The sequence below is a fragment of the Lethenteron reissneri genome, chromosome 50, assembly GCF_015708825.2.
Source record: "Lethenteron reissneri isolate LAM-NWPU_2019-01 chromosome 50, ASM1570882v1, whole genome shotgun sequence".
Lineage (NCBI taxonomy): Eukaryota > Metazoa > Chordata > Hyperoartia > Petromyzontiformes > Petromyzontidae > Lethenteron > Lethenteron reissneri.
In genome coordinates this window covers 1,008,351-1,151,942 of record NC_083828.1, presented here as the reverse complement: position 1 = coordinate 1,151,942, position 143,592 = coordinate 1,008,351, and the positions used below count along the sequence as shown (strand labels likewise).

Here is a 143,592-nt window from a genome sequence, read left to right as displayed (position 1 = left end):
TCTGACCAGCCGTCACTGGCTATGATTTGTGTGTATGCAATATTTTCCATTTCCCATGTGACGCAATTGCTTTTGCACTGATTTATATTCGCTTCATTGCTGCACTCGACGATACACAAAGATAAGCGCGTGGACATCCGCGGTGAGGTCACCACGGCGTCCTGTGCCAGGCTAGGTGCATCCTGAGGCTACCACGTGAAGTGCAGAAGGGTCGCTGCTGGCAGGAGGACACGGGACAGACCCGGCAGGTGCCATGGGTGAACTGGGTGAGGTGACTGGCATATGTCCCCCATCTGCGCTCCCCACTGTGTCAACCTGCTGCGTTTTATCCGCTCGTGAGCATCGCCCTCCGTTGTTGCTGGAGGGCGACTGCCTCCAGCTGCCCAGCAGCGGCGTCCTTCACGAGCCTCCTCCACAGAGGCCGAGCTTGACACCGCTGGTACCGGCCATCGGCAAGGCCACTCAGCTCCACGTCCTGCACAGCATCAGCGCGTCTCTTCTCGAGCCCATGCCGCCATACGTGGCGCCAAAAGACAAAGGTCGCCCATATAGCCTTGACCAGACTGTCAGGGCAAGTGCTGTGTAGGAGCACCAATTAAGGCGGGGAATCGAACTCGGGAGTCCAGGTTCATAGCGCAGTGCGCAAACCACTGCCGCCGCTTTCCGCAAGGACAGAAAAAGCACACAGAGTCGTGTCATCATCATCACCATCACCCTATAGACTATGACCACGTCCTTGCACACCGCTCGCCTCCCTCTCCTTGACTCAACTGATTGTTAATTTCCACTCTCCTCCCCGCCACCCCTCCCTCCCTCCCTGTCCCCACCCCCCACCCCGCACCCCCAGTTTAACCCCCCGCGCCCCCCCCCCCACTCAATACTCCACCAATCTCCCATCACTTTTCCATTTGCTCTGTTGCCATAGCGACGACTCTGACGTCATGTGACGTAAACTCGCTCCGAGCTGCGGTACCTTCCCCCCTCATCTCATTCCCTCCCCACCCCCTTCCCCATTCAAGTGTCTCACCCCGCCCTTCACCCCGCCCTTCACCCCGCCCTTCACCCCGCCCTCCACCCCTCCCTTCACCCCGCCCTTCACCCCGCCCTTCACCCCTCCCTCCACCCCTCCCTTCACCCCGCCCTCCACCCCTCCCTTCACCCCTCCCTTCACCCCGCCCTTCACCCCTCCCTCCACCCCGCCCTTCACCCCTCCCTCCACCCCTCCCTTCACCTCGCCCTCCACCCCTCCCTTCACCCCTCCCTTCACCCCGCCCTTCACCCCTCCCTCCACCCCGCCCTTCACCCCTCCCTCCACCCCTCCCTTCACCTCGCCCTCCACCCCTCCCTTCACCCCTCCCTTCACCCCGCCCTTCACCCCTCCCTCCACCCCGCCCTTCACCCCCCCCTTCACCCCGCCCTTCACCCCTCCCTCCACCCCGCCCTTCACCCCGCCCTTCACCCCTCCCTCCACCCCGCCCTTCACCCCGCCCTTCACCCCCTCACTGCATCCAAACCCCATTCAAGTTCCCCCCCATCCTTTCCACCCCCACAATTGGTGAACTTTACTGCAGATATGACGAATGATAATTTACATAGCAGATGTTATCATTATAATACATCATAATTCTGCTGAGCTGAGATGCGAACTCGTGTTTGTTTTTTTGGGCAGGTCGGTGTTCAACCAAACTCATGCGCACCCCGTTTGTGTGACCATTCCACTTGTTTTCCCAGGAAAGCCTCACCGAGTCTCACGGCTTTTGTCCAAGAGGGTCCTGCCGAGTTTCTCTGACAGTGAGGGAGGGCAGCGATATTGCTGCTGTGTGTGATCAGAATTGAGTCATTTGAAGCAGGGCTGGAAATGAGAATAAATTACTGGGGGAACTCATCCCTCTACAGTGTGTTGGTCTCTCCGTCAGTCCAGGGTTCTATCTGGGAGTCAAATAAATACAAATATGAATCCTTGATTCCTTCCAGCCGGGTTCAAATTTCACTGCCACCACGGCGATCCGGGCCGTTCCGGCCCCATTTCCACCCCGCACCTCCGATTAGCAAGGCTGGCTACGTACGGTGCGAAAGAAGTTCAACATACTGTTAATAAATTCACTGATTTGAAGGCAACTATTCGGTGCTGGGATGTCTGGCCAATACCCTTTGCAATGTGTGTGTGTTTTAGCTATGGGAAGGAACCCAGAGGATATCCATGCAGAACGTGGAGAACACAAACTCCACACGGAAAAGCGCCCAATTGGGATATCGAACCCAGGCCGTTCCGGCTGCGAGGCACGAGTGTGGCCACTGCGCCACCACCCTTCTTCCTTCTTCCGCGCTTCTATTGCATCAAATCGTCAAGGCACGACGCGCTTTATATGCAAATGCATTTATTACGTTCGGCGGTCTTTACACGATTAAAAACAAGAAGAGAAAACCAGCAGGCGCGTTCGGCAAACCATGACCTCAAAGCAGCATTTAGAACCGTCTGGAGAGTGTCAGGGCGAGATCACTCACGACACGATGTGTCCCTACTGCGTGCAATAGCAAATCAAACTCATTTTGCATAGGTATAAACTACAGGCATTCCGAATGTACATACAGCTCAACGTGTAAGAGAGTAACAATTCATCACAGAAACAGCAGCTGAACGGTAGAATGTCTGCATACGATGAATGAATGAGCGTCTACGAAGAGCCGATTCGTAACTTCGGCTCAGCTCAGGCTTGAGCCGCTCGTTCGCTTTGCAAAGACTCGTGGCTTGGCTCGGGCTCGGCTCACAGACATCCTGAGCATGGACCAAGATCATGCTCAGAACCGGCCCATGGCTTTGAGCCGGCTCACTCCAGCAAGAGCAGAGCTGTGACTAAGTTTGAATCCTGGTAACGTACATAATTAACGCAAATTTACATTCATTTTAAGAGATGAGTGGGGGTATCGATGAGAGATTCACGCTTGCATGAAGCAGCGCCCTCTGATAAAGTGATAATGTAACCAGCAGTGTACAGCTACGTGTCCACAATACAGGTTTTTTTGGGTTTGATCGCGTAAATGTGTTGTTACACCCGCCACCACCAATTAGTAAGGTTTGTCACGTGTGTGTATTTGTATTCGGTGCACAATAAATGCCGATGACCAACTCACTCGGAATGCGCCTCATCGAAAGCAAAGCAGCGGGTGACCACCACCACCGTTTGGAGCTGTGCTTCGTGACCAGCAGAGGGCAATGTCGCAAAACGCATTGCTGAACACAACACAAATGTGCTACCACAACTCTGCAACTATTAAAGCTATTTTTTTTATTTTACCAGGTAAGGCCCGCTGAGCGGTGTAGCTCTTTTTTCAGAAGTGACCTGGTGGCAAATAATAGCTCAACGAAGTGGCTTATCGCGTGGAAATTTATAGCAGCCAAATACTCTAAACGCGTGTTGATTCTAGATGTGGAGGAAAAACCCTTAGACCCGGAAAAAAATCCACGGGGAGAGAGAAAATGCACACTCCAAATATACAGGTGTCAGGGATCGTACCCACGACCTCCTGCATGCCAGGCGAGGTAGTTAACATCTCGCCACCCTGCTCCCGGCCTTCAACAATCCAGTCAAACGTGGTGAAAATTATGGTCTTATATTTCCCAAATCCCGCACGACATGGGGAGGCCATCAATCCAGCAAAGGACTGATCAAAGCGCTGTCCATGTCCACAGTGAACGGACACGTCTACAAATCAGTGTGCCTTTGCAGTGGTGCAATTAAAACAGAAATGCTCAGACTGGTACGTTCCTCTCACAACCAATGACTTGGCGTCACTGCATTGGGCAGTGAACTCATTCCGGCCTCGACAGCGCGAGAAGTCTCCGGAAGGACCTCCCTTGGGCTTTTACTTAAAATCACGAGCGCTTATACGCAATTGGGAAGAATTCGGAGCACTCAGATAAACTCCACGTGCGCGTGTGAGCAACAAAACGATCTCTGTACAGCTGGCGAAGATGGCCATTCGTCCACTTTGCTATACCGCCTTCTCCTGGCAAGTCAGGGTACGGCACCTCCTGGACGCCCACGTGAGTGGCGTTTTCACAACGAGTCCCATGGACGGTAAACGCGTGACCATGCGCCCCGCACCCGTCACTGGCGCGTCGACCGAGTGCCGCGAGCGCCACCGCACTCGGAGCCCACGGCTCGTGGGCCGGGGCGCCAAGACGGCAGGCGGCGAGGGCTCGGGGTCAGGCGACGAGGGCTCGGTGAATCCAATTCCATCCCTCGTGCCAGCCACGGCGACTTCCACGACACAGCCATCAGACAACTTTCAAAACATCGTAAAAGCAGAGAGGCGTGTGGGTTCATTAAAATGTAAACGCTTACGGTGATAGCACGGACTCAAGCGCAGTGGTACACGAGATCTGAAGCGACCACAAACATGCTTGGTCCCCCCCCCTCCCAAAAAAACCCCAACAGGTATGACCAAACTGGTGTAATACGGGGTTTCACGTGTCAGAGCCGACACGCTTCCCGCACGCGGGTCGTCTTAAGCCGGATGTGGAGATTACGCATGGCCGTTGTGAAGTCCTGGGATAATTAATGATACTTTGGGACGTCTTACTCGAAAATTGGTGAATGCACCACCACATTCTCCGTGACATAAATGTGCATGCTGGCCAAAATGTATGCGGTGAATATCAACAGTTGACATCAGTTTATTGGGAAGGGATACAAATCATGACTGTTGTAGCCCCTCCCAATGTCTTCATGGTTTATTCCCTTATTCATGCAAGTCCCCGATATATCATGGAGGCTTCATTACACACCAGACAAGTGACGATAAAACATGACCAGTGGGGTACAATGCTGCTGCTCGTGTATCGGGCGCGCGGTGGGAACGAGATAAATCCTCGCGACGCGACCCACACCGCTGGGCACGCTGTCAAATCATTCATCGCTTCTGCTTGTACCCAAACATGAGTTTCAAACAAAAAAAAACCCACACATTGCCCACAATATAAAAGCAGGTTTTCAATACACAACAATATATGCATACAGTATATTTTAGCGCTACGATATAAACTATGACAAGCAGCGTCGACAAACCATGAGTAACATTATCGCATTACTTAAAAGAGTTGGGCAGCTAAGGTTGGTGCTATGCAACCAGGTAAATGCATATTGTTATCCTGCTCCCCACATTTTTGCACTCCAACATGGGGTTGCTAACGGGTTATTGGGCATCTATAGTTATTATTTTGTAAGCACTGAGGAATACCACTTGTACAAAAAGCCTGGAACCCACATCGCCCCTACACGAGCCCCATGGCTAATACATTACCATGGCATTTACAAAGTGTTTGTGCTCACCACCGAATGAGGATTTCTCCCATCGCAGCACTCTATTTAAAACAGACATCTCTGAATATACCACCGGCCACCTAGAACTACGCATTCACATGCAATGCAGACGTATGCCATTAGGAACCCAACAGCCATCATTCATAAATGAACCCCAAACGTCTTAAGAACTAATTTAAGCGCATCAGCTGTTAATGCCGAGTAAGGAAAGAGTGAACTATGGGGAGAAAGTGTGAGGCGAGTGTTCGTCACAGCGGTTACTATCAAGCACCGCGAGAATGCCGTCGTGATTTCTCGGTGTCACTTCTCGAGATGGAACACTGGAATGCAAAATAATCACATTTTCAAATTCTGGCCATAGCGGCACAAAGAGTTGGGAGGCGTAAACGGTCAGGGAGAAAATTTTGGGGGAGAAGCGTGGGCCATGACACTCCCTCTTCTGCACAAAAACTGTCAAGAGTCACAGTCCAAAACGATGTTTTAACTAACTTCACAAGTGTATTGTTGTTTTTTGTCTCGAACCAATCAATTCCAGGAAACCACCTCGAGTGTGAAAATTTAGCTTTTCTCCAAAGATCTTGGAAAACTGGCGGCATATTTAATAAGTCAGCTCTCCGGGATGTCTGCGAGATCTTACAAAGGCAGCAGTTCATGCACACACGGAATGCTCCATCATGCGGCAAAGATGAAGAATGTAGTCTGTCTCTTTTAAAAACCATTGTACAGGCACACACAACGTTTCATACACGCTGTAAACTTGTAGACTTTAGGCACAGCAAATAAAATGTAAGGCAGATCAACATTCAAGTAACCATAACATGTACATCCAATTTGCAATGCAACACCATTTAATGCCTTTCAGATAGGGCTAATGCTGATATTTATATATAAGTGCTGATGACTCATCCTTATTACAAGAACATTTATCAAGCTGTAATAGGCCCTTAAACAGTGTGCAATGGGTGCAATATTTGTGATATTGATATTGTGGCTTATGAAAAAAATCCTTAAATGAAAAAAAGAATACTTTAGATGTCTGCATATGCCAAACTAGAAATATTGCTGTCAGTATAAGGGATAACTCATAAGTTATGATAGTTACTGTTTATACATTTTAAGAGCGTCGTGAAAATCACTTCAAACAACAGCCAACACCAACTGTGGGCGCTATGTACAAAGATTCACACGGAGACTCATGCAGCTCCTGCAGCCTCGCACCGTAATGCCACCGCAAAATAACGTCAACAACACCTGATCGAAGTGTAAGGTCCACAACTGTATGGCTTAATATATCTAGATGCGTCCACCCCTGTTCAAAGTCTCAATTAGAGTCTTCCCACAGATGACTGTCGGTGGCTGGAATGGAAGAACGTTAGGTACGAAATTAAGATGTTTGATTTCACCCCCCTCCCATCCTCAAACAGCCGATTTAATTAATGATCGATCTTGATGTCTCTTCCAGTAGTCGGGTGGCAGCAAGGTCCAGATCACCACGAGGCTCTCAATGCAGTGGGAAGTCCACGCTAAGGAAGGTGCTGGAAGACTGCCGAGATGCGGCTTCGTAGAGTTGTTGCTTAAATTTGTTTTTTTTATTCTCTCAGTGCCATTTGTTTGCTGTTGCCCCCCCCCCCATCCCCCGTGTCTTATAAATCGAGCAAGTCACAGGAGTGTGCATTTGAAAAAGCTGGACTTCTTTGGCTGTTGCGTTTGGTTCATCTGGAGCACACTGTTGTCTTGGTGAGAAATGCCCTCCTGTAAAACAAATAAAAATACAACGTTGTATTTGTGAAGCACCTGAACACGGCCTACATCTCAAGACAAAGTGCAGAATTTATTTTCGAGAGAGAGGCAGTCACAGCCATGGGCAGATGCGACGAGGAAGGTCTTAAAAGCCTGGACTCACAACAGGAGCAGGGAGTCCGCAGAAAGAATGGCAGGGGAATAGAGTTCCAAACTATGATAATAATTCAGAAAATGTGGTATTCAAGCCAATATTATTGCGCAGGGATATTTACAAAAGCATCGTGCTTCACGGACACAGTGTGCAATAGTTTAACGATGATGTTACTATGTGCGATCACATTTGAGTACTATGCTTTGTGGGTAATGTTTCAAATTATGCAAATTTGTACCATGATGCCGGCACACAATGGCCTACTCTTTTCACTGTAATCAGGAGATGTGCATTGAATTGTTAATAGACCTGCAGTATTAACCAGGGTGGTTTGCCGGATTCAAACTGTGAACTATGGGAGCAGCAGAGGAGAGTGATCATCCTCCCAATGAGCAAAGTTTGACTTTACATAGATGAGCACCGCATCAGCCAAACCGACACAATCCTGAGAAATCTAATACTGCAACTGTAAATTGTATTGCTTTACAAATACAAAATATAAACATATAGCCTTTTAACAGACTGATGGGATGAGTGTTGTATGAAGGCCAGCACAGCGCACGAAGGGGTGGGTGGCCAACATCAAGCCCAGCCACCTTTGTTTACACACCGCGCCAGGTACTAATTTGATGCCAAGTCAACCTCGGGGAGGCCGAGAAACAGTTCAGATAATCGTTAGTGGTGGTGGTGTTGGCCGTGAGCGGGAAACGAATGCGAATTTGCTGGGTTAAGTAGGACACAGGGCTAACCGCTACACTACCACTCCCCATATGTGCATTACAAAGAGTAGTTGATGCACCTCAAGCAAACCGTTTTTGTTGAATTTTCAGAGCTTAAATTTGCCGAAGAGCTAAAACATCTCATTCAATGTGGTTTATTTTTCGTGAATTGGTCACCGCTGCTCGGTAACCTACGACTCGCATACACTCGAGAACCCAGATTAACCACGGTGTGGATGAAACACAGAATCCAACCCAGGATCTCAGCTGTGCCCACTCAGTGACCTCACTGTTAACCCTTTCCGATGATGTACGTGTACGTCATCGGAAGAAAACTAAAATACCTTTATCAGTACCGAGGCTCCCATGCGGGAGGGCATGTGGCACAATTTAGCATCAGCTATCATAGAGTGTGGTCGCATACGTCTTTAAAATCAACGGTGCTATGCATCTCTAAATAAAATGAACACGAAGCGCTTGCGTGTTACGAGATTCAGCGGTGAATGGGGCCCACCCTGCAACGTGCAGATGTCTCGGAACGGGTTAAACAATCCTACCAAATTAGCGGGACAGCCATTATCCCATGTGCGGCGTGGTCAGTTACCCCTACACAGCAGGAATAACCGTTACCCTGCCACCCTCATTTAGAGCAGATGCAGCCAACCACGCACACGAGAGAAGATACATTGCAGCAAAGTCAACTATAAAGAAGGCATACATAGGTTATAGATTTAATGGTCTACCCAACAATTAATAGGTTCAAAATGCGTACTCAGACAGCGCCATGGATACCTTGCTGTGATGATTCAGATATTATAGATACAAATATGTCACATTTATAACACAGTAAATGTAAACGTATACACACTGACATTTATTTTAGAGATCTTCCACTCAACTATAGGTCACTGAAAAAACGTGTTTCTCAAACTCGTGACAACAGCATTTTGGCATCATAAATACTCTGCACTTCAAAAGTGACAGAATTTAACGTTAACAGTTCACAGTCGACGATGCAGAAGTGCAAAGGAGTTTGAATTTGCTTTCAAAGGCTTTGCTCACTGTGCACAGGACTTACAAATTTCTTGTCCATTTTTGCCTTGATGTCTCTTGCTAGGGTGAAAAAAGCCTGTCGGAAACACACAACAACAACAGCGGCATTGGCTCCGAGAGATCACCTTACCACATCTATACCACTCTGACATTTCTAAATATAATTATACACAAGTAGGGTTAGTTCATCTCCAAAGATACCCCCCCCCCCCCATGTCGCTTTACTCATCCTTTTTGGGGCAAGTGCTGTTACCAGGCACCTATGAAGGCCAATAATTTGCACGAGGGGGTGAGTGACCAGCATCACATCTGGCCGCCTTTGTCTCCCCGGTGGCGATGTTAATACACCTACACCATGTACTCATTTGAGGCTTGCCTCTTTTGTCTGTCTCAAATGAGTACATGGTGTAGGACCAGTTCAGATAATCGTCACTGGTGTTGGCCGTGAGCGGGACACGAACTCGGCTCGCCGGATTCGTAGCGCCTCAAGGCTCTTCTGCCACCCACGCTACCCTGAAGTCCCCGCAGCCCCATGCCACCCTCTGAGCTTGGTGGCTGCCCATCAAAGCACGATCCAGGCTCAACCCTGCTTAGCTTCCAAGATCTGATGAGATCATTCCACTCGAGGTGATTTGTTCATGGGGAATTGTAGAATACATCAGTAAATGTGTGACTTTGTTAAGAAAGTGAATAGTTTGCAAACCTCATACCAAGTTAATATCTTATAACACACCTCTCTGGTGTCTAACTGTACGGGGTCTGGTATGTGTGTGTGATGTCAATAAAAACAAGATGTTGACAACCCCAACACGCTGTGCTCTGCTACTAAAACGGTGACGTGGCCCAGCAGTTGTGCATTCGCCGTTTGTTGCCGAGATTGTAATGCGGCAGGCCAACACCCTGGGCTAATACTGTGGGTGGATTAACCAGAAATAAACGCGCCCTCAGCTTCGCAGCGGGCGGTAAAAGATCCCGTGACATGAATGGAAACTAGCAGGCCATCGTGTGCCGGTGCCATTGGTACAAATTTGCCGAATTATAAAAAACGACCGGCAAATGACTAATTTAATATTGCACGTGGCAACACCGCCCCCCTCCTCGCAGAATATATCCGTCTGTGAAACGGCACCCATAGCACCCATACGTAATAGCCCCAAGCTAAATGAATGGTGAAAGCTAATTTATAAATGAAACAAATGATTGCTTACCTCCTCCACATTTATGCTCGCTTTGGCACTTGTCTCCATGAACTTAATCCCATACTCCGAGGCAAACTGTGGTCAGAATGTAACACAGAATCAGAACCTTTTCTTCATCTTGGAGAAATCCGAAGAGTTATGATGCTCTTTTTCTCACACAAAGATTGACATTCAACCGACTTTCACAGAAAACAGGCTTTTGCAATCTAAAAAACATTTAAATACCACACGTATAATTTACTTTATCGCTTTTACTTGATCAGCAGTATGTCAATCCACTGCTGGAAGATGACCTCCCTGCACTGTACGGGCCGTGGAGGTTATTTGAGGATACTTCACCACGCTGGTCAGTGTGTCGGTGAAGGTGAGAAGCACAGGCGTGTAACCACACAAGTACAGCACAACAATCGATGTATTTCCTTATCCAGGAACGCCACCCCAAGTCGTAGGGCTCCCGTTGAGGAGAGTCCTGCTACACAGGGGTTTTCATTTTAATGTGTTTCAAGCCAATTAAGGCAGAGCGTGTTTATTACTCACGCAGCAGGAAACCGGAGCGCCCAGAGAAAATCCACGCACGTGGGGGGGGGGGGCAACACTCTTCAGTGCACCCACACGAGGGCGCATGGCAAGCTGCACGCCAGTCAGCGTAGTGCTACTTGCAGTGGCCGTCCCCACACCACCGTGGTGCGTCGCCAACGTTTAAGCGGCGAGGTGCGTGCGAGTGCCCAGATCAGGGCTGATATTTAAATTCGCTCTGACCTTCTCGCCCCTCTCTCGGGACACCTGCCGCCGGTCGTTCATGTCGCACTTGTTCCCTAGAATCATCCGCTCCACGTCGGCGGAGGCGTGCTGGAGAAGACAAAGAGGCGTGCGGAGTCATGGAGGTGACGTGGGCACAGTGGCAACACTCGTGCCTCGCAGCAATGGGTTCGCTTCCCACCTCGGGCGCCTTTCTAAACAGAGTTTACATTCTCCTCCCTGTTCTGCATCGGTTTTCTCCAGTCTCAATCAATCAATCAATCATTATTTTAAGTGCCAATATCCCCCTCAATAAGGTATACATCAGCGCACATGACAATGGAACGGGAACGGTAGAGGGGGCACGGAGCAGCAGGAATGGAATAAGAAGAAACAAGTTACGCCCTCAGCGGCTAACACCCGACTGAGATAAGTAAATTTGTTTTTCTGGTTTCTTCCCATAGTAAAAAAAAGAATCATATAATGTAACTGGTATTTGCTAACCATCCCAATGCCGGAAAAAAATACCTGCAACAGTATTAAACTGGGATTCCACGTAGCAACATCGCCCATTTCAGTAAAAAAACTAGGCAGGATCCTCCTGAGTCTTGAGACTCACTGAGGCTTTCCTGGGTACACAAGCGAAATAACACGAATACAAACTAGATGAGTGCACCAAGTTGGGATCCCCATAAATGCATTGCTAAGTGACTCCTATACAAGCACAACCTGCAGGCCTTTTGCCTACAGGTTGTGGGGGTTAAATGGCCGCACACACTTAGCCCACGCTAGTCAGTGCGAGTTGGTGAACGTGGGGGGAGCCCAAGCGGGAACATAGAAGTACAATGTCATGATGGATGTTGCTGTACGACCCTCTGCTGCTAACCACATGGTCCCAGGGCAGGGGCCTACATAATATAATTTGAAGAGTATTAAACATTTTTACGCACTTCCCCAGGCTCAACCCCATGTGGCTTCGGAGATCTGACGAGCTCGGGCGCATTGCGGGCGAGTGCGGTTGTGACATTCACTACCAACACAATGTACTTTCTTTAAAACGGTAACATCATCGTTCACGACAGATTGAGACCGTTTCTACAGTTGTGCATTGCTTCTGTAAGAAGCATAACACAAATCGATTTGTATGTGTAGAGTACAGTAGCAACTGAACCGTGAACATGTCATGCAATTTACTTAATTCTATTACAGCCTTTATAATCGCAACATCCAATGTCATTTTAAAAACGAGCTAAATACAAAAAATGCTTGCGTGCGATTGATCAGTGGTGTTGTTACCTCTTCGATATTTCGTATCCAGTTTTTAATGTTTTCAAACGACTTGTCGTTTGTGATGTCGTACACGAGCATAATTCCCTAAGCACAAAACACACAAACATTGTTAATGTACGCATGGCACTTAGAACGCATGATAAGAGGGTCTTGCCAAGCTTCCACAGTATTGGGCTATGATAATTGCTATGTACAAGCAATTCGTGGGGAATTTTTACAAAAAATTGCCAAAATTTGTATCGAGATACTGGCACATAACGGCCTACTCATGTGAACGACATGGCAGGATCTTTAACGTCAACTGTGAAGCAGACGATGCGTATTTTTTGCGTTTAAAACGCCCGCAGTAATAACCAGGTCTGCCCGTAAGACTCGAACCACAAACCTCTGTAACGAGCAGCGAGCGCACAACCGCTAGGCCGCGTCACGCCGCCCAAGGACGCTGATGATGCCGATCTTTAGAAATACACGGGAGTGCACAACACAGTCGGCTCAGTACTGAGTCGACAAGCTGCTGCCGTCACAGTCCTGTACAAACCAACCACTGCCCCACGAATCTTCGGGCCATGCTGTATGGATATGGAACTGCCTCCCCTGAACACATTGTCGGCGAAATTACCAATTCTGGTCTTCAGGCCTTCAAAGGCCGAGCACATGGAAATCTCCTAACTTCACCGCACGCCTTGTAGGGACTGAGTCTTTGAGCTGCAGTGAACCAATGATCATGCTGGTTAGATGTACTAATGTTTGATATGGCTGTTGTTCACAACTGCACCCAATAAAACTAAAATTGGAATACATTGACATTTAGTGTATCCTGTCTTGTGATCGACAGTGACCACCAGGAGCCATCGGCTCGTAGTGGGGAACCCCCAACTTCAAGTGCGGCCGAGCCGCTCCACGGCAGCGCGCAGCCAATTTCAATCTGCTCAGGCGTCGCATCATCAGTGAGAAAACCCGTAAGTCGCTCCTACCATGGCGCCCCTGTAGTACGCCGTCGTGATGGTCCTGAATCGCTCCTGACCAGCTGTGTCCCTGCAAATACGCGCGTCAAGAAAGCAGAAAACGGGGCCATCGTCATTGAGAAAGTGATACATCTTGAATAATGAACAAATAGAATTCTGTAAAAATTTTACAAGGTGTGAAGTGCAGTCAACTTGGTTTGACGAGAGGATAAAGACAAGCAAATTGCAAAAAAAAATTAAGATAAATATTAGAATTGCATCATGAACATAGTTTACATTTGACAGCATGTACAAATGTTAATACTGAATCGGTCACGGACTATTTTCTGCACACATCACACCGATTCAAATTTTTTTTCTGGGTCAGATCGCCGTGCGAGTTCAAATGCCAATGTGAGTGTACACCCTCCCTCACCAGACATGTACAAATAGAGTTGTCTCGTGGACAAACGTTCAAATTTACGGTTGCTTCAACACATCGGTATGTTGGAGAGCGATCCACCCATGCTTAAAATATTTGTCACGAAATACAACGTATTAAATATTAAATAAACACATCAAGCATTTATGACGCTAAGCAATTCATTTAAATTAGTCTCTGGTTTCCTCACCATATTTGAAGTTTGATTTTTTTGCCATCCAAGTCGACTGTTCTGATCTTGAAATCAATGCCTTGAAAAAGAAATGGCACATTTGTCAACTTACACATTGCCATGGTTCAGACACAATGCAGACATGACGCCACCCGTAGAAGCAAATTAATAAACAGTTACAGTAAAAGCCTCCATTATAGTGGGGCCATAAAAGCACACCCATCAAATAAGAGAACAGGTTGGTCAAGACCAAGCTGTCTGTATGAATTTTCCTGCATTCTTCGACTGAGTGCAGTAGTCGTTTACGCGTCCGCTTAGCAATGCTGCCAAACTACTGCCACGCTAAGCCGAAGAGTCCGTCCCGCTTTCATTCACGTAATCACCAAGAAATCCGGGCAGACGTGGGCCGATTCTGCGTGTAAACTAGCGCTGGGTAACACGAGCACCTAATCACCGCTCGACTGCACCTCGACATCGACACACACACACACACACAACGCCCAACCAGCAAGCGCGGCTTTCCCGAGTGAACACCTCACGGAGGTGTGGCCCCTGCCGTTAATTTGGAGCGTGTGTAATAGGGCGGCCTCCTCGTTTTATGCAAGCTCGCATATTTTACGCACCAAGGAATCAAGAACTGATGCCCAATGAGTTCAGCTCGGTGAGTCGTGAGTTTATTATAACTTGACAATTTATGTATACAGAACTTTTTTCGCACCGTACTAATCGGATGTGCGGACAATGTATCTCAACACTGCTTTTCCAGTCCAACAATTGCACATGTATAGAGCCCTTCTGCCAATCGTCTGCTCAATGAGGGACTTGTGGGTCACAGGGGTTATTCGATCATACTTCACCAAGCTGGTCCTTGTGGATAGGTGACGCGGAAGCGTAGAAGTACAGAAACAATGAATTTTTCTGCACTGAAATCATCATAGCACTGCCCTGTACTATACACCACATATCACCGAAGTCAATGACAACCTATTTGTGTGAGTCAACCCTGCGTAGATTATCTGATGAGACCAGGTGCTACCGAGATAGTCTTAGGTCCAACACATACATCTACTTATTTAAACGTGAATTTGTGGGTAAAACTCCTTCGGTGTATTAACTTTAAACATAAATAGCTCTACGAACTCACGCGATACACTGTACAAACATTTCGACAGCTGTCTCGGTCAGGCTGACAAACTTGAATGAAGTCAGAGAAGTCAAACTGAGAAGTTGTGAACGCGACAAACGGAATGTTAAATAACTATAAATAAATAAACCATACACGATGGCGTTGTTCCCCGTCACAATTGCCTCCAGCAGAGCGCTATCGTGCCGGGCCACATCCCATGGAGCGGTGACCCAGCCGGAGTTCACGCTGACCGAAGCAAGTCGCGGAAACACGACAACAACACTTCATCAACTGATGCATTGTGGATACCCGATGGGCAAAAAAAATTAAACGCAAAACCCACGTTTGTGTAAAACGTAAAACCTCTCCTTCCACCCGTGGGTTTCGGCACGGCACTCCTTTGCTGCCCCGCCGTGCGTTGACACTAAACGCTTCACTAAAAATACTTGAGGAGTTGGTGAAACAAGCCAAGGCAGAATCATCATGAGCACAAGACTTGAGACTCGAATGACAACACAGTACGTACTTTGCATATCCGACCATCACACAACAACCCTGACCTAATTAACCACCTGCGCCCAGTGCAGTAAGTTGCGCAAGGTGTAACTGTGCTTCTCTTATGGGTGTTGATAAGTCTATTTCACACGGTCATGTTCTACTTAATATTGTGTACATTCACTCACTACTGAAGCACAATCAAGCATTGTCCCATGTTTGAAGAAGTTTGCACTATTTGTGTCCAGTGACCAATTTGTGAATGAAGGAGTAAACCATCTCTTTCTACAGGTGTTCAAATATCCGACCATTTCACGTATCCGCCTATACCTAAGGCCCCACCGAGTCTTCTATGCGTAATCTACAAGACAAACTGGCTCCCCTGTTTCTGCCAGAATAATCATTCAAAGGTGCTTTATAAAAGTATTACAGTATTATAAACTCGCACACTACCTGTAATGAAACAGCAGTGGAGAGAAATTGTAACTTGCAAGCTCAACTTAACGCCACAAAAATGTTACAAGAAAACATTTGAAACCTAATCAAATGAGCATTGGGGAGACCCTCATCTCTTGTTTACAGCCCTGAGATAATAGCGGAAATTCCACATTGCCCTGGCGAGGGAGTAAACCATAAAACAACCATCACCAGCCACGGTCAATCCACTGCTGCATGGGACACCCCAAAATGACTGCTCTATGTCGTGATCATGCAATGTCACAAATCCACTGTTCATGATTAAAGACTACACAACTAAATATTATACTCCTGTTGTAAAACACTTGTGTATTATTGGTGTTTTAAGGCATCCAGTGTAATATTTATAAATGTTACCAACGAATGAAACCTGAGAAAATGTGTTAGTAGTCTCGTTTAGACATCGAAAAACCGACACCTTACTGGTGACCCTAAACTTTTCTGTAAATCAATAAAAATCTATTGAAGGTAAAGTCGAGGACAGTGGTCTCCTGTCAAGGCGTTTACTCAATGATACCAGCTTGGCTGCTGCTACCAACATCATGAATGTGAAACTCCAACTTCCCGTATGCAGGTCATATCTTCAGAAAAACCTGCGGATCAAATACCCCTTTCTGCGAGGTCCCCCTGTGAGTAGTTTGCCCAAGACCCCCCCCCCCTCACCACTGCTCCCATATTTATTTTAGGTGAATCTCTGCCTCGGACGGTCGGAGGCTGATATGCTATTTACATTGCAAAGCTCATTCGTGGGTGGCGCCGATGATCTCTCTTGCCTTTGCCCTTCAATGTGTGGCACAAACCTCATTGGTGAACCCATCTCTCATATTTGTAACCTCTCCATCCAGGATTCTTTGGTGCCCAAGGAATATAAAACTGATTGTGTGTCGTGTTCCTAAAGGAGGTGCCACTGGAGACACAAATAACTGCTGAGCGATTTTGATGTCATCCTATTGTGATCAAAATGTTCAAAAAGCTACTAAAATACAATATACTGGCTTATCCAAAGGGAATCAGGCTTTAGCAAAAAATTCAGCACAACACCGGCGGTGATAGACACTCCTGAATTTATTTTCAACATCCTGGATAATAAACACCACATTGACTTACTCTGAATGCAACTAGACGATTTAAAACGTTTTAACCCCTGCAAGATTAAACTATTGGCGTTGTCTAGAAAACGGTCAATTAACGTCCCCACTTCGAAATGTATGGCGCTCAACTTTCAACAAACTGAACTTGTCGACAAATTTATATACCTAGGTGTCATCCTCGATCACAAGCTATTTATTTGCAAACAAATAAATGTGAAAATTGACTTCCTGTACAGAAATAAACTGTGCAATCCACCCAAACTACAATTATATATTGGTAGTGCACTATACTCTCAATCTTGAACTACTGTGATATTATTTACAGACTTGGTGTTGGCCGAGCGGTAAAAGTCTGGTTCCATTTTCCCACTCCGCACTCCGTTTTGCCCTCGATGCTCCCATACAGAATCCATCACCACTGAACTTTAAACGAGCTCCCCTTGATCTACGCAGGGAAAGGCATTGGGCCATCTTCATCCTCAAAGTCACTAAACACAAAAAGCAGTTCTAAAGAAATGAGCATCCGAAAGCGCGCGATGCAGTGCCCGTCTTTGTAAGGACGGATACTGCATCGCGCACTTTCAGATGCGCTTGTGTGGCCGTCTGGAACGCTCTTCTTCCGATATTACTAAAGCCACTGGAGCTATGCACTTTTAAAATCTATATCGAAAGCGAATTCCTTTAGAACTGCTGTTTGTGTTGAATTTCTTGTCCTTCCCCCCGCACCTCCGATTAGGACCACTGGCTACGTACGATGCAAATGAAGTTCAACGCACGTAAAAAGTGTTACAGAAATTCAGAATAAAGGTTTTTGGGTTAGATCGCGTAAGTATAAATGTGTCAAAACCCTCCACCACCCGATACGGCAAACCAATAAGGGATTTGTCACGTAAACAAAACGTCAAATAGTTACTTCAGCCCACACAATACCTTTTCGTACGAGCTGGTGGTACCACATTGTCGCACGACCGTGCCATTCGGAAGTTGACCATGTACAACATTGTGTTCGTTGTTTCTTGTTGTTGCTTGAACAATGCGTCTATTGTGTAACCAGGTTCTCGTCGGAAATGGGCATTCATTATTGCCCAGTGGGATTTTCCCCGTGCCACAATAAATCAAACCAAACCGATCAGGAAGAGGATAAACACTTCAGACTTAAACTCAGGGGATGAGGGGCTGCGTCACACGATTGCCTCCTTTAAGTCACGGGTGGCCGAGCGGGCCACAGGAGGACCGAACCTGCCAAGCGGCCAGGAACAAACAGCACTGTGCATCTTGTAAGAGACGAAAGTTGCTACGTTTATATTAATAAATAAAAAAATCTGTCATTTAATGAACATGCTAAAAAGATACGACGGGAGGGAACAATCTAAAAACAGTGGCAGTCTACAAAGGGCTCACATCGGCACCCCCTCTACCCCAACTTTCACGTCAATCTTGTTCCGCTCATTCGCCAAGCTTCAAACTCTCGCCGGACACGCTTGCCGGGCAGCACCACAGCCTCGGCGCGTGTCCGCTGCCTGCACGGAGATAACATCCGAGTTGGGTTGTTTATGTCGTGTCTGGGGGGCCTGTATCCACTTTCGCTAGAACACCGCTTCACCCGGACCGCGCCTGATTCTCGTCGGATCTCGGAAGCCACCACCGGGCAAGGGTTGAGGCTCCTCGGACAGCCCTAGCGAAGACCGACCAGCAGCAGCAGGCAGCATGCACAACAAGCAGGCAGCATGCACAACAAGCAGGCAGCATGCACAACAAGCAGGCAGCATGCACAACAAGCAGGCAGCATGCACAACAAGCAGGCAGCAGGCACAACAAGCAGGCAGCATGCACAACAAGCAGGCAGCATGCACAACAGGCAGGCAGCATGCACAACAAGCAGGCAGCAGGCACAACAAGCAGGCAGCATGCACAACAAGCAGGCAGCATGCACAACAGGCAGGCAGCATGCACAACAGGCAGGCAGCATGCACAACAAGCAGGCCGCCCGTGGGCTTGGCGGTGACAGCGAGGCACAAGAAGAAGAAGCAGCCGCCTTCCCCGACGGTGCCCGAAGCGTCACGCGTCGAAGCTTCTCGCCGTCAACTTTCGAGGCGGCGCCGAGCGGCGCACCGGGGTATGACGTTGTCCACGTGCGAGGTTGTCCACGTGCGAGGAATGTAACAAGGTGGCTGTACAAGTAATATAACGAATCAAGAAGGAGTATGATAATAATGATGATGATGATAACGTTGTACACGTACGAGGTTGTGGACGTCCGCTTCGCCCACCGGGCACGCCCTGCCGGCCACTGTCGGCCGCCTCTCGTTAACCAACGAGTTGCCAAAGCTGCCGCCGTCAACAACCGCGGCACCGACACGGCCACAACAACAAACGCCACTCGCCACCGAGTGGTGGTGACGACACCACGGCGCTTGTGCCAGGCTAGGTGCACCTTGAGACCGAGACGGCCCGCGCTCGCGCGCACAGATACGCTTCTCCGTTCTCGGCGTCTCACCGATGGTGGAGATGAAGGTGGAGTTGAAGGCGTCCTCGGAGAACCTGAAGAGCACGCACGTCTTGCCCACGCCGCTGTCTCCGATGAGCAGAAGTTTGAACAAGTAGTCGTACGCCTTCGCCATCTTTGCTCCGCAGTGACGTCACCGGCGCGGGTCGTGACGTCATTTCACTGACGACGAACAGGGGGGAGGGGTGGTCGGAGCCGCGAGGTGACCTCATCGCAGCGTTTCGTGACGTCATTTTTACTGAAAGATTGAGACGGACGCCGCGGCGTGGCGTCATTAAAAGAGATGTGACGTCATGTTGCTGGTCACAACAACATTTCAAATATTAGGTCAATGACAATGTGTGGCCTGAAAAGTCGACAATAGGCGACATTTCAGGCAATTACCCTTCTCCAGGATAAATATAAATTCTGATATGTTAACATGTCTCGCGAGATGACATCATCAAAGGATCCGTGACGCAATTTACTGAACACAGAGACGTCAAATAATCCGTCAATTCGTCCGCACGTCACTGACGACGAGTATCCGTGAGAAGGGTCCGTGACGTCATCGTGATGTTAACAGGTTTTCCGAACGCGGGACACGTCACCGCCTGGCACGTGACGCGTGACGCGTCTCGACGAATGCCACGCGCGTCACGTGACGTGAGGTGGGGGGGGTCTGACGTTTCGCAGCGGCCACCTCGTTCAGGCACAACGTGGCTTCAGTGGCGTTGTGGAGAGGATTGTACGAAATGAGTTGTCATCTTTGCAGTAAATATGAAATTTTCAAGCGAAAAGCAGACAGTGACGTCATATTCACGTAGACATTTTGATTGACGGTTATATCCCTTGTTCATCATGACGTCATTTCCTTCTATGTCTCAACAGCGTGACGGAGTTCGCGTGACATGAGGGTTTCTGGCTTTTTAATGAGGGTTAAGTTATATTCTTTGGGTCTTTCGGTAAAGTCTCGTAGATAAGTTCAAAGAAAATAACAAAAACTATGGTCGACCGCTTGTGTTGCGATCGAAACGTCGTAGTTTTTGTTATTCTATTTCAACCTATCCACGTCACTTTACCGAAAGAGTGAAATTCTCGGTGAGGAGGGAGGAGCCGCCTCCCTCCCCCACCCCATGCGGAGTGACGTCACCGCTCATGAATATTAATGAGGGGAGGGGTGCGGCATGTGGAGTGACGTCACCGCTCATGAATATTAATGAGGGGAGGGGTGCGGCATGCGGAGTGACGTCACCGCTCATGATTATTAATGAGGGGAGGGGTGCGGCATGTGGAGTGACGTCACCGCTCATGAATATTAATGAGGGGAGGGGTGCGGCATGTGGAGTGACGTCACCGCTCATGATTATTAATGAGGGGAGGGGTGCGGCATGCGGAGTGACGTCACCGCTCATGGTTATTAATGAGGGGAGGGGTGCGGCATGTGGAGTGACGTCACCGCTCATGGTTATTAATGAGGGGAGGGTGCGGCATGTGGAGTGCGTGACGTGTGTTAGTGTACATTTCCACGCGGGCATGAATATTAATAATGGGGGGAGGGGACTCTTTTGCAGTGACGTCACGCACCGATGTAGCACTGTGCTGCGTTGATAAATTTTTTACCGTCACTTTCTGTAAAGAACGTCAGATTTGAAGCGACTTTGCGTCATAAATTATTTAATTCAGCTCGACCTGCGTTAGTGTAAAAATCCATACATTCATGAATATTAATGAGGGGGGGGGTGGGCCTCATGTGGAGTGACGTCACGCGCGGGACGGACAGACATTTCTGGGTGATTATAGTAGGTAATGAGGAAAACATTGAATGGATGTCAAGGAAGAATTCCCCAAGACAGACAAAGAGGCAAGCCTCAAATGAGTAACTGGTGTGATGTGCAAACATCACCACTGGGGAGACAAAGGCGGCCGGGCGCGATGCTGGCCACCCACCCCCTCGTGTGCCGTGCCGGCCTTCATAGATGCTCGCCCACAGCGCTTTCCCCAACAGTCTGTTGAGGCTATACGGGGGATCTTTGTTTTTTGGAGGGTGGGGGGGGGGAATTATCGAACAAAGATGTCGCGAATGAGACAGTGAGTGATGATCATGATGAGAGGAGAGAAAGGAAGAGAGGGAGAACAGAGGAGCAAGCAGGCGTGAGTCGCACGGAGGAGCGGAGTCTGTTTTCACAGGGGGCGGGGAGTGGGAGTGGCCTCGCACGTGTCACGTGGTTTACGGGATGCTTGAGCTGATGGAGACAGATCACGCAGCACGCACTCGCACCCCCCCCCACTCGCACCCCCCCCCCCCACTCACTCGCACCCCCCACCCACTCGCACCCCCCCCCCCACTCACTCGCACCCCCCACTCACTCGCACCCCCCCCACTCACTCGCACCCCCCCCCCACTCACTCGCACCCCCCACTCACTCGCACCCCCCCCACTCACTCGCACCCACCCACTCACTCGCACCCCCCACTCACTCGCACCCCCCCACCCACTCGCACCCCCCCCCACTCACTCGCACCCTCCACCCACTCGCACCCCCACCCACTCGCACCCCCCCACTCACTCGCACCCCCCCCCACTCACTCGCACCCCTGTTGTATACTAACCCTTCTTCCAAAATTGAGATTAATAATATTTGATGATATTTTTATATATTATCTTTTTACTTGTTTTTTTAATGAATGATACACACCAAAGCGCAGCAAACTGCAAAACACCAGGTGTTGTTAAGTAATGAACTGGAGGAGGGCTAGGATGGCAGAATTTGCAACCTTGCTTCAAGGAAAGATAAGGCCTGATGAACGGGCACATGTCACCCGTGCAGGCGGCAGAGACAGTGGGAGTGTCAGCCAGACATAGTTAAGGCAAAAAGCCCAACCATCCTGCATGGTTTTAAAGTAACGTCAAAATTCGAAATTCAACAACAGAGTAGGCTAAAGTATCGATCCTCGCGCTCGCTCAAATTGGAGACCAGGCTGCGAGCTACATCAATGAACCATTGCCCATTTGCTAATCCAATACTGAATGTTAATATTACTGAAGTCAAAACGAATTCTATGACCTCAGCACATGGGCAAATAATAGGGCAGTGTCGACTCAAAGGCAATGGAAGAAAACAGAGGCGCCTTTGTCTAAATCACAACCACAGAAAGCCAGGAATCATCACTGATTGTGTGTTTAGGGATTCCGAGCTAGTTGGAACACGTGCACACAGGGGGGAGGTAGAAGTACGCCTTGTCCTCCTGCAGCTGAGGGAGCAAAGATACACCCAAGAAGGCCAAGAAATTAAATTAAGTGGGTCAGCTCAAGGCTGTGTGCACAGGGGAGGGAGCTGATTTAAACAACCCTGCACGTCTGAACGTGAGGGGGCCCTGGACCTGAAATTAAGAATAACACTCCCAGAGCAGAAGGTGATGGCCACGGTGAGACGAGAATAAGAGGGTTGTATATCTCTCAAGGATGCAGACCCAGCTGAACAACAAGGCTGCGGGGGTCACCAGAAGTTCGCGTTCGCCTAGTTAAGACAAAAAGCTCAATCATTCTGTATTGCTATTAAAGTAACGTTAAAGTCGGAATTTAACAACAGGGTAGGCTAAAGTTTGATATTCACACCCACTCCAATTAAACCAGGTCACAAGTTACGCCTACTGAACCATCACCATCATTAAGTCAATATGAAATGGTATTTCCATACTTTAATACTTTCTATACAACTCGACCCGAAGCATATGCATGAAAAGACAAAAGTAAAACTTATGAAAAGCCAGGATAACGGGATGAATCACCACCAGGTCGAATATAAATACATAATAAAAAACGATGTTAAACCCAGGGTCGGAGAGAAAGGGAGATCCCGGCCGTCTTTGTATCTCCGCAGCGCGGGATAGGAGTGTGTATACGCTCGGGGAAACACCTCCACTTGAGTCAAGCACCACGATGGGAAACGACAGACCTTAGGTTACATACAGAATCATAACTGTGAAATAGTAAGGGACAAATGTTAACTTAAAACTTCTTAACCATTTCTTTGTGCGCCGGGTCGGAGAGAGTGTTGCCCCTCCCTCCAGGTGGTGCAACACGAACAAAGACGCCTATGAGACGATTTGTAACGTCTGTGTTTTGGGTTCATGAAGAAGGCCAGACAAGAGATAATATTGCACCCAGACAGAGAGACGACCTCGAGGCAATTTGTAACATCTGATTGTTTGCTCGTGGGTTTTATGGAGGGAGTGTGACAACGGAATATTCAGTGGGTGATGCACACAAGGACATACGGACATACGGACACACACATGGACACAGCTGCCTACGGACAAATCCTGACAGCAAAAATCGAAAGAAGCCCCGCCTTGTGGGCGGGATCCAGGGGGATTTTTCGGCATAAAGGAAAGGATCCTGAGCATTGGAAACCGGTGCGACCAGCGGGTCGGCTCACGTGGGGAGTGCGACCAGCGGGTCGGCTCACGGGGGGGGGGTGCGACCAGCGGGTCGGCTCAGGAGCGAGCTCGACCGGGAGGGTCGGCTCAGGAGCGAGTGCGACCAGCGGGTCGGCTCGACTCATCTTCAGCTCGTCTGGGACTCAGCCGAGTTCGATCGGCTTACCAAAGCCGGCTCTCGGGGCTCGACTCAAGCGGCTCCCCATCTCCTCTGCAGGCGGGCAAGACCCGCTTGACAGCTCAACTCGGCCTGCGTGGGTCAACCTCTGCCGAGTCGGAGGTCTCTGCTGCCGCCGGAGTGGTGAGGGTCGCGGTTTGGCGACGAGGCTCCGTGCACACGACGACCCAACACTGCACGCTGCGAGCGAGTTGTGGGCGCCACCTACCGACCGGGTTCCGAACTGCGACAGCGTATCAACGGGCATCCGAACCAGTTCACCACGGTGACAGGGGAGCGACTGATACGTATGACGCGCACCGCCCCCTCACCACACGACCACCAGGCGTCTGTTTGACATAAAGAATCGACTCCGAACACTGACTATTCAAGACAACTCTTACCACTCAAACACACTCGAACCCATAAGCCATCTGTGGCTGGGAAGGCATCACAACGAGACCGAGTGATGGCCATCCGTCGTTTATAAAAGTATTCGTAATTTTTATCTTTAATATTTAGTGGGCTGTACTCTTAATCGCATAAATTCCCAACAGATCCATCAATACGAACTGATTCTTGGCACCTCCTTCCGCCGAGCCACGCTCACGTGGGGAGTGGTGGCCCACCGGATCCTTATCAGGTGATCTGGTCCCCAATTAGTAAACTTGGTATAAGATAACGATCTTCGGAAAAGGAGCACCGTCGCAGGCCCTTACTCCGAGCCGTTCTGTTGTCAGATAACCTGCCGATGTATCTGTTGAGATTGATGCCTTTAAGAATAATAACTGTTTTTGATTGTGTTTTTTTTATCGCCGTATAATCTTTCAAGTATCTTTCAGTCATAATCGCCGCACGTACTCGCATCCTCTACAGAATATTCAACTGTCCCGTGACCCAAGGTGCTAACAACGTGATAAGGGTTGCGTATGATCAATAAGGAGTGCGGTACTGCGTGAACAATATTGAGTATAATCATTCATTAACGTTAAGGTTTTCTTAGCTTAGTATTTGCATATTTTAACGACTCTCTCTCTCACTAACAACCATCGCGTTATGCGGGATCCATGTGCCGTTGTCAAAGTGAAATCAGACAATCGTTGATGATACTGTATTGATGCCGTGTTGACGTTCCGGGATTGAGAGTTCGCATACTATATCATAGTTAAGGTTGAATTAGTAATAAATTGATCAATACAGAAGTGGTTGTGTGATTCTTTCCTGAAATCTATGCATAAGATCTGCTTCTGCGTTGAGATCTGAACTTGGTGACCTTAATAAACACACTAATACATACTCAGTAAATGTTAAAGCGATAACGGGGTGAACCGGGGACCTAAAATATAACCACGAATACACACTCTGGGAATGTTAAAGCGAGAATGAGACGAACCTAGACAACGATGCCGAGTTAATCTAAGTTAATCTTGCATACTTACACCACACCTGCATAACTGCATACGATTAATTGCCTTATTCCGATCGATAACCCACCCTCATCACCGAGGCGGGGTCTGGTTATCATAACGACTTGCATTATCATAATTACACCCACTCGCATAATTAATACGATTACCTCTCGAATTGGCATAATTAAAATGTGCATAATTACATAAATTAACATATTTCCGGATAATTACACATTTGGCCAAATTTCATTTAATTATTATTATTTTCACTGAATATTCATAACCCACATATACAACATAATAATTTCACCCACGCACGCATACAACATAACAAATTTTGATAACCAACATATACAACACCCCCCACTCACTCGCACCCCCCACTCACTCGCACCCCCCACTCACTCGCACCCCCCACTCACTCGCACCCCCCCCCACCCACTCGCACCCCCCACTCACTCGCACCCCCCACTCACTCGCACCCCCCCCCCCCCCACTCACTCGCACCCCCCACTCACTCGCACCCCCCCCACTCACTCGCACCCCCCCCACTCACTCGCACCCCCCACCCACTCGCACCTCCCCCACTCCCTCGCACCCCCCCCACTCACTCGCACCCCCCACTCACTCGCACCCCCCCCACCCACTCGCACCCCCCCCCACTCACTCGCACCCCCCACCCACTCGCACCCCCCACCCACTCGCACCCCCCCCACCCACTCGCACCCCCCCCCACTCACTCGCACCCCCCCACTCACTCGCACCCCCCACCCACTCGCACCCCCCCCCACACACTCGCACCCCCCACTCACTCGCACCCCCCACTCACTCGCACCCCCCCCACTCACTCACACCCCCCACTCACTCGCACCCCCCACTCACTCGCACCCCCCACCCACTCGCACCCCCCCCACTCACTCGCACCCCCCCCCACTCACTCGCACCCCCCACTCACTCGCACCCCCCCCACCCACTCGCACCCCCCCCACCCACTCGCACCCCCCCCACTCACTCGCACCCCCCACCCACTCGCACTCCCCACTCACTCGCACCCCCCCACCCACTCGCACCCCCCCCACTCACTCGCACCCCCCCCACTCACTCGCACCCCCCACTCACTCGCACCCCCCCCACCCACCCCCCCCACCCACTCGCACCCCCCCCACTCACTCGCACCACCCACCCACTCGCACTCCCCACTCAACTCGCACCCCCCCCACTCACTCGCACCCCCCCACCCACTCGCACCCCCCCCCCACTCACTCGCACCCCCCCCCACTCACTCGCACCCCCCACTCACTCGCACCCCCCACTCACTCGCACCCCCCCCCACCCACTCGCACCCCCCACTCACTCGCACCCCCCACTCACCTCGCACCCACCCCCCCCCACTCACTCGCACCCCCCACTCACCTCGCACCCCCCCCACTCACTCGCACCCCCCCCACTCACTCGCACCCCCCACCCACTCGCACCCCCCCCACTCCCTCGCACCCCCCCCCACTCACTCGCACCCCCCACTCACTCGCACCCCCCCACCCACTCGCACCCCCCCCCACTCACTCGCACCCCCCACCCACTCGCACCCCCCACCCACTCGCACCCCCCCCACCCACTCGCACCCCCCCCCACTCACTCGCACCCCCCCACTCACTCGCACCCCCCACCCACTCGCACCCCCCCCCCACACACTCGCACCCCCCACTCACTCGCACCCCCCACTCACTCGCACCCCCCCCACTCACTCGCACCCCCCACTCACTCGCACCCCCCACTCACTCGCACCCCCCACCCACTCGCACCCCCCCACTCACTCGCACCCCCCCACTCACTCGCACCCCCCACTCACTCGCACCCCCCCCCACCCACTCGCACCCCCCCCACCCACTCGCACCCCCCCCACTCACTCGCACCCCCCACCCACTCGCACTCCCCACTCACTCGCACCCCCCCCACCCACTCGCACCCCCCCCACTCACTCGCACCCCCCCCACTCACTCGCACCCCCCACTCACTCGCACCCCCCCCACCCACTCGCACCCCCCCCACCCACTCGCACCCCCCCCACTCACTCGCACCCCCCACCCACTCGCACTCCCCACTCACTCGCACCCCCCCCACTCACTCGCACCCCCCCACCCACTCGCACCCCCCCCCCACTCACTCGCACCCCCCCCCACTAACTCGCACCCCCCCCCACTCACTCGCACCCCCCCCCACTCACTCGCACCCCCCCACTCACTCGCACCCCCCCCCACTCACTCGCACCCCCCCAATCACTCGCACCCCCACGCACTCGCACCCCCCCCCCCCACTCACTCGCACCCCCCCAATCACTCGCACCCCCACGCCTGCATCACAAGAACTGGGGGGGGGGCACTGGGGGGCGGGGCACTGGGGGGGCGGGGTACTGGCGGGGCACTGGGGGGGGGCGGGGCACTGGGGGGGCGGGGCACGGGGGGTAGCGGGGGGGCGCGGGGGGGGGGCGGGGCACTGGGGGGGCGGGGCCTGCGTCTCGCCCCCCCTGCTGAGTGGTGACGTCACCCGCCCACTGCATCCTCCAGGCTGCGGTCTGGAAACAGCTCTGAGCGCGTCGAGTCCCGCAACAAACTCACGAGCAAAGCGCCACACGCGTTGCTGTCGTCGTCGTCGTTAGCAGCAGCAGCTTGGGGTGAGGTTGTTGTTGTTGTTTTGTTGTTGAGATGTTGAACTGCACGTCGACGACTAAGATGCCTTGTTGCACCTACGCGTGCGTGTGTCGGGCACTGCGTGTCTGGGCATGTCCCAGCAATCGCGATTAAAACAAAACTTTTTATGATAGCACCGCGTGCACCACGCACATATGTTACTCTGTTTTGGAAATTGTGCTCACGTGTTCAGCGTTCCTGTGACAATTCCGTGTCTACAGACGCAGCCTCTGTGGCCGTGATAAACTCGAGCCAGTTGCGTGGCTGGTAAAACGCCACGCAAAGCAAATAAAGCAAACACACCTCGTCGTGCTCAGGCTGCTGGGTAGTGCCGACGTGAACAACAACGACGACTGTGAAGCAACACCCATTGTTGTACTGTCATTCTATGCGCCCGGCTTTCACCGACCAGCGTGGGTTGATTATTGACGACTGTGTTGTGAAGAGCGTTGTCACTTTGAGCGTGGGGAAGTTATGTTATGTAACTCTCCTCCCCCCTCGCGTTCGGTGCCAACGGGGTGATGGGGCCCTCATCCAGCAGTGGATTGACGGACGGGCGCTGCTGTACAAAGAACGTAAAGACAAGTCGACGTTGCGCACCGCTGCCAAACGCCGTCAGTTAATGTGATTAAAATCTTAAACAACACTTTAAATAAATATATAACGTGCTACGGTGCTTGTACAGAATGTTGAACTTTTTTAGCACCGTACGTAGCCAACCGCACGAATCGGAGGTTAAAAGTCAGTTCTAAAGCAATGAGTTTGTCAATCTACATGATGATGATTTTAAAGTGGCTTCCCAATTACGGAAGGGAGAGCGTTCCAGACGGCCACAGAAGCGCATCTGAAAGCGCCGCTTCTGAAAGCCACGATGTTGTCGACGCGAGTGGTGTAGGTTGTCTCATTTCTGCACCACTCAACGCAGCAGCAGCAGCATTCGTTTATTATTTTCACCTCCATTTGATGTAACAGCGGGGAACTGTTTATCACTTGCCGCGTGTTGTAGTGGTGGGCGTGGTGGCACGTCACAAGCTCGCGTGTCTTGTGTGTGTCAATATCTGGTGTCATTGCGTGTCAGTGTCTTCTGTGCCATCTTCATCGTGTTCCGCTGTTCCTCGTGTGTGTCAATGCCTCGTGGTGTTAGGCCACGTGCGAGTGAGCACGCTGCGAGACATGGCTGCACATGTATGTCGCCGCAATGTGTGGAAGGTCAACTTCGAGGCGTCGGTTTGACCCCGACGTCGTTGCCATCATCAGCCATCGTCTATCTACTGCTGGATGAAGCCCAACCACGAAAGCCGCCGCCTGTCAAACACGAGGCAGTGATGGCAGCAGATCCAGGGGGTGGGGGTCGAGTTCTGTTGATCAACAACAAACCTTTATACTCTTTGGTTTTTTCGGTAAAGTTCCGTAGGTAAAAAATTAAAATAAATTAAATCACGACATCACTTAAAGCACATCGCTTAAGCGGTTGTGCTTTCGCTCAGTTGTCCCTACCTGAAGAAGGACACTTGTGTTGCGCCCGAAACGTCGTGATTGAATTTATTTAACATCTTTAGCTACGGGACTTTACCGAAAAACCCAGAGAGTATGAATCCTTGCAGTCACGAAAACTTCTAATCTAGAACAGACCTTTAACCGCCTCGTAAACGGTGTCACTGCGTGGCAAGGCAGTGCAACACCTCCCGTCTCGTGAGCCATCCTTTATTTAACCAAGCACAATAACGAGTCGGCATATACAGTCCATGTGTAGAGCGCCTTCTGTCAATCCACTGCTGGATGAGGGGCCTCTTTACGTATGGTCATACGAGAGCTCGTATGACCATACTTCACCGCGCCGGTCCAGTGCTGCATGGCCAAAGCGGGGAGCATGAAGATGTGCCTCGTATAAGCGCATTGCATTAAAAATGTTTAAATGACATTAAGGACAATAAGGGGCATTGCTTGCAACATCATGAACAGGGGTCGGAAACCCGCGTCTCGTGTTCAGGGGGAATTGCGGCTCTTAAAAGTATTTTTTTTCTAACAAAGTTCGAAAACATTTTCACTTTTTGTCTAAGTTTGGTTGGCAACCCGTGGCCACGACGAATCGCGTAATGGCAGTCGAGGGCAAGAGACTTTGTTCTGCGTCGGTGCTAAACTACGCGACTGCCAACACAGCCCCGCGCTGTTTGCGCACGGGCAGTGTGTTCGTGCAGGTAAATGTTGACGACGACGCCGCGGGTTGTTGTAGTTTGGGCTCAGAGACGCGGGGCGCACCCAGCAGGTGCCAGCAAGTGCCACACTCGCTCGCTGTGCCACGGCAATGGCAGCTGCTGCTGCGGCCACGTGGTGCCCGTGCGGCCCCCACGAGCAGCCCGTGCCCCGCTCCGTGGGGCCCGGAACCTGCACCGCCCGCGGCCCGCAGCTGCACGTGTTTACCACGGATGTGACGACACGTCGATTCCAGGAAATGAGTAAAAGCCTCTCGCGGGGGGTAGCGATTGAAGCAACGGTTAATCCCCTCACTTGCACGTTCAATAGGCGTGTAACGAACAAATCGATAGGCGGCATCGATAATCAATGTCACGTTCACGACGCCTGGTGTGACGCATCCCACGTGCACCATTAACGCCTCTTTCCCCCCGCCCACCCCGTCCCCTGCAGCTCACTTCGGGAAACCCGTCCAGGGCGTGTGCGCATGCGCGGTGGGGCCCCTCCCTCTTCCCCCTGCGCGCCCGTGGAGTCGCGATGCCTGTGAGTAGCGGCGCGGCCTCGCGGTGTCCCCGCGCCGCGTCCTCCGCTCCCCTCGCGACGCCTCGGACCGCGCGAGTCGATGCCGGGCGACCCCGAGAGCTCGCCGAGCCGCGGCGGTCGACTCGGCCGTCCGCCGCGGTTTTATTTGAGCTCCGCGTCGCCCCCAGGCCCACGGGGCCTAGGCGAGCCCGGGCTGTTGATGGCGACTAGGCCGCCATTGGAATGAATGGGCAGGAGGAGGAGGAGGCGGCTGCTGCTGCCGCGTGAATTAGAGAAAGATAATTCGATAGTTATGGTGGCGTCTCACGAGGAGACGGAGCGGTGGAGTCTGCTCCCTCGTGCGGCGCGTGCTCCTTAGATTTGTTGCATCGCGCAACTCTGGTGAGGCCTCGCATCGAGCAGTGGATTGGTCAGGGCTGATGTCGAGCCTCATGGCGCATGGACGTCTTTTGTCAATCCACTGCTGGATGAGGGCCTCGCCTTTGCGAGTTGCTCCAACACGCGTCCCCGTTGGTCAGCGCGTGTTTAAGGCAGGGAGGACAGACGTGTGACGGCGTTAGACGTGAGATGCTCACAGCGGACTCTATAACACACTGCTGGCCACCGCGGCCCTTGTGCACAGTGCTTCGCAGGCGGGACCTCGCATGGGGCGAGCGAACTTCATGAGATGGAGCTACATGAGATGGGGCGACATGAGATGGGGCTACATGAGATGGAGCGACATGAGATGGGGCTACATGAGATGGGGCTACATGAGATGGGGCTACATGAGATGGGGCTACATGAGATGAGGCTACATGAGATGGAGCTACATGAGATGGAGCTACATGAGATGAGGCTACATGAGATGAGGCTACATGAGATGAGGCTACATGAGATGGGGCGACATGAGATGAGGCTACATGAGATGGGGCTACATGAGATGGAGCTACATGAGATGAGGCGACATGAGATGGGGCTACATGAGATGGGGCTACATGAGATGGGGCTACATGAGATGAGGCTACATGAGATGGAGCTACATGAGATGGGGCTACATGAGATGGGGCTACATGAGATGGGGCTACATGAGATGGGGCTACATGAGATGGGGCTACATGAGATGGGGCTACATGAGATGAGGCTACATGAGATGGGGCTACATGAGATGGGGCTACATGAGATGGGGCTACATGAGATGGGGCTACATGAGATGGGGTGACATGAGATGGGGCTACATGAGATGGGGCTACATGAGATGGGGCTACATGAGATGGGGCTACATGAGATGGGGCTACATGAGATGGGGCTACATGAGATGGGGCTACATGAGATGGGGCTACATGAGATGGGGCTACATGAGATGGGGCTACATGAGATGGGGCTACATGAGATGGGGCTACATGAGATGGGGCTACATGAGATGGAGCTACATGAGATGGGGCTACATGAGATGGAGCGACATGAGATGGGGCGACATGAGATGGGGCTACATGAGATGGGGCTACATGAGATGAGGCGACATGAGATGGGGCTCATTCCGCATGAATTGCTAAGAGGCGAGACGCGTAGTGATGTACAATCAAAACCGCCTTTCTCCTGAGATTACTGCTCGGCTATCCTTTCCTCGGTTAACAAGCGTAGTGAAAATAGTTTTGACCGGCAATTTTAATGATTCTATTATTGAATTCTTTACAAGAGATTCCAATGAGGTTTATGACGTCAACGAAATAACTTAGTATGATTTAACCCACAGGTGTTAAAATCTTACAAGCAAGTGTGTGGCTGTATGTTAACATTTACTGTTTTGCTGTGTGCGGGTACACGGCCGCCTTTGTCAGCCCACATTGATAGTTGAATGCTTCCCCCACGCCACGTGGGAATTGGGGGTTGGTCACCCGCCTCAATGCGTTGCTGCCCGTTTGTCAAGTTGGTGTAGTATTTTCTGAGTGTGCGTTGAGTGAAGCGACATCGTGTAGACGACGTAGCGGCGAGGCCCCGCCATAGCCGTGACGCACGTGGTTGTGTTGTGGCCACGTCTCTCACCTGCCGCTTGTGTTTCTCAGCTCGCAAAGGACTTGCTTCACCCTTCCCTCGAAGCGGAGAGGAGGTGTCACAAGAAGAAGCGACTTGTGCAGAGCCCCAACTCTTACTTTATGGATGTGAAATGCCCGGGTGGGTAAATGCGTGCAACCACACCTTGCATCAGCTCGTCGCTGTGCGTTCGGGATGTACCGCGGTTTTGTTCGGCGTAACGAACGACGTTTCGCTCCACTTGCTGGGAGCCGCTTTCAGGAACTACGGGCAGCTGAATGTTTTCACGTTTAGGGCAGGGGTGAGGAAACTACAGCATGCGAGTTAATTGAATGTGGCTTGCAGCCACATGAGGGATTATCCATTTGTAAGGCCCGAAAATGATATCGTGGAGAAATTGTTGAATGCATGGTACAACCTGAACACATTGGAGAGCTGTACAGCACAACTACTAAAACTTACGTTTTTGTACCTCTCGCATCAGCTACTGCCTGCAGACACCTGGTTTATTGTTGACAGCCGCATGGCGTGGTACTCCAGAGACGTATAGATCGGAGTAATAAATAGTCTTGTCAATCCACTTGGTTTAAGCTCCCCCCCCCCCTCAAATTCATGTTGGTATTTGGGTTTATTTGGCCATGCTTCATTGTAGTGTAGATTGGTGAAGGAGGGGGGGGGGGGTCTCTGGTGGTTCAAGACTGGCTTGTACACCTCTTGTCCACTGTTAGCTGTGGCGAGGTATTGAATGCAGCAGGTAGCTGGGCTCACAGCAAAGTGCACTCAGCCATTGCTGCACCACGAGTGGTACTCTTGTCTCATGAACACCTCTGCATGCCAGTGGTACTCGACATTTCTCGACCCGCGTACAGCTGTTGACCTATTATGCAGTAAAAGTATATAAGGTGTTTTATGGGGGAAAAATATTTCAGCAGTTCACAGATAATTTCGCATGGCCTTGGGGAGCACAGGTTGTAAACCGGGCGCTCTGTTGTATAAGCCAATTGTGTTTTTATTCAGTTAATTTTGTGGAGGTCCTTAACTGAAAAAGAAACAATTCCCATCCTAGGACTAGTATTGTGAAGAAAGAAACTAAATCTCTGGCTCGACTGTCCCCATGCACGTTATTGTTCCAAGCACAGTCCAGATTTCCATCCAAATGCAGATCTTGGGTTTTGTTGATTAAATATTAGAGGGCTTTGGTTTTCATGTAGGGTTAAGAGGTTTTGGGTTATGGTCTTAAGGCTTAGGGTGAGGTGTTGGGTATCGTAATCGTACGTTTTCTTTATAATAGCATTTTATTATTCGTGTTTAACGAGTTACGATTGATGTGACATGTCCACTCTTGTCACGCGTGTTGTGAAAAACAGGCTGCTACAAGATCACAACGGTGTTCAGCCATGCACAGACCGTGGTTCTGTGCGTCGGCTGCTCCACCGTACTCTGCCAGCCCACAGGCGGCAAGGCCCGTCTGACAGAGGGTGAGCACAACAGCATCGTCAACCATGATCAATCCCGAGTCATTCCTGCCTATAGCAATCCACGAGCATCCTCCGTATCTGCGGTGGATGCCCACTCGAGCGTGTTCGCTCCTTTGGTTGTCGTCGCCCTGTTAGCGATCTTCTACCCCGGGGCTTCGGCAGCCTGCGGCTCAAGGACTGCTCCGTGACGGTTATTTATTAAGGACCGCCACCTTGTATTCACATGCATTGCGGCTCTTGAAATCGTTTTTTTTCCGAATAAAAAAAACATGCCTCTTGTTTTGGTTGCCAACTCCTGTTCTACTCAAACCCACCTAACCTGCGTGGCCCTGTAAGGCGTGTTTCACATCTTGATGTCATTCCAAGCTTGTATCTGGCTCTCCCAAGCTTCTTTTGTGCACTATGGAGCATTCCAACCTCATGTTACCCATAGCTCAGCACGCATTACGTTTGAAATCTTGGTGACAAGCTGCGTGTTCTGGTGTCGTTGATATGTAGGAAGAATTCTGGTGGCAATATTCAAACTTGTATGAACAGATGACTGTTTAGACCTTGAATGTGACAATTGAGTAGCATTACATTTGTTTAAATGCCTGTAATGAACAATGAAATAGCTGCATGCAAATGCTGTTTGATTTCACTATTGATTAGATTAAGCGCAAATTCGATTCCACGCTTTTCTGAATTCCTTTGATAATTAATAATGCTGTACGTTACCAGAACTTTAATGGAAACCTATAGACTGTGCCTGCCAAAGTGTGTGCCTGTTTGTGAACGTCTTTTTAAATGAACGTCTTTTTAAGCACTGCTTTGTTTGTGTTTGCAGGCTGCTCATTCCGTAGGAAGCAGCATTAAATGTGGAGGCGCACAACCATGCGAGGCCTGGCCGAGACGTGGGTGGTGGGCCTGGTGTGGCAATGCTTCCTCAGACCACTGCGGAAGGATTGATGCTCGGCCTGCAACAAGGGGACCCAGAAAGTGTCAGCATTGGCACTTTGTACCCACACAGCCTCAATAAAGTCTTTGATAGTGGATATGTTGTTGTGCTTGCGTCGTTTCTTGGCAACTGCGGCGGTGTAAAGACGGCGTGCTGCCACGCAATATTCATTCTTGGAGAAAATAGAACGACGGAAACGCAAGGAACCGTGATCAAGTGGAAAGGGAGCTGGATGGTGAGCTGGCGTCAACAGTTCTGCCATCCCCCCCCAAAGGTGTTTTGAGCCAATTCGTGAGTTTGCATTTTCGAGGAAACTGGAGCATCTGGAGAGAATCCACAAGGGCCAGGGGGGGGGGGGGGGGGACAACACTATCCACTACAGATGGAGCAGGTGGAGTCAACATTTTTGCTGTCCCGTCTCTGAAATGAGTTTCCCATTTGTGATCCACCAATCATCTCTGCTGCAGCTTTTCAGGCGTGCATCACCACCTGGTAAACGATGTGGGATCTATATGCCTGCTGTACGAATCCATGACCATGACACCATGGGACGACCCAAGTATGTTGAACTCGCACTGCACTTAGCCAACCGTGCTAATTGGAGGTGCTGCAACTTGAGTTGTATCAGCTTCTTTAAAATGCAAAAAGTGATTTGTGAAAAAACATGTCATACAATAGTGTCGCCCATCTCTGGTGGTACAAAATATCCTGGCCCATTATGCAAGGCCAAAGATTGAATAGTTTGAGACTGCACTATGCTTTAAGGACTCCATTGCGCACCTTGTCATTGACTCAGCCTCTGGCCTCCACGATGAGAAGAGGGCCATTGCCAGAAATGTTGAATTGTTAGTACCCATGGCTTTTCACTCGTGCTCATTTTATCAAGCATTGCATGGGAAGGTTTACTTCTGGCATGCTTCAATGTCATATTTACTGGATGGACATTTCCAAACTCTTTAATTCAACATTGACACAAAGCAGCGACAGGAATATCAAAACGGTGACATTCCCAAAGTGAACAAAGCGACCACTTTTTGTGTACATTTTATTAACTTGCATGCAGGGTTTGAAATCACAAGATTACATCACATTGGAAAAGTAACAAACTACGGAAAGGGGGAAACTCTACAAGCAGTGTTAATATCGTCCCCAATTACTTTCGTAATCTTAGCCCCGTACCTGACAAACCTGTGGAATTTAGTCATAAGTCGTTCTCATTTGCAAAAAACAATTTAGTCCACTCTTGGTTCGTGAACGTTGATTTAAGTGTCAGATCTCGCCCCCCATCAACCAGGTCGATCAAATAGTGAACTCGGAAAATATTTCGCCATGTTTGGACTTCCTCGTACTGAATAATCTGGGTTCAGACTCGTCACGGCAAGTCGCACTTTGGTCTGTGGTGGGCGGTCACCGTCGCTCTCCATGATTTTCGTCCACTTCGCCGATGAATAGTTTCGTCACTAATGTGAACACAATTAACACTGCCTACAACTATTTGCATACATGATTATCAACCAAGGAGAGGAATGTACGGTAAATGTATAATTTATGTGCAGAGGCTGCAGCATCATTTCAAATGGCCATATACAAAAGTTGACGGTTCATCGCACCCAGCAAACTCGGCAGCGATGGGCAATCTCGAAAGCTATTGCAACTAACGTGGAGGGCATCAAACTCGCCAAAATGAACACGACGATGGAAACGAGGACGAACAAGTCTGGATGAACGTGCGAATGGATTTACCCAATAAAGTTTGCACTGAGGACAGTTTTCCCATTGCAGCAATCCCCCGAGTGTGGTTTTGTGGGTTGGGGCCACGAGTTGGGCATTTCTAGTCTCAAGCCTTCGCCACGCGCTGCTGCTGCTGCTGCGGGGTGGCATCTGCAGAGTCCATCCCGCACTGCTAAAGATGCCCGCGACAGCGCGCGGCCCTACCTGGGAAACCTTCAATCGGGATACAAGGGTCTACCGAAACGCGCGTGTTGTACTGCGGTGCTCTGCGCGCGTGTTGTACCAACGTAAAGGTTTGGTGGCTCCGTCGTCGTCGAGCTGGGGTGAGGACCCCCATACTGGGTACAACAATTGGCCTTCACAATGCCACAACCTTCACGGTCAGCTTGAGCGGCTCCTAGGCAAGGACGGGACATGCGCTTGGTGCCGCCGACATCGAGTCCTGCCGATGCAGTTTTTAGACTCGGGAGAGACCTCAAGGAGGGCGGCCGCTTGGACCTCTCGACCTGTCTGCCAAATGCTGAACGTCTGTGAAAAGGTCTGCCCGGGGCTCATCGCGACCGACCTGCAGTGTTCAAAACGAGACGTGCTGGAGCAAGACACTGCGGAATGCTCCACGCTCAGAAAATCTTGAGAACCAAGAAACACAATGAGCGCGTAGACTTTAAGCCAAGGCCCATTTCCACTGCCGCATGTAGCACGTGCAACGGCAGTTTTGTCGGGTAAACCGTTGGGTCCGTGGTGTCTACTTCCTGCGGTGAGGCTCGACTCAGCTTGGAGATATTCGACGGCACGCGGGAGAGCTTCATAGAGAACGATGCCATCCTGCGGCTCATTACCCCGAACCAGTGGCTCGCTCACCTGGCGAGGTGGTGGCTCAGCGGGAGGGAGAGCTCCTCGCCATTGCAAGGCTGCGAGAGTTACAATTCTGGTTGGGGGGACGGACTCGGCCCATTACCCTCCAGTGTCGATAAAATGAGTGCCACTTGATGGGCCAGTCAACAGTAGTTGTCCTATGGAGAGACTCGCCGCCACTACAGGTAATGTGGAATTTCCGCCACTGGTTCAGCAGGGATGTAAACAGGTGAGCACAAATGCCTCAATGCTCATTTGAGCAGAACATTGCTTTGACTTGTCGTCAATGACTTTTCTCCTGGACCGTCCACCCCCACAGCGGCATGTACAAGTGGCACAACAGCATATTGACCTCTCAAGATTTATCTACGTAACATACGTAAGGGTTTCCCGGATTATCGGCGGGGGAAACATTTCTATAAATTCACTCGTGCGCAAAAACACGTGTTTTAAGACCATAACGGTTTCCAATCTGAAAAAGTTTTAGAGAGCAGAAGTGTCCAGCCATACATTGGCAACACCTATGGACTGTACAATTTAAATTAATTTTTCTTAATTAGCTTTCTGGTAAAATTCAAACTATCTGAAATAACTTACAGAATATTTTTTTCTTGGTAATATTGTATCAATGACTATAAGGATTACCTGTTATGCCCAATACATTGCTTAAACTTGCAAAATAAATACAAATTACATCTTATGCTTATCCTATCAATGTAAAATGTATTATTATTTCCAGTTAATATGACTGAAGAGATGTGGAAAACATGGATGAGCATTTGTAACCAAGACAGCTTTTGAAGATGGACTGGAATTAAAATGATGAAGGGTGGATGAGAGTAAGCTGGAGTGAATTTGGATGGACTTGATGTTGAAAGGTAACTGAGCAATGTGGCCTCTGGACGAACGTGTTCACTCAGCGGGTACCGCCTGCTGGAGCACGTGGTTTAGAAACAAACGAGCTGATGAACAATAAAAATGGAACAAAAGCTCAAGAGTAGACAAAAGGAGCACGGAGAGATGCACATTGAGAGACAAGAGGAACGCGTCGATTAGTTAAGCACCACGTTCAAGATGTGAAAACCAAGTGGGCTTTGGCAGGACGTCATTGCTAGCAGGAAAGATGGCCCATGGCCAAAAACGACGACACGGGGACCAAGTAATGGAATGGATCTGAGGGGACGTCCACCGAGGAGACGGAGCCACGCGCTTGGCTCGTGCGTTGCAGCTGCGAGGCGAACTGTTACAGCGCAGAAGAACCGCGAGAGATGGGGACAAAGTTGGGGAGGCATTCATCCAGCTGTGGACTGACGATGACATGGATTTAAGCGTGGAGAAATACTTCATTCTGGTCGATAGTTTTACCCAACTAGCAAAGGCGAACGAGCTGCACCCGACTGACCGATCGTATTCATTCACCCCTGAAGCCCTGGGGGGAATTTCCCGCGAGCTTAGCGCGATCGCAACCCTAAAACACGCCACTTAGCCACTTTAAACTTTCAATGGCGTTGTTTTATATATTTGGTTTTACATAACTTAAGTGAATTTTAAAATTGATTTCGTGAAGTTCAAATTGACAACAAAATGTTCATACTTAAATAACGTGGACCGGATGTAGATAGCCGATTGAGAATTGCCCATCACCGGGAGATTTGGTAGTTGATATGGGTTGACGCGGTTATGGCTCGGACAGCACTTGCTTCAGCTCCTGAAACAGCATGGAGCTGACGACCATTTTTTCACAGTTGACGGAGAGCTGAGCTACCCCCTCGGACTTCATGTCCACAGTCACAAGCAGCAGGCTGGAGGAGCTCACCGTCTTGGCAGCAAATCTGCAACACATCGGAACACCGCCGCATTATTTTGCCCCGTGTCCTTTTGCCCCGTGTCCTCCTGACTGGTCACGTATCGCCACCGAGAACAGCCTTCCGCAAGATGATTCTGAACGACCGGAGTACAAGTCGCTCCTCTTCCACACGACAATGCATTCCCGGTATTACAAAAGAGTTCTATTGGGAATGAGGTCCGGAAAATAAAATAAAATATACAAGAAACCCTTGTTAATTCGACACATATAGGGCTCTGGCCTTGCCGAATTATCCAATATTCCAAATTATGTACAATGGTACTCCCCCCCCAGTGTCCCTTGCCCCATATTTGTTTTCAAAACTCTTCACACACCATACGCATTGACACACCTGCATCAATTACATTCAAATCTTTGGATACTTCGGTCCCTTTCTACTACTTCTTGATGTAGGTGGAGACGACACTGCCGAGAGAGTTGGCTTGCACAGAGTACACACACAAGGTAAAGTCCAAAGCAACAAGGGGTCTGCACCAACGCTCACCACGCACGCCGCCACTCGACCGAGTCATTGCTTCGGTCGTGGTGTGCGGCGTCACTCTGCGTGCTACGCCGAAATGGACCATTCGGTACGGAGATTCGACTCATGGCGAATTACTAGTACACCGTATAAATACCCAAAGTGCAGCCGTGCAGAATTATTCCCAATTACCAAATAACGAGTTTTTACCGTATACACAATGCAACAGGTATTGGTCAAACATCTCAATGCTGAAACATTCCCTGTAAATTACTCAATTGGCATTACGTCGCCCCTCGACTGCATACAACTTGGCCAGGACCCTCCTGAAAAGGAGCCTTGAGATTAAATTCCTGGGTAAACGAGTGGAAAACAAATGGTTTTGGGTCACGTGCTTTGAAACACCGGGGGAGAAAGCGAGTCGTGTAATGCAGAAAGCACGGAACGACGAAGCGTCGCGATTGGTTGCGAGGTGCAGTGTGTCACGGCAGCGCACGCACCTGTGTAGGTTGTTCTGTCCCGAAGGCACGCTGCCCACATTCGCGACAGACGCCACTTTCTGGCGAATAACTTGGCTCGTTAAGTTGTGAGCCGGCATCTCAACCTTCGCGGAAGTCTCATTCATGCCAGACAGTTTTCCTGGAAGGAAAAGAAAAAAACAGGCAAATTAAGAACAAATAGAACGTTACAAACATAAAATAAGGACAAATGCTCTCGTACTGAATATATTTAAACAAGTGTAATTTTTTATTTACGCTACTTTAATTATACCACTATTTACCATGATAGCGTTACAGTCTTGTACAATTCAACGTCAAAATGGGAACCAAGTGTCAAGATGACTACCTTACACAATATTTAACACTCGGTTTTCATAGAATTTATTTCATAATCAGCCATGATCTATCCAATGCTGGATGAAGGCCTCCAAGGTGTCTGCATCTCGCACACGGTCTGGGGACGTGACCATCCCTACAGCTCCTGCACACACAAGGCAATTTCATGACTTGTAAAGAAGGCCGTCTCTGGTGTTGGCCAATCAGTTTCCAAGACAAAGCTTGTTTGGCCACAGGTGCATGTGGTTAATGCAGACTTGATGCCTTGCAAAAGGTTTATATCTGGTGTTTAACATCTTAACACAACTCCTGTTTTATTGCCAGAAGGGGTAAAGCCTATTGTTATTTTTTTAAATCGGCCTCTCAGGAGCGTTTCCTCCTTTGGCTGCGACTCTGTCGTTAGTCTCCACCGCCGGGCCGTCAACACTTGGGGCGATGGGCCTTGCCCACGCCTGCTCGTTTAGTTTCTATCTGCAACTTGCATACGTTCTCTCATCCACAGGTTCCCCTCCTCCTTCCTGTCTCTTGGTCAAGATCCAAGCATGCGCCTCTCCATCCTTCTCTGTGCTCTCTTCATCCTTTGTACCATCTTCTCTGCCATCGTGCGTGTTTGTGACGATCCACGTCAAAGCGGATTACTTGGCGATTCTGCTACTGCTACGTGTTGGCAGTGGTGCACAAGCACCAATAATAATAATAATAAAAACTCACATTCGTCAGCAACACCATGCGTGTAGCTTTAACACGATAAATATGTAATGGGCAATGCATCTTGACGTGTGTCACGTATTTATAGATTATTCCTTTTAAGACAGCGGGTGATACGCACCAAGTAAACGATCCAGTTAGGCATCTCGGTCAGCGAGCTGCAGTTCATTATGAAAATCAGGTTTTTAAAAAGCGCTCCAAACACAAATCAGCGGTCGGTACAATACGTATGGACGTACGTTGAACGTATTTCGCACTGTACGTAGCAAATCGTGCGAATCGGAGTTGCGGGGGAAAGACCACAAACTAAACACAAAGAGCAGCTCTAAAGAAATGCGTTTTCAATTTACAAGCAAAACGAGTAAACACGACTCGGCAGCAGCAGCAAGAAGCAGCAGTGACGTGTGAACCTTGTTCCTTCTTGAAGTCACTCTCAGTCATGGTGACGGGCAGCAGCAGCTCACCCACAGGAGTCTGGATGCTCACAGGAAACTTTTTATTTTTTGTACTGAAATGAAACACAACGACCGTGTTACTTTCTTTCATAAATGTACATTTCATTGTGATGCTAGTTTACGCCCCAGAGCTTTGCGGAGTCTCAAGACACTTTTTCAGGAGGGTCCTGACAAGCTTTGGCAGTGAGGAGGAGGGGGGGGGCGCTTGATGATGATGTTGCTGTCCGTAACTCCCAGCCGAGTCATCTGCAGGGATACTTCAGCATGGGGATGTTCTGACCAATACCAATGACATTGTATGGGTGGTTTTATTTTGAACCATAGGAGGACCCCCCCCCCTGCCCCTATGGAATACTTTGTCCCTGATGGTTGCCCCTGCCATGGCAGGGCGGCGAGCCCAGGTGCTCTCGGCCGCTCCCTAACCACGGCGGTGTCGCGACTCGCCGTTACTATTGGACGCTCTCTTGTAACAACGTGCCGTCTTGCCCCCCTCCCTTTGATATTCCTCACTGTGTCCTTGGCTCTTGAAAAACTAAAAAACAAAAACTATGGGAGGAAACCCATGGAGAATGGAGGGGGGGCGGGTGCGATGGAGGGGGGGGTGGAGTGGAGAACAAAGAACTCCACGCAGAGAGGTGCCCGAGTCAGGAATGGCAACCAGGCACCTTCTCTTGCTGCGAGGCGCCACCCCGCCACTCATGATTGTATGGGGTGGCAGCGTGGCAGAGTAAACATGTTACACCTAATTCTACACCGCGTATAAAACCAACGGTGAGGTCACGTAACCATCGTACAGTCACTTACTCTGAAAACAGTTTTACAAAGCATAAATAGGCATTTGCTATTTTTTCAAGTGAATGTAGCTGTTATTTTTTACTTTTAACTGTCATTATCTCGTAAATGTTATTGCAAAAAACTAAAAAGAAAACAACCAGCGATAATCACGATATGACGATATTTAGAAGACGGATGATACGATCTCTGTGGACCCTACATCTTGGCCTTAGCACGATTCTCGTGGATCTTGTGCATTGCACTGCGTGATGCGTGCCCGTGACGCCGTAGCACGGCGTTCTGGCTCACCACAGGTGAATGTTTGCAGGCTGAGTGGAGTCGCAGAAGTCAATGCCCAAAGAAGCAGTCACCGTCTCGCCAGGAGGGAGGGCATCTGAAAAAAGAACACGTAGGCCCCGACTTCTTCGTTACGGCTTGGCTCTGAGCCATGAGCCAAACTATTTGAAGAATGTAATTATTTTGCCAGTTAAGGCCCACTGAGCTATACAGTTCTTTTTCAGAAGCGACCTGGCCACAAATAATAGCTCAACAAAGTGGCTTGTCATGTAGAAATTAATTGCAACCAAATACTCTAAACGCACGTTTCTAAATGTGGAGGGAAAAATTTGAGGACTCGGAGAATAATTCACATGACCACGGGGAGAGAGACACGCAAACTCAAAATATACAGGTTGGGATCGAACCCACGACCTCCTGTATACTAAGTGAGGTAGTTTCTGAAAAAGAGTGAAATAGCTCAGTGGGCCTTACCTGGTAAAATTGAAATAGTAAAGTTTAAACAGGGTTCACAATCGCAAATAATGATTTGTCCGTTTCGATGTTTCTACAAGTCACAATATTTTTTTTGTGAACCCTATCGTTGCCGCACCGATCTCCTTGAACTTGTGGATGCTCATGCCCGGCTGCAGTTTGGTCTCCCCGATGTGCACGCTCTCGACGGTGGCGTCGCCGCAGTTGGTGAAGGTGATCTGCACCGACACCATCTTGGCGTTGTAGATGCAGGCCTGGCGCGGGAAGCGGTACTCGGCGGCCAGCCCCTCCCCGCTCAGCCGGTGCAGCAGCTCGTGCGACTTGCTGGGCACGAACATGGGGCTGGACACCTGCGGCAGGGGCCACGCGGGGTGGTGGTGGGGGTGGTACAGGTCAGTCGCCAAAACCAGGAAGGGAAACGATTCCTTGCTGCCCTGCCCATACTGGACATCTCTGAAGAAGAACTTCATAGCTCATCGGATTCCTCCCCCAGTCTAAACAAAGATTCTGGTTCCGTCCAAATAGTCGCACAGGACCTTCAAATAGCTCTGGCGGGCGACCACTCGCGAACAACACACGCATCTCGGTCACGTCTGTCACTGCAGAGAGGCCCTCGCATTTTGCGCGCACTGTGCGTGTGTATATGGTTGCCTTATGCAGAATCTTCAGATGCTTGGGCAAACGAATCAACATAGGACCCCAGAGCACATCCCCGAGTGTTTGGAACAGGTCCGGCTCCTTTTGGACGCAAGGGGCCGGGGGAGCTATCTCATGGGGGTCGAGGAGGCACCACCACGGGGACGGACAGCGTCAAGGAGGAGCCAACTTGAGAGGGCCCAAAGGGGCATTTGGTGGTGCAGGGCCCACCCCAGCCACCCCTGCCCTGTGCGTGCGGATGTCCGAGCGAGCTCACGTCGATCGTTGGCGAGTTCTCGGCCATGCTCAGGCCCTGCAGGTCAGTGGCGAGGTGCGTGGGCAGGAGGCTGACCGGAGTCGCCGGCTCAGAGGGACTCGTGCCGACTGCGGAACGGCAACAGGCATTACGGTGGTTGTGAATGTGGTTAAACACCACCAAACAATAGTACGGTGGTTGTGAATGTGGTTAAACGCCACCCCCAACAGTACCGCTCATAGTTAATGTGATTAAACTCCATCCAACAAAAGCACGGATGTTGTGAATGTGGTTAAACGCCACCCAACAATGGTACGGAGGTTGTGAATGTGGTTAAATGCCACCCCCAAGGGTACCGCTCATAGTTAATGTGATTAAACGCCATCCAACAATGGTACGGAGGTTGTGAATGTGGTTAAATGCCACCCAACAATGGTACGGTGGTTGTGAATGTGGTTAAATGCCACCCCCAAGGGTACCGCTCATAGTTAATGTGATTAAACGCCACCAAACAATGGTACGGAGGTTGTGAACGTGGTTAAACGCCACCCCCAACGGTACGGTCGTAGTTAATGTGATTAAGAGTCACCCCCATTGGAAAGATGAGTAACAATACAACTTTCATTATTTACCCGTGGCACACATTGGGAAGGGGGGTACAGACAGGGATATAACGCGTGGAAAAATAACAAGGAACAAGGAAGAGAGAGAATGGAAAATAAGAGGAAAACGATGTAAGAGTAATGGGAAAAATAGCAGCAAAGGGCCTCGATGTTGCTGCACAGAGGGGCAGCATCCGTTTTCGGAGGTGGGGGCAGGGGGTCGTGGTAAGCGGTTTAGAGTGGGGGGTGGCCACACGGCAGCCACATGGTATACGGGAGGCCTGAGCGGATTTAGATATAGAAACATATTAATCACATAGACAAAACCCATCAGCCCAAGAGATCCAGCGTCAGGTGATGTCTGCGAGTGGCAGGGGAGAGGCGATAATTTGACGTCAGTTTTTTTTTTTGCCAGATGCTGGCAATGTTGCCGCCAAAACTGACTTTTGTCAACACGTGAATTTGAACCCCACCCGGGAGCTTCGATGCGGGGAATTATTTTTATTTTTTTTAGATTTTCCATAACGTCCCGCGCAGGGCTACGATTGTGGGACGATCATTCACGTCGTGAGAGCAAAACGGGGGCGAAAGTCTGCTTACAGTCGTCCAGGTCCAGCAGCGACACCTCCTGCTTCGACGAGCCACTTCGCTTCTTCACTTTCTTCACTTCGGCCTGTGTGCGCACACACACACACACACATCACCCCACGACGTCCCGTGCTCGTTCACGTGTTCGCAACACTTTGATAACTTCGTGCATTTAGTGTGGGCGCCATTCTAATAGCGCACGGCTATCAGAAAGGGACGGTGTCGTCTGCACCGGTTTCACAGTAGAGGGGAGGGCAATGTTACTTTGTGTAATCCCCATAGAGTCATTCATCGGCCATTGTGATGTTTGCCCCACACCAGGTACATTGCATCTTGTTGTTTCAGCTTTGGGAGGAAACTGGAGAACCTCCAGGAAACGCGAGCAAAGCAGTGGGAGGACCCCACGTGTTGCCACGGCGCTGCCCTGCCACCCCTCAGCGTCGCCGTACCTGCTTCTTCTCCGGTTTGACGGGGGCTTCGTCCGATTCGGAATCGCTTTTTGACGAAATCTCGGAGGAACTTTCTTCTGATGAACTCTCTTCTGAAGAATCGTCCGTTTTACCGGCAACTTTCTTTGTTTCCTCTTCACTTTTGTCACTACAAGGTGCACATTCAAGCATGATATCAGAAAATGTAGAACCCCCGAAAGAAAATGTTAAACATTTGTATCGTCATTATAAGTGGCATGGAAACGCAATACGTGAATTAGATTGAAAACCTGGACTTGTTTTTTTCTATCTAAGGCTTCATTACGAGCTCTGGATCCAAAGTCTAGAGCAGCAGTTCCCAACCTTTCTGGACCTGCGACCCCATCAACCTTCAATTCATCACGGGGGATTAACAACAAACTAAACAAATAATGTAGTTCTAAAGAAATGACTTTTCAATTTAAATCTAAAAGTGCATAGCTCCAGCTATCTGGATGACGACGACAGAACCCGCAGACCAAATGTTTGAGTGTTTAGTTTGTCGTCCTTCCCCCGCACCTCCGATTAGCTCGGTTGGCTACGTACGGTGCGAAATAAGTTCAACACACGTACACACAAGTCAAATGCAATTCACCGTTCAAATGCACAACTGAAGAGATGCATGCAATACAGACCTGTCAGTGTGGTGTGCCTTGACCTTGATGGTCTTGGCGTCTTCCTTATCGGACTCGGACTCAGACTCGTTGCTTTCCCCTTCCTCGCTGCTGGAGCCGCTGCCAGATCCGCTACCGGACTCGCTCTCCGAATCCTCACCTGCGCACAACAAACAACGCGGGCGTTTCCCACCGGGGATGCACAACCCACGACGATCGAGGCTGCTGTAGGACGACAACCTGCCGTGCCACGTTCGGGGCACCCGTCTCCAAACGTCAAGTCAGTGTCAGGCCGGAGTGTCTCCTCCCGCTCACCCGCACCTCCGAATAGCACGGTCGGCTACGTATGGTGCAAAAGAAGTTCAGCATACACACAACGCGTGGAGACGTTCGCATTTTGTTTTGCTCACTGGTGTCGGCTGATTCCGTAGCCTCAGACTCCGACTCCGAGTAGAACGACTTTTCCTTCTTTTCCTTCTTCTTCTCCTTCGTTGATGCTTTAGACCACTCGGGAACCTGCGCACAAAATCCAGCCACAGTTGCCATTTTCGGAGACTCAAACCTGCAGCAAAGTATCCACGCGCGTTCTCAAACGCGAGCGTTGCCGAAATATTACGAGTGGTTCCACGTTCGATTTGTGCAACGCGCAGATGGTGAGCGGACAGCAGAGGCCCCGATAGCGGTGGCACGATCACGGGTTCACCTCTCGCCAATGCTGCCCACTGAGTGTGGAATGCCCAGAATGTTATCGAATTACTTGGCGATTGCTGCTACAATGGTGCACAAGAACAAGTAGGAAAACTAAAGAATGCAACATATATTCGTTCATAACACCGTGGCTCTTGGAGGAAAAGAGATATACAAGCGACGTTTTGAGCAATGGCCCCTGTTTCATAGCACATCAATAGGAGAGGCCGGAGGGATAGAATATTATGGGGTCTGCAGGCCCATAATTGGACTACACGGTTCCTATGAGAACCCACATGACAGGAACAAACCCGAAGGACAACGCCCGACTCCTACGCCGTGAATATGACAAGAATCCGAGAGCACACAGAGCACATGGAATGGGATGTCATCGTTGATTACGACGGAGAACCATCCACAAAACAAAGACCCCCCCATGTGTCGCCTGGAACAGACTGCTGGGGTATGAAGGCCGGTAGGGCACACGAGGGGGTGGGTGGCCAGCACCATGCCCGAGCGCCTTTGTATCCCCAGTGGCGATGTTTATACACCACAGCAGGTACTTACTTGAGGCTGAATCAACCTAGGGAATGCCCAGGGGGACCAGTTCAGATAATCGTGACTGGTATTGGCCGTAAGCGGGAATCGAACTCAGGTCGCCGGGTTCATAGCGCAGCACGCTAACTGCTGCACTCCCGCTACCACTCCCCACTCCGCACAAGGCATTGAATCACACATGTGCTCATGAACCAATGTATCCCACAAGGTCATATCACCAAGCTATTTAGGCACTTCCCCTATTTGTGGTTACAATTTTTCCAAGCCAGCAGCTTTGTTAATTGTCAATTTTTTTTAAGTCTATTGATCCATTTCGCTGGGGCGGTGACCTGGCCCGGCCGTAGCGAGTTTTATCGATTTTTTTCAGAGGTTCCTGCTTCTAAATCCGCCAGGCCGCCCAGGTTAATACTGCATGGTGTGTTTTACTGTACAATTTTAAGTGCTATCTGCTTCACAGGGGACGTTAAAAATGCCGTGACGTCGTATAAAAAGAGAGAGCCATTGTGTACCTGCACATCACTCAATCGGGATCGTGCACACAGCAACCTCGCCCCTACTGTGAAACTACTGCAGACTGTGTCTGTGAAACACAGCAGCAGCAGCAGCAGCGCCTTCCTTTGTGATAGCCTTGCGCTGTAAGAAAGATTGTGTCAACAAATGTCCTAAGCTTCTATCAATATTATTATTTAACAACTCAAACGATAACCCGCTCGCCAAGCTGTTGTTTTCGACGTGACGTTACCTCCACGTTCCTCACGGAGGGGTCCGGTGCCGTCTCGGGCCAATTGGGCAGCTCCTGATAGCCCGTGGCCTTCAGGTTCAGGATGTGGGACAGCGAGCCCAGCTGGTAGTGATCACGGTCTGAAAACGGCAATGCGCTAGGGGTGAGTCGGGTAACAAAAAGTCAGATTTTCACATTTTTAAGGATGGTTTAGAATCTTTTTTAGAATTTTGGGATAATTTCCACCTCTCATCATCATCGGCAAAATGAAAAACCAAACTCTGGGTAAGTGAATTGGACACACATCACAATGTGGCAGGGCCATCCGGGACAAGTGTCTTGACACCCAAATACCAGGCTTCATGATAGTTATTACCATCCAACTCCACTTCTATAACAACGGGGGAGAAGAAACATCAATATTTATTGCTACCATCCGATAAAGAGACCCTATAGTCCAAAGAAGTTCAAAGTGTATGCTCGCTATCACATCTATACATTGATATTTCACCATCTTCTTCGGATTCAAGGGCCCTCCAGAGAGAAAGATACACCCCAAAATGTTGGGGTAATAAAAAACAAGTTTTTTATAATCGGTAGATTAATGGTAGTGTGGAGAGCCGCCTTGTGGAAGATGATGATGAACACGCCGCTTCAGGATGGACGTCTTCTGGAAGAGGATTCTGAATGGCTGGCGGTGTCGCGCATCCTCTGGGCGGCGACGTGTCGGCTATGAATACTCGTCTGACTCGAAGGACATTCTGAACAACTAGATTAAAACACGTCTTCCCGAAAACAACTGGATTGTCCAGATGATAACACGCACACCCCCTCCTAAAACTCAGAGAACACAGAGAGTCAGTCGCCGACGACCGTTGCCTCGTACCTTTGAACGGCGACTCCAACACCGGCGCAGGCTTCTGAGCCAGGAATATCTTTTTGGCGTACTTGCTCAGGGCTCCCGTTTTCTCCGTCGGGACGATGAGCTGACGGATGAACCGTGCCCGATCCCGGATGTCGTAATTCTGGTCGTACTTGGCCAGGTTCAGTACGTACTGAGTCAGCAATTTAGTCTGAAAGGCAATGGTGTCAGGTTAAACAAAGTATCTGTTGATGCTGCTGCTGCTGCTTCGGATGTTGTGCACAAGTTATCATTAACACCGTGGCTCTAAGAGGATATAAGAAAGGTGATACCTCTCTGGGCTCTCTAGGTGCCGTAAAGAAGGGCCAATGCCTGAAACGTCTCCTGTTGTATACTTTAACTATTAAGTCAAGTCAAAGGTTAAAATGAAAGCAGTTTAATATACCAACGTGGTTCTCTATGCTGCGGGAGTTGTTAAAACTACAGATTTAACTTTTTGAACATTTCATTTTACACACCCACACCCTCCACACACGTGGGGCGGTGACACGCCCTGCGCTGGCGAACTTGGCCACCTGTTGAGAGGTTCGTGGTTCGAATCCAGCAGGTCACCAGCACACGATGACTGCTCTGTTTCGTCACTCGGTCGTTAACGTTCACTGCGAACCAGCCGGCCGTGTATTTTTTTCTACCGTCGATTACACAAGCGGCGTGAACCAGGGCGGACTGCCGGATTCGCAACCGCCAACCTCCGCAGCGAGCGGCGAACACGCGACAGCTCGGCCACATCACCGGCCAAAAAAAATTACGGCATCGTCAAACACTGGGCTTAGTTTGCATTACCATAACTCGGTTAAAAAAAGTAAGACGTGCAGCGGTTCTCCCAGCACAGCCTCACCTGCTTCGAGTTGGTGAGGTAAAGCTTGGCTGCCAGGTTCAGCACCTGCAGCTTCACAATATCTTCCTCGCCGATGAAGGATTTGGCGACCTTCCTGAGAACGTCGGGAGCGATCTTGGGGACGTGCTCACAGTACTCTCCAATCAGCCACAGGATGCTCGCCCGAGCCATGGGCACCTGTGACGGGTCACAGGGGTACGGGAGATGCTGTCTTTAGTTTCCAGCACACTGGGAAAGAGGGGCGATAGATACTAAATCGGAAGCTGTCCGTCCATTCGGGCTCTCTGTTGTTTGTCCATTGGAGCAGGAAGCCGGTACCACTGGCATCCTGGGTTCACATTCAGGTTGAAGCCACCCACAAGTAACCCCATTTCTTTCTGAAAGGGTTCCTTGCCCATGAGCGTCAGGTGCAGTGCACCAGCATTGGATTAAGCCGGCCTAAATCTGCTGATGAGACAATGAATATCGAAATCGGTTCATAGTTTTCTTGTACTGAACTACTGCTGCTGATAAGATGCACTCCTCGAAGGCAGTGCAGCTGATGGGATGTGTAAATTTATATTTTTATTTAGAAACTAGCACAATTTGGGAAGGAGGCATTACGATCAACATTCTCTACAACTATGCTCACCCGTTACGTTGTGACATTTATTAAAACCTCATTCTCAAGTGGAGCGAGTTGGTTGGACTGTAGAAGTCCGGTAACGAATGCACACACAAATATTATAATGAACCTGAGCAAATTAAAATCGATTGGTTTGATTGACATGAGATGAACACTCTCTGCAGGGCATTAGCAAGGTGCTGCGTGGATCAGAGGCCACGTTACGTGCCCCAGAAGAAGTTCTGCAACCACATCACCTCCCACTGCCATTCTCTGACACGGGGTGTGACTTCTCAATTTAAACTGTCTTCACTTTATGATGTAACAATTCATTTGGTGAATGCATTTACGTAACAATAACACAACTCAAATATAACTGGAAAATTAAGCATATACATATCATATATACACGTGTAATGACAGGGTGACACCTGCCGGCCTGTAGGGGTAATTACGGTTATGGCTGCATGACATAATGCCTTATTAAAAGGGGGGCGTGTCTGGGGCAAAGGTGAAGGGCGGAGTCAGTCGAGAAGCTCCGGGAACCATCCCGAAGGGTCTAGAAGGTTCTGGAAAGGGGGCGTGGCCAGAGGTGGAGCTTGGCCTCGCCGGGCAGATATAAGGGGGACCGAACCAGAGCGTCGGGGCTGTTCTGCGGGTCCTGGGTCCTGGCTGCGTCGCTGCCGTTGTTATCTCTTCATCTTCCACCACGTGGCTGTTCTTCTGCTAGAGCAGCTCCGTCGACGCCGCTACGCTAGTCGACAGCTCGCGTAATGTACGACGGAGATGGGCTGCGTGTTTGCACAGCCTATGTGTAGCCGCGTTACCAAGCGTATCGCCCCGCGTGCTCTTGATAAATAAGAAGCCTTCTACTCGACGTGTCTCGGAAGTCGCTCACTACACGCGCGTACGCACCCAGCAGAGACGCACGAATGTAATTATAATCAACGCAGGTAGTGCACGCTTGTTGCGGGGCCATCCTGACCGTGATGGTGTCCAGGAGCTTGGCCATGTGCTTGATGATCTCGGTGTGTTTGGACGGCTGGAGCTGCAACAGCTTCTTAATCACCACCACGCTCTCGGCCACAACAGACTCTGCAGAGAGAGGGAGAGCACATAAGCGTCACTGCTGTTTATGGTGACGATGCTAATAGCAGCAGTGAAACACGCTGAATAATGTATATAATATTCTTTCGGTAAAAGAAAAAACACAAATTATTTGTGTTTTTTTCCTATCGTCTGTCTACGTGACTTTACCGAAAGAACCAAAGAATATGAATCCGTGCAGTCACAAAAGTTTTAAGTCAAAATGTAAATAATGTTACTCAATGGCCCAGATTATTTAGAATCAAATTAGAAAACAGGAATTTTTAATGGTTAATATCGAAAATCTGACTGGTTGTTCCTGTGAGATCATGTTCTCCCCATGGGCGCGTAGATTTTTCTCCGGGTCCTCCAGTTGTTTCCCTCCCCATTGAGAATTAACATGTCTTTAGAGCGTTTGGCTGCTAGAACTTTCCACACAATAAGCCACTTCGTTGGGCTATCATTTGTGACCAGGTTGCTTCTGATAGAGAGCTACATAGCTCAGTGGGCCTCACCTGGTGAGTTAAAAAAAATAGTTTAGTTTTATAGTTTTAAAGGAGGCTCGCTCTATCAAACAGATAATCGTTGTTGTTATGCTTCGAGTAGAAGAGCAGAGGCATCTCACCATCCCTGTTGGAGAGGAGACCCACGAGGCCATTCAGGCACGTGTCCGTCACTTCGGAGATGTTGGTCGCACATCGGCCAATCGCGTGGATGGTGGCAGCCACGAAAGCCTTGTCCTGACTCTTCACGTAAGTCTGCCAAAATGAAGAAGCAACCAAGAGAGCTTGAGTCTTCAAGCTGAATGAACTCAAAATAACGTCAAAACACAATTCCATTCAGCCAACAGAATATAACATTTCATAGAAAGTAATAAACCCTTGCTAAAGTGAATAACATATTTGAACATTCTATTTTCAAGTTTATTTTGCTTAACCAGGTGATAAGTCAAGAGACCAGGATCCTTCTCATTTGCATAAGCGACCTCATGCATTAGTCAGCCAGGAGGAGGCAATGATTACGAGGCATAATCCCAATTCGGAATCTTTATCAGAATCTTGATTTAGACTGCAGGAGAAATCCGATAAGCCATGAAACTGTTTTTCAGATTTCCGGTATGGACGGGTCAGCAAGTGACATTTGCGGGTATTTTTTTTATTGGAACAAACTCAACGTGCCATCCAGCTGCACAATGTCCAATCTTCACAAACTGGAACATTATCCATGCCCCCAGCAAAAGCATCTTCAAGCACAGGGCCGAGGCCGTCACACGTTTGGGCAGTGTCAACGCGAGGACCGTGGAACGATGGAGCAATGGACGTAATTTTAAAATGAGACGCGGCAGCACGGGGCAGTGGTGATGGTGTCCCCCACAACCAGCGGCAAGGATAAGAACTTGCGCAGGAAAAAACGCAACGTCTTTATGAAGCCGTGGTTGTTTATGGTCAAATAAATAATGACAAAAAATGGACCAGATAGTACAAACAAAAAAGTCTACCCATGGCACACCACGGGAAAGGGAGGAGAGGGAAGGAATGCCGGGACGCAAGGCGGACACAAAGGGCACGGCTCAAGATGAGCAGCAGGGAGAAAGGTGGAATGATGGGGCCAAGCGAAGAGAAGTCGATGAGAGAGGACGATGGGAGGGTAGGGAAGAGATGGAGAAGAGATACGGAGTAAGCAGAAGTGAGCTGCACGGAGCGGCGTCTGTTTTCCCAGGCGGCAGGGAGAGGGGAGGGATTCAGAGTGTGGCCACACACAAGTCCGGTGATTTACAGGATGCTAGAGCCGATTTATTTCTGTTGAAGAACAATTGTAAGTTTAAAAAAAATCATGGAATGACAACGTAACATTACCTGCCTAACATACTCCTATAGAAGCCCAGTCATTGTGTGGATTGCCAATGCAGTAACCCACCTGGAATTCTCGCAGGATGATCGAGATGCTGGTCTCACTTGCGAGGTTGGTGAGAATTTCAAGCTGGAGATGGACACAGGCGGCCAACAAATACGGAGGTGAAATCACAGTACAATTAAAAGCAAAAAATTATATATCATATTTACACTTTCATTGCAGGATACCTATGAAATCTATCTATAATCTAGCATCCTTATAGCGCAAAGCTATCATGAATGAAGGGGGCGATGTTGCTGTATGTAATTCTAATTGAGTAATCTGCAGTGTCATTTTTTCAAATTTGCCCAAATGTGGACCGTGATGCCGGCACGCGACGGGCCCACTTTATTCGTGCGATGTCAACGAGATATTTAACGTCCGCTGCGAAGCGGACGCCGCGTATATTCGTTGGTTCATCCACCCGCAGCAATGACCAGGGCGGCCTGCTGGAGTCGAACAGCGAAAAATCTCCGCCACAAGTGGGGGACAGCTGGGCCACGAGTAGTCGTGGTACTGCAGTCTGCTCAAAGTGTTTGGCACTCGGCCAACTGCTTAGGATCAGTGACCTTAAAATCCAGTTGGATCTGGATCAGAGAGAGGAATGGGGAACCTACGGTTCACTGCTCCCTACTGTTCATGATGACGAGGATGGCGTTGGTACCTTCAGAGTTTTGATCTGTGTTGGGTCTGTAGAGCGGATGTAAAAGTTCTTGAGGTAAGGCTCGAACATACCCTGCAACCAAGCCACACACGTCCATTTTACAGCCAGTGTGTTTCAATATAACCAAGAGTTATCAAAGAAAAAACATTTGGCGATAAATTTATATAAAAAGCATTAAAACTCTAAACATTCATTATTGGTAAATGCGAATGTATGCAGGGCTCTGTTTGGTCTGTCTGCAAAAAGATAAACATATATTACTATAATCCATTGGCCAAGTGGCTTTACAGACCAATATTATCCAGCACCATTTGTATGTAAGCAAGGAAACGCTGGACAAGTTTCGACCTTCTGGGTCTCATCAGTGGACTCAGCATTGTTCAAAGAAATGCTGCTGGGCTTCCGGATGTTATTGGCAAGAGCATTCCATATAAACAATGGGACCCCGTTCAATGCAAAAGTGTACGAAAAAACCACGATGCTTTGCTGTGGAGCACCACCAGGCAATGACATTCATTAGAGTAGAGCTTTGTATTGCACAGAATATAATTCACTATGAAACAAAGGAGCTTACCCTTCTTCGAATGGTCATGGTAGCAATGTTGTGCAATACGACGTATTGCACCTCCCTGTGAGGATACAAGGGAAAGGCTGAGTGACAGTGCGAGCCAACAATATCCCACACGTGTCAAAGACAATGGGATGACCGCGAGGTGGTGTATGCCAGTGGAGACGATGGTGGTGGAACATTAGACACACCAACCGATGAGAACGGCCAGCAAATAACAGTACAGAAAGTAGGTTGCTGATCACCTCTATTGGTGGCTCAGCGGGAGAGCCAGCGTCTCGCAATGGGAAGGTTTTGATTTTAAATCCGAGTTGGGGGTTGACTCAGCCCATCATCACTTCGGCGTCATATGGGGGTAGTCAACAACAGTTTCCCTATGGATACTCACCCCCCCATAGAAATGTGGAATTTCCACCGGCTCAGAAATGTAAACTTGAGATTAACACTTTGCCTCAATGCTCAGTTTAGCAAGAAATCTCTTCATTTGCATGTACAGGGCACTTACTTAATTTGCCTCCGAGTCCCATACCGCCTGGCATCACATCTCATCTCAACCATTCTATTGCCTTGCTGCAGTTCAGCCAAGCGGATCCCGCCAGGGATGATGATGGGCTCAGTCAACCTCCAACCTGGATTTGTACCAGAGGTCGCAACCGGGTACCCGACACCCGTACCCTACCCGATACCCGGCTACCCATACCCGGCCGGGTATGGGTACCCGTTTGCGACCCTGGTGCGGCCGGGTACGGGTAAGGAATCAAAACCCGTTTGCGACCTCTGGTTTGTACTCGTGTCCTACCGAGTGAGAGTGCGGCCCTCTGGCTACTTCACCGAGCTGCATACCAAGAGCAGAGATTCTATATTTAAATGTAATCACAAGATACATTCACACATTTCCGAGCTGTCAAATTGGCGAATGCCACAAAGGGCTTTTAGAACCTCACCACATTTTCTATTTTAAAAACAAGGTGAAATCCCACCAAGGTTTAGTCTTTCAAAGGAGAATTATAGAAATAAACATTGTAAAACTACAGGTCAGTATACAATGAGCAAACATTTTATTATATGAGAGTATGCACTGTTGCACCTTTTATGAACAACACAAACAACAAACACGTGTTAACTTAAAGAATATATTAACATATACAATGCAAAGAACTGAGTAAGAAGACAATCGACGTGTGTCATCCACTGACAAATCATCGAACAATACCGTTGTTCAAATCTGAGCTCCGTCTCGGGAATATTTTAGAGATGGACACTAAATCAGGGCCGTATTGCTTTCAACAATACATTAGCTGCAGCCCATCCGTGTTGTCGTAACATTTAGAATCAACATTGGCGGCAAGGTGGTGCAGTGGTATCACTTGTGACCGATAGCAAGAAGGGCCTGGATTTGATTCTTGACCAAAACATCCCAATGCTGAAGAATTACATGCAAATAATTTAACCCTTTCCCGTTCTGATGACGTACGTGTGCGTGTACGTCATCGAATCCATTCCGAACGGAATTGGAAGTAAAAGGCCGTGCGGAAGGGCATGTGGCACAGAAGTGTACCACACGCCCTTCCGCACGGCCTCTCTAAATAAAATTTAGCGCCAACTGCTTGAACGTTCCGAGATTCAGCGGTGAATGGGACACCCGCCCTGCAACTTACAGACGTCTTGGAGTGGGTGAATTGGTATTGCATATTGCACTGTCGCCCCTTAATGCAAAAAAAATTGTCAGGACCCTCCTGAAAAAGTGTTGAGAGTCAGCAAGGCTTTCCTGGGCAAATAGTGTGTGAACATAATAATATTAATACCAATAAGAAAGCTTTCCAAGCCAAAGGGCAGCTCACCTGTGGCTCCGCAAAAGCCTCACCAAGGGCTTGGCGATTACACCAAGCTCAGCTTTCGGTGACAAATGAAAGTACAGCTGAGCCACGGCCATCACCACCTGAAACAACACCACCATCACCACCACCAATGACAAACAGCCCCCATACAGCCTTAACACACTGTTGGGGCAAGCGCTGTTAGCGAGCACCTATGAAGGCCGGCACTGCACACGAGAGGGTGGGTGGCCAACACCACGCCCGGGTGCTTTTGTCTCCCCAGCGACAACGTTCACATACTCATTTGAGGCTGAGTCGACCTAGGGGAGGCCCAAGACCGGTTCAGATAATCGTCACTGGTATTGGCCATGAGCAGTAATCGAACTCGGGTCGCCGGGTTCGTAGCGCAGCGCGCTAACCGCTACACTACCGCTCCCCATACCTCCACCACCATCACCACCACACGGACTCCAGGGGTCATCCACAAAGGTGGTGATGGGGCTCAGCTGGACCGCGCTCGCCACTTGTTGTAGAGGTTCGCAGTTTGAGCTCGGTGGTCACCCTGGTTATTACAGCGGTGGTATTAATCGTACAAACACGACATGCAGTCTGCTTCTCATGGTGGACGTTAAAAAGATTTCCTGATGTCATTCGCAACAAGCAGGCCATTGCGTGCCAGCGTCATGTTCCTAATTAGTGAAATGTGAAAGATTACCCACTAATTACTCAATTGGCATAACACAGCAGCGATCAGCAGCAACCATCACCCCCTACCAGCAGACCAATTCCTGCTTTCAGGCCAGGTGCCGAGTCACCCTGTACGACACGGGGACAGCCGTCTCGGCGGAGGCTTTATATGTACGCCAAACTTCTTTCCCACCGTACGTAGCCAACCGTTCTAATCGGAGACGAGATGCGACGCAAAAGTCGCTCGTCGCCTCGTGAAGGAGGGGGCGGCTCTACCAAACGCACCAAATCGCTGCGGTCAAAGACACAAAGGCGTGCTGCTGCCAGCGCGGTCCAAACTCACGGCCGTGTTGCGGCTCTGCAGCAGGGGCTTGGTGTTCCTGAGCAGCAGCCGGTGGTCGGGGTCCATCATGTAGGGCTTGCTCTTGGGGAGGGGGGAGTCGCTCGCTTTCTCTTCAGCCGCTTCGTCGTCCGAGCCGTAGAACGCCTTCTCGCTGTTCTCTTCCAGCAGCGACTCCTGCAGGAGGAGCAGCAGTTAGTAGAAACAACTACAGAGTCAATATATACGACTGTAAAGTCAGTAGATACTCCTGTAGCGCCAGATACTACTGTAGAGTCACTAGATACTACTCACTCTGTTGTATGTAGGGTGTGTAGGTATATATACCTACGCGGGGGTACAAATATTTTTTGAGGGGGGGGGTCGATAATTTTCGGAAACCTTTAATATCAACTATTTACCCCCCACTATCTATAACTTTATGGACTTCTGCAAGCCTCTTATAATTTTTTTGGTGGAAAAATGGACAAACGGCCCACCGGGCCTTCACAATATCTTCGTATTTACGTATGTATATGTTATGTTTTTAAGAGAAGTTTTGAAATATATTTTTCGCCTGATCAAGGGTACCGCACAGTCCGAAATAACACGTGAGATGCGTACGCAGGCTGAGCAAAGATGGAGGCGCGTGGGTAGCATCTCGAAGCATCCAGCAGCATCCCCCCTGCCTTGTGTTAGACTACGCCAAGGCAGCCACGCAACTGCTTATTCCGACTCGCGCGACGTAGTCCTGTTCACTCAATCGCATTATATCGAATTCGCATCTAAAAAAAATGTGCTTCTTTAAAGATTCAGCGCTATGTCCAATTTGCGTTTTGAAAACACGCGGCGTTACAGGAGAACAGACTGTACCACACCGTGTGCTATGATGAAGGGCCCTTGCCTGAAAAGTCACCTATTAAACATTTAATTCAAAACTAATATTGGTCTGCAAAGCCAAGAGAGTGTTGGACTATAACATATTATGTTTAAATGTGGACACACAATGGAGTTTTTCCGACATGTGTTTTTATCCATAATGCTCCACAACGCATGAGTGTGTACCATATTGATTTTTGCGTGATATGGAGTGCTCTTGCCAACATGACTATTCTGCTCAGGAGACCCCGATGATCGAAATGGGTCCCGTGTACGCTCGCGTAAACAAATACTCTTGGACAATATTGGTTTGGCAAGCCGAGAGCCTGGTGGACGAAACTATTTATTCATTTATTATTAGAGACAGAACAGAGTGTTGCTCATTTGTTATTTTACATTCTAAATTAAGACTGACAGCTTTATATATGTTAACTCAATGTACAGCGATATAATAATAAAACTTCAGACACACAATGGCCGACTCGTTTCGAGTGACAGCACGGGATCTTGAACGTCCACCGAGAAGCGGGCGGTCATCTACCGTCAATGCGCCCCGAGTATGAACCAGGGCGGCCCGCCGGATTGGAACCGCAAAGCCCTGCAGCAAGCGGCGAACGCGGACCGCTCGGCCACTTCATCCCTTAGCAGCGTCGTCTGTCGGAGGGACTCACGTTTTGATTGGGGTTGAGGAACTGCGTGCGAGCGTAGCGGGTCAGCATGTTGATGATGACCACCTGGCCCCACTCCTCCACGTCCACCAGCAGGTTGCACAGCTTGCGGTAGTTCTTGTGGATCAGGTCAATGCGCTCGGGGCAAACCTCCTCAAAGGCCATCACCACACTCCCTGCCACCAACTACACGACAAAGATCACCCGCATAGCCTTTAACAGCGCTGTTAACGGGCACCTTTTAAGGCCGGCACGGCACACAATGGGGTGGGTGGCCAACACGACGCCCGGCTGCCTTCGTCTCAATGCTGATGTTTACACACCGCACCAGGCACATATCTGAGGCTGAGCCGACCTAGGGGAGAGCCCAGGACCAGTTTAGATATTCATCAATGGTGCCGGCCACGAGCGGGAATTAAACTTTGGTCGCTAGTTCCATAGCGCAGTGCTCTAACCACGACACTATCGCTCCCAACCAACTACGAGAAGCACACACATACACACAAAACACATGCAATCTAACTAGAAAAAGATGTTTGGCTTGTGGCATTGTTCGTGAAAACGTGTGTTAAATACACAGGCACGCAGTAATGGAAACATAACGCGCACACATACACACGGTGAATCGTGCACAGAACAATCACCAGAGGAAACATTCTATTATTCTTCACCCTCGTCCATCATCCCCTGCAGTGGCGGCACGTCTTGCCCAAGCCCTCTTTCCTTCACAGGTTTGGATGCTGTCATTAAGCTGCATTAAGGAAATCATCCCTGCATAAAATTGTTAAATGGTCCGAGGCAGATAATGTGAGATAAAAAAATATAAACTGGACTTCCCTCCACTGGAATAAACTTCCCCTGTACATGAAGTCCCCCTCCTTAACCTCCCTCCATTCCTCCCTTAAAGCCTCACCTATCGCCCATTCTCTTCATCTTCCATCCCCTCACCCCTCCACTCCTTCCCATCTCTCCCCGACCCTTTCGTGAACCATAAGTACCCCTCGATTGCGGTCACCCATGCAAACCCCCCGCCATCTAAACTATTCCATTCTGTCACCGTTTTTTCAAACTACGTCAAGCGCCTTGACTAAAGGCGCTATATTGATACAGAATGAGATTAGATTTGTGAAGAACAAGGATTATATGGCTATGCATTTTAAGGAAATGTCGTTTATCTTGGAAACAAAGAGGGTCCCCACCATCCTACTTGGGTCATTTGGCCAGGACTGTTTGTTTCGGTTTGAACGAGCGAGATAAAACATTCAGCACAGCCACCTACCGTCGTTTTATCCGCCAACAGCCTCTCGATGACTTCTATCAGCTGATCCTTCTGATCTGGATCGAGACTGCAGGCACAATAACAAAACACGCATTCAAACATTCCACCACCTTCCAGCTTTCTGCAGACACTCCATGGTTACAAAACGTAAAAAATATACACCGGTTACATACTCCAGAGTATTGGTTTGGAACTTGCGGTTGCATAGAGAGATGATTTCAAATTACATTTTTTGATTAGGTTACATAATGATCCGGTCAAAGTTGTGTCTGTAAGAACGCTCCACCACTCGGCAACCAAACGGATGAAACCGTCACGTGCACAAGCAGTGGCGGCTCGTGACATTTCCACAAGGTGGGGCTGTTGTGAGTGAACTAAGAAATAAAAACCTTGTCATGTTATTGGCCTTCCCGTGAAAGTGATATAACCGTCTTATCTACCAACGCTATGCATTTATAAACAAAACAACAAAGCACTCAAATGCTGTCCCCATGACCCTCAAGTCCACACTACACAACCCCTTTGACACTGCCAAAAGCCTACAGGGTGTAGGCCGTGATCTGCTATATTTGCACAGTGCAACCTCGCGTTGAGACATCGTCATTACAGCAACGGGCGCCCTTTTCACCCCCCTGAATGGGTCTCGAACGGCGTGGCTAAAATGCGAAGCTAATCGCAATGAATGAAGGGAAATCTCTCACTCGGACGCCTTCACAGCCGCCCCGAGACCTCTCTGAGGCACAAATCACACTGTGTTGCAGCAGTTTCTAATATAAACATAAAATGTATGCGCCTCCATGTGCTGCAAATTGCCCAGTGTTTGTGTGCGATGCAGCTGCATAAATGACACTACGATATAAAACCTTATTGTCATTAACATTATTGCCGGTAATACTGCCACTGCTATTCTTACCCGTAGAGTTTGGGGATGGCGTGTGCCGCTGTCTTTCGCACGTACGGCGACATGTCAGAGGCCGCCTCCTTGATGGAGAGCATCATGATTGGCACAATGATGGGCACCCGGATGCTGGACAGCACGCGCAGCGCGCTCGCTCGGATCAACTGGTTCGGGTCCTGCGAGCAATAGCATGGCAACAACGTAGGACACTTTAAATAAATAAATAAACGGTTGTAAGAAAACGTATATCTTGATTCATGAGAGATTGTGGTGTTAGGCCAACTGTGTGTCGTCCTGGATTTTGTTCTATCCCGGATCTTGTCCTGATGCCGTTTGAAACGAAACGTCGTAGCCAATCGCCGGCTATAAAAAATAATTATCCAGGTCACCGGTGAGTGAGCTGAAAAAAAAATTCATCACAATTGGCGGAACTGTTAAATGCTTGTACACCTGACGATTAAATGTGTTTGGCCGTGTCGGGTGGTAGACGGTCTTAACGACCCAAATTTGGCGAGATCATTACATGGCCAAACCCAACAATCATTCATGGACGCGAGCAGATTATAAACGCCTCCACAGTCGTGACCGACACCGATTTATAATCAGTTGGATGACGTTTACACAATGGCCACTTCTTTAGAGCGCAGAGAGAGGGCAGCTGTAATGTTTGACTGGTCTTAGCTGGTGACTGCATTTTCAGTGAAGACAACTCTTGTTACTCGTGACTATTCACATATTTAAGAGATAATTCAGGAACAGTTTTGGTGACAGAAATGCGTACGTGTCTTGGTCCGAGTCTGTGTGTCTATCTCCGTGTCTCTCAGTGCCGAGCTTCAACTGTAAAAACCAGCGTTGTGAAACGACAACCCGTAACCGTTTTTCGATTCTGAAATTCAGGAACTGGTGACAGTCTCCAGTGGAATGTTCGTAATGAATGCACCGATTGGCCCGTGAGAACGTACAAACCACGTGTTACATTGGCCCTCGTTTCTCAGTCAAAAGGTAAAGGTGCAGCTCTGCAATTGCTTGCCTTCTTGCTGACACCACTGCTGGCAGAAGGGCCTCCACTAGAGGCAGCTCTAGAGGGTATTTGATCTGCTCTTCCACGCTGACCAGACATATTGGAAGGGGTAGGTCATGCCCACACTTTACCCCACAACGTGACCTGTCGTTTGATGAAATGTGATGTACCCATTTACACCGATGGGTGGGACAAAGGTGGGGGGAGGGGAACGTGATTTTAAGAACGGTCCACGTTGTTTTGCGTCTCTGCAGATGGAACCGAAGTTGCAATCCTCTTGCCTGCTCACTCCTATGCCACTCATGGGGGGGGGGGGGGGGGGGGGGGGGGGGAAGGGCCTCCATTACAGGGACCTGTGGAGAATACTTGGCCTACTCTTCTACGTTGGACCACAAGTCCAGTGTGCAAACCATGCTCCGCCATCACACTAATGTGGCAACTCTCTCGGTTTTTCAGTTAAAAAGATAGGAACTTTGTTTATTTCCAGACATGTCTGTGCGCGGGAAACCAGTTCACACCGTTATTTTCATGCGGTCACCGGTAACACAAAAAAATTAGTTTATCAATCCAAGTTAAGACGAACAAACTCACATCTTTAAATAACTCCGTGGTCTTAAAAGAAAATTATATATAGTCGGCGATGTTTCTCAGAACGCCTTTCTACAGACCACTCGAAGAAGGCCCAACGCGTGAAACGTCACATGTTCATTCTTTTCCTTCAGGGCCACGGTGTTACCGACGAACGCGTTCGAGTTGTTTGTTAGTTGTGCTTGTGCACCACTGGCAAGGCAGCAGCAGCGTCGCCAATCAACGTATCCAGTTTAGACTGAAACACGGTCTGGCCCCGTGTACACGCTTCCTACATTATTAATGGGGTGGGACGAATAAACGTCACCAGACAGTTGGGGTTCCAGTAATATTCTGTAATGAAAAGCACCAAAGTCCATATCACGATTACCTTTAAAGCCCTTTGGAACGTGCTGATGGACAGAAGGGCCAAGTCCTGCTGCTCCTCTGCGTAACGCACGAGGTATACGTAGACCAGCTTCTTCACCTGAGAAACACAGCAAGAGAAGTTCTCGATCACCAATGTTATTACTCCCATCCCAGATTAACTCACCCTCCCCCCGCTCCGCGTGATACAAAGTGAGTGTAGACACGTGGAAGGAAAACGACGTGAACGAATTTGGCGCCACGTCATCGCTTGGCTGCCACCTTCCCTCTCGTCTGTGGTTCCTCGCGCCTCCGAGTTGTTCTCTTTCTTCGACAGCGAGCGAATATTGCATGGCGCCGTGTTACAAGTTAAGATTATTAAGGCAAATACCGCGTCCAGGTGCAGAGAACGTCACACGCAGGTGCATCCGTATCGCATTCCGGGTTGCAGCGATAGCAACACAATACTCGTTCCCATTCAGTTCTCGGCAGGACTGCGTAACGCTCACACGCTCACTCTCACTGGGCCGCTCAAGTTTCAGAGTTAGAGACTACTTGTCTCATTGTGAAAAGAAAGACACTCAAGGAAATTAAGCGCATCAACTAACTCAACTGCAAGTGATTAAACAATGACACGTGTAGATGATGCATAGGGCCTGATTGATTGCAATGGGCAAGTTAAATTGCATTAATTATGATGAACGGATGTGAGCTTTAACCAAATATCAAATGAGAAGCCCAAAAGGACATCCTTTAAGCCGTGGCCTGATTTTGAAAGTTCCAAACAACATTCACTCGATGGCAAATCCAATGGGGGCAATCACCCCCCGGCCCCCCTGAGACCACAAAAAGTGGTATTTCATTGATATATAGAGAAAATGTATTGAATTTTTTTCTAAACATTAATGCCGGGCCATATTTTTTTAAGTTCGAGATTTCAGGACCACCCTCCCCTTAGGAAGGTTCGAGAACCAGCTCTGTATGCACGACAACAACCTCCAGACAGGGCAACACGTGTTTACTGAAAATACACCGAGACTCACAAATCATATCATCCACCCCCCCACTTCACCTACAATGCAGACAAAACAAATGTACAGCAGATGCACTTCACATGAAATAGCGCGAACGTGAAGCACGCCAAGGTCCGTTTGGACACAAGGACAAACAAGGCTGTGTGATCAGTGGAAGCTTAAATGTGGAACACAACATGTCTCAGAGGGACAGTTTTTCACACACCGTGGGCCGGTGAGTGTGTTGCAATGGGCTTTGCGGGAATCTTAAATTTTTTATCACAGTTGCGGAGTACAGCCTGATAAGTATGAACAAAAAATCCAAACACATTCGTGAATAACATTGCCTTAAAAAAAAACAATTATTTTTACGTGCTATTCCCAAAACGTCACCTATTACATGTTTCCTTTTTAAGGTCACAGTGTTATTGACAAATGTATTGAGATTGTTTTAGTTGTGCTTGAGCACCAGTACTAATGCAGCAGCATTACGTTTGGATAGTACCCAACAGTCAGATGAAACAACTAAGGTTAAACTAAGCTTTCATCAGCTAAGATTATCAGAGCATGCAATATGAATCTTAGTTGTTCTATCCGACTGTTAGAAGGCATCGTTCTAGGTAACGTTTTATTTTTGTCAGTGAAAATTTACTGCAAAATATGAGCCTAAGAGAGGCTGGCCTTGTCTTTTGTGCCAAGAATTACGGAACCAGATTCATCAGTAATTGGTGGAAATTACATTTAGCAGAAAACTGTTTGCAAAGGCTCTGGCAATTGACCAGAAACAACGAGAGCCAATGGGACAGGATGCCAGTATAATCTATTTGCGATTTGATCGTGAAGTGGAACAGGTTGGGGACTCGTGTTTCCCTACACTGGAGAGGGCAACACCCAGGAGAAGACACCCAGCGGAATACACGGGGGCACAGAAGGCAAAGCACGTCAAAGGACAAAGTTCAAACTATTTCCTGCGAAGACAATAACTTCAATCTTTCGTGTTCATTTAAGCGGTGTTTATTTTTTACATACACACAGATACAATTCCCTTTTGTTTTACAACCCACCCAGGTCATCCGTAAAAAAATTAAATGTCAAGCATGAGATGTACACAAGAACTCACCTCTAAGTTCTTACAAGCCACGTTCTTTACAACAGCTGGGAAGAGTTCCGATGCATTTTTTCCTCTGGCCACCATCTGGTCGATACGATAAAACCACTTATAATGAGATTAAACATTGACAGGTTGATGAAATTACAGCCTTTATAATGCATCCCATGTTTGATTTTAATTGCCTCTTTGGTTGTGTTCGAATTGTTTTTGTTATTTCCGTCATTTATCAAACTGCAGCACATTCTACATAGCAGAAAGCTCCCGTGAAGGGTAATTAATCACGTCTGCGAATGACGAAAATAACCGCACAAATGGATAATTTAATAGGCCTGAAAACCATGAGTTTCAAACAACATCACACAGAAGTTTGTAAAAAGCATACAGCCTTTGTTCATTATGCAAAAAATCATAATAATTTCCTGAAGAAATGCATTGTGGTTCTCTTGCCTGGGGCCAGCATCACAATACATGTGAGCAAATGGGACTAGCTGCTAGCAGCAGCGATGCAGTGATGGACAATTGTTGACCGGTTTTGTCCAATACCTTGCTGATGAGTCGTCATGACGTCACAGGCTGTGTGCTTTTTTACGTTTCTGTGTTGAAGCGTCATTGCCTGAAATGTCATCCCACCGTATCTGTTGCAATGTGGTGTCAGTTATCAATGTAGTGAGCTGTACCGATTCTTGCTTGTGTACCACTGGCAATGCAGTTATTTAGTTTGCTTTGAACAGTATTTCAAATCATACACATTGCAAATTCACATGATGACTTATTTACAAAGCAGGATCCAGTAAACCAGTTCATCGTACCGCGACAATCCTCTTCATGGCCTCCAGCTTCAACGAGTCTTTGTTGCTGTCCAGCATTTCCTTCAAGTCATCGTGTCTGAAAAAAACGATGAACATTACTTAACGTTGCAAAGCAGCACACAACACAAACGAGACAGTGCAGTAATGATCTTGTGTTCAGGGTACTCAAACATAATAATAACTGGCAATTATGTTGCACATTTGGCCCTCTCACCATTCTCATACGGCAGGGCAATCACAAAGGCGCTATTTTTGACAGCCTGATATAGTCTGCCAGTGGGGAGTAAAGTTGATGGATGCTATCCCAAATGAGTAATCTCCGGGAATTTTTTCAAAATTATCAATTTGGACCATGGTGCCGACACACAACAACGTCCTCCCGTTTTCAGACGACGTCACTGAATCTTGTACATCCTCAATGAAGCAGAAGGCACGCTTAATAATAACTACCAGGGCACGCTGCCGGATTTGATATCACCAAACGGGGAGATGTTAACAACTACAGTGTATTTTATAATTAGGTTGATCAGTCACACCCATCCAATCCCGACTGCTGCTTCCAGGCGCTGAACACGGATGGCTCTTCCTGCTGCGATGCCGATTCGAGACCCCGACCCAAAGTTCAAGACTCCACAACACGGATCCTTAGACCCCGACCCCAAGTTCAAGACTCCACAACACGGATCCTTAGACTCCGACCCCAAGTTCAAGACTCCACAACACGGATCCTTAGACCCCGACCCCAAGTTCAAGACTCCACAACACGGATCCTTAGACTCCGACCAAGTTCAAGACTCCACAACACGGATCCTTAGACCCCGACCCCAAGTTCAAGACTCCACAACACGGATCCTTAGACCCCGACCCCAAGTTCAAGACTCCACAACACGGATCCTTAGACCCCGACCCCAAGTTCAAGACTCCACAACACGGATCCTTAGACCCCGACCCCAAGTTCAAGACTCCACAACACGGATCCTTAGACCCCGACCCCAAGTTCAAGACTCCACAACACGGATCCTTAGACCCCGACCCCAAGTTCAAGACTCCACAACACGGATCCTTAGACCCCGACCCCAAGTTCAAGACTCCACAACACGGATCCTTAGACCCCGACCCCAAGTTCAAGACTCCACAACACGGATCCTTAGACCCCGACCCCAAGTTCAAGACTCCACAACACGGATCCTTAGACCCCGACCCCAAGTTCAAGACTCCACAACACGGATCCTTAGACCCCGACCCCAAGTTCAAGACTCCACAACACGGATCCTTAGACCCCGACTCTCAGCCTGTAGCCATGGCCCCAAGACCTCGACTCCAACCCTGGTCTCAAAAAATGACCCCAACGCTAACCCACGGACTCTGACTCCCAAGTACAAAACACCAATAACACCCGATCTGAATCCTCGCCCCAAAACGCTCACTCCAAGAACCAAACCATGGTTTCGAGACCACGACTACCGGTCGCTCCCCCAACCTCCCCGGCTCCCACCCCCCCCCGAGACTCACTTCTTGTAGTCGGCAGTGAAGATGCCCCCGCTGGCCGGGTCGTGCCCATACTCGGGCTCCCCTGTGGACGAGGAGCCCTTGTCCTCGTTGTACGGAGTGGTGCTCATGGTGCGGCCGCCTCCCGGGAACTGCGTGAGGAGGTGACACATGCGGGATGACAGCGGAGGCCCTCTCTGATTAGCGTGCGCTCTGCACACAAATGCTTGTTACGTGCATTACAGTGTGTATTATAGCACGTTACATAGTTGTTACAGTGTGTATTATAGCACGTTACATAGCTGATACAGTGTGTACTATAACATGTTACATAGCTGATACATTATAACACGTGATGCGGCTATTGTAACGTGTTAGAACACGTCACGTGGCTGTTGAAACGCGTTACAATACGTGGTTGTTATACCATTCGTGATAGCACATTCCATGTATGTTATAACACGTTACAATACCCGTCTCGCTGCAACAGATGCAAGTCAATACATGTTAACATAGCTATACGTGTTATTACAGCTGTTGTAACAGATGTGTCACGGTTACTGTAGCTGTTACATTGCAATTATATCCGTCACCATATCTAAAATGTTAAATAGTGTAATATTATAACAGCTACTACGTTGTAATTGATATTACAATAGCAGTTGTTATGCGTGTTACATCGCAATGTTATAACATGCTGCAACACACGACACACGAGCCGGTACGCTGTAGAGGATCTGTAATGTTACAATAGATATTGTCTACAGCGCTGTGTATTGTTACACAGCTGCCGAGCAGATGCTCAAAACGCCAAACGGCCAGCAACACGACTGCAGGATGTTAAACTAAATGCTGCAGCGTGTGTTACAGTCGGCGTTGTTATAATGGGGCTAGTAGCTGTCAACAAAGTGATTTCCTGCTTGGAGCATTCCCCAAGCAGCAGCCCCGGCCCAGAGGCGGACATTTGTCCCGGAGACTCTCTCCACAGAGCACAGCCGGCTGCTGACTTCCCCAACAAAGTGGGTACTCGATTTATCCACCCCGGAGGTGATGGTGATGATGATGATGTGGGGGCCCAGAAGTCGACCGCCGCCGCCGCCGTCACCCAACCCGGGACCTCGACTCGCGGCACCTTCCCGGAATAAACAACACAACGGCTCTGACAGTGCCCGCAGGTCACGGCTACACTGATCTGTCATCGCATTCGTAATAACGCAGTGGCAACAACAACAACCACAACAACAACAACAACGAGGAGGATGAGGAGCAGCATTACCTCGTACAGTGCGACAGTGGAGTGGAGACGCCGCGCCTCTCAATGGAACATGGCGAAGTGCGGCGCGGTCACGTGGGCGCCACGCGCCACTGGCGGAGGGCAGGGGGCGGGGTCAGAGATTTGAGGCGGGGCTAGGGGCGGGCTAGGGGCGGGGCTAGGGGCGGGGCTAGGAGTTAGGGGCGGGGCTAAGGGCGGGGCTTGGGGCGGGGCTAGGGGCGGGGCGAAGGGTTAGGGGCGGGGCTAGGGGCGGGGCTAGGAGTTAGGGGCGGGGCTAGGGGTGGTGCTAGGGGCGGGGCTAGGGGGCGGGGCGAGGGGTTAGGGGCGGGGCTTGGGGCGGGGCTACGTTGAGGAATTCGGGGCGAGGCTATTTTCAGAACCAGAATATTTATGCTGCAGGAGGAATCCGATGAGCTATGAAGCTCTTTTTCACAGATGTCCCTTAGGGGGAGGTTAGAACTTTACAACAACAATACAAAACATACTCGGAGTGCAAATCACTTAAAACATTTTTTTTATCAAGTCCACTGAGCTGTAGCTCCTTTTCAGAAGCGACCTGTCCCCAAATGACATCCCAACGAAGTGGCCCATCATGTGGAAATTAATAGCAGCGAAATAATGGGAATAATAGATAATAGTATATGCTTGCGTATGGCAGCTATACGTTCAGAAGCTAATGGAAAAGGTCGAGGTCTGCTCGCCACGAGAGGGATTCGGGGGGAGACAGTTTCTGTGGAGTGTTGATTTCTACCCCTCGACTGAAGGAACGCAGAGCACAGTAATTTGCTATCTGGTCCATAGTTTGGGTTGCATGGCCACAGTCGCACTGCGGTGCCTTGTGTCTTTACTCTTCCATTTGTGAAGGGGATGTGAGCAGCGCCATGTTGATGTCCTGATGCGATGTTTGGATCTCGAATGAGATGTTTATTCTGAACGTCCGCGTTGTTCCACTCCGTTCGGCCGCGTGTTTCCGTGTCTGTGCGAGGTTCTAGGATGGTGACACGATCATCCCAGAAGGGGGATCAGGACTTGAGTCGGCAGCAGCGAAGCACATTGATGAGGTCTTGGTTGATCATGGGCAGATCGTCATTGGCAAGAAAACGTGCAAATTCCTTTGTAGTTTGCGTGTATCTGCAGATATTTTGTGTCAAATTGTTCACCAGAATAGGGAGCCAGGGGATTTATATCTGTTTCAGCGTTCCAGTTATGATTCGCATTTTCGTTATTTAATTGTACATCTTGGCAATGTTGTCTGAGTAGATCAGTGAGAGGGCAGCACATCACCTGAGGTGCCCCGGCTTGTCCCTGCAAGTTTCTGGAGCAGGCGATTCTTGATTAGTTTATTGTCACAGATCTGTTGTATACGGGGCTTGTGGGTCAGGCTTCTGTCCGTGATAACCACGAGATGTCTGGGAGCGGTGTCACAGGCCACGAGGCCACCACAAAAGGACACCTGAAGGGCGGCATCTGTCGCATGATTGTTCAGGTGGATAGCATTTGTGGTGGTTTTGGAAGGATTTGGTCGGAGTCTGCGCGATGAAAATATGCCTCCAATAAACGGGGAGGTTGGGGGCGGTGCTAGGGGCCCCGACAGCCAAAGAGGTGGGGGGAGGGGAGGGGCCATTTCCTTGTGGACGCGATGACGTCACGACATCTGTCGCCATCTCCCTCACGGCGAATGACGCCATGACGTCATGACGACTTTCGCCGTCTCCCGCACGGCGAATGACGCCATGACGTCATGACGACTTTCGCCGTCCCCCACACGACGAATGACGCCATGACGTCATGACTGTCGCCGTCTCCCGCACGACGAATGACGCCATGACGTCATGACAAGTTTCGCCGTCTCCCGCACGGCGAATGACGCCATGACGTCATGACTGTCGCCGTCTCCTGCACGACGAATGACGCCATGACGTCATGACAAGTTTCGCCGTCTCCCTCACGGCGAATGACGCCATGACGTCATGACTGTCGCCGTCTCCCGCACGATGACGCCATCGCGTCGGCCGGGGACGTCACGCGCTCAGCTGCCCCGAGCAGCAGCAGCAGCGAGTCGCTCGGCGCGCGGGATGGAGCGGGCGAGCCGCGCACCACGACGCCGCCCCGCTGCGGCCTCCGCTACCGCGCTCCTGCCTCAGCCTCAGCAGCAGCAGCAGCCGCAGCAGCAGCAGCCACCATCGCGCGGCGCGCCCACGGCCCCGAGGCGCCGCGACGAGGCGGGCCCCGGTGAGAGACGCGCAGACGGCAGCGCGGGCTGAGTGGCGCGAGCGAGGGAATCGACTCCGCTATTCTCGGTTAGACGCCGAGGTCGATTCTTGCTGCCGTGTCGCAGTTCGGGTTGTTAAAACAATGTTTTGTATTAACGGTCACCGAAAGGGCAAAACCCATTACCGAATTGTCGCACACATAGAAATGTATCTCAACAAACGTTGCATTTAGTTTTTGAAGTGAATAATGAATGGAGCTGCCGTGGTCGTAATTAGCGGATGGAATCGTCTGGTAATCGAATCGGTCTACCGGCGCTGCAGTTAAATAGAATAATGGCAAAAGGTGGCTAAAGTATGAAGAATGTAAATTGTGAGGCGCACAATGTTCCACGGACAAAGCGTGACCGTGACCGAGGCGGCGCGGAGCCAAGGTCAAGTGCTGCTCGAGAGCCAAGTTCAACAAGTTGAGCGAAACGTGTCGACAAGTCTGTCGCCTTGGAGTGATGAGGAGTCTGTCGCCTTGGAGTGATGACGAGTCTGCGTCGTTGGGTGTCCTCGCCCGCGGGTCTTCGTTTGTGCGCCACCGACAGAGCGGCGTCACTTGCAGAGAAGCAGAGACGCTGCTGCTGCGAGAGGGGGGGGGGGGGTAACGTGGGCCGTGAGCTGGGCGTTGAGAGACCCCCCCTGTCCATCCAGATGTTTACATGGCTACGTCACTGTCGGATTACCGATTATATTTAATGTGTGACCCACATGGCGCTTGGCTATACAATGCACCAACCAATCTTCCACTGCGGTGGTGGGTGCCCATCTAGAACCCCATTCAAACCCACCGTGGTCTCTCTCGTCTATCCGATGAAAGTTGCATCGCTTGCAGCTGGGGTTGTTGGCATTATCCACCCTCCCCCCTCCTGATGTCGAGGGGGAATTGGTGAGATTCAGGACTGTGGCTCACGCAGCTGCACAGATTAGCACGGTTGGCTATGTACGATGCGAAAGAAGTTCAACAGACATGCTGACCCAATGACATTTATAATTGGCATTATCAACTTGTTTACCCAGGCAAGCCTTGCGCCTCATTTTTCAGGAGGGTCCTGCCAAGATGTCTCGAGAGGGGGCGATGTTGCAACGTGTCATCCCAATTGAGTCATTTGTCGGTACGGGCAACCATCGATATACGGAATACTTTACCGAGAACGTGTCCCTAAAGCAAAATTCCGTTTATCAAGCCCTATGTTCTAATTGGCTTCCATTCTATCATTGGAGGTGCATTGCTACGGAATGCATCATAATAAAATCACGCTTTAGAATGCAGTAAACCTTTTTAAAGCACATATTTAATAGAAAATCGATCATTTTATGATAAAATATTGATAAAAAATACTCGAAATAAGTCGCGAAAAAAGATCTGGACAGTTCTTATGGCCTATTGTTGTAGTTCTGCTAACACTTGCACTCCATGGCGTCTTTCCAGACATCTTGACTTTTACTGAAATAAGAACGTTGAAAAATGGTGAATTCCTGCACAGTGATCAGCACAAGGGGTTGAACCAAAACCAGCCAAGCTTGGGTGGCATGAAGAGTGCGGCAAACCAACACAGTCTGAAATGCATTGCGTGCAAACCACCCGGATCAGTGTTGTGAAATGCATGCTCGGACAAACGTTATAATTTAAAGATTCAAAAGTCAGTAAATGCATATTTAATATGGCGTATATAAAATTCGTTCCCTAATTTCTTGGTTACGTTTCAGCCGAATTCCAAATATTGAGTTTGCATTTAATGAGGGATGGCTGCATTGGGAAGTTTGGCCAATACCAGTTACATTTTATTTTTAGCTATCGGAGGAAACTGGAGAAACTGGATGAAATCCATGCAGGACTGGGGGAGAACATACAAACTCTACACAGTCGGAAATGGAACCCAGGCCCTTCTTGCTGCGAGACACAGGTGCCTCTATTGCACCCCCCTGCCGCCACTCGACTGTTGACCACTGTTCTCTGCGCATTGTTGTGGCAGGGCTGGAAGTGGAGGGCAACATGCGCGCTGCCCAGCGGTCATCGAGCTCCCTGGCGCCAGCCTGGGCACGGCGCGTGTCCGAGGTGGAGGCCAGGACCCCTGGCCTCGGAGCTTCCCACTCGCAGGCCCAGGCGGCGTTGATGCTGGCGCAGGGCGCGAGACGGAAGGAAAAGAGAGGCGGCGCAACGAGCGGAGCGACGGCAGCAACAGCGCCACGTGTGAGTGCAGGCACACGCAATGCCACGCGCGCAACGCAACAAAAGTATCCGCTGATTCATGATTTATTTGTGGTCAGATCTCGTGAGTAATATGCCAATGTGTGTGGTACACCCTCCTCCAGCCGACAAAGTCGGATAAATGTCACGTGAACAAATGTGCCAATTTATTACTGATTCGGCACAGCAGTGTGAAGAGCAATAATCCACAATATTCAACAATTTGATACGACGTTTTACTGGTAGTTGCAACCAGCATAATCAGGCGATTTCCAGAATTGTAAAAATCATTAGCATGTTACTCGAACGATGTGACCCAAAAATCCGTTATCAATCAATAATTGGTCACGAAAGCCTGCATGTTAAATGTATCTGCTGCGAATGTCAATATTGCATTCAGTGTACTTGTGTACATACATTGGATGAGAAAACACACCCAACATTAGTTTTAAATTACAGTGGGGAATTGCGCGTCTTCTAATCCGGTGAATAGCTCAGTATCACACCATGCGTAGGCTGTTGTGAGTTGTAGGCCTTCGCCATGAACACGTGTGTTTCTGCATCCTAAGTCCTAATCAGAGGATATATTATATGTAATTGCATCTTCACCTAATCCTTGATTTTTTTCGACGATTATATTTCCTGTTTTGTACTAGGGTTGTAAAACGACAACCCGTAAACCGGTAACCGTTTTTACAATCAATTCCTGGTTCTGAAAGTCAGGAAGTGGTGAGCATCTGCAGTGGAATGTTCGTAATGAATGCACTGATGGGCCCGTGAGAACGTACAAACCACGTGCCACATTGGCCATAATTTCTCAGTGAAAAGGTAAAGGTGCAGCACTGCAGTTGCCTTCTTACTGATACCACTGCTGGCGGAAGGGCCTCCACTAGAGTGAGCTCTAGAGGGTACAGTATTTGGTCTACTCTTCGATGTTGGATTTACAAGTCCAATATGCTAATCATTACACCATGCCAGTTCCTTTCATCTCTCAGTCGATAAGGTCAAAATGCCACGTTTGTTTTATACATTTCTATATGTGCGCAATTCGGTAATCGTTATTTTTCACTTGGTTGCAGGTAATGCAAAAAAAAAATCTCTTTTAACAACACTAACACGAAATGCGTTTTATTTGCTCATTCACTCGCGCGCACGGGCTGTATTGTCTCTACTGCAGAGTGCAAGACAAGGAACGAAGCTCGAGTCAGGCGCAGACTGCGAGGAGGCGTCAGGGGCAGTTGGGGCGGAGCGGAGACCCGCAGAGAGGGCGGGTGCCAGCAGTGGAGCGGTGGGCACAAGCAGTGGTGCGGTGGGCACGATGAGTGGAGCGGCCTGCTTGAAAGACTTGTGTCCCGAAGATAAGCGTCGCGTCGCCAATCTCGTTCGAGAGCTAGCCAGGTCGGCAAACAACAACGGCAACTTACATTTATATTGCATCGGTAATATAACGAATTTCTTTATGGGTGTGAACGTTGTGTGTGTGTTTATGTCTCTGTATGGGAAAAGTTGGTGTGAATTTTGTGCGTGTACATCTGTGTGAGCGTTATGTGTGTGTGTGTGTGTGCACGTGTGGCTGCAGGTTGAGTGAGGAGAAGGAGCTATGTGAGGACCGTCTCTCAGCGGAGACACTTTCGTATCAGCAGAAGCTCCAGCAGGTGGAGGAGAGGCAGGAACTCATTCTGAAGGAGAGGGAGGATATCCTTTCTGCAATGCCGCTCAGTTGACAACTGCCAAACTGTGCTGTCCACACCCATGAGAGGTCTAGACTAGCACATGGATCTGGTAAAACTAACATCTTACAAGCTGCAGTTAACACGATCTCGGCCTATTTCCCAATGGTGAAAAAATATGATTTAGGTTTTTTTGGCAGGCATATCAAATACCTTTAATATAGCTTCATCTAGATAAGATAGATCCTTCGAGGATAACCACCGAAGTCCTACGATGTCCCGTTTGGGCATGCCACAGTGTCATATTATCTGTTCCCTATTGGCATCTCTCAAGAAACATTCCCATTGGGCAGTGACATGGCCGAGTGGTAGCGTATTTGCTGCTTGTTGCAGGAGTTGGCGGTTCGAGCCCCCCAACCGTCCTAGTTAATAACGTGGGCGTATTAACAACATTTACACTCCAAATCTACCTTTACAGTGGACGTTAAAGATCTCGTGACATGATTTAAAAAAGAGTAGGTCATGTCTGCCTTTGTCACGGTTGAAATAAAAAAATGACACGCAAATTTGTTCATTGGGAGAAAACACACGGTGATATTGCATTTTGAAGGCAAACTGTACCCATTTGCAGGCAGTTGCTGCGTACACTTTGTGCCATGGTGGAACAATTGCCAGCAGAGATCTCCTAGGCAAGACCGCCACAGGGAAATGGATTGGTTGAGGTGAAATGTGATGTGAAGCGCTTTGAGATATCGAAGCATTTATCGCACCATAAATGAAAATCCTTCGGCCGTACTTTAAAGCCAGATGCGCATTGCCATATAACCGTATTGTGAAAATGTATATGAATATATGAATGTCGTATTCACGTGGTGCTAAAGATTCCGTGAGATGACACCACAGTCATTTGGGCGAAGGTTGTTCAGTTTTGTGGTAGTGTCTTCTCCTTGACAGCCATCCCACCCTTGCGATTGCAGTACTCGGAGTGCCAGCAGCTGCTGCTTGCGTACCAGGAAGAGCTTTCTACGCGCACACACTTGATCGGCATGCAGGCCCGTGCAGAAAATCACGCGGTCAGTATTCACACGCGGCAAATGGCATCGTCATTTGCCGAGCTGAAGTGGCTTACGCCTGTTATTCGGAGTTGGGGAGGCAGTGAGGATCGGGACTAACCAGGGCGGCCTGCAAGAATCAAACCTCGAACCTCTGAACAAGTGACAAACACGTTACTACTGGGCCATGTCACTGCCACGTGAGATGAGGTTGCTATGGAGCACGAGTTTTGTGCTTGAGAATTAGATCTAAATGTAATTTTAAATAAGCAAGTGGAAAAAAAATGAAATAGAATTCATACGTACAACCATACATGCACCAACACATTTGTTTATATAGTAAAATTATTGCATATTATGGATAACGATAAATGTAAAAAATAGAGTTTGAACATGAATTCAGGTTCCTGATCAACTTCATCTTAAAACAGCTGTTTAAATGAACTCCATCCTTTTGCCGATCACATCCGGCAGTTCACTGGCATTGGTTTCAGCAAGCCTGAAACCAGTCTCAGCGTTTGTTCTGTTCTCTTCCAGACAACTCCAGGGGCCCAGCCCTTTCTTGGTGCTGCTGATTTTGGCAGCCCTCCCTCGGTCAGGCCACGTATTGCGCTTCACCCGGCTCGAGACACAGACAGGCAAACTGAGACGTCGATGGGAAGTCAGGCAGCAATGGCACGTGGCTTTTACTCCCCGAGGGAATATGGAGTTGCCTATGGGAACCGCACAGGTGCTCCAGCTGTAATTAATCCGGTAGTTCCTGCTGGAATGCGGTCTGGGAATGCACAGGGAATCACATCACAGTTGTGTCCCCCTCATCATGTGTCTTTATCAGTGGGACAGGGGCAGGCAAACAGTTCTTACCATGAGGCACCATCAGCACAGGGTGGTGAGATAGAGAGCAGGATGCTTGCCAGACACCCACCAAATGGGTTCACACTGCCGCTTTCTTTATCTCCCTCGCAGAGTTCCCACCACCACGTAGCACGACCCAACTCCCAACAGCTGTCGGTGCACACCGTCCATAATGCACCCCAACGTAATTCAGCAGCACATAGCCCCCTGCAGAGACCGACACGCAGCCATGCACGAAACGGGGGGATTGGACAAGATGGCAATCCGAGGTTTGGCCCCGAGGCAGGTCCTGTCAGAACGGAGACACAAAAGGGGGGCTTCCAACCGCCGGGGTCGGTGAGTGTTGTTTCTTCCCCAGTGCCAAGACAAGGGACTACAGATGGGGGACTGGTACCAGAAGTAGGAAATAAAGGAACCCTTGTAAGAAGTGACGCTGGGATGTTAAACAGCGACAGCAGGAATCATGCTAGAGATGAAGGGATGATGAGGCAGAGTAGAGGTAGGAGGAGCGACACAGACTCAGGGTGGCAGTGTGAGGAGGGTGGAGTTAACGGACAGAATGAGGAGCAGGGGGAGTGTGTTCCTGCTGAGCACTCTGCCATTCCAACAGCAACTGTCCGGAGAAATGTTCATGAGCAGGGAGAGATGGCGAGGGTCCCCGAGGACATGCTTGAGAGCAGATCGCGACGAGAATACGAGCGATTAGCGGACGTCAGTCAGGGAAGGGGCGGCATTGAGAGGAATGGCAGGATGAAGGTGCTGCAGGAATGTGAGAGAAATGCCGGGAGAGAAAATGTGAGCGAACTCGAAGAGGCAAGACCTGCAGTGCAAAGACAACGGCTGGAGTTGGATGAGAGGAGGCAAGTTGAGGTGGGAGGTGAAGGTGGTACAAGTGACGGGGTGCGGAATCGTGCGAGGGAGGTGCAAGAGGGGTGCGATGGTCGTGGAGCCGTTGGGTCCGCACGCGCAACCAAGGCGGACGTGGAGAAGCAGCGGCGGGAGCTTGAATGGGAGAGGGAGCGGCTGAGCCAGCTGCTGGCGCAGCAGGAGGCGCGATTGGCAGCTGCACGAAAGCGACATGGAGCACCCCCTCACTCGTGGTGAGTGCTTGCGCGTACCATGTGGTCTCCTCCTTCCGTACGGCTGATGTAGATGCAGAGCAAGAACTACAATTTCACATTCAGGTGGTCAAGCCAGATAACCGCAGCAGGAGCAGCGGAGTGTATTGCTGTGATGTCTCCTTCGTAATTGTAAATCGGGCATTGCGTCGTTATATGTTGTACGGTCTGTTCTGGATGACCACAGTCGCACACTACTGGAGAGTTTTTAATTTTACAATTGTGCATCAGGTATCTGCATCCGCCATGGTTTGTGCAGATGTGGGTTAGGGTGGACCCTGAGCTTCGTGGAAGATGAAACTCGGGGGTCTTCTGTGTTGGGTCTTTCACAACAAGGTGTTTGTGAGCTCTTTTGAACTCCATTCAGCTCTCCAAGCTTCATCGGGGTTGAACTCGCATTATTGGAGGTTAAGCACCATGTGATGACGTGGCGGGATTTACTTTGTCCATCTGTTTTGTTGCCAGTGTTATCCGTTTACAAAACATGACATTTTACACTTCATTACGATAACTACGTTTTCATTTTGTAGGTGGTCGGTACATTAAATTTAACAGTTAGGCCTCTCTGTGCTGGCATCATTGTCCACATTTGTCAAATGTGTTTACATAGCAATATCGTCCCCAACTGTGAAGCCTCTGCAGACTATGTGAAACGTATCACCTTTCTTCATGATAGCCTTGCTCTATATAAATAGTACACATACCAAATGTTCTACGTTATTATTGTCTTCATAATCTATAAGCAGACTATAGAAGGCTATTAGCACCTACCCCATGGCCACCCTCCCATGAATGCTCACTTGTTGCCCTGCCTCCATGTCCCAATCACCATCGTCTGTGCTGCTTCATATTTACCAACAGTGAAGAGATGGCTGCAAGTTCCCACGTTCCCAGTTTTCTGCCAGTGCTAACGAGCTCTCCTTCACCCCAAAGGTACGATTCGCATAACATACCAAGTGGCCAACTGTCCGATATACGGACAGGCATCAAAGCTATACATTTTGAAAAAATATGAAAAAAAATTTATTACGTAAAAATATCCCCAATCAATAGTAATTTTAGTACATTTGGTATTGGCAACTGGTTCAAGTTATAGGGTTTCTTAAATACTAAAGAGTGGTAGTACGTGATTATTGTTGCACAAGATTGTGTCTAGTCTACGTTGTGGCTGATTTGTTTTTCCATTGCTGCGTGACAGGTACGAGGGGTCGGTGTACTCGCTGGGCGAGTCGCTGACTACCTCTCCGAGTCGTGTCATCGGTGAGTGTTTCTTCAAGCCAACGAGACGACGCGGACCTGCGCCGGAGCCCTTCCATCCAAGTGCAGTGCCGGGGACCTCAGGGGACAACTATGAGGAAACGCGGCTGCTGGAGGATGTCTTCTTTATTTGCTGACTCTGTTTGGTGTGCGATTGGCTACGCTGGTTCAAGACCAATGGGTGTGAGCCTGGGATGTCTACATCCTGTCATTTTGCTCTGAAAGCCCAAGTATTTTCCAGCTCAAATTAGCAATGAAGCGTTGCTCATCACCTGTTACAACCCTGAGCCAGTGGTGGAAATGTCACATTCACCTGGTGGGGCCGAGTTTCTCCATTAGACAACCACTGTTGACTTCCCCACAAAGTGGATACTCTTTTAAAGACCCAGGAAGGATGTTGAGTTGAGTCGACCTCTGAACTAGAATTGACCTCGGGGCCTTCCGATTGCGAGCCACTCACTCTCCATCTGAATTACCTGGCTGATAATGAGAATAAAAGCCTTTGCTGTTCTAGTCAAATTTTTATATTATAACAAAAAACGATTGCTTCATATTTTGCATACTCTGGCATTTTCATCACAATTGGATGATGTTAACATCAATAATAAGTTTGTGCTCGTTGCATTTACAGTTTTATTATCCTCAAGATTTTGATGCAATATTTTCATGATTTTTGTACATAACACTGTCATATTTTTGTAAATTGTGTTCAATTGACCTATGAAGAATACCATTTTGTATATTATGGATGTATACTTCTAATTGTTTGGAAATGTTTTTTTAAGAGTAAAATATTGCTAACTTAAGCTACTTTTGTTTTTTAAACGTTTTTTGAAAAAGTCAGTCTTGAGAGTAACGAAAGAAAAATATATTGCACAATCATAACCGTTACTCCGGGGCAAGGGAATGCAACCAAACTAACGAGAAGAGACATAGTTTTCCAGTTCGGTACAAGAATCCATATAATTCAACAGTTGTGAATACGAGAAGGTGGCCCTTGAGCTGCTTGCGGCTCCAGAGCCGTCTGTTACCGACCCCTGCCCCCCAGGGGCTCGCACAGTATTATTGTGAAGTTGACGCTTCAAGTTGTCACTCTTGAACGTGAACAATCTGTTCTGGTCACCATTCTAAGTGTGGTGTGAGCCTGAAGATAAGTCTGCCAACCGCTTGCTCCACCCACGATATCAACAGCCACGGTTGTGATATCACTGCACAGCTGATTGACAATACATTTCTTATTATTGAGCCGTAAAAATTATTTCATTGTGTCCTGTCAAGGACGAGATATGAACTTTGGAGTCAACTTTGTAAAAATTCCAAATGGTGGAGCTAATAGCAAAAAAAAAAATTGCCCACTCGATTCACTGTGTTAAGGTTTGAGCATGGGGCAACTTGGACCATCGAAATGACTAGAGACACGGCGGTGGTCACCCCACTCGAGATTGGTATGCAACTGCTGCTCTTGTGTCGATGAGTCATTGAAGACGCGAGGATAGAAACAAGCGAGTTGCGTTCACGACCAACATTGCTCGCGGGCGCTTGGATGGTCTTTGCCGCGCGAGTGGACAACTCAAAGTGTCCACACGGTGGCGCTTTGTAGTCGCGGAGCGATCCAGTGTTGCCACCGTGCTGCAGCCGGGGATGCGTTTCAGGTTCAAACATTTAGAATTGTGTTTTTTTTATCGTCTTCAGATGTATGTATTTGCATACTGTAATGTGCCTTCGTGATTTTCAAAGTGACGTCACCTGATGACATCACTTTTGGAGGGAAGAGAATGAAAGTGAAGTACTTGGGTCGAATGTCTGCGTTGCTATGAATCTGAGAGCTGGGGCAGATTCCTATCCTTGAGTGGCATCTTAAACGTTCACTTTTACTGTCTGCAGGATTCCAACTGCGATCTATTGGGTCAGCAGGGGGCATTTATCAATCTCCCATTGAGCAAAGGTTTACTGCGCACACATGAGAAAACTACATTACAAACCTAGACACAAAACTGCAGTATTCTGTAATGAAGTTCAACACAAAACCATCAGATATCGGTAGAAATCCGTTCCTTGGTCAGCACAGATGTCAATTCTCAGACGGGTTGGGTTCTTAAAATCTGAAATTGTTCTTTAAAATTTTGTGGGTGTTATAATACGTAACGCAATAGTCATGTTTGTCGTGGGGAATCGAACATAGATCGGCAGACAATATATTTTACACAACCCATTGGCCCCACAGCCTTCTGTGAGTGCATCATTTCAGCAGTCTTTGAAGGATACGTTTTGTATGCTTACCAATTATGTGCGCAGTATATTAGGGTTGTCACCTGTCCCGTTTGATCTGGACAGGTACCCATAGGGCAGTGCATGAATCAGGGCGGCCTTCCGGTTTCGAACTGCGAATCTCCAATAAGCAGAGAACGCGCTACCGCTGGGCCCCCAAATGGGCCAGCATCTCCATTCACCAGCGCTGCTGTCCAGCCACCACTCTGCAGGTCACCCAGACGACTTGCCCAGTCGCCACAGTGCAGGTCACAACAGCACTCACCCACCACACTCATTCACCACGCGGAAGGTCACAGCACTTCACTTTCTGCAATTCACTCTTATCTTCGTCTTATTTTTTTCAAAGCTCAATAAATACTGTTATCTTGCTCAATTCAACACAAAAACGTGTTGCCTTGTCAACTATTATGATGATAAAAGTGCTGTGTGTGCTGGCCGTTAGACGTGCCCTTTTGGGTACAGTGTGTGCTCAGCAGTTGTGTAAACAAGCCAAAGATTGAGTGAAATTCCACTCGAGCTGGAGGAGTAGTGACCGCGTGCGTGGGTTTGAGTTTTTTTTTAACCCACGGCGGCGAGATATTAACACCGTGATATTTGTGGTTTCCAAGGATCTCCCCGTGGTCGCCTGGACTCTTCTCCGGGTCCGATGGTGTTTCCCTCCACATTTAGCATTAAGACATGCGTTGAAAGTATTGAGCTGCGAATACATTTTCCACATGGTAATCCACTTCGCTGAGCTCTCATTTGTGGCCAGGTCGCTTATTAAAAAGAGCTACATAGCTCAGCGGGCTTTATCTGGTAAAATAAAAATAGTATTTCTTCTAGATTTGAAGCTTTCGTGACTGCAATGATTCATATTCTTAGGTTTTTTCGGTAAAGTCACGTAGGTAAAACATCAAAATTTATAAAAATAAAATAAAATAAAGATCACGACGTTTCGGAGGCAACACAAGTCTCCGTCATCAGGTGGGACCGTCACAGCTAATGACGGAGACTTGTGTTGCCTCCGAAACGTCGTGGTCTTTATTTTATTTTTTATTAATTTTGATGTTTTACCTACGTGACTTTACCGAAAAAACCTAAGAATAGTATTTCTTCTTCCTAAATAAAATTCGTTTCGGGTTAGATCGCGTAATTATGAATGTGTCGTTCAACCCGTTTGTCACGTAAACAGAACGTGCCAATTAGGACGTTCATCACACCCGTGTTTTGGAGAGTAAACCCACATTTACAGTTCGTTGGTGATCACAACCAGCTTCATCGGACGACAGCCAGAATTGTGATTTAACCCCAAAAGATAAAAAAAAACCCACGCCATTATTGTGGATGATAATTGGCCGTGAAAGCCCCGCTACGCCTTACACCACCAACTCGTTTTTGGTGAATTTGTTTTGACCGAGGGCCCCCCCCCCATGCCATGACGCCCCCCCCCCATGCCATGACCCCCCCCATGACCCCCCCCCCCCATGACGCCCCCCCCATGACGTGACGCCCCTCCCCCTCCATGCCATGACCCCCCCCCATGACCCCCCCCATGACCCCCCCCCATGACCCCCCCCCATGAACCCCCCCCCATGACGCCCCCCCCCATGCCATGACGCCCCTCCCCCTCCATGCCATGACCCCCCCATGACCCCCCCCATGACCCCCCATGACCCCCCCCATGACCCCCCCCCCATGACGCCCCCCCCCCCATGCCATGACGCCCCTCCCCCTCCATGCCATGACCCCCCCCCATGACCCCTCCCCCCCATGACCCCCCCCCATGACCCCCCCCATGACCCCCCCCCATGACCCCCCCCCATGAACCCCCCCCATGACGCCCCCCCCCATGCCATGACGCCCCTCCCCCTCCATGCCATGACCCCCCCCCCCATGACCCCTCCCCCCCATGACCCCCCCCCATGACCCCCCCCCATGACCCCCCCCCCCATGACGCCCCCCCCCCATGCCATGACGCCCCTCCCCCTCCATGCCATGACCCCCCCCCATGACCCCTCCCCCCCATGACCCCCCCCCCCATGACCCCTCCCCCCCATGACCCCCCCACCATGACCCCTCCCCCCCATGACGCCCCCCCCCCATGACCCCTCCCCCCCATGACCCCTCCCCCCCATGACCCCCCCCCCATGACCCCTCCCCCCCATGACCCCCCCCCCCATGACCCCCCCCCCCATGACCCCCCCATGACCCCCCCCCCATGACGCCCCCCTCCCATGACGCCCCCCCCCCCACGCCGTGACGCCCCTCCCCCCACGCCGTGACGCCCACACGGCGCGTCCCCTGTTGCCTAGGAGACGACGGCCCGGCCCGCAGCGAAGAAGCCCGCTCCACCCTCGCCGCCGCCACCACCACCATCATCAGCAGCAGCGTCAACAGCGTGAGCGCTGTTGTGGGAACGTTTTATTTTCGTTAGAGTTACCGGTGAAGTCGTCGCCATTCCCCACGGGGAATTCGCGCGACTTTCTCTTCGAGGAGGAGGAGGAGACCTCGGGCCAGAGCCGCGTCGTCGTCGCCGCCGCCACGGCGGCTTCGCGTCCTCGGGCAGGTGAAGCGACTTTAATGGCGCCCACAGCTGCGTGTGTGCGTGCTGCGGCTAGGTCGACTCAGCATTAAGTGAATAGCTGCTGCTATTCACTTAAGGCTGGGGAGACAAAGGCGGCGGGGCCTTCGTGAGGTGCGACCTCGCGGACAGCGCTCGCCCCACAGGTTGCGCAAAGCGCCACAACGGGGGCAGGGACCCCTCGTGCTGGCTGTGGTTTCGAGGGGTTAACAACAACAACCACGACGACGACGCTCTGTGAGGTAATGAGTTCATCCAGCACAGGGGGCGAGCGAGCTTGGCGTGGTGGAGAAGCGAGGAGGAGGAGGAGGTGGGGAGTGATGGCGAGAAGACTCTAAACCCTAAAAGCTCCGTCATCAATGAGTTGGAGGAACTTTCGGTGACTTTGTGGCTCCCGCCGTGACGCGTGGAGACTCTTTCTAAGCCGAGGGGTGCTTCTGTTGCCTCCCGCGTCGGGGAAGAGTGTTCGAAGTCGCCGTAATGGTCGCCGCGATGTATCGATATGTCGCACATGCGATATATCACGATATATCGCAGTACGACATCGGATACACGATACTCGTATCGATCCGTTTTTCATAACATCGTGATTTAAGTGCCTCGTTCACCTTTTCTATCCGTCCTATAGTACATTTCCCTGACAGAATAATGCATTTGTGAAAATAACGATAATTGCAGTTCACAATCATAGTTAACGTCCAAACGTTGTTGCATAAGCCATAAGCGTAAGCTTCAAATCTAGAATTAAGCCATTAGAGTTGGTGCTGTTACAGCCCCGATTACAAGACGCGCTTTGTCAGCTGCGCGCCTTGTCGACGTGGGGCCACTTCGTCCCACGCACGACACTGACGAGCGGGAAGAGGACCACGGCTTTGTTGGGTGCCTCTTCCTTTCCGGTGGCGAGGGGAAGCCGTGGGTGGGTTCCATCCCAGACCCTGACGACGACGACGATGCCCGCTGTGATTTTTGGAATTCGCGTGATCGCTGCCCAAGGGTGTAGCGTGGTGGGGTTCGCATGTATAATCGACATGCTTTTAGATCGTTTGACTATAAAACCCCACGTGTGACGATATCAACCACTTGGATGAGCCGCCACGTGTGACCAGGTCGCCTCTGCAAAAGAGCCGAAAGCTCCGTAGCCTTTACCTTGTAAATAAAATGCAGTCGTTTTGTCTTAGAGAAATTAAGACACCTGCTGTGGATGTTGGTAACAGACCCGGACAACTCCTGTCTGTCTGTCTCTCTGAAATGTCGAGATGAGACTGAAGAATATGGATCTAACTTTTTTCATTCTTAACACAGAACATGTAAGGGCTCTATTCAGAGAGGCTCATGCCCCTTCAGCACAGAGCAAAAAAGATTGACTTATAGTTGTGTTGTTAAAACGGATTTGATTCATAAAAAGAAAAAAGATTTTTTTATTTTACCAGGTAAGGCCCACTGAGCTATATAGCTATTTTTCAGAAACGACCTGGCCACAAATGATAGCTCAACGAAGTGGCTTGTCATGTGGAAATTTATTGAAGCCCAATACTCAACGCATGTTGATTCTAAATGTGGAGGGAAAAACTGGAGGACCTGGAGAAAAATCCACGCAACCGCGTGATGTACACACAAACTCCAAAATGCAGGTGTCAGGGTTGGGATCCCACGACCTCCTGCATACCAGGGCGAGGGAGTTAACATCTTGCCTAGGCCAACGGGACGTGGTTGGACCAACGTTGGCGTAACGTTCCACGTTTACTGTGGAAGCCATTTCACTTCGCCCTTCCTCGACATCCACGTTCCCACTCGATGCAAAGCTTCGCTTCACATGCATCTCATTACCCCTGTTCACTTGAAAAAAAAAGAGACCAGTAGCACACACTTCACATGGCCCACACGTCACGTAGCACACACTTCAAATGCCAAGGTTGGAGGAGAAATGGTCAGGGCTTCGCTTACATCTGCTAATTTTGGTTATAATTTAATATTTGTTTTTTTTACGTGGCGTTTTGAGCATCCTGTAAAAAACAACAACACATTTATCAATAAAACAGTTTTATTGATGATGTGTGCCTGTACCACTACCATTACAGCAGCATCATCAAATTATTATCCTCGTAATAGTGTATGGTTTTCCCTGGGCACTGCAAAAACACAAGTGTTGGAAATTATTTTATGCTTCATGGCGTTTGGAACTCTGCTGAGAAAAACACTTGAAGGCTCATTGAGCTGAGGTTCTTGTGGCTAAATATATAACATTGTAAGTCCAGTACAGTGTTATTAAACTTGGTCATTGTAGTTACATTTGATCAGGCTCCAAGGCCTTCCCCAGTGAACATTTAACATTAGGCAAACGATGGTGTGTGGTTGAAAACTTTGGTCCAATTCGGATTCAACGTTCAATGTGTACAGGTCTTTTCCTCTTTAGTAGTAAACTGAACACTCATTTATATTCCGCTTTGTTTTAAGGGTACATTGTTATAGCGATGGCAAAAATAAAAAAATATGTAATGATAACCCATCCGGTTAGTGCCCTTCCTGATGTGTCCACTTTGTGTAATTGGATAAAAAATTAAATTGAAGTCAAATGCCTTAAATGTTTCTTTAAATTATTATTGTTACGCTTGTTTACTCAGAAAAACCCCATTGAATATATTCTAGATTTGAAGCTTTCGTGACTGCAAGGATTCATACTCTTAGGTTTTTTTCGGTAAAGTCACGTAGGTAAAAATAAATAATAAAAATAAATAATATGTATTAAGTGATACAGTAAATTCAGCTGTGACGGTCCCACCTGATGACGGAGACTTGTGTTGCCTTCGAAACGTCGTGATTTATAATTTTATTTATATAATTATTTCTATTATTTTTATTATTATTATTTATTTTTACCTACGTGACTTTACCGAAAAAACCTAAGGGTACTCATTGAATCTCACGATTCCTTTTGTAGAAGGGTCCTGCTTTCTGAACGCTTTCTGAAAGCAGGACCCTAGGAGTAGCCGTGGGCTCGATCCCAGACCCTGGCGACAATGTTTGCTGTGATATTTGGAGTCCGCGTGATCGCTGCCCAAAGGGGTAGCGTGAATTTTTCTCGGGGTTCACATTTATAATCGACATGTTTGGCTGCGACTATAAAATCCCAACCATTTGGATGAGCCGTCACGTGTGGCCAGGTCGCCTCTGCAAAATTTCCAATAGCTCAGTAGCCTTTACCTGGTAAATAAAATGCAAATACTAAGGGGGAATGACAAGATCTGTATTTCCCAATTAAGTAATTTGCAATAAGTATCTTATATTTTGCTAATTCGGACCTGACGCTGGTACACAATGGTCTACTCTTCCTCCAATTAAATGGCAGGACCTTTAACTTCTACTGGTGTACAGCGCATATTTTATGGTGAATACACCTGCAGAATTAACCAGGGTGGCTTGCCTGATTCAAACTGCAACCTCTACCACGAGTGACAGACACGCTATGTCTGTGCCATGTCAACGCATTTCAAGTATTTAAAACTTCTATTCCACACTTTCTAAGTATTAGGGCATCTATGTACATACAGAATGATGATGTTTAAAGGAACGGTCACTTGACCTGCCTATTATTTATACCTTTGTCATGCTCACATGGGTTCCATAAGAGAAGCCGATCAAGAGTTTGCTTGTCTTAAAACATTGCTGATAATCACTCCCAGAAGGCACTGGCTGAAGGGTTGTGTAAGAAATATTTAGTATTTATATGTGGAGACGTATTGTCGGCTAATTTTGTTATTTTAATATTTCTGGCATCGTCTTTCAGAGCCATGAGCCGGCAAGCGCAGGGAGTGCAAGAAACTGCCTTCTGGAGCAACAACGGTGCGTTTGAGGCCGACCCGCGGGAACCGCACGGCTCCGAAGCAGCTGGCGGGGGGCTCAGCCAGCCGGGCTCCGGCAGCTCGAGCTACGGGAGCGCGGAGAGCGACAGCACGAGCCAGAGCGATGGCAGCAGTGAGCCGGCGGCGGGCCTCTGGAGGGGAAAGGTCTGCTGGGGCAAGGTCGTGGGGCTCGTCCGACGTAAGTGCCCGAGTGCGGCTCCCATGGCCCCCCACGGACTGAAAAGTATGGGTGTTATTATTGTCACTCTTGTTTACCCAGAAAGCCCCACCGAGCCTCAACACTCTCTTTTTTAGGAGGGTCCTGCACATTTTTTACAGCGGGGGGGGGGGGGGGGGGGTGATGTTGCCGTGAGTAATTTTGCAGGTGATTTCTTGGCATTTGAATGTTTTAGCCAATACCAGTTACATTATGGGTTTTTTTGCTATCGGAGGGAATTTGGGAACCCAGAGGAAACCCGTGCAGAACAGGGGGAGAACACACTAATTCCACACGTACAGGCGCCCGAGTCTGGAGTGGAACCCAGGCCCCCCTTCTACTGCGAGGCACGAGCCTTGCCACTGCACCACCCTGCCGCCCAACATCACGCCACATACACAGAAATGCTTGTGCATGCTGTGTGTGCATGCTGCGTGTGCATGCTGTGTGTGCATGCTGCGTGTGCAGGCCTGTGGGCGACACGCTGGACAGAGAGCCCCGTGCTGAACCGCGAGCGCTACGTGAAGCTGGCGATTCGCGAGGCTGTCACCTTCTCCGTGTTTCTTGCACTGCTCTGTGTGGGTGAGGTCTTCGCATTCATTTATATGTATGCCCTACACTTGAGGATCAGCTTCCTGTTTAAACATGTCGTATATTGTATATTTAAGGACAATTCCTGATGTTTTTCAGATTCTTCTGATAATTGACACGATGTTAACAAATTAGTGTGCCTTTCGTGGATGTCAACTTTTGTATCTCAGCCCGATTTTTTTCTTTTTTCCCATTAACCCAAATATTGGGATCGCATCCCCACCACGCACATTAACACGAGCATGCATTTCTGAAAAATCACATTTCGATCAATACTTTCATATTGACACAAAGCACTCGTTCAGTGATATGAGGGTGTGCGAGGGCAATTGCTTCGCAGCCGGTGTTCCGCCGTGGCACATAAGTCCCAAGTGTGCCGTGGTATTTGCAGAGTTATAGGAAAGGAATAAACTCTCCTCCGTGCCGTTCAGTGGCCATTCCAGCTCCCACCTCCCGCCCTCCCCTCTCCATTGGTCGCGCTTTCGTAGCGCGGCAGACGGCTGTCAGCCCCTACCACCGGCCCTCTCAACTCCCTCGGCTACGCCACATGTGCTAAGATCGAGCAGGTTCAAAAGTGAGGACCGTGGAATGAAAAAGGTTGAGAATCATTGCGCTAAGGAAATTCCTGATGGCAGCCTCTGATCAATTTGATTACACAGAGGGGCGGGCACAAGCAGGATGGAGTCCTTTTGGAAAAATACATTTGATGATGAAAAGCACCGTACTTAAGTGCCTAAAGAAGAGCATTTTCAATCAATGCATCTTACCTGCTGTTACATATGGTTCAGAAACATTGACGGGAAAAAACATGAACTACAACGCAAGCCTTTCCTGGACCACTGAGCCTGTTGGACCACTGAGCCTGTTAGCCCCCAGCGCCGTGGAGATGAAGCACGGAGGGCTTTGGTCGCTAGCTTCAGCTTGCGTCTCAACGCTTACAGCTGCACACTCGCCTCTTGTCGATTCAGTCTTTACTGAGGGCAGAGCTGCCTTCTGTGAATTGTTATTCCATCTCCATTTTCTAGTCCGTTATCCTGTTATTCGTTCACCCCCGGAAAGCCTCACTGAGTCTCCTGATTATTTTTCAAGAGGGTCCTGCCATGCCTTTTTACTGTCATATGCCATCAGCATCTTATCCTGTGGCGTAAAAAAATAAAAAAAAACTATAAACATTCAATATTCGGAATTAGAATATTAAGTGACTTGGAGCATTAAACTTAACATTAAAAACACATTCCTGCGGAGGGAGCTGGTAGGAACGTTGGGTTGCTCGGTCAATGGCCAGGGTCAACGACGGCGTGGTGTATTCCGCTAATATGCCTGACTGTGAGGGCGGGCACAAGCTGGCGTGAGTAGGTTAAACGTTGAGTTTTATAAGGGCACCACGGGGTGACCAGCCCCTCCCCACCCAGCCCCTCCCCACCCAGCCCCACCCCACCCAGCCCCACCCTCCCCACCCAGCCCCTCCCTCCCCACCCAGCCCCTCCCTGCACGACGGACACAATAATCCCCTGTGGGCTGGTATAACCAGGAGGTTCCTACCAGTAAAATTGTAAGGCTTGTAATGATCCTTTAATTCATCGCTTGATTGACAGTGATTTGCATGTATCGGATAGTGCAAGAACTGTTTGATGGTTTCCTGGTTTCACAGAAATGTGTGCATTCTTGAATTGGTGCCCGGTTGACGTGAGAATAGCCGAGGTGTGCCTGCACTTCCACATTCCTCACCCCTCCTGAGCTCGAAGTATGTGATAAAGACGTTCCTGTGTGTGTCTGTGCTGTGTGTACAGTGGCTTATAGTAGTCGCGTTCCATTGGCTTACGAATACACGCATGCTGTGTCGGAGATATTCACGTCATCGCCGCTTTCCAACGCTGACCCAACAACGTTCCACAACCTTGCGACAATAGAACAAGTCTGGCAGGTATTCCACCTGCGTACGCACGTGGGTGTCTTTGTCTAGTGGTCTGGAGAGCAGTAATCTCGTGGTTAGTGCACTGGGCTACACGCCTGACCAGCTGAGTTAGATTCCCGTACACGGCCAATATTAGTGATGAATATATCTCAACCAGTACTGGGCCTCCCCGAGGTCTACTCAACCTTAAATGAGTACCTGCTGTGGTGCATAAACATCAACACTGGGGAGATGAAGGGTGGTGGTGTTGGCCACCCAACCACCCGCTTGTGTGCCTTGCACTTTCATAGGTGCTTGCTAACAGCCCTTGTGCCAACAGTCTGTAAAAGGCGCTAAGGGGAATCTTTATCTTTGTCACGTGATGTGTGGGATTTGGTGCTTGTATTGGGTGTGTAAGGACTATGCAAAATGAAAATAATTTATCTTGTTAGGACCATTCTGGTATTTCAAGAATTACCTTGCAAGTGCGTAAATGTGTCAAGATAAATAGGCTAATAGATACGTGAGTGGGTGGGTTCGTATGTGAATGGTTACATTGGAAGGTGAGTGTAAGTTAATAAGCAATCAGCTAGGTGAGTGTGTAAATATATTAGGTAAGCAGTGAGTATCAGCTGTTATTTATGAATAGTTTTTTTACATTATGAAACTATGCAACTGATAATTTGGTAGTGATTGATAATCTATGTGCATGTGCTTTGGTCAATAACGATGCAATGTGTCTCTCCCCAGTACCTTACCGGCCCATTGCTATGGGCTTTGTATAACTCCGGCTCCAGAAACCTAACCAATGCAATGGTTAGTGGGGAAAATCTGGTTGTGGAGCCTGTGATCATCTGGTAAGAGCCTGCATGTAGCACGAGACCTACGCTCAATCCACTCGTTAGGGCAGCACTACAGTGCAGCGGTCACGCTCGTGCCTTGTAGGAAGAAGCGCCTGGGTTTGATTCCTGACTCGAGCGTCTTCTCGCGTGGAGTTTGTATGTTCTTCCCCCTGTTTTGCACGGGTTTTCTCTGAATTCTCCAGTAAAAAAATAAATGGAACTGGTTTTGGCCAAACATTCAAATGTTGGAAAATTACCAGAAACTTAATTAGCATTACACAAAGCAACATCCCCTCACCCCCCCCTCCCTACTGAGAAAACTTGGCAGGCCCCTCCTTCACAAGAGTCTTGAGACTCGCTGGGGCTATTCTTGGGTAAACATTATACATGCTTATAATACGTAAGGTTTTGCATGGAATGAAACAAAATGTATGGCGAGTGCTCTGCATTATGACCCTGGTGAGACCCGGGTTTGTGTCCCGGCCATGGCTAATAACATAGAGCGAGTTGTGCGCACTATGTGCTGTGTGGAAATGATGTTTCTTAGTGGACATGAGTGTTTGTGCAATAATCACGCAAATCCACGCTGACTTTTCTACAACTTAATTTTGTTATGATTATTTTTAAAACGTTATTTGTCTAAGGCAATTATCCACTGCAAGAAATGTATTTGAATTCATTTTTATTTATGTTTGTCCACTGTTTTCAATATTTTGTATTTTCTTGTTTTTGCCCTGGTATGTATTTGGTTATTTTAGCTCTGATATTTATTTGACATCAGCAGAATCAGGCTTGTTTGAACTAATGTAGGTGAAGATTTCAGTAGTAATTGGTCATCGATAATTATCGACTCTTCTCCCCTGCCTGTACTGAAGTCGAGCTTCAATACAGACAATGCTGGAGCATAGTGCCGTGATATATCTCTCATGTGCGCCTTTAAAATCCTTGCAGTGTAGTGATTTGTAATATCAGCCAGGCTATGTTGCTATGCATGTGGCCTGTAATTCACCACTGTGGAGGTAAGGGTTGGCAGATCGCGCAAATGTTGTATAACTCCATTCCCGCTGGTGTCGAGGATGAGCCGTACCCCTGGCTTGCCAGGAAAAGACTACAACAAAGTGCATGGATTTTCTCCAGGCACTCTGGTTTCCTCCCACATGTATGAACACTCCTTAATTGGCTGAAAAAATCTTAATCTATGCACCTTTTGTGTGCTGTAAATAGCCAGCATTGTGCATGATGGAGTTGCATACATGATACTACTATATAAAATTTAAATATATTATTTTGCCACTGGAGATGTCTCGTGCTAAAAAACACAGGAGCCAAAGCATTAAATTTGACAAGTCATTGCCACAGCAAATGCACAATGGTTTTCCTTCACAGCAAGCAGCACCCTATTTAAATTGAGGGCTTATCCAGCATAAATGAAAGGAATGTGACAAATTAATGTTTGGATCATTTTTAGGTGACCATGACACGATCATCGGTAAGACTGCTACTTGCCCAGAAATGCAGCCTCATTTGAACACAAACGACATCTCGATAAAGCGCTTCGACAGAGTAAAATGTGACTTGGAAGCCAATAATCACACGGCGTGTGTTGGAGACAAATTTCTGACCACCATTCTTTTTTTTGCGTATGGCTATATATGTTGTGGAGCTAAATGCCAATGTTGAGGTCTGCTAGCCACGAGAGGGTTTCAGGAGAGGAGAGTTCGTGTAGTTTTGATATTCCCCCTTTATTGAAGGAGCACAGACTAAAGTTGTATGACCTTAAAATACACTAAAAAAACTAAGTAATTTGAATGCTTTGCTAATAAATGTTCCATGCCGCCGTTTGGTTGTGAGTGTCGGTGAGATTCTTAGGCATTCATACATTTATTCTGGTATAAGATTCCTCTTAGCGGTGAATGTCTCTTGTTCTAAATAAACCTCTTGAGTTTTATTTCCTCAAAAAGGACAAAGTAGGTCTTGGCTTCTGATTGGATCTGACTCAATGATAACAATGGTAACTTTTAACGTACCACGGTATTCTCTTGCTCTCGAAGAGCGAGAATGACTCAAAGGCAGGAAGGCAGCCACGTGGTGAGCTGGCGGTAAATTTCACTACGAGCTTTGTGGTGCTATTAAGGTATTATAGGCCAATTAATTAGTGGTGTTTTTACACGTGGTAGGAGACTGGAACAAGTGGTAGGAAACTGGAGCATGCGATGGGGCAGCGCTGTTTCATACAGATGGAGCAAGCGGTGTCCACATTTTGCTGTCACGTTATATATGGCTCCTCGAAGCCCATGGGAAGGAAGTTTCACAACATTTGTGTGATCCATCAACCCTGGCCTCCACAGTGCTGGATTACAGGCATGCTCCAAAACCGCCTGGACAAGTCTACTGTCAAACACGTTTCTATCGATGCGTTAAGGATTTGTCGCAGCCTGCTCTGCATACACGTTTGTTGTAAACCACCGTTAATCGAGTTCTTTCAGCAAGGCTCTAAGTTTATAAATGTGTAATTATTTGCTGATGTGTGCACGCACATGCATGTGTGTTTTGAAGGCAAGCACGTGTTCACAACAACTCCTGTTGGTCTTTGTCCACCAATTTGGGGACTGGAACGACAGAGTGTTATGGGCCGTACTCATCGGCAAACGAAAACAAGGATCCGTTTGGGCCTGCAAACAGCACTGTGTAAGCCGCACGCATTTCAAGTATCGCTGTTAAAATCTAACTTTTTTAAATTTACTGGCAACAGCAATAATAAAAACAGTTAATACCGGTTCGTTGCACATATTGTCTAAGAACAATAAGGACAAAATGTTCAGCTTTTAATTGAGAGATGCAGGGAGCTGCTGCCATAGTGCTGTCATGGTTGGTGCACTGGACTTGCGTTCAGAGGTTGTCGGTTCGATGTCACCTCTTGGCGCGACAGTTGAAACGACGGTGCAAGTTTTCAGTTGGTGAATTCATTCATTACATGCTGCTGGAGACCGGTTCCTGACTTTAAAACCGGGAATTGATTCAGATAATGGTTACCGGTTTACGGGTTGTCGTTTAACAACCCTAATCTCAAGTGTACACAGAATTACAGCTGTACACATCTAAAAGAAAATCACTGTGTTTGCACACGTGAGTGTAAAGCCTTGGTCCTGCACTATAAGCGTCGCGTGAACACCAAATGGACATTTTTTGTTCCAAACAATTATTATTGTTAAGTGTTTGTTGTACGTGGCACGCGCTGGCACTGTGGTGTGCAGATGGCGGTTTGATTCGGAGGCGGGCGTTCCGTGGCAAGGAGCGCTGGGCTGGTACGGCCCAGGCGGGTACGCCGTTAGGCTGCCGGCCGACTCGAGGGCCGCTGCGTGGCGGGAGCTGGCCACGCTGCGCGACGCCAGCTGGTTGGACAGGGCCACGCGCCTCCTCTCGGTCGACGTCGCACTCCTCAACCCAAACCTTCGCCTCTACATGGTCGTACGGTACGGGGAGCAGATTTCCTTGCAGCCCTTCCTCCCCCTACAGCTACGTGCCATTTTGTGATGAATCACGGATCTGATTAAGAAAATCGATGTTTTTTTTTTTTTGGCGCTGGATAATATTTTCATTTAATTTCCATAAGTTACAGATAGTTCTTGAACGTGATTCAATGCATGTATGCATCATGGGCGTTAGATTAAATTATGATCGATGTTTAAACGATGTCTCAATGAATCATTACGTGTGTGCTCGCTGAACTCCGTGACGACTACAATGCCTTTGACTCTCTACTCGGTGTTATAATTACCATCCTTGCCGGAACCTTTCCATCGTTTGCCGAAAATTCTATCACGTTTTGACAACGCACGGTCTAGTCTTCACGCTGACACATGCACACAGTGCCTATCGTGTGCCCTGCTGTTTTGACAGCGCCGGTTATAATCTTGCCGATGCACATCCAGTGCCCACCTGTACCCACTGTGCTCTGGCGTGATACTTTTCCCCAATACTTCCGTCAATGTCCCTAGGCTGTCCATGGAGTTTCCCCCGACTGGAGGAATCCTCACAGCCTTGTCCTTGACTCCCGGCCGCCCGCTTGGCACCCCCCTGTGGGATGCACGCGCCGTGTGTGGCCTCCTGGCTGCGTTGCTCACCATCTACTATCTGGTGGAGGAGGTGCTGGAGCTCAGAAACCTGGGTCCCGCTGGCTTTATCTCCTCGCCGTGGACCTTCCTCGACATTTCCATCATTGCCGTGAGGAACACAGACCGCCGTTGCCACCATCGCTGTTAGCATCACCACCATAGGGTGGCGCAGTGGTAACCCTCGCGCATCACAGCATGAACCGCCTGGGTTAGATTCCGAGCTCAGGCGCCTTTGTGTGTGGAATTATTCTCATCCTGTTCTGCGTGGGTGTCCTCTGAGTTCTCCGTTTTCTTCCCATAGCAAATAAAACACATAATGTAACTGGTATTTGCTTTATTTGGTATTTGCCCTGCTCTTATACCACAGGGCTATCACGAAGAAAGGTGCGACTCAGTTTCCCCAACACAGTCTGGAGTAGTTTCACAGTAGTGAGTGATGTTGCCGTGTACCATCACAAATAAGTCATTGACGATGTAACATCTCAAATTTGGACCACAACGCTGGCATGCAATGGCCTTCTCGTTTTTAATGATGTCGCGGGACCTTTGATGTCCACTGTGAAGCAGACAGCACGTGGTACATTAATGTGAACACACCCGCAGTAATAACCAGGGCAGCCTGCTGAAGTCTACACGGGGAATCTTTGTCTTTTGTTTGTGACGTGTGTGTGCAGCTGTGCGTGGTGGGCACGGCTTTTGGTGTCCACCACGGAATCCTTTCGAGCTCATTACTCGGAGAAGCGTCTTCCAGTCGAGCCATGAGCTTCTCTACCGTGAGCACCGTTGCCGAGTGGGAGCAGAATTTCATCATCATCACAGGGGTCATCGTGTTTGTGGCCTGGATCAAGGTAAGGTTCCCGCACACACACTCATTTCCCTGTATAATCTCAAACAAGAAAAGATGGAGCTGTTAGCTCTCGCTAACAGCACTTGCCCCAGCAGTCTGCTAAGGCGATGCGGGGGGGGGGGGGATCTTTGTCTTTGCGCTTGCTTCCAGGTGGTGCGGTTTGGAGCCATGTGCCGCACACTGACGATGTGCGGGTGTGCCCTCACCCGCTGCGCCTGGGACTTACTCGGCTACACGTTGGTGTTCGCCACGGTGTTCCTGGCGTTCGCACAGCTGGCGTTTCTCATCTTTGGCGGCGCGCTTCCCGACTTCAGCTCGTTCAGCTCCTGCATGTGAGCACCATGGCACCAGCACCAACATTGCCAGGCACCTGCGGCCTCATGTGCACCCACCACGGTCATTTCACGACATTTAAAAATAAACATGTCGGCGGACAACCCTGTAAAATCCCAAACAATTAGCCTCTAAATTAGGACATACAACCTGCAACGCCGAGCAATGTGTTTATTGTTGGAATGTACCATGCGTTGAAAACATGAAACAAGAAAATATTTAATGTATAAAAAAAAATATCCTTTTGGACACTCGCGCCACCGTGGCACCCCATGGTAGTGAGATGTTCCAGAGGAAAAGTATTACAGACAGCAGAAGCAGAGGAGTGACCTCACACTTATATATACACACCTCTGGTGTGTAACCTGAGCAATGAGTGTACTGATTATCCCTCTCTTAAGGAGGAAGATGCGTTCCAAGAAAAGGGCACAAAGTGAAACCGCACGAGACAGCTGCCTGCAGAGGAGCGCATACCACACACACACGGACAACGTTCTCCCACGGTCGACCACATTAGTGAATTCAAAGAGCATCTAGTGAATTTTTGATAGAAATAACTTCACAGCATATACACAAAATCGCATCAACCCAATCCACATTAATCAATGGAAAACTGAATGCGATTTTATGATTATTATTTTTTTTACCCAAGAGAGCCTTGCCAAGTTCCACGACTCTTTAGGAGGGTACTGCTAAGTTTTGGCAGAAAGGGCCAATTAATTAATTTTTTATTTCATTTTTTTAGAGCACTACGCCGGCACACAATGACCTTCCCTTCTTCGAACGCAGTGACGGGATCCTTAACGTCCATTGTGAAGCGGACGCCGGTAGCCCTGGCTAATTCTGCAAGGGGTAATAACCGCATCCGAACTAGCACGCACCCCCCGAATGACGACGATGTCCTTGATTCTGTCCCCAGCCTGACACAGGTGCGTATTTTGCTGGGAGATTTTGACTTCTCATCTCTGGAGGCTGCAAGTCGGATCATGGGGCCAATCTACTTTGTTTCCTACGTGTTTTGCGTGGGGCTCATCATGATGGTAAGGGCCTGCTTACAGTCGTCAATCTGTACCTGACGAGACGAAACTATCATAACAGATTCATCGCGTAGACCTGAAATCCACATGTTTTAACCAAAACAACAGCAGTGAGCATTGGTGACTATACTCTGCTGATGAATGCAAATAAGAACGAACCTGGTGCACAGTTATCTATCACTGCATCACTGCTGCCTGCCTGTCGGTCGGTCGGTCACAGTTGCACAAATTTATTTTGATGGTGACCAAAGATAACAGCACCGTAATGCACATCTTCAGGAACTACTTCTGACTTTTTGACAATGCACAGAGGCTGTGTGCTGCTTACTTGTGTTGTTTGAAACGTAAGGGCTTGCTTCATACACACACTCGGTATTAATCATGTTTTATCAATTGCAGGGTTTAGTTTTTGTTTTAAAGGACACCCCCTTCTGCGCCGGTTGAAATCAAGAGAGCAGAGCAGCACAGCTTGAGACGTTTCTCTCGCAGCGCGTTGTGTTTTCGATTCGTTTGCTTCCGTTTGGATGGGCTAAGATGAACGGTGCTCTCTCCACTTGAGAGAATTGTGCAGTCGTGGCTCGACACGTGGCCTGTAATCCAGCACTGTGGAGGCAGCAGCGAGGGTTGGGGGATCACACAAATGTTGTGAAACTCCCTTCCCGTGGGCATCGAAGAGGGAGTCAAAACCCTAGCTCGCCAGGAGAGGGCGGGACAGCAAGAATGTGCTCTCTACCTCTTCCGCCTTTATGGGATGGGGGGGTTTCCCCCTCGCACACATGGGTTTCCTCCAGGTGCTCCGGATTTAACACTCATTAATTGGCTGATTCCACCTTAATATGTGGAGAACCACAGAGCTTGGGCAATTGTTAGCACCGGTTCATCGCGTGGCTGCCTTCCCGCTTGTCTGTGGTTCCTCCCGCCTCTGTGTCTTTCTCTCTCTTCAAGAGTGAGTGAGGACTGTACAACGAGATGACACCACTGTACCCCAGTGGTGTCATCTCAGAACTGTGTCCAGGACTTTTCTCCCCGAGTTCCTCAGCCAACTCTTGGTGTCGTTTTCTGTATTTAAGCGGTCCTGGTAGATCTGCCGTCCGTGAGTTGATTTTCATTTGGCGCCGATGACCATGGTCGAGCCAGGATCTCGCTCGGATGGCCGACCGAGTGCAGACAGCATGCTGTGTATGCAGCTGCTGCTCTGGCGCTACATCTTTGCCAGCAGAAGACCGTGCAAAATAAATAGTAAATAATAAATAAATTGCATATGGTACTATTTTTCCACAGCTATGCTCCTCTTCTTCACAAACCTGCACTCACCAGCACAGTGAAGTATGATAAAATAACCCCATATGGCTGGGGAGTGGGAGGCCTTCATCCAGCGGTGGATTGAACATAGGCGTCCCCACGCACGCTTGCTTGTGTATGTGGGGTGCGCATGGCAAATGATCTGGGTCAACGCTTACAGGTTTTCCCACCTCCTACCCTGTACTGGACGTTAACTACCCCCCTCCCCCCCACCTCTAGGTGATGTTCCTGGCTATAGTGAGCGAAGCGTACTCTGAAGAAAAGAGCGAACAAGCCCACAGCCAGCCTCAGTTTCAGCTCTCCAGCGTGATCAAGCAGGTGCGTGCGTGCGTGTGGGGAGCGGTCGTGTAACGGGTAGTGCACCGTACTAAGGATCCGGCGACCCGAGTTCGATTCCCTCTCATGGCCAACACTAATGACAATTATCTGGACCAATTCCTGGGCCTTGCCAGGTCGATTCCGTCTCAAATAAGTACCTGTTGCGGTGTGTAAACATCACCGCTGAGGAGGCAAAGGCGGCCGCTCGTGGTGCTAGCCACCCACCCGTCATGTGCCGTGCCAGCCTTCATTGGTGCTCGTTAACAACACTTTCCCTAACAGTCTGTTAAAGGCTACACGGGGATCGATGTCTTTGTGCACAGGGCTGGATGAAGGTGGTGGACAGACTGAGCTGTAAGAAGCCACGTGTTGCAGGAATACAGAAGACTCTGCCCCCCTCTGGTCAAATTAACTTTGCCACATGGAGACAGAATCTGAAAGGGTAAAAAAAATCTGCTTTATGTTTCTTGAACTTCTTTTGCACCGTAGGTAGCTAACCGTGCTAACCTGCTTTTAAACATTTGGCAAATAGTATTCGTACAATGACGCGTGTTTACCCAGGAGAAGCTTCACTGAGTCCCATGATGCTTTTTAAGGAGAGCCCTGTGAAGTTTTCACAGTAGGGGGCAGCAAACGCTATGCTTTTTCCAATTAAGTATCATTTTTCTAAATTTGGCAAATTAGGACCATGATGCCAGTACATAACGGACTACTCTCCTTTGAATGATGTTACGGGATCTTTAAAACGACCACTGTATACCAATATGCAATTTTTTAAAGGTTAAACACGCGCAGTATTAACCTGCCGGTGTATTCACCTGCCTGCCGGATTAGAATCTCGAATGTAACAAACAAACGTGTCTTCTGTGGTGGTGCTATGGTGGTGTGAACTGGTGGTGACGTGGTAAAGTGTTGTGGTGATATGGTGGCGAGATCTTAACTACCTCGCTTGGTATACAGCAGGTCGTGGGTTCGATCCTGACCCTGACACCTGTATATTTGGAGTTTGTTTGTCTCTCTCCCTGTTTAGAGTATTTGGTTGCTATACATTTCAACGTGAAAAGCCACTGCGTTGAGCTGTCACTTACAGCCAGGTCGCTTCTAAAGAAGAGCTACGTAGCTCAGTGGACCTTACCTGGGAAAATAAAAATAGTCTCGTCATAGTTTAAAATAAAATAGTTTAGTTTAATGCGGTGTGACGTGGTTTGGTAAAGTGGTCAATGGTGACGTGGTGTGACGTGGCGCTGTGACATTGCATCGCTGTGGGTGCAGACAGGGGTTTGCCGATGCTGAGATCGAGGCGGTGTTTGCGCGGTATGATGGCGATGGAGCCCTCACTCGTGCTGAGCAGCTCCAGATGAGGCGGGACCTCCGTCTGGAGAAGGTGACGTGGATGTGACTGATACCAGAACATTTAAATAACTCAGCAATTGGCATAATCTTGCTAATTAGGAAATGTAAACTCATCATCTTCCAGCAGATGTGGCGTGGCTGTGCGGCTGATATGTCTGATGCACCATCCTCAAATTCCCTGCTGTGTGTCCTCTCTGGAACTCCAGCCTTGGTCCTGTTGATCTTGAGAAGACACTCTTCTTAGACATTTTAAAAATCTAAATCATCTCGAGCCTCCCGTAAATCCCGTGACTTCGGTGTGGCCACCCCCGCTCTGAGTCCCACCCTCTCCCCGCCACTCCCTGCGAAAACACATGCCGCTCCTCCATGCTGCAGCGTCGAGGCCCTGATGATGCAACCTCTCCCCCCCCAATACTCATCTCTGCTGACCCATTTGCTCGCGTTTTTATCTGTTCCTCTTACAACCATTTTCTCGAATCTCCCATTGCTTTGCTGCTCTCGTCCCTTTCCTGTTGCTTTGTCTTTTTTGCAGACATTCCTTCCTTGACTCCCCTCCCCCATGGTGTGCCATGGGCACAAAGTTGTATGTATGTTGAACTTCTTTTGCACTGTACATAGCCAACCGTGCTCATCAGAGGTTCAAAGTTGCTTGTATCCATCAATCAGGCTCTATTTATACAGTCCACTTCACATCAATATTAGCATGGTTGGCTACGCACGGTGTGAAAGAAGTTCAACATACATAAAATGCACCCAAGGTAATATAATTTTAAAATAATGTTGAAGAGATTAATGCCGCACAATTCCTTGCTTGAAATAAAGAGACACGATGGATTTTACTTCATGTAGAGCGCTATCCTGGGGATGAAAGGGCTTACTGGAGGGTGAGATGCCCCCCCCAAGTTTCTCGACCAGCAGACAATACGTCTCCTTCACATTTCCATCTTTCCACATGAAAAAGAAATCTAGAATTTCGTACGCAACCCATTGGCCGCACAGCCTTCTGGGAGTGCATCATTTCAGCAACATTAGTTCAATACAAGTAAACTCTGGAACGGTTTCTCTCATCAGCAGAGCCAGGCTTCGTATGTATTCATGTATCTTGAACTTATTTCATACTATACGTAGGCAACTATGCTAATTGGAAGTGCTAATAGGAGGCTTCCTATTAGCACTGCTGATCTTACAGACAAGGACCCTGTTTTTACGATATGGGTCTGAGTTTGACGTAAAAGTATATAATACCAATCTCAAAAAAATAATTGGCGTTGCGGAGAATATACTTTACGAATAAATACGTACATAGACTCTTAACTTTAAAAGAATTGGAGAATCCGGTGACGACGCGACGGCCGTTTGAGTTTTGGTCGTTTTTCCAGGAGGCTCTGGGAGGCTCCGCGGACGAAGTGGGGGACGATGTGGACACCTCCACCTCGCGCTCCCGTCACTCGCTGCCCAGCCAAGTGACGAGCCGCGACGACGACGAAGACGATGATGACGACGGAGACTCGGATGAGGACGATGACATAACCGTCGTCCGTCGTGGAAATCACCATCAAGGCGGTGGCGGCGGCGTCTCGCGGGAGGAGTTCCGAGTGTGAGCCCCTACGAAAGCACGGATGTCGTCGCCCGTCTCGTCGCTGTGCACGGTGTCTGTTGGTCATGGCTCGGTTGGAGCGATCAGTTTGCGCGTGCAGGAGTGAGGTGCATTCCTTCAAGTTTTTGTCTTAACCAGGCGAGAACTCTGGATAAGTTTAATTGGCAAGAGTGACCTGGGTGACCAAAATGAAAAAAAAAAACAATAACATAAAACAGTGTAATAATGAAACAAATTGAAGTTGGAAAAAAAAATCCGCGTTACAGAACCAATAGAAAATGGTGCACAAACAAGTCGATATTAAGTAAAACGAGTAAACCACACGTGACCATCAGTCCATCCCACCCAGCTAACCAGCCTGCAATATTGTTCTTGTTATACTGTACAGAGCCCGGTCTCCACCTTGCTCTTGCCTTCTCTGTACTGTATGTTGCGATTTATTTCAGTATCTCACGTTGTGTCTCATTCCCTGTCCCCTATTCTGCCTCTCCCTCCCTCTATACTCCTCTTCTCCCTCCACTGTCTCTCACCCACTTCCCTGCCGATATCTTTCTCCCTGTTTCTCTCACCTTCACTCTACTTATTCCCACCTCTCCCTATCGTGTGTCTCTATATCTTTGACCTCTCCATAATCCTCTCTCCCGCTGCTTATCACAATCTCCCGCTGTCCTCTTTACGTTTTACTCTCTCTCTTTCCCCTCTCCACTCTGTCTCACCTCCCTCTTCCATCCCTCCCTCCCTCGCTCGCTCCCTTGCTCGCTCGCTCGCTCCCATTCCTCCTTAGTATGAATATGATACTGTGAGTATAATCTATATATATAAAATCGCGAATCTGTCTGTCTGTCTGTGTGTGTGTGTGTGTCGCCGGACCATACGCACTTTCATTGGACGAAATGTCAGGGATTTGCGACACACCATTGGTCCGGCGGTTGCCCCTGCATTGCGACACACGATTGGTCCGGCGGTTGCCCCTGCATTGCGACACACGATTGGTCCGGCGGTTGCCCCTGGCAACGGCTAGCGACGCATTCGCCATTTTTAATTCCCGTTAAAAATAGGCGCACGCATTAACACACGACTCTGACGTTAATTCATCACAGTTTCACGTCCTCTTCAGTCCCCTCCCACCCCAATGTGTTCTATTACTGTTATAGGCTCCGTAGATAATTAAATAATAGCGATTAGACACTATTATTGTAGCGCGGGGGGGGGGGGGGGGGAACGCCACCCGTACCCTGCCTCTGCCGGGTGGGAAATTTAGGCGAGGCCGGAGGCTCTGCACGCTACTAGGCCTCGACACCCACCACGCGAGTCTGAGGTAAATTCATCAAAGTTTCACGTACTCTTCACTCCCCCCCCAACACAATGTGTGCAATTTATATTACTTTCAAACCCTACGCGCCAATAATCTATTCTTTAAATGGTGACTGTACAAATACTCATTAAGCTGGGTGAGCGTACTGACAGTCTATAATGTATACTGTAGCCTGCTTATTAAATTGCCTGAGTCTACTGGCAGTCTATTATGTAGACTGTTGCCTGCTTATTCAGCTGCGTGGGTGTACTGGCAGTCTATAATGTAGACTGTAGCCTGCTTATTATAATCGATTCTTTAAATGTTCTTTGGACAAATAGTCATTAAGCTGGTTGAGCGACCCCAGTTCGATTCCCACTCACGCCCAGCACCGCTGACGATTATTTGAACCGGACCTGGGCCTCCCCTAGGTAGACTCAGCCTCAAACGCGTAACTGCTGTCGTGCGTGAACATCGTCACTGGGGAGACAAAGGCGGCCGGGCGTCGTGGATCCAAGACCCGGGCGAAGCCGGGTAGTCAATCTAGTTGTATGATACACATCTAGGGTGGAGGGTGGGTGGGGGGTGAGGCATGACAGTGGTGCGACGCAGGAACCCGGCTGGACGCTGTGGGGTGCGGGCGACGTGACGGCACCCAGACAGACAGGAATCCACCCAGGTTATCACGCCATCAAACTTTTTTTCTGATATAGTATGATACGTGGATTATAATGAATTTGAGCCGGACAAGTTACTTTTATTGTTGCACCTCCAGACCACGGGAGATGGTGACGGCTTTGGGGGAGGCCTTTATCCAGCAGTGGATAGACAACGACTGATGATGATGATGGTGGTTCATCGTAGCATGCTCTGTCATGGTGATAGCACGTTGCGTGTTGCCCGTAGGTTGGTGCGTCGTGTCAACCAGATGGAGCACTCCATCGGAAGCGTGGTCTCCAAAATGGATGCGGTGATGGTGAAGCTGGAGGCGATGGAGCGGCAGAGGCTGCGGCGGAGGGATGTGCTCTCCCGGCTAATCAGTGGGATGGGCGAGGTGACGCCGTCACACCGCGAGCACACGCCGTCACACGCCGTCACACGCCGTCACACGCGCGTCGCACGCCCTCGCAATAAGCTGGCGGCTCTCGAGCTGCGCCAGGCTGACTTGGCATGGCTCTTTTGTATGGTGGAAAATATCTGTGCTGGGCTGGGGGCGGTGCAGGTGTGACACGGGATAGGGGGTCTGTGGCTAAAAGACGGTGCCTTTAGTGGATCGGACCACATTAGCGCAGGGTCACGGGGATGGGCTGTTTTGGTAACCCCTCCTCTCCCCCTACCCAGTTGAGCCCCCCTAAGTGTGCACATTCACAAGGGAGCCCTTACGTCCTCAGCATCGGTGCAGTGCTGCTGCCGGTACACCCCGTTCACCACGCTTGCGCTTTGTTGCACAGGAGGAGAGAGGCTCCTGGCCCGGACAGGAAGTGAGGCGCGACCACATGGAGCGGCTGGTCCGCGACGAGCTCAAGCGATGGGACTCGGACTGCTCCATCCGCCCGCCCGGCGTGGGGGTGGTGGGGGGCTCGATCCCTTCCTCGCAGGTCGTGTCCACCGGTGGGGCGCTCCGCCCGTCCTCTGGGGGATCGGCAGTTGAGGGCTGAGTGCACGCACACCCAGGACGCTACACCCTACTGCACGCACTACCACCGCACCACATTGTGCCCGCACGCCCTGGTGTGAGACGGAGCCGTAAACAATCCCTGTGCCCTCGTTACATCCGAGGACCATATTCTTAGTCTTGGCTCGGCCCTGGCTCGGCTCAAGTTTGAGCCGCTCGGTCGCATTTCGAGAGGCATGAGTGAGCGGCCGCTCAGCCACGGTTCAGATCAGGCTCCTGGGAAATCCTGAGCATGGCTTAGGGCCTTTCATCAGAGCTGGTTCAAGTTAAGCACGTGGTTCACGGCTGGCTCTTTTGGGCCATGCCTGAGCTGAGCCGTGGCTAAGAATACGGGCCTTGGTTATGTTGCGCAGTCGGCATCTGGAGTTGGGGCCAACGTGTGAATGATCCCACCTCGAGCCACCCAACTTAGCGTTGCATTTGCAGGACCACTGCAGTAAGTTGTTGTATCTAATTTTTGTTACATTTACGTTTCACACGTGAATAGGGACCACAGTACTGCAATGGCACGTATTATCACGTGTGCTGTTTGACCCTGCGTAACGTTAACACAAAACAATCATGAGCATCGCTGTGGAGAATACTCGTAGCAGACAGTCCACCTCTATATCTATGTCCACAAGGGCTTTTCGGAGTGTAGAATGTCAGCAGCATTGGTTAAATCCAAGCAACACTGCTGCTTGTGGAGGGACGGCTGTATACGGAGGAGATTTATTGTCTGCTTAGTTATTTAGTTTTATAATTGCATAAGGATTCTCGAGTTAAAACCACATGCATGTCTGCCTCGTATGGTTGTTTAGTGGAGTTTGCCCTTGTGGAATAGAACTATTCTGTTGAAGATTGTGGTGGTGGGGTGGTTTTCAGCTAACCGGGGGTGGGGGAGGGGGAGCGGTGGCGCAGTGGTTAGCGCTCCACGTTTCGAACCCGGCGACCCGAGTTCAAATCCCGCTCACAACCAACGTCTGTGGCGAATATCTGAACTAGTCCTGGGCCTCCCCTAGGTCAACTCTGCCTCAAATGAGTACCTGGTGTGATGTGTAAACATCGCCACTGGGGAGACAAAGGCGATCGGGCATGGTGCTGGCCACCCACCACTACATCGTGTGCCGTGCCAGCCTTCATCGGTGCTACTTGCGAACAGCACTTGCCTCAAAAGTCTCTTCAGGTTATACGGGGGATCTTTGTCTTTGTAGTGAACCGGTGTTCTTGATTTGTCAGCAGTTGTCTCGTGTATGTTGTGGAGTATTGCCATGGTTCAGTATTGCCATGGTTCAGTATTGCCATGGCCATGGTTCAGTAGTGACTCAAGTGATGTGGCCAGAGTTCATTGCCAATTCCACAGGTGGTGTTTGCTTTAGATAATGATGATGTAAATATGTAGGGCAGGTTCGCTGGTTTTAAAACTATTTCGAGAACTTCTTTCGCACACGATTATAATCTTGATACATTTTTCAGGAATAAAACATTCACGTAACAGTCTGAAACGTAACAAATATAAAATGGCAGTTGGCAAAATATAACATTTTAAATTAATGTGCAGTTGGTGTTACGTTCGTATTGTTACGCGGAATTGGAATTTTAATACAGTATAATTTTCAATTTGGCAGTGATGGCTATGCATGTGGCCTGTAATCCAGCACTGTGGAGGCAGTGAAGGATGGTGGATCGCACAAATGTTGTGAAACTCCCTTCCCTGTGGACATCAAGGAGGGTGCCATACCCTGGCTCGCCAGGAGAAGGCGGTACAGAAAAGTGAGGCCGAATCTCAATCTGTTCCATCTGTATGGGATATTGCTGCCCCCTCACACACATGGATTTTCTCTGGGTACTCCGGTTTCTTCCCACATGTAAACACATGATTTGGCCGATAACACCTGAATGCATAGAGGACCACTCACCGGCGGTTCCTCCTCGCGCCAACGAGTCGTTCTGTCTCTCGAGAGCGAGGAGGGATACCATTCGGCACGTTACCAGTATAAGTTATTATATTAATCACGCGTTCTTAGGCTCGATCGATGACAGAAAGTGTCACAGAGGCTACTCTTAATTGCCTTTGTCATGAAGGGGCGATCTCTGGCATGGGCAATGAATTCCTTTCATCGTCTGCGTTTGCCATGCGCTGGGTTTTTGCACTCCATCCTCGCTTCTCACGTCAGAGCACCACCTCCAGTGGCCCTCTCTGCCCTGACAGATGCACGGCACGACACCAAACACGCGGACACAGCCAACGGCACAACCGCACGACACGCAGACACGCATCGTGAACATCACACCTGCGTTTATATTATAATCTATGTTGCATAGATTTGTTTTAAACAAGCTCCTTTTTTGGAGTGCCTTGTAGCCTAATGTGAAGTAGGTACATCATTTGTACTCTGTGTGTACTCGTGGCTTGCAAGTATAAATATGCAGGCCATCTCAAAATGATTTCCCAACCTATTTTTAGGTAGTGAACAATTTAAGTGCGTTGACTTCTTTACTCGGTGGTATAATACATTTAAAGACACGTGATTTATGTTATTATAGAGACAGCAGCTCCTGGTGTCTCAAAATGTGTGGCCACGGCCGGCGGGTTTAGCCAATTCCAATTTAGATCACCCACTAAAACTATTTCACCTTTAGGGAGGCCCCCAAGAAGCTCTCTCAGTGCAGATGCAGCTTCAACGTCTTTCCCACTAGGCGGTCTATAGCAGCACACCACCAATATGTGTTGATTATTAGGGAGAGTTATTCTGAGAGCCAGACCTTCAAAGCAACATTTTTTAGACAAGGAGGAGCTGGTGAACATGCAATAGTATTACGAATATAGATGCCAATTCCACCTTCTTTAGATCCTCGGTCAAGCCGACAAAGGTTGTAGTTGTCAATCGTAATCTGCAAGTCATTGACGGCAGGAGTGAGAAACGTTTCTGTTAGGAAAAAAATGTCCGAGTCAAGATTTGCCACTTCTAGTTTTAGTTGACTTAAATTAATCACAAGCCCTCTGATGTTGACATGCAGAACACCAACACCTTTTCTGCCAGAAAAATCTACAGAATTATACGAGTTCTTTACATTTGGGCCAGGATGAAGCTCAATACCACCCAGAAATCAGAGAAGTAGAATTAATAGTTTGCACAGGTATTTTCTGTGAAAGGATGAAGAGCGACGAACCTTGGACAAATAGCAGCAGCTCGCAGATGGTGTTATTTTTAAGAGCAGAATGAAGTTTGGAAGGAGTGCTGGTGAAGTAATGGGACAAAGATAGGGTTTAAAAGGATACAATGATGGAGTGTAGAAGTGTCTATAAGCTGTTTCATTAGCAGGTGTAGTGGCAATTTGAGCAACAAATATGGACGCAAAGTAACGCGGGTAGCTGTTTGTAGAGTTGAGTGTGGCACTATATATGGCTGGGAGGGACAGCAGTAGGATACACAGCAGGAGAATTGCCATCTTTAAAATATCCGGGGTACACAGTTTAACACACAAGCGGGAAAAAAAATACATATACTTGTAGTCCGAGTGCGTGAGAAAAAGTATTGCCGCACTCGTCACCACATGCACGGCTTCTCGCCCGTGACTCGGGTCGAACATCCCCCCCCAGTGGCGTAGCCAGGATATTTTGCGCCCGGGGACGAACTATAAAATTGGCGCCCCCCCCCGTTTAATCACATACCAAAATGTAATTACATGACATGTAGGCTGTGTGTGGCGGATATATACACTTTTAGGTTGAGGTTTAGATGTGTGCAGTAGTTTCAGGCTGCCGCGCCCGCCGCAATAAGTTATAATGTGACGTCAGCCTCATTTTGGCGCCCCTTTACCTTGGCGCCCGGGGACATATGTACCCCCCTGCCCCCCCCTAGCTACGCCTCTGCCCCTCCCCCCCCAGACAGGGACAGCAGATTCTTGGCTGCTGTGGGCTCGGCTGTACCGCTTGCACCGCCTCCTTTCCCTGCCGCGGGATGGTGCTCGAGCTAGCCCTCCTTGAGCTCAGCCCACTGCTGGAGAGTTGCTGCTTGGCCTCTCATGACTGTTGCCCGACCAGACGGCCCCACTGAAGCCCACACGGGGGACTCTTCATTCACGACCATTGCACACGGCCGTGCCCACCTTGAGGAGGATCGATGAGGGTAGATCATTTATGTTGGCCGTTTCCGTGGGAACCATCGCCGCGGCGACGTGGTCATCACTGGCCGGTCCCTCCCCATGGCCGAGGCAGGGCAACTTTCAGGAGGGCAGCGAGCCAGGGTCATCCCCACCGTCGGTGTTGCTGCAGGACTTTCGTTTGTCGCCCGCCAGCGGCATGTCATGGTTGCCATGTTGCTTTGTCCATTTTGTATATGAGTTTATATGTTCAAATATATTTCTGAATAAACGGATGATGATAAAAAAAACCCCTAACATGCGTGTTTCTCTGCTGATATGGGTTAAGCTTAGGGGCAAGCTCTTGATTCTTCATGATGTTGAGGCACTAAGGACTTTTATTTAAAGTCCCAAAAAAAGACAGGTCTATCATGTAGCCTTTAACAGACTTGGGGCAAGTGCTGTTCACGAGCATCTATGAAGGTCAGGTAGATACGTCACACTTGGTGATATTGACAGCATCACGCCTGGATGCCTTTGTCTCTTCATCAATGCTCATGTTTACACCAAACCAGATACCCATTGAAGGTTGAATCAACCTCGGGGATATTCGTTACCGATAGTTGGCCCTGAGGCGGGCATCGAACTCGGCTCACCAGGTTTGTAGCGTCGTGCACTAACTACTGCGCACACGGCCCCCCACTCGGCACCAATCGTGGTCGGGTACAATTAACAAAAAAAATCCCCAACTTATTTAGTCAAAAGCACCGTGGTCTTCAAAGAGAAAAACATGTAATGTGCGACGTGTCGGGCAAAGACCGTTCATCGTCGCGCACAAACAATGGTAGGGTCGTGTCCGAGGATGCAGTGTGACCACGTGTTTTATTACAACTCTTTCCCAGAGGGTAGAGACACATTTATGCGATGTCTAATGTACTGCACCTAAACCTCATGTTCATTTGGAAGCGAGGGATGGCAAACGGGATGGGGGAGGCTTTCATTCAGCAGTGGATAGATCACGGCCGGTGAAGAACGTCCACATCTTGCTGATCTCAAACGCAGTGCGCAAGGCCTTCACCACGTGGGCTAGCCCAGGGATTTGTCACGCTCGCTCTCCGCGGCTGCTTTGTCCACGTCTGGGCGAGTAGTTGTGCAGCAGGAACATTTAACGGCGCGTTCACCATTGTGTAGCAACCATTCGTAGATTCGCGCAAGCAATGACGTGTGCTTTGAAGAAGCGCCATTTCCCGAAACGTCACCTATTATATATTTTCATTTTAAGGCTGCGGAGTTTTTAATGAACGCGTTGACTCATTCGCGACGAAGTGCGTCGCGTAGAATCGCCGAGCAGACCGATGTTTGACGGGAGAGTCCGTCTCGACTGATGATGCTGGATGCAATCCCCAATGAAACGTCGGACAAAATAGTTAAAAAAATTTGCTTGGCCTTTTCAGCGTGCCTCTGATTTTGCTGAAAAACCAAATCAAGTGGCAACTTGTACGTATGCATGTTGAACTTCTTTCGCACCGTACGTAGCCAACCGTGCTAATCGGAGAAAGTCGAAATATTTGCGTCCATTGGCTTCAGACTTTTCAACACGAAATGTGTCCCGTTTAAAGCTAACTGGGTCTACTTTGACCTTCTGGGTCTCATGAGTGGAGTCACGCTTCTTGAACTTTATTCCATTGTCTCTGCCGCGTTGGTGGTGTGTTTTAGATAAAGATGTGGCATTATGCCTACACGACTATCTAACCCATCCCCCCCCATAAAACGTATTATGATTCATAAAATTGGTCGAGAAAGCCTCTGTATAAAATTTAGTTTGGTGTCACATTGTGGATTTGTTTACAATGGCTGGATATGTACTTTTCCGAACGCATGCGGGTACATTAATGCTGCCAATTCTATGCACACGTGATTTGAACTTCTATCGCACCGTACGGAGCCAACCGTGCTAGTCGGAGGTGCAGTTCTAACTGAATGAGTTTTCAATGTAGATGATTTCAAAGTGCATTGCTCCAATTGCTACTCACCCAGGGCATGCCACCACTGATGATTTCATGAATATATGTTTGCTGAGCACAGACTCGCGGAGACCGAATCGGCCAGCAGCAAACAGCACTGACAGAAGGCCGGCACGGCACACGAGGGGGTGGGTGGCCAGCACCACGCCCGACTAACTTTGTCTCCTCAATGGCGATGTTTGCACACCGCACCAGGTACTCATTTGAGGTTGAGTCGACCTCGGGGTAGCCCAGAACCGGTTCAGATAATCGTGTTGGCCGTGAGCGAGAATGAAACTCGGGTCGTTGGGTTCCAAGCGCCGTGCGCTAACTTCTGCACTACCGCTCTCCACAAAGGTGCTCGCGAACAGCACTTGCCCCTAATGTCCGTTAAGACTATACGGGGGATCTTAGTCTTTGTTGTGGACCTGCTGCAAGAAAAGTCCAATTAATATTGACGACAAATACTGGGACACAAGTGACACGGTGTTAATGTAGTGAGCATGTATTATGTTAATGACGGAGTGAAATCCACAGAATAAGTCGTCATGTATAAATGCACCATTCTGGCGAATTGCCCGATGATGCTGGATGCAATTACCAGCGAAACGTCGTACTCAAATTGTAAATGTTGTGGCTTCAACACACCGGTGGGCTAAAGCAGTGAACTATTTGTCTTTTGTCAACGTGACACTTTTTTACTGATTGGCCGTGTCGGGTGGTGGAGGGTTACGACACATTTATAAATAACGCGATCTAAACCCAAAAACTTTGATAATGAATATAATATCACAATAGGTTGTCGTGGCTACGCTGCTGCGCGTGGCCGCTGCCTGCGACCCACAGCGCTGTGGAGGAAGCGGCGAGGGCTGGTGGATCGCACGCAGACGGGCGCCGCGGTGGCGATGAGATGTTCACGACCTCGCCCGGTATACAGGAGGTCGTGGAGTTCGATCCCGACTTTTGGCACTTGCCGTATATTTGGAGTGTGTGTGTCTCTCCCCGTGGTCGCGCGGCGCGCTACAAGTTGACATCATAATCATGATTGCCATTGGTCTGTGGCTTTCTGTAGGAATCCTGTGGATTTCTCTCAGAGTCGATGGGTCTCTCCGAGAATATGGGTCTCTGTGAGTCGGTGGGTCTCTGTGAGTCGATGGGGCTATGTGCGTCTATGGGGCTCTGTGCGGAGTATGTGGCTCTCTGTGTGAGTCTTAGATCAGATGGTGGCGTGACATTGCCAGGCGAGTTCATGGAGGTGGGTGCGTGTCGACTACGGAGGGGAGAAAGCGTTGGCACCGAGGGGGTGGTGGTGACATCGACGCCTTTGGCCATGGCACATCCGAATCTTGATGTGTAAAGCAAACACTAAAGCGCTGACTGGGGGGTTAAGCCTGGCTCTGGTACACGCCTGTTCACGCTTCACCTTGACAATATACTGCAGAGATAACGTGCGCGCTTGTCATGACATGCTATCTCACGATTGTATTTATTCAGCCCTTATCGCAGAACTACACAGCAATATCAGCAGCGACAACGATGGAGGGGGGGGGAGTCGGGGGGGTGTCTTGTGGCCCCCAAGTAATGGACCCCGAATACTGTCTTCCTTTGTAGAGAATTAAATGGGGCTCAGAAGACGTCAGGGTCACCCTGCACACCCAGTGGCTTCGTGCAAGGCACTGCACGAAGTCGCTTTGCCAGCTGCACGCACAGGCGGTGCCACAGACATTCAATCCACGTACGGCTGTGCGTCGCTGTGTTATACACGTTACAAGTGAACATTTACAAAGGTCAATTTAAAGCTTCTTTCGTGACTGCAGGGATTCATCTTCTTGGTTTTTTCGGTAAAGTCACGTAAAATGGAAATAATAAAATAATAAATAATAAAATATAATAAAATAATTCTCACGACGTTTCGGCCACAATGCAAGCAGCCGTCCTCAGGTGGAGAGCAGGTCTGTCGAGTAGACAGAGTCGAGTAGACAGAGTCAGACTGTCTACTCGACAGACCTGCTCTCCACCTGAGGACGGCTGCTTGCGTTGTGGCCGAAACGTCGTGAGAATTATTTTATTATGTTTTATTTTTATTATTTTATTATTTCCATTCTACGTGACTTTACATAAAGAACCAAGAAGAAGAACAAGAAGATTTACAAAGGTTTTCTTTGACGACGTGGCCATAACGTGCTTGCTACACCCTGGGCCACCCTGGCAAACGAGACGCTCCATCTCCAGGGATGCAACCAGGCATCATCGTCACCATTGGCTGCAGCGGCAGCAGCAGCAGCCATGATCAGTCCACTGCTGAATGAAGGCCTCCCCAAGCCTCCCTGCCACCTCTCACGATCCTGCGACCCAACGATACAATCAACCTGGGATGCCCTTTCATTGTATTTAATGAATTAAATAAGCGTGAGCCTGGCACTCACTGCACACCACTGTCATGTTACAATTGTCAAGCTTATGCGAATGTACAATTATATTTAGGTGATGTAACCCAACAACCTCCATTATGAATAATATTGGTTGAGAAAACGTGAAAGAGTGCATTCGCGAATGCACGATGTTGCACACATACCTTTGAACACCCGTGAACGTTATCACCGAGCAAAGCTGACATTACAACATTTAATTTGAAACACGGGTTTTATGTGGCTTTTATTATCCTTCTGCACATTTGTCATGCGGCTTGAGCCAAACGCAGGCAGCTCTGTCTATATTGCAGGTGAAATCTGAGCTGCCGATGTATGCCAAGGTTCAATGCCGACCTCGACTTTGATACGTGTGACACGTGGGAGCGACACAAACGCCGCAGCCCCCCACTGAAGCAGCCCAGTCGTGGGGCCTTCTTTAAATGGGGGGCAGCCGACAGCTAAGTGGGGGTCACGACAAATGTTTACTTATTTACATACCAGGCATGGCCCACTGACCTATATAGATCTTATTCAGAAGCGACCTGGATATCACAAATGATGGCTCAACGAAGTGGCTCATCATCATGGTGTGGCACTTGGTAACAGCAGCCACGTTCTCTAAACACGGGACGTTGATTCTGAACTGGGAGAAAAAAACCCCGGGGGGAAAGAATGCGGAGAGAAATCCACGCGATCACGGGGAGAAGGAGAAAGAGAGAGGGGGAGAGAGAGGCATCAGGGTCGGGATCGAACCCATCGCCTAGACACCTCGACAGACTAACAGTGTGAGCTGCTTTTGACTCTCGTGCAATGGTGGCGCTAACAGAATCAGAGATGCCCAGTAGAATATTTACTTGTAGCTAGAAGCAAAGTGACCAGGCACCTCACTCATTAGCTCACGCTGTGCCTCGGATACAGTCAATCAATCAAACACAACAAGACAATTAACTTCGATTAAATAAATCTCTGCCATACACAGCGATGTCTGGCCAGCCACACAATGCCCAGAGTGGCGCCCGCTATCTCCCTCGACTCAAGTAGGCGGGAGGGGGAGGGGGTGGAGGAACCTTCCGCCAGCAGCGACGTGAGCCAGCAACTGCATGTCCGCGCCTTTGTATTCTTCGCTCGAGTCTCATTCTTGTTCTTTGGGGAGTGCCGCCAGCAATCTCTGCGACTGACTCACGATCTCGTGGCTGCTGACGCTGCAATCCTCGCCTCGCCTGCCGCTATAAATGCTGCGGGTCTCGCAGCCAGGAGCTCACCTGCCACTTTGCCTCCTTCCCCACCTCGTCGCCGCAGCCGCCGCCTCTCCGCCTTCGCCCAGCCATGTCATTCGTGGGGAAATGGAAGATGTACAAGAGCGAGAACTTTGAAGAGTTCATGAGAGCATGCAGTAAGTGTCGGGCGCAGTCCGAGAGCGCCTCGCTTTGACGGGGCGGGTTTTTGTTTCAATACAAAAATTACTTTTCAGCTCGCGCAGCGCACGTGGGTGACATGGCCACTTCGTGTCGGTCCTGATCCTCCTCCTGTCTCTGCGAGTCGAGGCTGTGGTCGTTGGCTGCGTGGACGCCCGCTCTGTCAGCAGTCGCGTGAGCGAGCGGTGGCAGGGCTGCACCCTTGAACCATTACGGTGGTGGCGACGCAGCGGCGAGGGTTGGTGGGTCACACAGAGATGTGGTGAAACTCCCTAACCGCGGGTGGACGTCGAGGAGGAGCCGTAGCGTGGCGCTGCAGCAGAATGTGGACCCCACCTGGTCCGGTCTGTACGGGATAGAGTTTCACACGCAGGAGGCTTTCGCCACCAATATTATTCATGATGAAAGTTTTTTTGGGTTAGATCGCGTAAGTATAAATGTGTCGTTAACTCTCCAACACACCGGTGGGCTGAAGTAGTAACTAATTGGCGCGATGTTTACGTGGCAACCCTTACTAATTGGCTGTGTCGGGTGGTGGCGGGCTAACGACACATTTATACTTACGCGAACTAACCCAAAAAACCTCTATCACGAACGGGACAGAGTTGCCTCCTCGCACGTACGGCGGTGGTGGCTGAGGGCTGTGAGTTGACATCACCCTGCTGATGGCTGAGAGCTGTGAGTTGACATCACCCTGCTGATGACTGAGAGCTGTGAGTTGACATCACCCTGCTGATGATTGTTACGAGAGAATTTGCCGATTACATTGTCGCGTGTGACGTGGGGGTGTTTGCTCTGTTGTGGTGTGGGGAGCGCTAATGGAGTGGTTAGCGTGCTTACTTGCTAACCCAGCTACACGAGTTCTATTCCCGCTCACGGCCAACACCAGCGACGATGATCCGAACCGGCATTGGGCCTCCCCTAGGTCGACTCAGCCTCAAGTGAGTACCCGGAGCTGTCGGGCGTGGTGCTGGCCAACCCCCACCCCCTCGTGTGTCGTTCCGGCCTTCGTAAGTGCCCGCTTGCAGCACTTGCCCCGACAGCCTGCTGACGGCTATACGGGGGATCTTTGTTTCCTTCTGTCGCGTCCGCAGAGTACGATGAGGATGTCATCGCCAAGGGAAAGACGGCCGAGATCGAGGTGGTGTACGAGCGGCAGGGCGACGACTTCACCATGCACCTCTTCGTGAACGGCAAGGAGACGGTGAACCACTTCACGCTGGGCAAGGAGGCGGAACTCACGGGGCCCCTCGGCACCAAGGTCAAGGTGAGCCACCAAGGTCAAGGTGAGCCACCGAGGTCAAGGTGGGCCACCAAGGTCAGGGTGAGCCACCGAGGTCAGGGTGAGCCACCGAGGTCAGGGTGGGTCACCAAGGTCAGGGTGAGCCACCGAGGTCAGGGTGGGTCACCAAGGTCAGGGTGAGTCACCAAGGTCAAGGTGAGCCACCGAGGTCAAGGTGGGCCACCAAGGTCAGGGTGAGCCACCGAGGTCAGGGTGAGCCACCGAGGTCAGGGTGGGTCACCAAGGTCAGGGTGAGCCACCGAGGTCAGGGTGAGCCACCGAGGTCAGGGTTAGTCACCAAGGTCAGGGTGAGCCACCGAGGTCAGGGTGGGTCACCAAGGTCAGGGTGAGCCACCGAGGTCAGGGTGGGTCACCAAGGTCAGGGTGAGTCACCAAGGTCAAGGTGAGCCACTGAGGTCAAGGTGGGCCACCAAGGTCAGGGTGAGCCACCGAGGTCAGGGTGAGCCACCAAGGTCAGGGTGAGCCACCGAGGTCAGGGTGAGCCACCGAGGTCAGGGTGAGCCACCGAGGTCAGGGTTAGTCACCAAGGTCAGGGTGAGCCACCGAGGTCAGGGTGGGTCACCAAGGTCAGGGTGAGCCACCGAGGTCAGGGTGGGTCACCAAGGTCAGGGTGAGTCACCAAGGTCAAGGTGGGCCACCGAGGTCAAGGTGGGCCACCAAGGTCAGGGTGAGCCACCGAGGTCAGGGTGAGCCACCGAGGTCAGGGTGGGTCACCAAGGTCAGGGTGAGCCACCGAGGTCAGGGTGGGTCACCAAGGTCAGGGTGAGCCACCGAGGTCAGGGTGGGTCACCAAGGTCAGGGTGAGCCACCGAGGTCAGGGTGGGTCACCAAGGTCAGGGTGAGCCACCGAGGTCAGGGTGGGTCACCAAGGTCAGGGTGAGCCACCGAGGTCAAGGTGGGCCACCAAGGTCAGGGTGAGCCACCGAGGTCAAGGTGGGCCACCAAGGTCAAGGTGAGCCACCGAGGTCAAGGTGGGCCACCAAGGTCAGGGTGGGCCACCAAGGTCAGGGTGGGTCACCGAGGTCAAGGTGGGCCACCAAGGTCAGGGTGAGCCACCGAGGTCAGGGTGGGCCACCAAGGTCAGGGTGAGCCACCGAGGTCAGGGTGGGCCACCAAGGTCAGGGTGAGCCACCGAGGTCAGGGTGGGCCACCAAGGTCAGGGTGAGCCACCGAGGTCAGGGTGAGCCGCCAAGGTCAGGGTGGGCCACCAAGGTCAGGGTGGGCCACCAAGGTCAGGGTGGGCCACCAAGGTCAGGGTGGGTCACCGAGGTCAAGGTGGGCCACCGAGGTCAAGGTGAGCCACCGAGGTCAAGGTGAGCCGTGGGACCGCCTCGGGGCTCCCTCCGCGGCTTCCCGGGGGCTCGGGGGTCGTCGGCCGCACCGTCGATTCCGGGGCGGGCTTCTGCCAGCGCAGTGCCGAGGGTTGGTGGCCCCAACTCGCTCGCTCACGACTCGCAGACGTGAGATGCACGATTTAGCGCGTGGATTTTCATTCCGTTTGGATCATTCCAGGTCTGGGAGTTAAACTTTTACGGTTGATTCCGGCTCAATTCCTGCGTATGGCAGCGATACGTTCAGACGCTCAATGCCAATGCCAAGGTCGGCTTGCCATGTACGTACTGTATGTTGAACTTCTTTCGCACCGTGCGTAGCCACCCGTGCTAACCGGAGGTGCGGGGGAAGGACAACAAACTAAACACAAAACGCAGTTCTCAACAAATCAGTGTTCAATCTCGATCAATGAGCTCCAGTGGCTTACGGAGATCGGAAGGAAGAGCGTTCCAGACGGCTCCAGAAGCGCACCTGAGCGTGCAGCGCGACGCGGCGACTTGCTTCGCTTTCCTCCACTCTGCACTCCTCTCTGTGCTTGTGTTGGTGTTGTTGTTGTAACTTTCTCACCCGCCTCGTCTGGACATCTGCGAAAAAGAGCTTCATAGCTCATCGGATTCTTCCGGTCTAAACGCATCGCCTCCACCTACCCAGTCAATCGCTTTGATTGCACGTCTCGATATCCGTCGTTGTTTCACTTTTCAGGAACGCATCCCCGACGTAAACCGGGGTATTACAACAACAACTCTATATTCTTGTTGTTGTTATCATTATTATTGTGCGTTACGTTGTTGTTGTTATTATATAAGTGCATTGCCGATCGGTCCCAGGACCAACGAAATCCTCACCTCTCTTTGCCCCCAGAGTGTCGCTCATTAAACTAAAATGCAACAAATTTTCTACGTTAAACTATTTAATCAGGTGTAAGGCCCAACTGAGCTATGCAGCTCAGAAGCGACCTGGCCACAAATGATAGCTCAACGAAGTTGGCTTATCACGTGGACATTTATTGCGGCCAAATAATCTAAACGCCGTGATGTTGATTCTGAACGTGGAGAGAAAAAAAAACGGAGGACCCGGAGAAAAATCCACGCGACCACGGTGAGAGTGGCCATGCAAACTCCAAATATACAGCAGCAGCAGGCATCGCCAGGCTCGGGATCTGCATACCAAGCGAGGTAATTAACATCTCCCTCGCCACCGCGGCGTCTCTGCACTGCAGCCATCGAAGCGAGTTGCTCTGTCCGCCCCCCACGCAGAGCACCACCGTGCTGGAGGGGACCAAGTTGGTGTCCAAGCTGGAGAAGATCTCTCACATGCAGGAGCTGACGGGTGACGAGCTCGTCGAGGTGCGTTGTTGACAAACAAAGACAAAGACCCCCCCCCATAGCGTTGTTGACAAACAAAGACAAAGACCCCCTATAGCGTTGTTGACAAACAAAGATAAAGACCCCCCCCCCTATAGCGTTGTTGACAAACAAAGACAAAGACCCCCTATAGAGTTGTTGACAAAAAAAGACAAAGACCCCCTATAGAGTTGTTGACAAACAAAGACAAAGACCCCCCCCCCCCATATATGTTGACAAACAGACTGTAGGAGTGCGATGTGTAAACATCACCACGAGTGAGACGAAGGCGGCCGGGCGTGGTGCTGGCCACCCCCAATGCGCCCCACTCGCTCACAGCACTTGCACCCAACAGTCTGTTGAGGCTACATGGGGGATCTTTGTCTTTAGTGTGCGCGTGTTCTCTCTCTCTCTCTCAGACCTTGGGCATCGGGACCGTGATGATGATCAGAAAGTTCAAGCGCGTGGCGTGAAACCCTCCACGTGGACACGAGCGGCAGCAGCGGCGGCAGCAGCAGCAGTAACAACAGCGGCAGCAGCGGCAGCAGCGGCAGCAGCAGCAGTAACAGCAGCAGCAGCAGTAACAGCAGCAGCAGCAGTAACAGCAGCAGTGGCAGCAGCAGCGGGGTTTGCTGTCTCCCCCCGGTGATGGTGGTGGCCGCCCGTTGCACCAAACAACCAAATAAACAACAGCAACCATCGAATATCGCGTCTCCGTGTCTTCTTCTCGTGCGTTGCCCCTCTCTCTCGGCCTCTCTCTCGGCCTCTCCCTCGGCCTCTCTCTCGGCCTCTCTCTCTCGGCCTCTCTCTCGGTCTCTCTCTCGGGCTCTCTCTCGGCCTCTCTCGGCCTCTCTCTCGGGCTCTCTCTCGGGCTCTCTCTCGGGGCAGTCAACGGTGGCGGTGTCATGTGGAGTCGGACACCCCCCCCCACTTCCATCCAACCATCCCGCCATAAGAATGTGGAATTTGCTACCAGCTGGCTCACCTGCCCACACTCACCTGCCCACACTCACCTGCCCACACTCACACCTGCCCAAGTTCACCTGTCCATCAGGGCGGGGGGGGGGGACAACAACAAACATTTAAATGATATCAAGTCAAACTGGTGCCTTGCTGCGCTGAACTCCAACACGAATAGCGGGCGACGTAATCGCGTTCCGGTTGGAGCCCAGCGAGACCGCAAGCTGCCGGGCTAAGTGATTTTAAACGAGGATTCAATGCCATTGTGTGAGGTTAGGTCCGCCGGTTAGCCGTTGCCATGGGCGACGGGGGTACACAGAATCCCTGGGATTTGGGGGTCAAGCTCTTCGCTTTGGCTGCGTCTAATCGCGGCTTTACTCGAACAAAGTTCCACGGCCGACCCCCCCCCCCCTCCTCTGCCGGGGGGGGGGGGGGGGGGCGATGCCTGAACGGGGCCCGCGGTCTCGGCCGAGACTCACGCGAGACGACAAACTCCGTCACGTGCGACCCCAGCACGCGCACACAAGACAAAGGTCCCCCGTGTAGTCTCAACACACTGTTGGGGCAAGTGCTGTTAGCGAGCACCTATACAGGCAGGCACTGCACACGAGGGGGTGGGTGGCCAGCACAACGCACGGCCGCCTTTGTCTCCCTAGTGGCGATGCATACACACCGCACCAGGTACTCATTTGAGGCTGAGTCGACCTAGGGGATGCCCAGGACCCCGGAACCGGTTTCAACAATCGTCACTGGTGTCGGTCGTGAACGGAAATCGAATTCGGGTCGCCGGTTTCGTAGCAGCAGCACGCTGACTGCTCCGCCACCGCTCCACGCACACGCGCACACACACGGTGTGGACAAGGATATGAAGGGGACCAAGATTGCGACCCTGACGCCTGCCCTATATTTTGAGTTTGAATGTCTCTCCGCCTCCTTGTGGTCGCGTGGATGTTTCTCTGGGTGCGCCATATTTAGAGTCACGCGTTTAGAGTCACGCGTTTAGAGTCACGCGTTTAGAGTCACGCGTTTAGAATCACGCGTTTAGAATCACGCGTTTAGAATCACGCGTTTAGAGTCACGCGTTTAGAGTCACGCGTTTACAATCACGCGTTTACAATCACGCGTTTAGAATCACGCGTTTAGAATCACGCGTTTAGAGTCACGCGTTTAGAGTCACGCGTTTAGAATCACGCGTTTAGAATCACGCGTTTAGAGTCACGCGTTTAGAATCACGCGTTTAGAATCACGCGTTTAGAGTCACGCGTTTAGAATCACGCGTTTAGAATCACGCGTTTAGAGTCACGCGTTTAGAATCACGCGTTTAGAATCACGCGTTTAGAATCACGCGTTTAGAGTCACGCGTTTACAATCACGCGTTTACAATCACGCGTTTAGAATCACGCGTTTAGAATCACGCGTTTAGAGTCACGCGTTTAGAGTCACGCGTTTAGAGTCACGCGTTTAGAATCACGCGTTTAGAATCACGCGTTTAGAATCACGCGTTTAGAGTCACGCGTTTAGAGTCACGCGTTTAGAGTCACGCGTTTAGAATCACGCGTTTAGAGTCACGCGTTTAGAGTCACGCGTTTACAATCACGCGTTTACAATCACGCGTTTAGAATCACGCGTTTAGAATCACGCGTTTAGAGTCACGCGTTTAGAGTCACGCGTTTAGAGTCACGCGTTTAGAATCACGCGTTTAGAATCACGCGTTTAGAATCACGCGTTTAGAATCACGCGTTTAGAGTCACGCGTTTAGAATCACGCGTTTAGAATCACGCGTTTAGAGTCACGCGTTTAGAGTGTCTGGCTGCTCTAAATCTCCATGTGATGAGCCACTACGATGAGCGATCATCTGTGGCCCGGTCGCTTCTGGAGAAGATCTGCACAGCTCTGTGCGCCTTGCCTGCTAAAATAAACAACATAGAGAAACAAGTCGCCTTGTACAGACTCGTTGGGGCAAGTGATGTTCGCGAGCACCTATGAATGCCGGCAAGGCACACGAGGGGTGGGTAGTAGTTAGCATCACGCCCGGCCGCCTTTGTCTCCCCCGTGTTGATGTTTATACTCATTTAAGGCCGGGGATGCCTAGTACTGTGTCAAATATTCACCACTGTTATTGGTCGTGAGCGAGAATCGGACTCGGGTCTCAGGGCCCGTACACTGCTCTCCTCGCACATCGTGCACACACACTCACTGACGCATGGGCCCACGACTTCCACACAGCGCGACGCAGCCGATGAGAGATGTGATGCCGCTTGACCGGTTCAGAGTTGAGACCTCTGCTGCCAAACCGGTGTTGGCCATGAGCACATTTAGCCAGGTAGGGTAACTCGTCCACTCTCTCCACAACTGCTCATTACTCACGGAGAGTTCAGGGGTGGAGTGTTTGATCACACAGATAACCCAGACAGGCGCATTGTTTTAGTGGGGCTGATGGGACGGCCCCATCACCTCTTAGTAGAAAACTCCAGGTTCAGTAGAGCAGTCACCAACTTCTTTCAGTAAGAAACAATTACCAGATCATCAACCTACACATCAGGGTTACTCCGTCGGGAGCCATCCCCTGACCGCACACGGGCATCGATCAGCCTCCCACTGCATCTGTACCAGATGGGAATTCCACAGGTAAAGTCATGGAAGTTGATGGAACTACGTGGTTATAATATGTAATATTGTGTAGGGGGCTAGAGGATATCCCATTCGCACCGAAGGTGAACAGGATATGACTCTGACTCCGTGCCACCCAACTTTACCCGGTCCTGCCCACCGTCACGAAAGTCCTTAATAATTATTATTCGAGGGTTCGGGACCCCGAAAGTCTGAAGAATAACCCAGAGGCCTGGCCTATTGATTGTAGAATCGCCCTCAACCAGCTTAATAAAGTAGAGGTGAAGGTCCTGTTGAAATCCCCGACAGTTGTCACGTGTACAAAGACAAAGACCCCCCGTATAGCCTCAACAGACTGCTGGGGCAAGTGCTGTGAGCGAGAAGCAGCACCTATGATGTCCAGGATGGAACACGAAGGCCTTGGTTGGTCAGTACCGTAGCCGACCGCCTTTGTCTCTCCAGTGGCGATGTTTACACATCGCACCAGGTACTTATTTGAGGCTAAGTCGACCTAGGGGAGACCGATTAAAATATTCGTCATCGATGTTGGTCGTGAGCAGGAATCGAACTCGGGAATTGGTACCCTACCGCTCCTCAAGCACGATAACACACAATGTGACACACTGTGACACACTCACTGTGACACACTCACTGTGACACACACTGTGACACACACACACACAGTGACACACACACACTGTGACACACTCACTGTGACACACACTGTGACACACACACACAGTGACAAACACACTGTGACACACACAGTGACACACTGTGACACACACAATGACACACTCACTGTGACACACACTGTGATACACTGTGACACACACAGTGACACACTCACTGTGACACACACTGTGATACACTGTGACACACACAATGACACACTCACTGTGACACACACTGTGACACACTGTGACACACACAATGACACACTCACTGTGACACACACTGTGACACACACACAGTGACACACTGTGACACACACTGTGACACACTCACAGTGACATACACACAGTGACACACTGAGCCCTCTCATTAAGCTGTTAAGCCGCGCTAATTCGCGTGAATCGCGGCGCCCTCCCCGCGTCTCATTCACACCGCGCCCACTGCGGCCACTGCGGGGCCCGGGGCGACAGATGGCGTGACGTCACGGCAGAGCGTGTGAACGCGGGCGGTGACTCTCCAGCAGCAGCAGCATCAGCATCATCATGAGCAGCAGCAGCAGCAACAGCATGATGAGTAGCAGGCATCATCATCAGCATCATCATCAGCAGCAACAGCATGATTAGTAGCAGGCACCATCATCATCAGCATCAACAGTATGATGAGTAACAGGCACCATCATCAGCAGCAGCAACAGCATGATTAGTAGCAGGCATCATCATCAGCATCATCAGCAGCAGCAACAGCATGCTTAGTAGCAGGTATCATCATCATCATCAGCAGCAACAGCATGCTTAGTAGCATGCATCATCATCAGCATCATCATCAGCAGCAACAGCATGCTTAGTAGCAGGTATCATCATCAGCATCATCAGCAGCAGCAACAGCATGATTAGTAGCAGGCATGATCATCAGCATCATCATCAGCAGCAACAGCATGCTTAGTAGCAGGCATCATCATCATCAGCAACAGCATGCTTAGTAGCAGGCATCATCATCAGCAGCAACAGCAGCAGCAACAGCATGATTAGTAGCAGGCATCATCATCAGCAGCAACAGCATGCTTAGTAGCAGGCATCATCATCAGCATCATCAGCAGCAGCAACAGCATGATGAGTAGCAGGCATCATCATCAGCAGCACCATCAGCGGCATGATCGGTAGGGTGCGTCTTCATCATCATCATCAGCAGCAGCATAAACGATTATCCATCATCATCACCGTCGCCATCAACGTCACCATCGTGATATACTGGAGTGACATCAGTCACCGCGCCTGCTGTGCGTTAATGGGGAGGCCCCCCCCCCACCCCAGCCCACGTGACTGCCCCCTCCCCCCGCTCCCTGCTCCAGCTCGAGCTGCCAGGGCACGGCCGAGTCTGTCCGCTCCACGGCCCACGAGCGCAGGGCAAAGGCGCAGCCCTGCAATTGCGCCCTTACGCCACTCCCTAGAGAGTGGCTCGTCTACTCTGTAAACCCTCTCACGCTGGCTGCTGGTTCGTCTCGCACTCGCTTTGTCAAAGAGTCGTCGGTTTGATTTCCAGGCGCGGCAGTCGAAACAAACCACACCGAATGGCAGCTTCCACGTACACCGCCGGGCGAGACGTCGCTTCAACAAGGGCGACACTCTCTTCTCTCGACCACCTCCAGGCTGGCTTGCAGAAGGGATTCTCTGACGTCATGCACGGCTACTGCAGATGCAATGCATCGCATATCAATACTAAAACCAATCTTATATCACTGCACACCCATATTCCTCTCATTCTACCAATAGGATTATTTACAACAAAAAAGATGACCACACAATAAGGCGAGATGGGTGACGTGGCTACGCCACCGTGATTGTAGGAGCCGCGGTAAAGCGTCACACACACGCGGCCCCTGTGTGCGTGACTTGAATTCCAGCCCATCTGGATTTAGACTTTTTTTTATAACCGAAAAATGCATCGGATTGAGACTCACCCGTCAGGGTCACAGATCGCCGTCGACACGTCCGGCTGAACTGGACGCGGCCGAGATCGCTCACGGGTCAACACGCACGCAGAGTCGGTTTTGGACAGAGCCGCCTTCCCAAGCGCCCGGTGTGTCTCAGCGAGCGCTTTCCATCGCGCACTGTACCATCATCTCCACGCATTGGAAAGGGGGCACCCCCGTGGCAGCTGCCCCTGTGTGGCACAAGGTGGCTCAGCACACCTGGCTGGCAAACGAACAACAGTACCCATAAAAGGTTGTTTTGGATTAGATCGCGTAAATATAAATGTCGTTACTGGCGAAACGTCACGGCACTCGAATTGTAAATGTTGTGGGTTTACCCTCCAACACACAAGCGGTGTGCTGCACTAGTGACGAATTGGCACGTTCTGTTTACGTGACAACCCCCTTACTAATTGACTGTGTCGGGTGGTGGCGGGTTGAACGACACATTTATTTTACGCGATCGAACCCAGAACACCTCTATTGTGGCCACAATTCTACCTGTAGGCGGTGGTGGCGCTGTATGCCGTGTGCGCGATCCCAATTGAGTCTTTTAACGTCCACTATGAGCGAAGCAGACGACGCGTAGTATGACTATGGTCATTACACCCGCAGTATTAATTAGGGCGGCCGCTACGTTCGAACCGCGAACCACTGCGACAAGTAGCGAACGCGCTGCCGCCTGATGGCAGCAAACCCGAAAAAAGATGAAAAACTTCCCCTGCTGCTGCTGCTGCTGCTGCTGCTGCTGCTGCTGCTGCTGCTGCTGCTGCTGCTGCTGCTGCTGCTGCTGCTGCTGCTGCTGCTGCTGCTGCTGCTGCTGCTGCTGCTGCTGCTGCTGCTGCTGCTGCTGCTGCTGCTGCTGCTGCTGCTGCTGCTGCTGCTGCTGCTGCTGCTGCTGCTGCTGCTGCTGCTGGCAGTGGTGCAGCCTCACGGAGGGCGACGGGTGATGGATGGTGGTGGATGGTAGTGATGTCGGATGGTGAATGATGGTGGGTTATGTATGAATGTTGAACTTCTTTCGCACCGCACGTAGACATCCGTGCTAATCGGAGGTGTTGGATGGTTATCTACGGTGATTGATGGATAATGTTGAATGGTGGTGGATTGTAGATTGTGATGGTGATCATCGTCATTTGAATGATATTTTTATATTTTTTTCACAGGAAGGTCTCTCTCGTCAGGGGGAGGGGGGGGGGGCAGGGACCGCGTTCACAGCCGTGGCGGTTTGGAGTTCAAGGTTCGATCCCAGATGGCGCAGCGCGCTGCACGCGGTATCCCACGTGACACAGCTACCAGGAGCTGGCCATTGTGCGTTCATTGCGCAACACAAATCATTCCATTAGTACAGCGGATGCTGCTGCTGGTGGTGCTGCTGCTGGCGGTGGTGGTGCTGGTGGTGGTGGTGCTGCTGCTGCTGGTGGTGCTGGCGGTGGTGGTGGTGCTGCTGCTGCTGGTGCTGCTGCTGCTGGTGGTGCTGGTGGTGCTGCTGCTGCTGCTGGTGCTGCTGCTGGTGGTGCTGGTGGTGCTGCTGCTGCTGCTGGTGCTGCTGCTGCTGGTGGTGCTGGTGGTGCTGCTGGTGGTGGTGATGGCGGTGGTGGTGCTGCTGCTGCTGGTGCTGCTGGTGGTGCTGCTGGTGCTGCTGGTGGTGGTGCTGCTGGTGGTGGTGCTGCTGGTGGTTGTGGTGGTGCTGGTGCTGCTGGTGCTGGTGCTGGTGGTGGTGCTGCTGGGGTGCTGTTGGCGGTGGTGCTGCTGGGGCTCGTGCTGTTGGCGGTGGTGCTGGTGGTGGTGCTGGTGGTGGTGCTGGTGGTGGTGGTGATGGTCGTGCTGGTGGTGGTGCTGGTGATGGTCGTGCTGGTGCTGGTGGTGGGTAGTGGTGTTGGCGGTGGTGCTGGCGGTGGTGTTGGTGGTGGTGCTGGTGGTGGTGCTGGTGCTGCTGGTGGTGGTGCTGGTGATGGTCGTGCTGGTGGTGGTGCTGGTGCTGGTGCTGCTGGTGGTGCTGCTGGTGGTGGTGTTGGCGGTGGTGCTGGCGGTGGTGCTGGTGGTGGTGCTGATGGTGGTGATGGTGGTGGTTCTGGTGGTGGTGCTGGTGGTGGTGATGGTGGTGGTGCTGGTGGTGGTGATGGTGGTGGTGGTGCTGGTGGTGCTGGTGGTGGTGATGGTGGTGGTGCTGGTGGTGGTGCTGGTGGTGTAGCGGTTAGCGCGCTGTGCTACGAACCTAGCGACCCAACTTCGACTGCCGCTCAAAACCAACACCGGTGATGTTCATCTTAAGTCATGGGCTTCCCCTAAGTTGGCTCAACCTCAAATGAGTACCTGGTGTGGTGTGTAATCAACACCACGAGAGAGACAAAGGCGGCCTGGCGTGGCGCTGGCCACCGACCCCTTCGTGTGCCGTGCCGGCCTTCATAGGTGCTGCTCGCTAACAGCACTTGCCCCAACAGTCTGTTAAGGCTATATGGGGGATCTTTGTATTTGGTCGTGGTGGAAGTAGTGCTGGTGGTGGGAGCATTCATGGTGGTGGTGGTGGTGGCGGCGCTGGGCGACTAAAACGCAGAGAGTTGGTTTGGTGAGGAGCATCAGCGAGGCATCTCAGTCAGTCAACCCACGGCACCTGGGTCTGCGCCGTGACCTCCTGCCACAGCGAGCCTTCGATACTTCACGTGGCCTCAAAGTGCACCTAGCCTGGCACGAGCGCCGCGGTCACGTCACCGCCACGTCGTGGTGGTTGTTGAACTTGCTTGGAAGTGTCCCTTCGAAAACTCATTTCATGAGAACTTCCTGTTCGTGCTTCGTTTGTTCTTCTTCCTCCGATTAGCGCGGTTGGCTTCGTACGGTGCGAAAGAAGTCCAACGCCGACTCGAGCAAACCGTGGCGGTGGTAGATGAGGGGTAGAGGAGGGGTGGGGGGGCAGGCAGGCAGGGAGGGAGGCAGGGAGGCTTTTATGAAGCAACACAAACATCATCACGCACGGGGGAGACAAAGATTCAAATCCCGCGTCCAGATGTCCCCGGACAAAGGTGGCGCGCGGCTCACCCGGCCCCGCGCGTCCCCGCGCCGCGTTTTGTCCTCGGCACTTGAGTTAGTGGGCAGCGCGGCGTCCCGACGGGTAACGGCGATCACTCAACACGGTGGGATGTTTGCTCATCCCCATGTGCCCGGTGTCCGACGGCTCGAGCCCCACCCCCTAGAGCAGTAAACACGACTTAATTCTCAAGTTTGGCTCGGGTCGGAGCTTCTTCCCGACAGCTGCCGCCACGGATGGTTTCATCCCGAGTCGAGAAGCGCTCACAACAACAACAACGACAACAACAACGACAATAACAACAACGCGCACATTCTCGGCTTGTCTCACCATACTTCACCACGCTGCTTCACAGTCTCATATTTACTTAAACTCCATCGCCACACAACTAATGTACACCAATAGCGTACACAACTAGTGTACACAACTTACGAGTGTACACAACCCACTAGTGTACACAACTCACAACTAGAGTGTACACATCCAACTGGTCCATCTCCTAACACATGTACACATCGAAGTCACGTGAATATCAAAGGTCCTCCGTATAGCCTTTGCCAGACTGTTGAGGCAAGTGCTGTTAGCGAGTGGCACCTGTGAAGGCCGGCACGGCACACGGGAGATTGGTGTGGTCAACACCACGCCCGGCCGCCTTTGTCTCCCCAATGCTGATGTTTACACACCGGACCAGGTACTCATTTCAGCTGAGACGATCTAGGGGAGACCCAAGCCCGGTTCAAATAATCGTCACTGGTGTTGGCCGTGAGCGTGAATCGAACCCGGATTCGCCGGGTTCGTAGCGCGGCGCGCTAACCACTACACTTACACTGTGTACACACACACACCACACACACACCACACACACTACACACCCCCCCCACACACACCACACACACACCACTCCACACACACAACACACCTACACACACACACCACACACACTCCACATACTCCACACACACCACACACACTACACCCCCCACACACACACCACACACACCACATACACCACACACACACTACACACACACTACACACACCACACCACACACACTCCACACACACACACCACACACACACCACACACTACACACCCCCCCCCCCCACACACACACTACAAACACCACACACACACACCATACACACTACACACCCCCACACACACACACCACACACACACCACTACACACACACCACACACCACACACACTCCACATACTCCACACACACACCACACACTCTATACACACCCCACACACACCACATACACCACACACACACCACACGCACTACACCACACACACCACACACACACTACACACACCCCACACACACCACATACACCACACACACACCACACGCACTACACCACACACACCACACACACACTACACACACCACATGCACACACCACTCCACACACACCACACACACTACACACACTACACACACCACACACACCACTCCACACACACCACTCCACACACACCACACAAACACCACACACACTACACACACCACACACACTCCACACACACCACTCCACACACACTACACACACCACTCCACACACACCACACACACAACACACACCACACACACCACACACACTACTCCACACACACACACACCACACGCACACACACCACTCCACACACCACACACACGACTCCACACACCACACACACCACACACACACACCACACACACCACTCCACACACCACACACACACACTACAAACCACACACAAACACCACACACAACTCTACAAACCCCACTCCACACACACATACACTACAAACCACACACACACACCACACACACTCCACATACACACCACTCCACACACACTACTCCACACACGCCACACACACCACACACCGCACACACACCACACTACACACACCACACACATTCCACACACACCACACACACACTACACACCACCCACACCACACACACCCCACACACACACACCACACACACCACACCACACACACACCACACCACACACACACACCACACACACACCACCCACACTACACACCCCACACACACACCCCACACACCACACACACACACCACACACACCACACACACACACTACACACACACACACACACACGTGCACACGTCTGCTAACTCGTGCACACGAGGCGAGGCGCAGTCTTTAAACAAACCCCGCAGAGAGAGCGGGAGACTCGGAGCTGCTTCCCGGGGGTCTCCATGGAGCGGGCGACGTCGCCTGGTTAAGTCGCGTGGAGCCACCGGCGATGAAAGGGCTCTACAAAGGGAGCGCGCGCCTCAATGGGAGCCCCCCCCCCCTCGCCAGGGGCGGGGTTGCTGGGCGGTGGGGGAGAAAGGAGGGAGGAGGCGGTGGTGCAGAAGGAACCATTGAATAATAGTCGTGAGATTTCACGCGCCATATGTTGCGGAAATTCGCGCGTTCAGAACGTGCGGGGGCAGTGGGGGGGGGAGGGATGGAGGAGGAGGAGAGGGGAGGGACGGGGGTCACGAGAGGCGGTTCGGTGCAGCCGAGCGCATAGCCATGCATACAACGCCGCGTAACTCGGGGGGTCTGTGTGCCAGGGCTGGGGGCTGTGGAGGGAGGGAGGGAGGGGGACACGCAATCTGGCGCTGCTCGGAGCACGGCGATGGATGCGAGTTTAAGAGCGCAGCGCAATCTGTGAGCGCGATGGAGCCAGGGGGCAGCCCCCCCCCTCACGCCCCCCTCCCTTCATCCCCTCCCTTCACCCCCTCCCTCGCTAACGTCAAACAAATGGTCCACGTCGCGCACTCAGCTCCCTCTGTGTCGCCCCTCACTCTCCCTCACTTTCTCTTTCTCTCTCCACCACTCTCACTCTCCCTCACTCTCTCTTTCTCTCTCCACCACTCTCCACCACTCCCTCACTCTCCCTTTCTCTCACTCTCTCTTTCTCTCTCCACCACTCTCACTCTCCTCTCTCACTCTCTCTTTCTCTCTCCACCACTCTCCACCACTCTCCCTCGCTCTCTCTTTCTATGGAGAGACCATTTCTCTCCCCTCATTGCGGCCGCCCCTCGGTGGAAACAAATGTACAAGTCTCCCATACTCTTTGGTTCTTTCGGTAAAGTCACGTCGGTGAAAAAATAATAATAATACAAAATAAATAAAATCAATTATTTAATAAAATACAAATTAATACTTTAAATCATTGATTTTAAAAAATAATTTCCACCTACGTGACTTTACCGAAAGAACCAAAGGTTATGGATCCTTGCATCCCGAAAACTTCAAATCTAGAATGAAGTCTCCCGTAGCCAGACGCTGCGGTGACCTCCAGTGGAGGTTGGCACACAGCAGCGTCGCCCAACACGTGGTTTGTATTTGCACGGATGTTACAATTCTTTCGCACCGTACGTAAACAACCGTAGTACCTATACTACTGCTACTACCGTATTCCCCGGATTATAAATGCACTTTCCACCTTCGTTTTGGGGGTACCTAATAATACCGTACCATCCGGTAGGGTTTTGTGTGATACCAGATGTGTACGACTTTATTGAGATCGGGCACAGGTTGAGTGCGCGTCTTGCCGGAGCTTCTTATACCCTGGAGACTGCAGGCATTGCCAGCCCAAGCAGTGCTCCCGGGAAAAGAAGAAAACCCCCAACTCGTGTCCCCTACCCCGGCACGCCACGTCCAGTATACCCCCCTCCATGGCTGGTGCTGCGAGTCACGTGCCTCCTCTTGGCCCTCCCAGCGTCACCTGGAAAGTCTTCAGTGAGGAGTGAAGCCCCGAGTGGAAGATATGGGGAGGGTGGCTGGAGCTGAGGGAGCAAGGAGGATCACAGACTGTGTGAGAGTGGGAGCGTGGACGCAGGGATCTGGTGGCAGCAGCTGTAAGAACGCCTCCTCGAGCTGCGAAATGTCTTGTCCACAGCGGGGGGGTCAGCCCAAGCTGGGGTCGCATTTTATGGGAAACGACAAAGGTGGTTAAACAATCGCACGTAAACTTCATCTCAATCACACGTAAATTCGCTCATACGTATGAACTCAATAATAAATAATACGTAAACTCCATCATACACAAAGTCGAACAAAACAAATGTAGAAAATTAATAACAGCAGCAGTTAAAAAATAAAATAAATGAAAACTTCAGATGCAGGCTAAAGCTGCATGCGGCCGCGAGGCGAGTATCGGTGGCCCGTCTGTTGGCCGTCGTCACCACCATGAGAATGTGGAACTCCCACCGTTGGCACGGCGGCTCGGTCTGTGCGCGTGCACGCAGCGACTTGGCACCGTGAGCCACGTGGCCTAGAGGGGGGTGCGCGCTCCCGTAGAGGGAGGGAGGGAGGACGACTCAGAGGCGCGAGGAGGAAGAGGAGGAACCACAGGCGGAGCATGAAGGCAGCAGCCACATTCCCCTTCCCCCCAAACTCTGCGGTCCTCTCTATGTGGAGGTGTTATCGGGCAATGAATGGGCGAGGAAATCGGAGCACCCGGAGAAAACCCAAACTACATCCTATACAGATGGGGCGACACTACATCCGATACAGATGGGCTGACGCTACGTCCTATACAGATGGAACGGGTGGAGTCCACGTTTGCTATACCGCCTTCTGTCTCTTCCTCGACGTTTCCCGGCATCTGTGTGGTGATCCACCAACCCTCGCTGCTGCTGCTGCCTCCACGGCGCTGGACTCCAGGACACGCGCGGCGGAGCCACCACCGCCCGGAGTTGACCCCAGACGTGTGCGCGGTGCACGGGGCCTTACGCAAACGCACGTGTGCAGGGACACACCACGTGGGCATGTGTGCGCGCGTGTTCATTATTATTGTTGTCGCTACGACTACGCCTGCTAACCCATGGAGGCCTCGCTGAGTCTCGTGACTCTTTTGTTCAGGAGGGTCCTGCCAGGTTTTCGCTGAAGGGTGAGAATGTTTGCGATGCATAAACACATTTTTTTCAAATTTGCGAATTAAACTAATGAAACTAAACCTAAACAATTTGTTTTTATTTTACTAGTTAAAGCCCATTGAGCTATATAACTCTTTTCTGAAGTGACCTTCTGAACGAAGTGGCTTATGTGGACATTTATAGCAACCAAATACTCTAAACGCACGTTGATTCTAAAAGAGGCGTCAGGGTCGGGATCGAACCCACGACCTCCTGTATGACAGGCGAGGGAGTTAACATCTCCAAGCCACCGCGGCGCCCCCAAATTTGAAACGTCACACCGACACGCAAACTGCCGACTCTGGCGAATGACGTCATGGGATCTACAACGTCCACCGCGAAGCAAACGGCGCGGATTGTTACCGCGAATACACCCGCAGTCATGACCAGGGCGGCCGCTGGATTCAAACCGTGAACCTCTGGCCCCCGGAATGACGCAGCGGCACCGCGAGGTGCCGTGGTGTCGCGCCAAGCGCCACCGCACCACGAACCCGGCGACGCGGGTTGGATTCCCGCTCACGGCCAAAATCAGCGACGAATATTTGGACCGGTTTTGGGCCTCTCCTAGGTTGACTCAGCCTTCAATGAGTAAGCGCCTGCTGCTGCTGCTGCCGCCGCCGCCGTGTATAAAACATGAGCACGGGGGTCGGGGCGTGGTTGGTGGGCACACCGCCCCGTCGCGTGCCACTCCGCACTAGGTCGGTGCTCGCGAACGGCGTTCGCCCCGAGCCTCCTGGCCGCGCTACCGGGGGGACCTTTACCTTTGTTGTGTGCGCAGGGCCCAAGTATGCGTCCTCGTAGGGGACAGATTGAGCGAGGAGGGAGCGAGGAGGGAGCGAGGAGCGAGCGCGCGAGGCGATGGAGCGGGGCCGGGCGCGGGTTAAACCGCCGCTAATCGGATCCCCGCCCGCCTTTGTCTCTCGAAATCCTCCGCTTAGGCGCGAACAAAAGCGCGAGGGGGGGTCAGTGAGGGTGAGGGGAGGGTTGAGGGGGGGGGGTCGGGGTGAGTGAGGGGGGGGTGGTCCCCCGCGTGTGAATGCGCGGTCGTGGGGGGCTCTGTGCGAGAATGGGAACGCGTGCGCGCGGGCCCTGAGAGGGGATTTGTGGTGGTGAGAAGGGGGGCGAGGGGGTGGGGTTCGCCCCCCCCGCCCCCCCCCGCCCCGCCCGCCCCGCCCCGCTCGGCGCGTCTGTGTGGCCGAGTCGCGCGCTTTGTCCGGCGTCGTCTCGTGCCTGCAGAGTTCGTGCGGCGTTTCGTTCCCGCCATTTAAAATCACATTACCACGCGGGAGACATGAATGCCGGGCGGAGATACAAAGGCGGCTCGCCTCCCTCCAGCGCGATGGGTAATCCTCTCTATACGTATATAATATATACATAATACATATTAAATACTCAATGCTTTGGGCAAAGAAACTGTGCGACCTCAAAGAGGGAGGAGAATATAAAATTGGAAACGTTTCGGACAATGGGCCTTCTTCACGGCACGTAAATAGGCCAGAGAGGTAGAGCGGACGAGGGGTTGGGGAACCCACGCGACACCTCGGGGCGCCGTGGTCGCGGGGCCGAAGACCCCCCGACACCCCCGAGTGGCGAGCTGGGGGTGCGTCTTACATTCCGGTGCACCCGCGTGTTCGCGTGACTCCCTCTCTGCGCTTTGTTACATTTATTTGCGCTGAATGCGTCAAATACTCTGGGGACAGGGCACGGGGTGAGTCGCGATGCGCTCTGAGTTGGTCTCGTGCGCTCGGCTCTGCTCACGGCTAATCGCTGGTACCTCTTCCTTTGTGAGCATCAACTAACAAGTCAACTACTTCAGTTTTACCAGGTCAGGCCCATAGCTCTTTCAGAAGCGACCTGGCCACAAATGATAGCTCAACGAAGTTGGCTTGCCACAAGGAAATGTAGAACAGACAAATATACTCTAAACGCACGTTGATTCACGCGACCACGGGGAGAGAGACACACAAACTCCAAATATACAGCAGCAGGCGACAGGGTCGGGATAGAACCCGCGACCTCCTGTATACCAGGCGAGGTAGTTAACATCTCGCCAAAGTTGTGCGTATTGCCTACAGCTGCGTAGAACCCCAGAGCGAACGTCGCGAGTTTGCAGAGGGCCTGAGAAGTTCAAGTTGCTTTTGTAGTAGCCAGCTGACAACTCAAGAGACCACAACGAGCAAAGTGCCCTGGGACATTCGTCTGGCAGTCGTCTGGCAGTCGGGGTGACGGTCGGGGTGACGGTCGGGGTGACGTTTGCTATGTACAGCAATCGTCGGTGTCACTTGTGGAACTTTTGGACCCTGGCGCGGGCACACAATGACCTCACTCTTGCGAAATATGTCACGCGATCTTTAACGTCCACTGCAAAGCAGACGGCGCGTTCTACCCGGGTTTAATAACCAGGGTGGCCGCGAGATTCGAACCGCGAAGTGGCGAGCGCACTACCGCTGGGCCACGTCACCTCCCAAAGGGGATCCGGACTCGGGTCGGATAGATCTCGACTGTGACCATGAGCACGCTTCGTCTGCCTCTCCGCGTGTGTCACGAAGAGGGCGCTCCACCTTGCTGCCACGGGGCAACCTGCAGGCACGGGGCAACCTGCAGGCACGCGGCCTCGGTGGGTGGCGGTGCTAGTGGCCGAGCGAGCGCGTGGGGGGCGCTGGCGCAGCTCGTCTCGCGATAGCAGAAGCCTCGCCACGAGGCCGCAGCGAGCGACACTTTCGTCTAAATCTCATTGTTAAATCAAAGAAAACGCACGGGAAACAAATAATTAAATAAATACATTCCTTACCAAAAGCAGAAAAACGTCACAGTTATTATGTCGCCACGAACCAACGTCAAGCCTCCGGTCATCGTTCCCATAGGAGATGATAGAATATAAAGTCTACATGACTTTATTAATCTCAATTAATGACATTAAATGTATCACTTTCCATTACGACACCACGGCTTTTTCCCTTCCCTAGACATACGTCGAACTTCTTTCGCACCGTACGTCGCCGACCGTGCTGATCGCAGGTGCGAGACTACAGACCCCGTTACGTTGTGGGGTTTTTTTTTTGCTTTTTCCCGTCAAAGCAGCGGCCCCCTCGTCCTGCTGCTCCCGCGGAGCGACCGCGACACCCGACGAGCCCCGCGGCTGCGGCTCGCGCGCCACGCGGCATCCGAGGGCGCGCGCCACGCGGAGGCGTCGGCCGCTCCGCTCCGCCAGAGCCGCCGGGGAGTCAACGGCGCTCGTTCCGACGTCATCGGGCTCGTCTGGAAAGGCCTGAAACTGGCCCCGTCAATCCACTGCTGGATGAAGGCCTCCCACGCCGCGTCGGGGCAGTTGTTTGGTTTGATCATTCTGAACCACGATGTGGGTGGGGGTGCAAAGACAAAGATCACCCGTGTAGCCTTAACAGACTGTTGGGGCAAGTGCTGTTAGCGAGCACCTATGGAAGAGGGCACGACACACGAGGGGGTGGGTGGTCAACATCACGCCCGGCCGCCTTTGTCTCCCTAGTTGCGATGTTCACGCACCGTACCAGGTATTAATTTGAGGCTGAGTCGACCTAGGAGAAGCCCAGGACCGGTTCAGATAATCGTCACTGGTCTTGGCCGTGAGCGGGAATCAAAGTATGATATGTGTTTTGATTTAGTGTGCTGATCTTAAAGGTGCATTGACATTTTTTTATACTCCGACTGATGCTCCTGCTGTTGTGGATTGACTCATGCAGCCAGCTATGGCTGCAGGGTTTGGTGGTACATGTTGTTTATGTCGTTTATTGTGAAAATTCGGTCACAGTTCCTATGATCACTGTTTCATTGCTTTTATGGCTTTATTTTGGTGATTTCGAAAAGTGTTTTGGTTTGGCCATGTTTGTTTGTTGTAGTACGGAGTTATACTGATAGCTTTAATCTAAGTTGTCTTGTGGTTGTTGTTGTTGCTGTTTGACTTGCATCCCACTGGGATTTTTGCACACAGCGTTGGTGTACGGTGCTTTTTTGGAATATTTTGCCGTCTCTTCCTGGATTTTCTGTTTGCACTTAGTCACATATTCACTTTAAGATGTTTTCTTGTTCATGTTTCATGTTTTTTGTTTGTTGCGGTTGCACCCGATCCAAGAGCCGAATGGCTCACAGGGCTATACCAAATAAATGAAACTGAAAACTGAACTCGGGTGGCCGGGTTGATAGCGCAGCGCGCGCTCACCGCTCCACTGGCGGCTACGGCCAGTGTCGCGTCCCCCCCCCCCCCCCCGCTGGTGGTCGCCGTGGCCGAGGATCGAACTCGTGTCCGCCGAGTCGACAGCGCCGCGCGCCACCTCTCCGTGGCCCTCGCCTTGAGCTGCTTTGAATGACAAACCGAGGGAACATTCCACGAAGGATTTCTGAAAGCGGCGACAGCGGCGGGAAGGGGGTAGGGAGGGAGGCGTTCGGAGTGGGGGGGGGGGGTCAAGGGGAGGGGCTGGAGGGGGTGGGGGTCCCCAGGGCCCCTCCCGCCGCTGCACGCGCGAGCGCTCTGAGACGCACGCGCAGCGCGCGTGCGTCTCAGAGCGGTGACGACGACGACTTCAAAGCGCGGTGGCGCGAGACACTGTCGCGAACTCCACATTCCCGTGCCGGGGCCTGTGCGAGACCCGTGCCGTCGACGCAAGAACGAAGCGCCGGTCGACTCACACAAAATGGTATGCATTTTACTCACCCCCGGAGATGTCATGGGTTGGATCGACCCCCGCCCCCCCCTTCACGCCCTCCTTTCCCCCCCCCGCCCCGCCCCCCGCCGCGATGTGAACTCGCGACCGGAGAGCGCCCCCCCCCCCCACCGCCCCCAATCCTGCAGGACGTTTCCCGCTTGCTGCAGAGATGTTCGCGTCAAGCACAGCGGCCGCCCTGGTTAATACTGTGGCCCTTTTTATTGAAATCGCAACAGTCGGGGCTGTCTGCTTCACAGGGGAAGGTTAAAGATCCTGTGGCGTCATTCGAAACACAGACGCACGGCTGTGCTTTCGGCAAGTTCGTGCCAGCGCCTCCGTCTATAGTTTGTTAAATGACTCGCAAATTACTTAACTGCAAAGTCACAAAGCAACATCGCCACCCTACTAATGCGCTCTTGCTGGTCGGTGCTGCATTAATCTTGCGCCGCACAGGGACAGCTGCCACTGGGGGTCCCCTGCGGCAGGGCGCCGTGAGCCGTACCGCATCGTGCGGGTCGCGGTATCTAACATTCACAGCCCACGGGCCGAGAACAGATATACTTCACCTGGGGTGGCATCAATTTCGCAGTCACAATATCTTTTACGTGGCCAATAACGGTGAATTACGTGATAATCGTTTGAAATGTGTGTGGTTACCAAGTGATTGGCTCTGATTGGCCGTGTAAATAAATCGGTGCGGCTAAGCATCTGAAAATTTAGAAGATATATTTTTTTCCAATTCGGTAAAAAAAATCCTCAATATTTCAAGAGCCGCAATGCGCTGTGGTGGATACGAGACGGTGGTGGTCCTTAATAAATGACGAGTCACGAAGCAGTCCTTACAGAGACGCATTTTGACGACCCCTGCCTTAAGTGGTACCAATGTGTGCACTGGCCCATGGACTCGATGTGCTGATGAGACGTGACTGCTATTCAAGCGCCTCCACGTGGCAAGACTCGACTGGGCCATCTCAGCGGCAGAGCGAGTGGCTCACAAGGAGATGTCCCAGAGTGCAATTCCTGGTTGGGAGTCGGGGCGGGGAACGGGGGGGGGGGGGTAACTCAGCCCATCATCTCTCCGGGGTCGATAAATATGTCCTTTGGAGAGAATAACCCTCTCCCCCCCAAGCTCAGGGCTCTGAACGGGACTTGGTTTTGGCGGTGAGCGGGACGCAGGCGGTGGCTCCTGTGGTCGTTGTGGGGTTTATTGGTGCAGGTGGGGTGCTGCGCGGCTATTGATGTGGTGGTGGTGGGGTTATTGGGAGTTGTGCTAGTATATGTATGTACTTCTTTTGCGCCGTACGTAGCCAACCGTGCTAATCGGAGATTTGCTGCACGAGTTCAAATCTGTGTGGGTTTGTGCGGCACGGAGGTCTTTGTGCCAGTGTGCAGGGCGTGTGTGTAGCCCGGGTGTGTGTGTGTGTGCCAATGTGTAGGGGGGCATGGTGGGCGATGTCTGTGCACGCACTCACGTGGAGTTGTGTCGACAGATGTGCTCATTGGCCGCCAAACAATCCGAGCCCAATACCTCCCGCAGCTTTGCGGCGTAACGCGTCGCTCCACTCAACCCCCCAACCCCTCCCCCCCTTACTCCCCCCCTTGCGCCCTCTCAGCCCCTAATCCACGAGCCACTGACCCCGTGAAGCCGCGGCACGGAGGGGCGAGGAGATGAGCGATGGAGGCGGGGGGCGGGGGGCTACGCCGCTTCTGGGAAACTTCAAAGGGGCCGCTCCCCGGCCACGCGGCGGCCCGCAAACAGCGGCTCAACGCAGCGGCACACCGGTCACGGCGATTATCATCATCATGATGATGATGATAATAGCAATAATTATAATGTCAACTTGCAACACGCACACAGCCTCCCTCCGCACACGATTCGCTCTCGCAGAGAGAGAGGGAGAGGACGACTCGGAGGAACCACAGACGAGGAGCGGGAAGGCAGCAGCAGAAGCCGGCGCCCAATTCCAACCGCCCTCCCCCACCCCAAGCTCTGCGGTCCTCTATATGTGGAGGTGTTATCGGCCAATTCATGTGTTTACGTGTGGGAGGAAACCCACGCGTGTGACCCGCGCGCGTGACGGGGAAATACTCTGTCTCGGTACAGAGGAGACAGGACATTAGTCTGTGTACACTATCTGGCAGTGCTGCACAAACACAAATAACTAGAAATAACGCGACACATTCGTCAGTAACACCGTAGTTTTAAAAACAAATATATAGGCGACGTTTCGGGCAATGGCGCTTCTTCATAGCACATAAGCAGAGAGGCGAGACGAGAGACAGAGTGGACGATAAGAGTTGGAGACTGAACATGTTTCCAGCGTGGAGCCTGATCAGAATCACACTTTTTGTGTATTTCCGATTACCAATTGTTCACATGACATATCTATTGTAACTTAATAATAGCTATTTAGTAAACATATTTTTCCTACTAAATAAACAACTCATGTACAATTAAAGCGACATATAAAATGTTGCCTGCAGCCTTTATCCAACATTTGATTGCATTGTTGAGTAGAGAATGACTGTCGCACTCTCCCAGGATTATTTATTTTCTTTATTTTAAAAGCGAAAGTTAAAGGGGTGCGTCTTATACTTCGATAGTGCCTGGAGAAGGGTCATTGCCTGAAACGTCGCATATACAGGGTGGCACAAAACTCCGGACACATGGGGTTTTTAAATCTCTTTTACCACTGCCATTATTTGTCGATTCGCGTCGAGTAACCTGCGTGGCTTCTCACTGGATGGATTGTATGTATTTGATGGATTGTATGTATTTGATGTATTTGATGTATTTGATGGATTGTATGTATTTGATGGATTGTATGTATTTGATGTATTTGATGTATTTGATGGATTGTATGTATTTTATGTATTTGATGGATTGTATGTATTTGATGTATTTGATGGATTGTATGTATTTGATGGATTGTATGTATTTGATGTATTTGATGTATTTGATGGATTGTATGTATTTTATGTATTTGATGGATTGTATGTATTTGATGTATTTGATGGATTGTATGTATTTGATGTATTTGATGTATTTGATGGATTTGATGGATTTGATGGATTGGATGGATTGGAGAGAGCGGCAGAGATCCCTCCTCTCCGCGCCGCGCGACTCTTGAGTCTGTCCCTCGAGGAGGGCCCGAGGCCACGTGCTCGCACCCACCGCTGGGACCACGTGACGCACGCAGCTCACGCATTCGCCGCAGTGTACCAAGAAATAAATAAATAAATGTTTGAATAATTTTTTTTAAACATCTCATCGCTACCCACGAATCTAGAAATGTCTTAAATCGCGAGAGGGGGAGGGCGGGTACGAACGGAAGGTGGTGGTGATTATTGTGTGTGAGAGGGGGGGTGAATAGTGAACTCCTAATCTTCACCCTATGTGCGGGGGGGGGGGGGGCTGGGGGGGACAGGAGCGAGGGTGAATGGTGACACCCCCCCCCAATCTTCATGGCGCTGCGCGAGAGGGGGCGCCGTGGTGCCGCGATGTTTACTACCTCGCCTGGTACACAGGAGGTCGTGGGTTCGATCCATACCCTGACACCTGGATATTTGGAGTTTGCAAGTTCTCCCTCTCTACCCGCGGCCGCGTGGATTTTTCTCCGGGTCCTCCGGTTTTTCACTGCACATATAGAATCAACATCACGCGTTTAGAGTGTTTGGCTGCTATACATTTCCACTTGATAAGCCACTTCGTTGAGCTATCGTTTGTGGCCAGGTCACTTCTGAAAAAAGAGCTCGATAGCTCAGTGCGCCTTGCGTCGTAAAAGAATAGAGTGTCGTTCTACTCTTCCAGCCTTAATAGGTGCTCGCTAACACCACCGGTCCGTGCCAGCCCATGCCGTAAAACACGCGGGTAGCGAGTGAATGCCCCCCCCCCTCTCTCCCGCTCTCTCCCGTGGCCCCACGCATGCGCCTCCCTGCGCAGTGTTGTTATTACAATGATGATGATGGTGGTGGTGATGGCTATAACGCTCGTTATTCTTGTCGTGATTCACGCGGCCTGTCCGTGCCACTGAATGGGGCCTGGCGAGCCCAGGGGGCACGATACCCCCCCCCCCTCTTTCCCAGCTCGCCATTGACGGCACCGTTTAGATGACAATCACAATCACCACACAATCACCACACAATTACCACTCCACTCCGCGCCGCGCCGCGCCGCTAAGCGGAGTGGAATGGGGCCCCGGGCGCGACGCGGCCTCCCCTTTGTGCCCGAGGCACAAAGGGGAGGCCCCCTCCTCACCCCCCCACTCCTCACCCCCCACACCCCCTCCACTCCTCCACCCCCCCGGCGCTATTCACGAGCCGAGAGGGTGGCGGTGGGGCGGGGGTGGCTTTGTGCAAATTTCACGCGAGACACTCACTCACACACACATACACACACATACACTCACACACATACACACACATACACACAACTCACACAAATACACATACACACACTCACACACACATACACGCGTATTAGACACTCACTCTACCACTCACACACACAGATATATTCACACATACACACACTCATACATATACACACTTATGGATACACACACACACGCGCGTGTTAGACACTCACTTCACCATACTCACACATACACACACATACACACACGCGTGTTAGACACTCACATACACATATATACAAAACAAATATCCCCCATATAGCCTTCAAATACTGTTGGGGAAAGTGCTGTTAG

The 143,592-nt window shown here is 50.4% G+C and overlaps 5 protein-coding genes and 1 pseudogene across 10 annotated transcripts; 4 read left to right on the top strand and 2 right to left on the bottom strand.

Annotated features, from left to right (window-relative positions):
• Positions 1-4,662: 4,662 nt before the first annotated feature.
• Positions 4,663-19,618, bottom strand: LOC133355094 (ras-related protein Rab-8A-like). The gene is made up of 8 exons (XM_061572389.1): positions 19,462-19,618; positions 13,794-13,854; positions 13,192-13,252; positions 12,224-12,301; positions 10,949-11,038; positions 10,199-10,264; positions 9,016-9,066; positions 4,663-7,076 (listed from the first exon to the last, which is right to left on the bottom strand). Exons 1-8 carry the CDS (start codon positions 19,583-19,585, stop codon positions 6,984-6,986), a joined length of 624 nt encoding a protein of 207 aa, XP_061428373.1. The 5' UTR covers positions 19,586-19,618; the 3' UTR covers positions 4,663-6,983.
• Positions 19,619-27,973: 8,355 nt separating this feature from the next.
• Positions 27,974-35,406, top strand: LOC133355105 (small ribosomal subunit protein eS27-like). Its single transcript, XM_061572405.1, has 5 exons — positions 27,974-28,129; positions 30,792-30,881; positions 32,927-33,035; positions 34,262-34,372; positions 35,199-35,406. Exons 2-5 carry the CDS (start codon positions 30,876-30,878, stop codon positions 35,225-35,227), a joined length of 255 nt encoding a protein of 84 aa, XP_061428389.1. The 5' UTR covers positions 27,974-28,129; positions 30,792-30,875; the 3' UTR covers positions 35,228-35,406.
• Positions 35,407-36,337: 931 nt separating this feature from the next.
• LOC133355054 (AP-3 complex subunit beta-2-like) lies at positions 36,338-69,778 on the bottom strand. Its single transcript, XM_061572314.1, has 28 exons — positions 69,669-69,778; positions 68,417-68,544; positions 66,905-66,980; positions 66,105-66,179; positions 63,997-64,092; positions 62,033-62,193; positions 61,120-61,186; positions 59,844-60,026; positions 58,318-58,491; positions 57,312-57,409; positions 55,477-55,531; positions 54,903-54,974; positions 54,263-54,325; positions 52,971-53,103; positions 52,245-52,354; positions 50,656-50,832; positions 49,782-49,968; positions 48,917-49,035; positions 47,340-47,445; positions 46,951-47,089; positions 46,298-46,445; positions 45,861-45,933; positions 44,680-44,786; positions 43,885-44,116; positions 43,305-43,389; positions 42,177-42,274; positions 40,723-40,861; positions 36,338-39,727 (listed from the first exon to the last, which is right to left on the bottom strand). The coding sequence occupies exons 2-28, from the start codon at positions 68,521-68,523 to the stop codon at positions 39,574-39,576; spliced, it is 3,234 nt and encodes a 1,077-aa protein (XP_061428298.1). The 5' UTR covers positions 68,524-68,544; positions 69,669-69,778; the 3' UTR covers positions 36,338-39,573.
• Positions 69,779-71,708: 1,930 nt separating this feature from the next.
• KIAA1328 (KIAA1328 ortholog) lies at positions 71,709-82,630 on the top strand. 4 transcript variants are annotated; one of them, XM_061572326.1, is made up of 8 exons: positions 71,709-71,897; positions 73,897-74,114; positions 75,289-75,509; positions 75,691-75,806; positions 76,745-76,854; positions 77,371-78,788; positions 79,668-79,739; positions 80,005-82,630. In XM_061572326.1, the coding sequence occupies exons 1-8, from the start codon at positions 71,741-71,743 to the stop codon at positions 80,198-80,200; spliced, it is 2,508 nt and encodes an 835-aa protein (XP_061428310.1). In that variant the 5' UTR covers positions 71,709-71,740; the 3' UTR covers positions 80,201-82,630. The 4 variants fall into 4 exon arrangements, 3 of the variants coding, with proteins under 3 accessions (XP_061428310.1, XP_061428312.1, XP_061428311.1); XM_061572327.1 differs by lacking the exon at positions 71,709-71,897 and adding an exon at positions 72,152-72,341; XR_009756657.1 differs by having other exon boundaries at positions 76,745-78,788.
• A 1,995-nt stretch (positions 82,631-84,625) lies between these two features.
• Positions 84,626-110,546, top strand: LOC133355056 (polycystin-2-like). 3 transcript variants are annotated; one of them, XM_061572322.1, is made up of 18 exons: positions 84,626-84,882; positions 88,682-88,935; positions 89,422-89,535; positions 91,335-91,468; positions 92,189-92,295; positions 94,837-94,968; positions 95,535-95,753; positions 96,279-96,504; positions 97,070-97,243; positions 97,393-97,574; positions 98,495-98,615; positions 100,134-100,232; positions 100,556-100,674; positions 101,505-101,616; positions 102,965-103,182; positions 105,383-105,530; positions 105,928-106,129; positions 110,023-110,546. In XM_061572322.1, the coding sequence occupies exons 2-18, from the start codon at positions 88,686-88,688 to the stop codon at positions 110,109-110,111; spliced, it is 2,646 nt and encodes an 881-aa protein (XP_061428306.1). In that variant the 5' UTR covers positions 84,626-84,882; positions 88,682-88,685; the 3' UTR covers positions 110,112-110,546. The 3 variants fall into 3 exon arrangements, with proteins under 3 accessions (XP_061428306.1, XP_061428308.1, XP_061428307.1); XM_061572323.1 differs by lacking the exon at positions 84,626-84,882 and adding an exon at positions 84,974-85,139; XM_061572324.1 differs by lacking the exon at positions 110,023-110,546 and having other exon boundaries at positions 105,928-107,566.
• Positions 110,547-115,847: 5,301 nt separating this feature from the next.
• LOC133355096 (fatty acid-binding protein, liver-like) lies at positions 115,848-120,715 on the top strand (annotated as a pseudogene).
• Positions 120,716-143,592: the final 22,877 nt, after the last annotated feature.

Bases quoted from the DNA above. Each gene is read 5' to 3' on its own strand.
- LOC133355105 (XM_061572405.1), top strand. The intron at 33,036-34,261 runs GTGGGTAAATGC...TGTGAAAAACAG, and splicing joins TATGGATGTGAAATGCCCGG to GCTGCTACAAGATCACAACG. The intron at 34,373-35,198 runs GTGAGCACAACA...TTGTGTTTGCAG, and splicing joins CAAGGCCCGTCTGACAGAGG to GCTGCTCATTCCGTAGGAAG.
- KIAA1328 (XM_061572326.1), top strand. From the start codon at position 71,741: ATGGAGCGGGCGAGCCGCGCACCACGACGCCGCCCCGCTGCGGCCTCC. The intron at 75,510-75,690 runs GTCGGCAAACAA...GTGTGGCTGCAG, and splicing joins CTCGTTCGAGAGCTAGCCAG to GTTGAGTGAGGAGAAGGAGC. The intron at 76,855-77,370 runs GTCAGTATTCAC...GTTCTCTTCCAG, and splicing joins CCCGTGCAGAAAATCACGCG to ACAACTCCAGGGGCCCAGCC.
- LOC133355054 (XM_061572314.1), bottom strand. From the start codon at position 68,523: ATGAGCACCACTCCGTACAACGAGGACAAGGGCTCCTCGTCCACAGGG. The intron at 58,492-59,843 runs GTGAGTCCCTCC...CTCCTCCTGCAG, and splicing joins TCCTCAACCCCAATCAAAAC to GAGTCGCTGCTGGAAGAGAA. The intron at 46,446-46,950 runs GTCTGTATTGCA...TGCACCTTGTAG, and splicing joins AAGGCACACCACACTGACAG to TGACAAAAGTGAAGAGGAAA.
- LOC133355094 (XM_061572389.1), bottom strand. From the start codon at position 19,585: ATGGCGAAGGCGTACGACTACTTGTTCAAACTTCTGCTCATCGGAGAC. The intron at 13,253-13,793 runs GTGAGGAAACCA...GCGTATTTGCAG, and splicing joins AAAATCAAACTTCAAATATG to GGACACAGCTGGTCAGGAGC. The intron at 12,302-13,191 runs GTAGGAGCGACT...TTTTGTGCTTAG, and splicing joins CGTACTACAGGGGCGCCATG to GGAATTATGCTCGTGTACGA.
- LOC133355056 (XM_061572322.1), top strand. From the start codon at position 88,686: ATGAGCCGGCAAGCGCAGGGAGTGCAAGAAACTGCCTTCTGGAGCAAC. The intron at 97,575-98,494 runs GTGAGCACCATG...TTCTGTCCCCAG, and splicing joins AGCTCGTTCAGCTCCTGCAT to CCTGACACAGGTGCGTATTT. The intron at 101,617-102,964 runs GTGACGTGGATG...TCGTTTTTCCAG, and splicing joins GGGACCTCCGTCTGGAGAAG to GAGGCTCTGGGAGGCTCCGC.